Raw genomic sequence first — 144,179 nt, 5'->3', positions numbered from 1 at the left:
AGACAGTCCTGGTATGCTACTATTAGGTGCAGAATAAGTTGAAAAATTGTACCAAACAAGGGTACATATCCCCATTTCAACTTGAAAAGGTCAGGTAGCATAACATGGGAGCCCATTCTACACTCTGCACTGATCAATAGAAATGATTTGAATAAGGGGGTTAGAAAATACGATTAATACATTTGCAGATGAAACAAAACTAGGGAGAATAGCAAACATGTCTGGCTGGGCAATTCTGGGAGTTGATGTCCACGGGTTTTAAAGTTGCCATGTTTACCAAGGTTGGACACCTCTGCCTTAGATCATAGTATCAAGATTTGGGAGGTTCTTGTCAAGTTGGAATGGCAGAAATCCAAAGATGAATCCCAACAGAAAAATAGGTCAATGCAAAAAATTTTATCTTGGTAAAAAAACATTAAGATAGGCATGTAGGGTAGAGGAGAAAACCAAACTTGGAAGCAAGATATGTAGAAAGCATCTGAGTGTGATAACACATTGGTAGATATTGCTAAAATAGATAACTAACTTTGATTAGAAAAACAACATTATTTACATTTATTGGTGACTGGAAGCCCCTTATGGACTTTTTTATGTAAAAATGAAAAGAAGACTGTCTGATTTCTGATTAGATAGGACAGATTATAGAAAGAAGAATAACATGTTGTCACTTTAAGGTAGGGGTGTCCAACCTTGGCAACTTTTAGACGTGTGAATTTCAAGTCCCAGAATTCTCCAGCCAGTTATGTTGACTGGAGAATTCTGGAAGTTGAAGTCTACAAGTCTTAAAGTTGCCAAAGTTGGATCTCCCTGCTTTAGAGAGAGGGAGGTGTCTATTTGTATTTATAATTTCTGTGAAGAATATCAGAAGCCACTTCTTTATCTTTTTTCTCTCTTTTCTATTTTTTTAAAAAAAATCTTTTTTGCACTTTTTTTATTTATTTCTTTTTTCCTATGTGCTTTAGATTAGTTTGTTTTAGTGTTATCTTCTTATTTAAAAGCTTTATTAAAATTATATATCAAAAATAAGCATCTGAGTGTGTTGGATAAACTGAATATGAACCTACAGTACACAGATAGTCCTCAAGGTATGATCAGAATTGAGCCCAAAATTTTCATTGCTAAGCAACAGAATTGTTAATTGAATTTTGCCCTATTTCATGACTTTTCTTGCCATTGCTGTTAAGTGAATCACTGCAGTTGTTAAATTGATCACATGGCCATGAGACACTGCAACTGTCATAAATGCATGCCAGTTGTCTGAATTTTGATCTCAAGACCATGGGGTTGCTGCAATAGTCATAAGTGGGTTAAACAGTCATAATTCACTTTTTTCAGTGCTGTTGTAACTTTGCATGATCACTAACCGAATGGCTGCCTGTAATGCATCCATGTAAAAAAAACAAAACCTACAATCCTAAGTGTCAAGATCAGGATAATCAGTTTTAGGCACCACAATATAGGGAAGTACTGACAAATTAGAGACTGTTCAGAGGAGGACAATTCAGATAATAGAAAGAAAAACATATGAAGTAAAGTGAAAATCTTAGCCTGAAGGAGATGGTGGGAAGTCATGAGTGCTGCCTTCAAAAAACTTAAGGTCTATCATGTAGAAAATGTGGTGAATTTGTTTCAAGAGACAAAACAAGAAACAATTACTTACAGCTATTCCTAAGGTTATCACGGCAATTGAGACTGGAATTTCCATTACTAAGTGATATAGTCAAAAACCACAACGCCATATGACTGCATCGCTTAGTGACGGCAATCCTGGTGCTCTCCATTGCTGTCATTAGTAGAGACCTCCTCACAATTTCCTGCTGGCTTCCAACAAGCAAAGTCAATGAGGAAGCCAACAGGAAATTACATGTTCCAGGTGACTTGCAAACCTCTCAGCAGGCAGGAAAGTGGCTGTTGCCAGGTGGGAGAGGGTGAGCAGGTGGCCACTGCAGGCAGTGGGGTCCTGTGGGTACTATAGCTTGGCTCCCCATGGTAAGAAGTCGCTAGAGGCAAGCAGCTTACCAGAGGTAAGATAGGTTACCATAACCTATCCTGCCAGATTTCCCATTAATGTTGCTTTTGGGAAGTTGGCAAGAAAATTTGCAAATGATTTATCACATGACATGTGACACTGCAACCATCAAGTATGAGACAATTGTCAATCAGCAGGATTGTGATCACATAGCCATGGGAGTTCTCAATCAGCCAGAACTTTGATGATTGATTGTAAATACCATTTGATCAGTGCTATCATAACTTCAAATGGTCACTGAACCAGTAGTTGTTAACCAGGGACTACCTATAAATGATGATATAATATTGATAAACACCATGGGAAAAAATCTTAACATCTAAGAACTGTTACAGTGGAACAAACTCCCTCAGAAGCTGATGGACTCTCCTTTCCTAGTTTAGCTTCTCATCCAAGATGAGATGAAGAAGCTTCTTGGATGAGAAGGAAAATGCCTTCAAAGAAAACCAGAAAGCCCAGTTGCCTCTTGAAAAAGCACCTTTAGGACAACCATGACCTGGATGATTGAGAATCTCTATAGACATTTTTCTAGATGGAGGTTCAATGGACATCTGCCAGTGATACGTTAGTCCTGAATTCCAGTACTGGGTGTGTGTTTAGATTAGATGATTTCCAAAATTCCTTCCAACTGCATATTTTACAATTTTACGATTCCCCAGCCATTATGAATGTGTAAGGCCATAAATATTGCCCACCAAATGCCACTGATCTAACACTAGTTTTGTTATCCTGGTAGTTGTGTGTTTGTTCCTAGAACTGCATTATTAGACTGCGTAGGGGATACTATTTTAAGTGTCTTGGTCTAAATTGGTTTTGAAAAGGAAACCTGTTAAGCATAAGTAATGATTATATAATACTTTCCTTAGGGTAGGCAGCCTTTCGTTGAATAGGGGCAACTCTTCGTTTTTGAAGGATGAGCTGCATTTAAAATAAGTGGGGGGTGCTGCCCACCTCTAAACAGCAATGAACTATGGTACCATTTTTAGCAATACCTTCAGCAACATTATCAGAGGTTACTCTAGAGGCCAATCCTCCCTCTCACAGTGTGTGAGGCCCTGGAGGTATCCCCTGGGTAAGTCATGGATGCTCATTTGCCTTGTATCTTTTTACAATATTCCTAAAGAGACTAATTCAATCCAATATCCAATGTACTAACACACAACCCAGTTCTGGGAGGTATACCAAAGCTACTTTCTTTAATTCCTTTAATACCAGTGAATTCCCAGTAAACTCACAAGGGTTCACAGCTTAAAAACAGAAGTACCAGCCTTTCGTTAGAAAGATATCGCAAACATATTCTCTGCAGAGTTAATGTTATGAGTTGTCTTTCATCTTGTATTTTCCAGAATATCAAAAGGGAAGCTGTAGCTAAAACATGGGCAATTTGACCAAAATTATTCTAAACTTTAACATTTATGCCACAGAATCAATTTTCACAAACAAGGCTGTCAATGCAATTAAAAGTGGTCAATTTTAGGGTATGTTCAGCCCCAGATCATAAGAACTGCTATCCAACACGATATTTCAGTGTTCACATAAATCCCCTGAGGATTAGACTTATAAACATATTTTGGTTCTTTCTCCACTGAGGCTGAATTTTGTGGTATAGTTTTTGTTTTCTTTACAGGTAAAGAAAAAAAATGCAACCGTTTGGCCTAATTGATGCTACTATATAACCACAAGAGAGCTAGTGTAGTAGGGTGGCTAAGAGATTAAGTTGGTTTCTCAACTGTGAAAACTGTAAAGCCTGTGAACTTCAATTCCCAGAATTCCCCAGCCAGAATATTGAGTGGGGAATTCTGGAAGTTGAAGCCCACATATCTTAACTTGCTAAGGTTGAGAAATATTGGACTAAGGTATGCATTAGATCAGTGGTGGGTTCTGGATCCCGGTGCAACTGGTACGGTGCAACGGGGCCTCACGTCTACCACATGAATGCACGCAGCATGTACGTACATGCATGCAGTGCGCGCATGCATCATTACCTCCTGTGATGCTCTGTGATGCCTCCGCGATGCTCTAGCTGCTTGGCGGAGCATCGTGCATGCACCGTACGCTCCATGTGCGGAAGCGCTGAAGAGCTCAAATACCAGTAAGGAGCACAGGCAGGTGGGTGGGCCCTCCGGAGCACCATACCAGAACAGTACCCGGTACTCCCGGCAGGTACCGATACACCCGTACTGGGGCGTACCAGTTGTAACCCACCACTACATTAGATGTTGGATGCATCATGTCCCTCCCCCAAACAGTTTCTTTAATAATGCCCAATAGAGAATTTTTGTCTAGAGCAGATGTGAAACTTCCCAAACTGGTTGAATTTGGTCAAACTTTTCTACCCTTTCATTGCATCACACCTTGGTTGCATTACTGTGATATACCCTCTGTGGGGCTGCCCTTGAGAAAAGTATTCAGAAATAGTAAATGGTACAAAAATTGCACTGGGGAAACAGCAAAAACATATGTGTTCATCTACCTTTTAAATTTTAATTCATTTAAATGCTCTTGATTTTAATGCTGATTTTTGCTGCAGTGATTTTACTGTTGCGTTTAATTCTTTGTACCGTCTTTAATTGTTATAAGCCAATGTAAGTACAGAAAGACCATAAGAACATTAGCAGTGCCTGCTGAATTGGAACCCTGTCTATCTAGCTCAGCAGCCTGTTCTCTCAGTGACCAACCAACTGCCCAAGGAAATTTATCATCAGAAGCAGTTTTACTATCATCCTTAAAATGCTATTGGCTTTTTTTTTTTTTACGGTGGATGCATTCTGCGTCAACACCTTCATTGAACTGTTTAGAATGGAATATAAAGTATAAATACCCCAAAGGTAGCAACTAGGCTGTTAATTGTGCAAGATATAGGAACTTTTGATGCCTTTCCTGAAAGATCTGCACTGATTGTCATTTGCTAACTTGACGCAAGGTAACACTATGAACCATTAAAGGCCTAAAATCCCAATTTGTCCTTTTTCGGAAGCCCATCTGTCCACCACATAGGAGAACACAACAGGTCTTCATCTGACTTGTTCCTGGGTTTTGGAATATTCTTTTCAAACCTTCTCTTGGGTCCAAATCAGCATCTAAAAGATCTATGATATTTAATGTTAATTTTAATCTGAGGTTAGCTCAGTAGCCTCTTATATGTAGAGTGATGTAGATTTTGATCCCGGCCTCCTTACTTTTAGCACCTACATGAAACTGCCAAGAAAGATCACCTGTCTGCTCAGAGGATGGTAGCATCAATTTGACACCCAATTATATACCACCACCCTGGACTACACTGACAGGTACTCAAAGACATGTCCCGCTATTTAGAGTTCTCAAGGTCTGTATGGGAATAAACCAATTGTAGTTGAATTGAATGTGAAATGAAGTTGCTGCTTTGTTTATCAAGGTTATCTGCCAACTCCAGTGCTGTCTCTTGAAGAGATTGTACTGTCCTTGAGTGAGCAGCTCCATGCCTTAGTAGTCATTCTGGATTTATGCTACTTGTGATGCGGAGGTAGAAGCCCTAGAGAGAAGATCATATGTCCAGCTGGTGTGACAGTTGTAGCCCTACCTTGGTAGAAGGACCTTGCAAAGTGATTCATGTTCTCATCACCACTCAGTTGGACTATTGTAATGTGGTCAACATAGGGCTGCCTTTAAAAATACTTGGAAACTATACTTGGTTGAAAGTGCAATGTTTCTATCTTTATATTCGAGATACTATTAACATATGACACCGGTCAACAAGTGCTGTGATAGCTACCAATAGGCTTCTGAATACAGATTAAGATCCTGGTTTTGACCCATACAACTCTATATGGCTTGGTTGCTGAGATACTTTTACTTTATCCACAACTGGTCATTCATCCAATATGACAACCTGGAAAAATTGACTGTTCCTCACTATCATGAAATCAGAGGGATAGAGATCTCAATGCTTGGAGGAAATGCTTCTCAATTATGGCCTCCATGTCATAGATGTCCACTGGAGGTCAGACTTGTCCTGAATTTGGTGGCTTCCCAAAAGCAAGTTAAAAGGAAGATGCCTCTTCCAGGGCTTCTTAACAACTTGGTTAGGGTAACACTGAAGGAATTGTTTGGATATTGCTTTATATTAATTATCAGTCTTGTTTTTGTTGTCCGTTTTATTACTACGTTACTTGTACTATGGATGTTTTTATTTCTCGTAAACCCTCGAGATGTGCTTTATTGCAACAGGCTAAAAACTCCAATAAATAAATAAAAGTTGGTATGCTGAATACAAACAAATATTCTAAGTAAGAAAATGATGAACAAGTTTATCAAACAAATAAAACATTGAAGTAATTCATAACATGGAAAAATAATCTAAAACTCCCAAGTCATGGCTGAAGTGAGTTGGTGTGCAATTTTGTGAAATCTTTCTCTCTGCTTTAACATATTGAAAGAATGGAATTGTGTTTTCTTTTTTCAGTAGTTTATTTGAATAAAACAAAACTTTAGAATAAAGGCTTTAACATCTCCTGCAACCCAAATGAAATGACTATTTTGATGCTTTATTCACAATTAATGCAGAACTTACCTCAAGTTCATTGATAAGAAATCACAATTAACCACCAGGTTATAGAATTAGCAATGTATATAAAAATATAACTGATGAGGCTGGAGGCATGTGCCATTTAATTCATGGGAGGTGGGAGGTTATTCAAAATGAATTTATTTTTTTTAATCAACAAAATTCTATATTTAAACTCCATACATATTTGTGAATCTTCAACACATATGTAGAAAACATACTAGATTTGAAAAAATTCAACCTGACCTATTCATGAGACTGGGAGTCACACCAGTAATAATAAAGAAGAAAGTAATTTGCTTTTATAGTTGGATCCAAACAGCATTCTTTTTTCTTTAATCATGTAGGATGGGAATTAACCAATCAAAATAAGTCACTTTTTTCAGTGCCGTTGTATCTTTGAATGGTCACTAAACAAATGGCTGCAATTGAGCCCAGAATTTCTGTTGTGAAGCAAGACAGTTGCTAAGTAGGTTCTGTCCCAATTTATGACCATTCCTACCATAGTTGTTAAGTGAATCACTGCAGTAGTTAAATTAGTAACATGGTTATTAAGTGAATGTGGCTTCCCCATTGACTTTGCTTGTCAGAAAGTCAAAAAAAGAGATCACATGACCCCAGGGTACTGCAGCTGTCATAAATATGAACCAGTTGCCAGAATGAAGCATTGATATATCATTCATCAAATCCACTCCCCAAATAGCACCCATATACCATAGGACATTGACACTTTAATATGGAATAAGCCATACTATGTTTAATTGGATTAATTAGAACCATGGTAGCATAGTGATTAGAATACAGTATTGCGGGCTGATTCTGCTCACTGCCAGCAGTTCAATCCTGACTGGCTCAAGGTTGACTCAGCATTCCATTCTTCTGAGGTTGGTAACATGAGGACCTAGATTGTAACCCACGTGTAAAGCACTGGGAAATGTTACATAAATCTAAATGTTATTGCTATTGCTAATTTAAACCTGGCGTATTATAATTTCTGTACTGCTGATCCCAGTCTGGTGGTTCACCCAGATGCTTTCTATGGTATAAAAAAGTTTGATTTTCCTGGTTAAATCTTATGAATATCACACTGTAATCTGCTTCTTTTCAAAATGTGTAATTGCACCTGTTAGAACAAATCACCTTCTCCCATCCTTTTGTTATTCATAGTCCATCCTCTCTTTGGTAACTTCTAAATTTAGCTGTGATTATCTACTTATTAAGTTGAAAAAATCATACTTGTCACCCATCTAATTGCATCCTATTCAATTGAGACTATATAATTCTCATAAATATTCTCATCCATGAGCCACTGAATTTGAGCTCTTGTTTGAAAATAGGGCATAACTCCATAGTTATTTACAATCTTTTTTTTTTCACTAAAGCTTCAGATACAGTCCTTACTATCTTCATTGATAGCAAAGCTCAGAATGGCTTTTTCCAGAAACTTGGAGGGGAAACTGTTGTTATTCAGAATAGGGAAATTTGAGGAAGAGAGTTTATTGATTTGGTTTTGTATAGGGCAGTTTCACATAGCATATATTTACATTTAATCCAATCAGGTTATCTCCCAGTTTAGATATTGATCAATCATTGTAGCAGTTGAAAGAAAAGTCCGCTATGTAGGATCAACTCTACAAGTGTTATCCCCTTGGGAAAGAGCTCAGTGCAAAATGATTTCTCCACGCCTTGGTATTTCTCCAGCTCAGTTGTATTCTTTCAAAATGTGATTCGTTGAGTTAAGCAGGTCAGGTCCCTGTGGATACAGTATATGCCATCCAGTGAAAATTAAAGACCAGAAAATTAACAGGGTTTGTTGTGTTACCAAGCTGAAGACATTTTATCCACATGCTCATAGAAACACATCCTGAGCTAATGGAACACAGTGCTGTATTCCAAGTCATATTTATACTTGCAAAAAGCAATGAGTGTACTTCTGTTAAGCTCACTTGGCAACTATCTTGCTGGGATTCCCTCCCTCCTCTCCTTGGCTTTAAGTGATATGGACAAGGTGTGCTTTAAAGATAATGGAAAGCATGGCCAAATGAACCCATTTAATTACGGAAGTCCTGCCATGGGTGAATAATATAATGATGTGGGATTGTGGACACCAGGCCAAAAACAAAACCAATCCTCCAACTAAAATACAAGGGCTTTAGTTAGTGATCTCCCCTTCTTTCAAAGTTGTTGATAATTTGAGTGTGCTCCATCAAGAGGAACCATCCTGAACCAGCGGGATGAAAACCTAGCCAGATGTGGGAAGTGCTAGTGGATAAACTAAAACCCAGGATGAACACAGTTAATATTAGCTTCTTGATACAGAAAGCCAGATGGATTAATGAATCAACTCATGCATTGCCTAAGGAAACAACAACAAAAAAAAGTATCTTCTATACTTCAGCACACATTGAGGACTCTGACAATAGCAAGTAAAAACTCCTAATTTGGCACAAAAAGGGGTGGGGAGCGCAGGAATAAATTACAAGCTCTATTTAAAAAATCCACACAAGAAAACCCATGAAAGGACCCAGAAAGCAGCAAGTCAACACTTTTACAAAGAGACAGAGGGTGGGGGGCGGGGGGAGGAGAGAGAACAGTATGCACATGCTGACTATGATTGTTGATGTCAGCTGTACCTAGTCTTCCTTCCAAATGAACAGAACTAGCATCTGGTTTCTACTAATGGAAAATCCAACCCATTATATGGAAAATAATAGGAAACCAGTGTCTCCGGAATTTCAGAGTCTTAATGTTCAATTCCTGTTACTCCTGGGTATGGCGAGTTTGCCATTTTCTCAGGGTCTCACCCTTCACATTTTAGGAGGCACAGCACAGAGGTGGTTTGAATTTGCTCCCTACCAGCAATTCTGAAATCTCCCTCCAAAGAACCAGAAGAAATCCTTGTGAACCCTCCTTAAGCCCGCTGTGCCCTCTAAATTCACTCCACCTCGACTTTTTCTCTCTGTAGTTCTGGAAAGTTAAGGTAGAGGGGAGGGAGTTAGGGAGTCAGTGAATGCCACAGACAGAATGACAATAGTTTACACAGTAGCACGTGTTTCAGCAATAAATGCTCCCCCTCCCGGTTTTCTCTTCCCCCTCTCCCTCCCCCCCTTTCCCCCCTCTCTCTCACACACCCACTTTAACTGTGCTTTTGTGTTTTGTCAGAATTAATGAGAAAAGTTCCCTTGCCCTAGGGGTAATTAGTGTCCTTGGAGTTAAATAAGCTAATACTTAGACACCTCTGGCACAGGCAATTATGTTTGTGTATTGAATAATTGATTCAAAGAGAGGGGGAAGGGGGCTGCTAATCAGATCTGAGCATAATGAATTGATTTAATTAACAGGGGAATCTGAGGGTCCCTGGGAAATGTGCGCATTTATTCAGCAGCAGGAGAGAGTGCAAGCACATAAATTGAGAGAGAGGGCAGCAGGCAAGCACATTTGCTTCAGTGATAGCTTCGCATCTTCCCATCCTGTTCTTTCCTTCATTTTTTAAGGGGGAAAATTATATTTATAATTTCAGATTTAGACTCAAATCCAGAGAAGAGCACTTTAGAAGCTTATCTACCTCCGCAGTAGCAACAGCAAAAAAGAGGGTTTAGGGAAGGATCCTGTGGGCTCGCATTAAGATCAAGGGGCACCGTTGTTGCTATTGTTCGGAGGTTAAGGGAAAGGCAAGGACGGGAGAAGCTGAGCCCCCACTTCGTACCTTACCTTCCTGCCTTTCTTCCCCCCCCCCCACTCCGCGCTACCCCCCCCCCCCGCTCCGTGCGTGCCATCTCCAAACTGGCATTCAGTTGCAACCCACCAGAAGGATAGGAGTCTCCGAGGAGGTGGTCGCTGCTGTCTCTGCCGCTTTAGGGGAAAGGGGTGTCGGGGGGAGCAAGACGCCGGCCAAGCCAGCTCCCCGGCCGGATTTGCCTCCTGGGGTAATTCTAACTGAGCGCGATCTAGGCTAAAAGTCGGGCAAGTGTAACCGGCTCGGCCGGAGGTGGGGGGGCTGCCTGTGCGAGAGGGGGCGGGTGGGGGGAAGCTAAGAGGAGGATAAGCCAGGCAGCGGTAACCGAGGCCCACTTCGCCAACCCTCCCGTGTCCCCCGTCCCCCCACCCCCGCACCCCTCACACCGCGCTCCGAGCCTTCCTTTCCAAACGGAGCGAAGGAATCCGCAACCGGCGGCTTGGAGGGCGAGCCAGCGACGGAGCGGCGGAGGCAGCCGATCCCCGCCACAATGGTGCTGGACAAGGAAGACGGTAGGTGGCGGGTCGCGATGCTGCGGCGGGGAGATGTTGGAGGGGGGGGGGGGTTAGAGGAAAAAAAAGGGAGGGCTGCCGCGATGCTCTCCCGGCCGGCGCGTCCTGTCCGCCGGGCATCCGCAAAGGAAAGAGCCCGCCTCAAGTCTCTCGGCTGTGGGAGAGCCGGGTTGAGCGGCGAGACCGAGCGCGTTGCCCGCCTGCTCTGCGGAGACGGGGCACATGCGCCGCTCCGTCCGCTCGCTCGGCAAGGGACGGCTCCGGAAGTCAACAAAGCTTTCCCAAGGACCGGCTTATTTACCCGCGCCTCCAGCCGCCCTCTTGCTGAGCCCGACCCAAAATGTCCGTGTAGATGCGTGCGCGGACCCGCTTTGACGACTTTTTTTTGAGATCGCTCTGCTCCAGGGTTGCCTGTTCGGTCCCCGCCAGCCTTTTTCCTCTCTTCCGGGAGTGTGTGCGTGTATTTTCCCCTCTGTGTTTTCTCCCCCCCCCCCGCCAATTCCTTCAAAGCAAAGAGGGAGACAAGGCTATTATTGAGGAAGGGAAAGAGGTGCCGGATTGATTAAACTCGTCTGAAGGGAAAAGGATTCTCCCCCCCCCCCACCACCACCAAAATAAAAAAAACCTCGGAGCTCTTCTGCCGAAATGAGGGAAAAGGTGCTCTCCCCGGGTGTTTGAGTGGGGTAAAGGGACGCGGGGGGAGAGAGCTTCCTGTAAGTTTCAAAGAATCGTAAATTGTCAAGACTTGCTCGAACTGAAACCGGGGTCTCACTGGGGTGGAGGGGGGAGGTTAGGGAAGGTGGCGTAGAGGCAGGACTTTAGGCGAGGGTTAAAAGACTAAGCTAATTAAAAGGGCAATTACTGGGGAGGGAAGGAAATCCGATTGGGAGGAAGCTCCTCCGAGATGAGCCTCCAGAAGGCGCGGAGGAATAAGATCGGGCTTCTGGAAGAGCTGGGGAGGGAGGGGAGCGGTGAGAGAGAGAAGGATAACTTAAGAACGGCGGGATCCACTTAAACGATCGTTTCAGCTGTCAGTCTTCCTGGCTCTAGCAATCTAGGGTAATGACTTTTGAGGCAAGAGGCAGCCTTTGTTGCGGACTAAGAAAGTAGAGATTTTAAACCCCTTTTGGGCAGCTTAAATCAGTAGGGTGGACTGTGGGACGGGATGTGGGTTCTCCCCGATTCCTGACTGCCTGCTTTTCTCCCAAGGATACCCAGCAGTTTTCTGAACATGTTAGTTTAATGAGATCCAAAACAGTTTTTGTTTAGAGGGTTGCCCTGGGAGAACTTTAAATAAGTGCTCACAACTAGCTGAGTGAGTTAACTAGTTGAATGAACCCTGATAGAAAGTGTATTTTGACTGTGTCTTTGTAATTGTCAGATAAATCTATGCGTTTTCTCAGGTTTATGAATAGAAAAGGAAGTGCCTGCGGGGCTCCCAAGTTTTCAAAATGCTGTCTCAAGGCATCTGATGACAATCTGTGTTGGGTGTCTCTTTGTTTTGTTCTGTGACAGGGAACAGCTGAGATATCACCCCCCCACACACACACACACTCTCACATACACACACATGACTAAACTGCCAAGCACAACAGGTGTTTGAAAACACAGATATAATATATATATTTGTTTCTCAGGGAACTGGATTGGCTCTCAGTTGTTTCGTAGCAAACTTGGAAATGTTGTTATATAGTATGTAAAAGGGCTTTTGGACTCCATAAATGTTCTGTTTTGTTTTGGTACATGGAAGGAATGCAGGAGCAGAATTATCTGTTTTCATGTTTCTCCTGCAACACAGTGATTTTTTTTCCCTTCAAAATATCAATGCAGGTAGCTAGTGGACTTTTTCACTCATCCATTGTTAATTTGCGCATTATTACATTTGCAGTGAGAACTCTTCAGGACTCATTAAGTAAAAAAGCACAGTCTCCTTTTTCATGCTCAGACATAGTGGTGTTTTATATTTAAAATATGAAGCTTTGAGCAACGCAGAAGACAGTGAAAAGTGATCTATAGATTTGATCTTTATATTTAGGAAACGGGATACTTGTTTAGGGTTTGGGTTTTTGTTTGGCTATTCATAACTGCGATAAAGCAGAGCTTAAAACAAAACTGGTTTAATAACTGCTCATAACATGTGTTACTACAGCCAAGAAATTTAAGTAGCTTTTCATCAGCTAGCTTCCATGGTTTTATATATGTATATTTCTGCTCCAAAAGAATTTTCATTTACAGAGAAAAGCTCAGCTGACACAAACCTGGTACATTTGTTGCTATGTTCTCTCCCCTCTTTCAGTTTCAAAAACTTTAAATGTTGGATTTGAAAATCCTAGTAATGGAAATATGTTCCCCAGCTTTGTGTCATCAAAACTTTGGCCTCTGCCATCACGAATGATGTCTATATAATCTTATTGAAGACAGAGCCTAGGATCCCCAGAGTAACTCCAGTATGAATTTTTAAAAAGTCTCCCCTTTGTATGTTCCCCCAAAGACAAAGATGTAAGAGGTTAAGTAATGTCAGTATAATTAAGTAAGGTTAATTCATTACTGCTTTGCTCCTCTGGGATTTGACTTGCCTTTCCATCTGCTTTGATTTTGATGTGGGAACTGAACGAATTATTGTGGTAGTGTTAAAGATGTTAAAAAAATTATTTGACTCAGGGGAAAAAAAAGAAAGTTTCTCCCTCTTTACTCTGTTAAATAATAAACTAGGTAATGTTCTGTCCTCAAGTCTTAAGTTTTACTTTTCTTTCTTTTTTGCCAAAGGTTCCTACCAGCTTATATCTGCTTAAATCTGATTGACGGGTCAAACAGCAGGATATTGCCTCCATAGAGGTAGTAAGGGAAGCAGGTGAGCAACTAGGAAAGGCTGAGATCTAAAGAGTTTCCTAATAGGGGTATTTGGATTCTTTCAAGTACTGCAGACATACTCATTAAACATAAGGAGCTCAGGGGCTAGAAAGATGGTGGTGTAAGGAAGTGAAACTAGAAACATTGATTATCCAGACAGTTCTCAACAGCCCTCATTCCAGGAGTTCTCATGAATGGCTGTATAAAAGGAAATAATGGTGATAGTGATGAAGGAAAAGAGGAAATTAGAATGGGATGCACTTTAGAAAAAAAAAATAATGTTAAGGAATAAACCCCTGATGAGAAGGATGTGGAGGTCAAACTTTTTAGAATTGTTTTTAAGAAAGTTATTACAGCAAGACAGAATTTGTGCCTGTTTTAAATGAGGGGCAGAGGCAGGGAAAATACTGCTTTTCCATTTTTATCTTTGCGCTGCCTCTTCACTCTCAACTCTTTCTGCCTGATCCAACCCTGGATGTTACTAAATTAGAGACATTGGAAATAAAGGTGTGGCTAAAATAAGAAATATAAACATTTTATTGATCATTGAAATACAGGTCTAAAGAATAGTGGAGAGATTTGGGTAATTAAAAAAAAATATGGTGTTGCAAAATATAAAGTTTCACCAGCTAATTTTTGCAAGGATACCTACCTTTTCTTTAGTAGTTCAAGGCTGCATTGAGAGCCTGTGTCCTGTCACATTTTATCTCTTTAACAGGATTTCCATCTGATAGGCTGGCAGCCAGCTCAAAATCATCTTCTGAGCTTCATAGCAAAGCGGGGACTTGATACTGAGTCTTTCCAATTTAAGTTCACTTGTGCTTTCCTTTAATATTCTCTTCCCTTCTCATAAGTTTCCTTTTGGCAGTCAATGTTCTGTGGCCATTGAGCATATGTGGCCTCTCAAAGTTCTCCTGATACATTAATTGCAGGTAGTCCTCAATTTATGTTGATAGTTAGGACCAGAATTTCCAGTGCTAAATGATGCGGTTGTAAAGTATAACATCAATGGCAATCTCTGCAGTTCCATTGACTTGCTGTCATTGACTGAATCCCATGGTTGTTAGGAGAGGCAACTTCCTGCTGGCTTCCCACAACCAAAATCAGTGGGGAAACCATCAGGAAGTTGAAAAATCTAAAGCTGGCAGGTGGGTAAGTGGCTGCTGCTGGGTGAGAGAGGGAGTGAGGGCTCCAAGAGCGGATGCACAGGAGGCTTAGCAGAGATTGGGTGCATGAGAGGGTGCAGGAGGTGCTGTTAGGGAGGATACACAATGGTGTGAGGGACAGGGAAGGTTCTGCAGGAGAAAAGGAATAACCATTGCAGCATGGGCAGGGAGAGCTTGTAGGTAGGTCTATTGGGTGGGGGAAATGTTTCACCCCATTGTTACTTAGGGAAGTTGGCAGAGAAAGTTATAAATGGCAATCATGTGATTCCGAGGCCCTGCAACCAGTCATAAGTATGAATGGGTTGCCAAATGTCCAGGTTGTAACTCTGACCACAGGAGTGCTGAGATGAGTGGACTTCTGAAGATCGGTCATAACCACCATTCATTCAGCACCACCAAAACTCGCCGAACAAATGAGGACTACCTATGTGTAGCTAAGCCCCATGCATTTGAGTACTGGAAAGCAGTTCAAATGATTCTGCAGTAACGGTTGGTTCTGCTGATATTGATATGAATGTCATTCCTCACAAATGGTCATTTAGTACTCTTGGATAATCTGTCCTAGGAAATCTTGAATATTTTCCTACAGTGAGATAATGGAATCACCAATGGAGCTGGGTAGCCTTACAAATGTGATTGATTAATAAAAAAAAAACAATCAAGCAGACAGACAGAGAGAGAGACAGAAAGACAGGCAAACAAATAATACTTGTAGATAAAAAGTTCATTTTGTTATCATACCCCAGTTTTATTTCTGACTTTGTAGAAAGGTAAAATCAGTGTGGCATAGTGGTTAAAGTGTTGGACTTATATTGGGAACATCCAGGTTCTAGTCGACCCACAGAAGCTCTGACTGTTTTAGCCTAAACTCACAGGACAGGAAAAATAGGAGAAGACAACACCCACCTTACATGCACTTGAGAAAAGCAGAATATAAATTTAATGAATAAATAAAAGTCTGGTTACCATTACTGGCAAACTTGATACTTTACCATTTAGTCTTGGCGAATGCTTCTTCTAGTTCAAATAAAAGCTCATATGTTACCATCCCGATTAAAGAAATACCAGATTAAAGGATAGGCCAGGAGAACTATATGAAAAGCAAAGCAGAGAGAAATTCAACATCTCTGATTTGACATATTCAACAACAGTGTTGAGCTACATCAGTGAGGGAGCATTGCTGTTTCTCCACCCAAATTCACCCAGTGTATGAAGACAGACAAAATCGGAGGTGACCTTAGAGTTCCAATGATACATATAGATAAAAGGTAAGCAAAGAGTTGAAAGTGTAGAGAGACTGAGATAGACTTTGAATTAAATTCTTCTTGATTATCATAAAGAACAAACCAACTTCAAGCCAAATCCAAAGCTGGGATCCTGACATCTCATGTTGGAGAACTGACTGTATTTGTAAAAAAAAAAAAAAAAAGACTGATTCCTTCTTCCACCCTTCACTTCTGAATCGCAAAGTTAAAGCTTGGTTTAACTCAAGTTCTTTGGTTCATAATTTGAGTAGCCACCCTTTCAAAATAGCACATTAGTTTCTCCTTTAAAATCGGGGGAAATCTTGGAAAGTGCAGATTTGTGCAGTTCTTAGTTATGTCAAGAATAAACATCTGCTGATGCAATTGTGCATTAATAGGAAAGATAGTTTCATATATCCCCAAATGTAACAACAAATAATATCTAGATAATACAGTTGCACTGCTCTTCAAATAGTCTTTGAATTAGCGGAAGAAACTTAGGAAACATCAAGCTTTGCTTCAATGAAATATTAAAATCTAAAATATCTTTTAAATTATCCCATGTGGGATCTTATTTTCAGCAAATTCTTATAATTTGATAGCAATTGAACATTGTAATTTAGAGATGTATTGTGTTTGCATTCATGATTTCTTGAACTGAACCTAGGAGGCTGAAACCAGTTAAAACAGTTGCCATAAATGTTTGCTTAGAGGATGTGACACCCTAAAATGTGGTTATCCAAGACCCCAATTCACAATTAATGATAGCAGCTTTGATGAAATCTTCCTAAAATAAGATCCTTTAGGGATCACAGTATTAAAATCCTGTTCCCTGCGTATCACAATTCTCCTTTTGCAAATAGTAATGATCAAATGAGAATGCCTGTTTTTAAGTATTGAATGAAACCTTTCTCTATGCAAAGTGATACATTTGACATCAAATATGTTCAAGGACTGTTAGGATTAAGCGTTCAAAAATGAAAGAGGAAGGCAAAGCCATTTGAGTTAAGGATAAGGAATCTAATTAAAATAGGTATTAAGCGTATCCGACTTGAGCTTGCTATCATGCTTTTGAAAGACTAGCCTTGTATCCGTTGTAAAGTACAGAAAAAAAAGTATCCTGAAAACTGGGATGAGGTGTTTTCCTGGATTAAGCAAGCAGCAGAAACTTGTTCTGAGTATTTAATTATCTCATTCTGTAAGTGTAATCCTTAATTTTGGAAATAAAAATCCAAATCTCTCTCCCTCTCTCGCCCGTACTCTATCTCTCTATCTATATATTTTTGTGGGCAAGCAAGTATTTCACTTTAGACATTGATGTCCTCTGCAAGACTAGCTGACATAGCTTGGACTGGTGGAGTAATTCAATTACAGAAGAGATACTTCCAGCCTCTTAATATCAAGGGATATTGCAACAAAAGTTCTGAGTATCCTAAATCTCAGTCTGCCTTATTATCTCTTCATCCAAAAGGTCAAGCATTTGATTAAAACAAGCATGTGTGAAAATACTTTTCATATATACTGCAGTGTCAAAATATCAGAACTGAAGTATATTTTAGAAAGGTGAAAGAAATAGAAATGAGTCAGGTTATGACTGTACAGTAAACACACAATAAAAGATTCACCTCTATAGCTAAGGCAATAAAATCTTTTCACAGTGATTTTCCTTTTGATTTTCTCTTTGCTGTTGTTCCTGGGGTTTTGTTTGACTGAAATTAATTTCTGTAACCTAGACCTGTTTTATATCTATATAAAAGTTCAGAAAATTATTTTCTATCCTAAACCAATCTGAGCCTTGTTCAAGTTAGGTCAACTTTTTTTGGGGGGAAAGGGCGAGACTCAAAAATCACACATGGATCTTTGTCTGATGTAGAAAAGTTGATGCCAGCAGTGATTTTGGTGAACATTGGCAGTTGTTTAAAAGTCTGAGATGGAGAGAAAATGTTTATAAAACAATATGCATAATGCAGATTGAAACGTGCAAATATTCAGTTGCGTCTCTCTCTGTGTGCCTGTGTGTTTCTCTTGTCCTTACAGGGAACTGCGATGTTCACGATGCAGTCATTAAAATTGCAGGTAAGTCCAATGTAATGAAAAGGAGAGCAGACCTAAAAAGACAAAAGTTACTCAGAAATTCTCTATTTGATGGGGGTCCTTCTAGTCCTAGCGAAACCGAAGCTGCAGATGGCGCTGCTGAGCTGGGAAAGCTCTCAATTCTCCATTAAAACCTGGCGGAAGAATAAGCGGGGGGTCCCTGGGAGAGAGGAGGGCATTTATTCAGCGGCAAAGGTGCAACGCTCACACAAATGGAGAGGCAGAGGCAGCCCTAGCAGTCGCGCTCCGATATTTCCTCCCCCCCCCTCCTCCTCCCTCGCTTTGAGTGTAATTTTAGATTGAGATTCAGCTTAAATTCAGGGGGGAAACACTTTGTCAGGCTGAAAGCTGGTATAGCGGCAACAGCCAAGGTTATGGGCTATCAAGTGCAATTACATTAAAACAGATTATACTGTGCAAATTGAGCCATTTAGAAGGTGAGAACCAAAGAAACCGCTCTGATCTTCCCTCCCTGTTCCCCCCCACCCCCCCTTTCTCTCTACTAAATTGCAGTTTTAGTTCCTTGCAATTCCGAGGTACAAAAGTAGGTGAGACTGCTTTTGTATCTGCAAAGTGCTTCGTTTCTGAAGGTAATTCTAAGCGAGTGCAATCTAGGTTAAAAGCTGGACAACTGGATAATTAGAGCTCTCTCGCTGCTAGAGGACAATCAGCTGAGCACCAGTGTCTGCTCTAGGCGCTCGCACAGGCTAGTGCCAGTCTCTTCTCCTCTGAGCGGAGGCTATTGGAGACGGCGCATCTGCACCCAGGCTCCCTGGGAACCCTGAGATGATGGTGCTGGACAAGGAGGACGGTAGGTGAGCTGAGATTCCGGGAGCGCTGCCCGGCGCCGTTGGTGGAAAGGACCCGAAGGGTGCAGCGTTTTCTCCCCTTCCATTCATTTTGTTTCTCTGTTGGATGTAACGCCAGGGTTTCCTCGTCTGCTTTAGGGGTTGAGGCAAAGCAAACCAGCCCAGCCGTTTTACTTTAGATTCTAGCGGTGGGCAGCCCGTAAGTTAGGAACGGCTTAATTCTAAAAGCGGGCGCGGGGGGGGGGAATTTCCTTAGTAACAGGATCCCCCCCTCCCTTGTTATTGCTGCCGCCGCCAAGGCAGGGTTAAAACAAATCGTCCTTTCCTTTCCCAATGCCCGAGCAGAGAATAGAGTGTCCAGATATTCTGCCACACTCGTCTTTTTCTCTCTTTATTCGTAGTTATAAACACCACGCCAATGAAAGGCGCTACTTGTTCAATGCTTCTTGAAAAGAAGTGTTGATCTGATCGCTGGAGGGAGGAGGAATGGTGGTGGTGCCCCGTCCCCCCTCCCTTAGTCAATGATATAACTTTGGGAAGTTTTTGCTATTTGGGGGGGGGAATCTAAAAATATTTTCAGATTTATTTGTGGAGAATAAATTCAGACTGGGAAGAAGAATGAGCATATTAGACTTAACAGAGGAAAGGTTGTAAGACTAGTTTTGTTGCTGTATTAGATTGACAGCTTCCCCCCCCCAAGCAACTTAAGGTACAGGGGGGGGGGTGTTTTCTAGGAAAAAAGACAGTGATTGGCTAGGCAAGTTTTGCATACCGTTTCTTCTTCAGCTAGAGGAAAGTGAAGGATTTAGAGAAAGCGGAACCTCTGTGAAGTTTCAGGCTAAAATACAAAAATGTGTACAGAGAGGTCACCTGTGAAACTTTTATACTATAACATGGGAGTTCGAAAATCCCTTCCCTCCACCACATTCCTTTCTCTTCATTTCTCAAAATCCATCAGGGACACACTGTGCACTGCAGTCTATACATAGGGATGCCATTTAAACATGTTGCCTTTCCTGTTTTGTTTTTTTTTTAATCATAGCTGGAATGCATAAGCCAAAATGCCTAGTTAGGCAAGGCTTTTGTGGGTGAGGTAGACAAGGGGGAAATATGGGTTTTCAGGGGGGAAATCAAGATTACTTCCTCCCCTTCCATTTTATTTAAGATACTGTTGTTGGTTTTTTAAATGCTGCTGTTCAAGAAAGTGATCACTGGAACTTTTTATCTGGTGACGGTATTACAGGTATTTGAGATATTGTAGGAGCAGGACACAGTTTGGTTATGGTAGCCAAAATCAGGAGGAGTCAGATACCATCTTTTCTGACCAATAAATTTTGTTAAAAGGCATAATACATCTGTTGAGGTAGGCTGCAGTTCATGAAAATGCCTTTTAATAATAATTGTTAGTCAGGAAAGGTGTCATCAGATTCTATATTGTTTAAGCAGTGTGTAACCAAAATAATATATTTCTCACAACACCGATCAATTGTTTTACTTAATATCCTTTTCCAAAATGCTTAGTTAACACAGCGTGCCACTTAGCTAGAATAATACCTAGATATTCTGCGCAAAAATGTTTTTTTCCATGTTTGTTTAAAGGTGGCAGATGTTTTGCATATATTTACAAAAATGGTTACATTTTATATGCAGGTGTCAATATGTAATCCATAAAAATCTGTTATGGGATAAATTAAAAATATAAACTTCCGTAATTTAATTTACTGAACACCATAACAACAGCCCAGTTTGCCCTCAACAAACTGAAACAGAATGTTGCATTAGGTTTTGTAACCTTATAGCACAGTTTGCATTGAATCTAATTTAGTTTACCATTCTGATTATTTTTTTAAATGTTTGAGGTCTTCAGTAATGTTACTATATCAAAAGATCTTAATTTGGACAGATAATCCGATGGGTGAGTAAAAGTTACAATTTAGAATTCAGAATTAACTCCGGTTCTACACCATATCCAAATTTTTGGGTTGTTTTTTTTTAAAAAAAATTCCAATCAAGTACCAGAGATTAAAAAGTAAATTGTCCAGAATTAACTATTCTAGTAGCCTCTTCTGAGTCATCAGTAGATTATTAGACTATATATAAAAGTGGCAAAGAATTGTTTTGGGACAAAAAAAGACTTTGGCACAGTTCAGGTTGGAAGTAAAAAAGCTGTTTTTAAAGTGTCTCACACTAAGCATGCTGAAGAATAAAATGGTGTACATTTTTTCAAAATCCCATTTTGTCAAAAAGGTGTTGCAGGTTTTCAAAGTGCTACTGAAACCCTCCACATCCTTTTGCCTGGAGGTTATACTAGATGAATGGCTCTAATGGATAATAACATAATAGCAGTCATAATTCTCAGAGGAATTTTAAGGTTGCTGAATCAAATAGTTTGTGGCAAAAAAGCGATTTAGAAAGGGTGGCAAACAAAGTTTAAAAATCACTGCATAAAGTTGGGCCTTAGATGAGTCTTGAACTGATGGTTATTAATGCTGTGCGGCATTGGGCTCTTTGCTATCCTAAACTGGGAAGAAAGTTTCCTTGACAACTTTACAAGGAAGCTTGTTTACAGTCAGAAATTAATGTACATACATGGATAAATGTATGGCAGGCTGCCCTTACTTATTTTGTTGGCACACACTAACTTCTGGTTTCCTTTTTTTGACCCTCTTCAGGACGCAAAGGAAAATAAACATTTGATGCTAGTGGTTACTTGTCCCTTTTAGTTCACACTTAGTTGAAAGTGTTGCACATTTGAGGCAGAGCTTGGTGCTAAAGTAAGAAGATGCTTCATGGAAAGATCAAAGAGAGGGTTGTCATGTTCATGTAGAACTCGCTGAAATCAATAGGAATTGTCTGCTAGATTTATTACATAAAGCGAAATAAATTGGACTGCATGGAGAAATTTAGGAAAAGGAATTTATACTAAACATTTTCAGCAAACAGGAAAAGTCTGAATAAATGAATCTCTTTTTCCCATCCCCAGCATATAACAATTGACAAACTTTCATCTTTTAAGCAGATCTGGTGAGAGAGAGAGAGGTTAGAGTAACAAACATGGGCATTTTGCATAACTTGGAAAAACCATTTCTAGTAAATTACCTGCAGTTGCAAGATGTACAGTAAGTACAGTAAATACTTAAAGTAAGTAAGTATTTAGTGCTGTATAATTGGGGGGGGGGAATAGACACTAAAATTCTTGGAATGAAATCTTAAATTTGGCTGATTCAAGTTTAAATGGAAGCATATAGAAAGGAGGAAATTAGCTAGTAGATCACAAATGTAGGTAGTAGTATATCACAAATGTAGTAGATCAAAATGAAAATGAAGTACAAATGATCATCCTGATAGTAATATTTAACAATTAAGTATATGGTATATCAAAATTGAACTGGTTTAAAAAATAGGGACTCAATTTTGAAAGTTGTGGAGAATATCTGCAGCTGAAATATAACTACCATAATTAAAATAAAAGCCGATGCAAAATATGCTGAGCACATAAATCTTATATTTCATTTTAAAATTCATTCAACTGAATTCTCAACCTTTGTATTGTTATCATGTTGATGCTTCCGATTTATTTCATTTTGAGAATTTAGAAAAAAAATCATGATGTTATTTGGGCATCCTGGTAAAAGTATTTTACTTCTTTAATAAAAATGAGTTGTAATGTCTATTCAACATTTATTTATTCAACCTAGTCGGATGTATTCACATAAAAATGAGTACAACTATCATGCATAAATGGTACATACAATTCTGCTAGAAAATGGAAGTGGTTTAGGAGGAAATTGGATTCTTTCTCACATTTATTTCAACATTATTTTGAGAGAAGAAGTGCTATACAATGGGAACACTGAAAAATAGAGAAGCAGAGGAGATTATGTAAAAAAGAAAGGTGGTTACAGAAATTAAAGCTTTTGGGAAAAGATTTTGAATACATGTAATAGATTAATTATCAAAGTTTATTTATGCTACAGATTCTGAAGAGAAGAAAGATAATTCCATTACAGTGGTGGGGACAATCGAAATCTTTTAAAGAGCTTTAGGCACTTAGTGTTGCATAGATTTCTGTAATAATATCACAAGTCAAAATTTTGTTGGTAAATTGACCAAGAAGGTATAATCCACTTGATGAGAGACATCATTAGCTTATTTAAGAAAGCACTTAATAGACAAGAGGCGAGGTAGGACAAAGAGGTAGATACCTATCATCTTAATGGTGAATGCATGAAGATGAACAAGGGAATTGTTCTAAAATGTCATTTTAAGTACTCTCCATCTTAAAAATGCACGTGTAGCATAGCACACATACAATATAACAATTGAACAAGTAATTATATATATATATATATATATATATATATATATATATATATATATATATATATATATATATATATATATATATATATATATATATTGCAGAGTGCTTTCAGTCTTCCCATGATAAGCCCCCTTGCTTTGAAATGGACATGCTTCCATGAGATAACAGATGAAAACTAATCTTTAATTACATGTGGCAAAATATAAATTGAATGAGGAAGCTATTGCTGCCAAGGGACTGTATAATGCAGCTGTTCCAGAAAACTATACAATCCAGGAGGAACAATAAAGGTACTTTATTTGAAAGTTTATTAACTGGATTGATTATTGATGATAGCAATTGAAATATAGTAAAGGTAAGTAGGAATAGATAGTTGGAAGATCTAGAAAAATCAATGAAAAATCAATGAAAATCTTCATACTGATTGCCCTAGGTAGCGCTCAGACAAGCATTGTGACATATGGAAAACAGAGCATATCAAATTGATGATATTAGCTGTCACATTCTTGGTTAAAAACTTTGTAAGCTGAAAGAATAACGATGATGGAGATTCAATATCTGAACATGTATTGGTTCTTTATAATTGATAACATATCTGTCTTAATGGTTCCCATAAAAAGCTATTCCAGTAGACTAAAGATCTGGGAATTGTTTCTCTCTTGGTGAAAGTTTGTAAATAAGAAAACATGTAATAAACAAATTCATACCTAAAGGATATGATTGATATCAAATCTAATTGCTACTTTTGCCAATCCATTTTATCCATCTTTTTTTTAAAGGAAATAAGGCATTCGTACAACTATGATGGGACATTTTGTGACTGCAGAGATTCTCCTCTTTCCATGAATTAGTTCATTATTTATTCTCCAGAATTTGGATCCCCAAATCCATATTTACTATCTGTATACTTAAGTAAGTTAGTATTTTTCATTTCCCACCTCCTTTAAATATGGGAATATTTCTATGATAGTTTAGGATACACAAAACTTGTAACGTGCTTGACACATACAAAAAATGATGTTAGGAAGATACTTGGAAGACAGCGTCTCTTTAATTTAAGATGGTAACTTTAAGGCTGTAATTGACTGTGGTTAGATTTAATTGAAATTAGCAGGAATTTGAGAATAATTGCTGTTTCAGAATGGCAGAATGGCAGAATTTGCTGTTTTGAGTGTGGCTGTATAAAAACTACCCAGTTTGGACATGGATTTGTTGGGAAAAGGGTTAGTGAATCCTGATGGAAGTAACTGGGAAGTATGTATACTGTGTGTGTGTATGTGTGTGTGTGTATGTATGTATGTATATTATATAAAGATTGCATTACTTATAGGGAAGAATCCCCAATACATAGGAATACAGATTTTATCTTTCTACAGACTGGCATTCAATTTTCATGCTGTACTCATGAGAGATGATAAAATATCAATCTCTGCACTGTAGCAGCTCTTGCAAAACACTGGAACGACACAATCTTCAAAAAATGTTCCTTTTAAGAGCAGTACATTATTAATAAAGTAGTCCATTAGGTCTGGTGATAAAGGGTCAGAGAGTCTGAAATATCTGTCTCTCAAATGGTTAAGGAATTTATCACGGTTGGAGGATTAATTGATTTCATTTGGGAAGCATTTTAGTTTTTCACATCTCAGGTTCAGAGGTAGCTATGCTTTGTAAATGTGATCACTACTGGACTTTTTTTTATAACATCCAGTTGATGCTTTGCCACATAAATAAGATTAGGCCTGGGATACTCATTTCTTCATAATTTTATTGTCCGGTTTTCTCTTGAAGAAGTCAGGAAGTTTTTTGACCTCCCAACAACCCTGTAAAGCAACTTTGCTTAAGAGACATAACTTTCTCAATTCTATTCGTAAACTTTTCATTGGGATCTCCAGTCCAGATCTAAACTTAATATTACATTATGCTCTTAACAGTTTAAAATATTTTGTAGACAAGCGAGATTTGTGTATATCAAAGCTAATGCATTCAATTGATAATAGATTTTGAAGACTGCTTCAAGTGGAATACTTGATCAGATGGCATATAAACTGAACAAAGGGTGTAAATGAAAGAAATTGCTCTTAGTTCCAAGTAGCATTTACATTTAAAATTGGGGATTAATTATTGCAATTGCTAGAAAAAATAACTCAATATGTAAAGCATATAAATGTATTTTGGCCAGTTATCCTTAGAACATCTTGCTGAAATGTGAATGTATGCATAGCCTTACTTACCATTTGATGTTCCAATTTGCAAATATCTCAAGATTTTTAGTAGTTAATATTAATATTCTTCCTTACCTGCTATCCCCCTCACATTATGGCTTGTGTGAAAATCTTTTCTGCAAGTGGCTTAATGTAGTGTCAAATAAAGATCTAGTCCATTATTTTAAGATATATTTTTCAAAAGCTCAAAATCTCTGCACAGCATTGAAAGATCAAATCCTAAAAAGGAAGTCACTTGACAGACTCATGTTTATATTGAATAAAAATATTACTATATGCTTAGAAAAGAGAATTGAATCACAAATATGCAAGCACAACTGCTGTGCCCTTTTTCACGAAGCAATCAAGGATGGTGATCTTAAAAAGCTGGGTTCAATTTGGATTTTTTTTAAAAAGGAAACATATTGTAGCAGACTTGATTTCTAATAAATAAAAGCAAGTATAATGAGTGTGTAACTGGGAAGGAAGATAAAGGCAGCCATGCTTTAAATTGTTAATGACGGTGCCAATGGCTGTAGCTCTACCACAGCTGTTTAAATTGATCAATTTTGTTTAGGCCATAGTCCGGCATTCAGTCATTTCAAGGGAGCTCCAAGATATTTTTTAAAGACAAATTGGGATCTTATTAAATGGGCCTTTCGTAGACCTAAAGCGCCTGGATTGTGGATTATTTTTAAGGGCCCATTTGCTTTTTATTGTCATGATTGTGAAAGAAGCACATTCTGTGTAACTCCTCCAAGCCTTGCATGTCCAATAAAACCATAATCTTTGAATCGCCTAACAATTAAAGCTATTGGGATTGTCTGTGAGTGGATTCCAGGCTGCAGCCCAAGTGTTTCACTTGTTCATTTTTAACTAATTGTGTTCCATCTAAATAACAGAATTGAATACACCAAGAAATATGCAGCCACTATGTCATGAACTCCGGGCAGTGACAAGCTGTCATCTTATTGGAAAAAATACTGGACAAAATTCTTGTTTCTGTTGTACAGATGCACCATTCCTTGGAATGACCTATAAAACTTAGCAATCAGTTAATTCTACATTTCTGTATTGTTTCAATTTATTTATATTACCTTATTGGAAATCTGACCATATCTTTGAGAGACCAAATTCAGAATTTTTTGGTGCCTTCCAGTCAGTGTTGACATCTGGCAACTCTCTGGATAGGTTCTTGTAATTTTCTTGGCAAGATTTTTTTTACAAGTAGTTTTCATTGCTTCCTTCTTAGGGCAGTGTCACTTGCCCAAGGTCTGGTTTGGTGCCTATGGCACAAGGACTCACAATATTCTTGTTTTTGTAGCCGGTGGTCTTAACCACTATATCAAAGTGGCTCTATTAAATTCTGATTATTATTGTTAAATGCCAAGGGACAGAGTTTATTTATTTGCTTGACGTGTGAAGCTGTCCGTTCTACTTTTATGTGACTCCAAGTGATTTAAAAGTGCAGAATACATTATTGAAAACAAAAATAAAAGCATACTGCATGATCTAATCCAGTGATGGCAAACCTATAACACGGTGCCAGAGGTGGCATGCAATAGCAATAGCAGTTAGACTTATATACCACTTCATAGGGCTTTCAGCCCTCTCTAAGCGGTTTACAGAATCAGCATATCACCCCCACAATCTGGGTCTCATTTTACCCACCTCGGAAGGATGGAAGGCTGAGTCAACCCTGAGCCAGTGAGATTTGAACCGCTGAACTGCTGAACTAGCAGTCAGCTGAAGTGGCCTGCAGTACTGCACTCTACCCACTGCGCCACCTCGGTGCAGAACCCTCTCTGTGGGGATGTGCACTGTTACCAGCTGCTCTTCTGGTTTCCGATGCACCAGCCAGCACTGGAATGCCGGAAAATGGCCTTAAAAACAGCCAAAAACAGCCTAACCCTAACCCCAAAATTGCCTGAAAGTGCCTTAAAAAAGGCCCGAAAAAATGGCCTGAAAAATGGCCAAAAAAGACCAAAAAAACCTGACCAAAAACAGACATGTACACCTGGTGTTTGGGTTTCCAGTGCTTTGGCATGCGCACATGCTCACACATTCTGGTTTGGGCACTCGGTGCTGAAAAGGTTTGCCATCACTTATCTAATCTATTACCTATTCAACCAGGAAATGAGGTCTAACCTATCCTTAGGGCCCCAGGTTTGAACACAAAGGCTTTCCGAAAAGTTAACGAGAACAGGCCAGACTAATCTCAGAGTTGGGCCTTAGAGACAGATATCTTAGCCAAGATGTATTGGATGGTCTTTTCTAAAACCATTGCCTTTCTGATCCGGCAGATTGACTGATGATAGGAAAAAATCCCAGAGTCCTAACCAGCTTTGGAAACACTTAAAACAAAAAGTTATTTTTCAGATCCACCCACCATCTCCAGGAGCTAGTGGACAGATGAGGAACTGAAATTACATTTGCCGGTAGGTCTTCTGGAACATTTGGGTTCTAATGGTTGCTGTGGTTGTTATTAGTTATCATGAATTATTGCTGAAGTAAAAATTGGGTCCTTCTCAATGCTTTTCAGTCATTGTTCTAGGCCAGTGATGGTGAACCTTTTCCGCACCGAGTATCCAAACTGTGCGTGAATGTGCGTGTGTGTGTGTGCACGCTGGAGGGCTGGAAAACCGAAGACCAGCTTGACAGCCTGCACATGCCTGTTTTTTGGCCGTTTTGGGGGCATTTTTTCAGGCTATTTTCACATCATTTTTCGGGCCATTTTCAGGCTGTTTTCAGGGCATTTTTCAGGGCATTTTTCAGGGTGTTTTTAGGGCCATTTTGGGGGCATTTTCAGGACATTTTTGGGCTGTTTTCAGACCATTTTCCAGCACTCTGGCACCTGCGGACCAGCTTGCCAGTGCACATGTGTGCACCAGAAACCAGAAGAGCATCTGGCAATGGTGCATTTGCCCATAGAGAGGGCATGTGTGCCATAGGTTTGCCATCATGGTTCTAGGCTGTAGTTTTCTGGTCTTCAAAGTAAACAGAACGTTCAACCAGGTTGCCTATTTTTAAGGACACACAACAGGTATTTTCCTTTGCTTCCTAAATTTTGTAGGGGAACTGATCATCTGAATTATGTATTTTAATGTATATATGGGTTGAAGGGCTCTGAACGAGCAGAGATATGGCTGCCAAAACTCACTTAAGAACCTAGAGACGAAAATATCTTGCTTGATCACTAGCCTCTGATTTAATTACTATATTTGTAGTTGACCATTCTTAAGAGGGATCCAATTTTTTTAAAACCTTTTTTGTTTTAAATCAACCTTTATGGCAAAAAAAAAAAGCTATTTATAAATACACATGAATCCTGTAGGAGACCATGGCATCAACTTCATACCTTTTGGCTTATTTGCACTAGACTAGAGACCCTTTTTGAAAAAGAATCCTTTCTGACTTTTCTCTCCTCCCCCCCCCTCTTTTTTACGCTGTGCCCTTCCATTCATTTGACTATACAAAGCAATAAAGGGTAAAACTAAAGTAACATAAATTGGTCTGTCTTCCTGAATCCATGTCTCGCTAATGTACCCAGATTAACTCAACTGTAAATTGTCTCCTTTGGATGTTGTGTCTTGCTGAAAGTTTCCTATATGATTCATGATTTGAGTTGCTTTTAACAGCTATTGGCTAAGCAATATGGTAAATGTACAAGGTGATGCAATTGGCATTAGTGAGAGAGAGGATGCACAGGAGCATGTAATGCAGTCAATACTACATTAACTACTGATGCCCAATTACAGAAACTGGAAGAGTGGCTTTTAGGAGCATTAGGACTTGTAGAAGAGCTGAGATCACCTGCCGCTCCTTGCCTAAAAGCTTCACCCTTTATGCGCTGGGATCAAAGCAAACATTCACTTGCTATTTTGTCATGTACAGCAACAAAGGGGATGTGGGGAGAGGGAGTTAGGCTTTTCTCTTTCTTTCCCCCTCTTCCCTAAAAAGAAATGTCACATTAATGCTTCTAATACATGTAAATGCAAATCTCCATATTTCAAGATTTGCAGGGTCTCCTGGGGAAAAAGGCTTGAATAAATACTTTAACCACCCCTGTGTGTAATACTTCGCTTGCTCTGTTCCTTTTTACATTTAAAGTTGGAGTCTATCATTTTTTTTGCCCAGACTTCATCTCAGTGAGTTAGAGATGGAGTAGTTCTTTCTTCTAGCCTTCTATTTTTTTTACTCTTCCCCTAGAATTAACTTGCTTGCCTGAGTGCCAGGTATAGAGAAGGCAATTTAAATAGAAACTAAGATTACAGTCCTTACTCTAGTGGCGAACCTGTTTTAACTATACTATTTTGTTCTGGGAGGAAGAGTACATGAATGATTGTGCCTTTCTTTTTTATCTCAGTGTCCATTTGCATATATATGTATGCATGTATGCATGCATTCATGCATACACACATACATACATACATACACACACACACACACACATATATATATAAAATCAAGAAATGTGTGTGTGTGTATGTGTGTGTGTATGTATGTATGTATGTATGTATATATATATATATATATACATACATACATACATACATACATACATACATATATATATATATATATATATATATGAGTGCTATGGAGTCTCTCTGCAGATAACAGAGTTAAGTAAAAAGAATTCAAATCTAATGATAGGAATTTTATGTAGCACAAGAAATAACAAAAGGCTAAAACATAGATATGAAAACCATGCTCTTCATATTACATGTTTAAAATATCAGTCTGTAAAATGCTCGAGAAAAGAAAAATAAGCTGGCAGTTCCAGAGAGAGACTCCACAGTGGGCCTTCTGCTGAAAGGCTTCTGGAGGGCACACTGTAAATGGTGCCCAGGCACTACCTCTGTTTTGTCCCTTCCTCACTTCACTTGGCTGGAGTATGCAAGGTGGATCAAGGTTCTTGGAAAGAGTCATTCAGAGCCTTTAATTTAAAAAAAAAACTTAAATGGATCAAGTGAACCTTGAAAATCATCCAGTGAAGTAGTCCATACACATGTACGGACTACAGATGACTGTTTGGCTATTGAAAGAAATACGATGGGAGGGTGGTGGAAGGCAGAATGGAATGGTTGAAACTTGAACAACTGTAACATATGTATTGTAAAATATTCATGTAGATTTCCTGTTAAGCCCAGATGAAAGATTTTTCAGTGTTGGAGAGAATTAATGCCATGCTGAGCAAAATGGCTGAAGTATTGGCCACACTTAAATGAAAACTTTTTTTTATTTTATCTTGTTAACCATCTTTCTAAAAACCCCATAGCAAGCTTGCAAATTGCCACCCAGGTGACAATTTGACCTTACTGGCTTTGGGATTTGTAAGGTTTCTTCTACCAGTGTTTTGTCTTGCATGAAGCCAACCTTTACGAGAACCATGTCTGTTGGCTTAAAAAAGAAAAGAAAAGCCATTTGTTGTAGATACTGCAGGTACAACTCACACAAACAATCCTGATAACATTCATCTTGTCTTCTTTTTCCTTTCTTTTATTACATCATTTATTTTGAAGTTGCATTGTACTGTTGTATTCTTTTTATTTTATAATTAGTTTGATAAAATAGGGTTAAATACAGGCAGAGTTTGGCAGAATGATGGTTGCATGGATTTGTGCAGCCAGTTGGTGTAGATTTCAGAGATGTATTTATTTGCATTCCACTTTTATTATTTTTATAAATAACTCAAGGTGGTGAATGTTAATAGTTGCCCAAAGAAGATGTCTGAATGCGGCTGGCTGTGTATATTATATGGGATGAGAGGGAGATAATTTTGGGAAGATCTATTTATTTAATTTATATTCTTTCTATCTCCTGACAGCTCTAGGTGATGTGCCTATAATGTTCTTGCACTAAATGTATACAGATTTCTCACATTGTATAGTAGGATTACTGGAGTCATGTCAGAAAGAGAAATTCTCTCTCTCTCTCTCTCTCTCTCTCTCTCTCTCTCTCTCTCTCTCTCTCTCTCTCCCTGTCCCTCCTTCCCTCCGTCCCCCCTCTATCCATAGCATTTGGACTACGGTCCACACAACATACAGTGTATTTTCAAAATGTCAGATTTATTCTGTGAAATAATTGTTTAATTTACCAAACCCACTATTAAGATGCCTCAAGATAGATTTTGTTTTTAATATGACAGACTCTAGGGTATGCAAAAGAAAAGCATGGATAAGACAAAATTTTGCTCTCATTTGTAACATTTTGCAAATGTACATATTGTATAAATTCTTGGTTCAAAGAAGCAACCAAACTTAAAAAATGTGATTCAATGCCATTAATTTGAAGGTCAATACAACACTGGTTCTTCTTTAATAGTCTATGTTAATTTAGAAGTAATCTCTTCTAGAAGAACTCTTAAAATCATCCTTGAAAAATACAATATACCGTATATACTCGAGTATAGGCCGACCCGAATATAAGCCGAGGCACCTAATTTTACCACAAAAAACTGGAAAAGTTATTGACTCGAGTATAAGCCTAGGGTGGGAAATGCAGCAGCTACCGGTAAATTTCAAAAATAAAAATAGATACCAATAATGTTTTTGAATATTTATTTCAAAGAAAAACAGTAAACTAGCGGTGTATTCAATGAAATACTTCACTCACCTCATGATGCTGATGTCCCGCTGTGATGATGATGTCCCGTGCAGCCGCGGGAGCGATGTCCCGCCTCCTATGACACACGGCACAGTGATTCCTATCATTGGATCACTGTACCAGAGGAGGTGGGACATCGCTATGTGGCTGCTTGCCATAACAAGGAGGAGGTGGGACATCGTTGCAGAGCGGCAGGAGGGGGAGGAAGGGGAATCGTAAGACAGCCCTGCATTACATTAGAACGTGAGGAGGGGGGATGGTGCGGTGCGCGCTGCGCGGCAAACTGACACAGAGGGAGGGGAAACTCACAGGGGCACTGGGCCATTCACGAGTGTCACCCAGCGGCATGGCCCCGCCCCTTTTTCTCCTCCATTTCGGGCAAATTTTTCACTGACTCGAGTATAAGCCGAGGCGGCTTTTTTCAGCCCAAAAAGTGGGCTGAAAAACTAGGCTTATACTCGAGTATATACAGTAATACTATTCTGACTAATATTTGTCTATCAATATTTAGTGAATTCTTATTCTAACCTCTTGTTAGTAAAATTTCAACACCACCTTGTGGCATATGTGGACATTGATAGAGTATAACCGCTGATTGGTATAGTGGTGAAGGCAACAGGCTAGAAATCAGGAGACCATAAATACCACTTGGGTGATTTTGGGCCAGTCACACACACTCAGTCCAACACACCTCATAGGAGGAGCAAGATGAGTTATTTATGAAAATAATAGTCAGGATACGAATAAATAAAATATAAACCAACCACCAAATAGAACAATGGATTTTAAGTACACCTTTCCTATATGATGGTTCATCTCAAAAGTAGGACAAATTTGAATAATCTTGCAATAGCCAATTTACAGTATTAAGCATAATCAAACTTAAGAATGATAGAAAAACAAAAGTGTTCTATTGTGAGGACCAAGTTGAATCTACACTGCATAATAAAAGTTTTATACCATAAAGTGCTTTGGATCTAAAGATTGAGGAAATTGTTTCTTTTCCACTTATGATGAGAATGAGAAATGCTAACACTGGTGGCTGATCCATCATGACCAAAACATGAAAGGCACTGAACGGACCTTTTACGTTTTCCACTGTGATATGACAAATCACTTCATGTGTCCATTCCTCCAAGTCCAAGGCCAAATGATTGCCGCAAAACAGCCATATCATGAGCTATTTCAGTGTCCTCAGAATTGTTAAATGTGAGAATAAAGCTTGAATATTTTGAACCTGTATGAAGGAAGTTCTTTGCTAGGCTACCATCTTTTATGTGCAGAGTTAGTGCTCAAATGTTCAGAAGGAAGAGTAAGGACATATGGTAATCATTTGACGGCTTTTGAAACCCCTGGGAGAACTCAAGCTCACCAATTACATATTTAAAAACTTCCAGCGCATGCTTAATTGCTCCAACAAATAAAAACTTTTAATTGATCAAATGTGAATCTCGAGAGTAATCTTTCATCAGTATGATTTATAACAAGATGGCTTCCTTTTTTTAGGCTAAATACTGTAGTTAGTTTTTGTGAGGCATGCTGAGGACATTGCTCCAAACAAATAATTAGATATACGTTAAATTTGATCTCATCTAAATGTGTTAAATTTCTTCATTGTGGTAAATAATGAAGACTAGATAAATTTTGTACAGAAATGAAAATAAAGAGGCTACAATTTTAGCAGAATTTCCCTTGCTGTATGTTTCTGTGATATTAAACAATCAGTTTAACAATATTTTGGGAGGGGATTTGAGACAGGATGTTAAGATGCAAATGACTCCAAGTATAGCTGATTGCCATCCTGGACTAAGAGTGCAGCTATGTGACTTTCCACATAAGAAAGATGGCCCTGACTTTCTCCTTTTTAAAGTAAATTTCTAAACTTCACATATTTTCCCCCTTCACATTTATATATTTGTTTGTTTTCATAGATTTTCACAAGTGTAGGTATGCTGGTCTTGTTGTATTTGGGTCTTTTCCCATGTAAGATTGAGATTGTCTTGGCAACGTTTTGGCGAGGTCTCACTCGCCATCTTCAGGCTGGGTAAAACCAAGCGCTTGACATTTTTTCAAAGTGCACTCTTTAAGTGGGCTGCTCAGCGAAATATGTACATTCATAAAATAGCTGATTGAAAAGCAATATTTCAGATAAATACAAGCCAGCGATCTATCAGCAGCTATAATAAAAGCTGGGCTTCAGGCTGTGATTTTATTTTGAAATAATAAGAATTGCTTTATTCTTTTTACTTGAGTTACCATGGTAATTCTGTCGTGTAGCAGTGTTATATTGATTTAGAAAGTGGACAGTAATATTTCTTTTGTGTTACTCTGTTTCTAGGGGTTGATTTCTAATTTCCACTTGGAGATTACTTTTATAAATTTCTTAAGTCCTCCTGCTTTTTTTTTCTCTAGCAGTGTAATTTTCCTCTCACAGAGTGCTATTTTCTGAGCTTATTGGTTTGCTCTTTTTTAAAATTAAACTTGCTGGTTTCAAATATTGAAATGACATCTTTGTCTGTGTCTGTACTTTGGTTTAGCAAAATAATACAATCTAGTGTTTTATGCTTAATAATTTAAGGGAAGCTTTATGGCTGTTGTCAGTGGTTGTTGAATAACATATGATTAAATTAGCAGAGAACATAGACCTGTAACAGTTTAATACTAACTAATGATGTCTCAGCCTTGTTAAGAGTTGCTTTAAAAAACCTGTATGCAAGGACAGGTTTTAATAATTAAGATATTAAATTATCTGTCTTGCATAATGACTTATTACATTTTATTTTGTCTGAAAGACTGATTTTTTAAAAAAGGACTGGTTAAACATGAGAATATTGGCCAAGATGGAAATATTTTCATTTACATATATATTTATATGAATGTATATCATATTGTTAATTCTTTTGCATCTTTACAGAGAGAACAGCCCCAAAATTATTTCAGAAAGAAAATAACACTTAAACTCAATGCGGTTATATGTGGGATTGCTCTGCCAGAATCTGAGAAATCTAGTTTTTCATTTGATACATGGTTTCAGTAGGAAGGCAACATAGTTTTTGTTTTGTATTTTTAAATGTAGCTACTGTCCAGATGTTTAATGTGAAAATCCAAGAATAGCAAACATTAAACATATTTTACAGATCATTTAAGCTGAGAATCCTCTATCTGATGTCAGATGGTCACAGTTTAAATGCCAGTGTGTGTGTGGTTAAGAAGTCTATGTCTCATAGCCCTAAGGTTCAATCTGAAAGCTATTATTCTAGCTATATTATTTAGTCCCCTCCTATTTTAAAACTCAAAAATCCACTTAGTGTGAAAAACCCAATACATTGCCTTACAGCCTGAAGATATTTTAATCATAAAATCATTTCACTCTATATTTTTTGCTTTGCTTGATTTCTGAAGACATAATTTACAAAAACTGAAGGAACGGCATATCTTGAATGCCCAAAGAAATATTATTTTGGAACCTAATGAAATATAGAGTTCTGGAAGCTTGTGGTGGGTCACCTTTCACAGCAAATAATACAAGTTGCATGGCTGGCATACAGAATCTAGAACAGAGCCTCAAATCATTAAGGCAGAAAGAAATGCTATCTATCTATCTATCTATCTATCTATCTATCTATCTATCTATCTATCTATCTATCTATCTATCTATCTATCTATCTATGAATGGTTCTCATTTGAATGATCCTCATATATACAATATTGCTGGACTGCTGTTTTTCATGTCATTCATAGAAAGTCAACCTAAGCTCTCTCGCGCTCAAACTGACCATTACCAAGATGACATCAGTTTAAAGTGTAACCATCTAACTATTATAAAAGCACAACTCCAAGCAGTTTAATCAATATAGATAATGATGGGAAATTATAAAGCTTCCCTAGCTCTTTTTTAGAGAGTCGTTGATCATTGAAGTATAGCTACTGATGTTTTGCTTTAAAGCTTAATACGGTCCTTTTGACTGTTGTTAGCTAGTTGAAGTACCACAGTACTTATGCTGTTTTCTTAAATTATGGAATCAGTACTTAACCAATTGGCTTCTGAAAATGACAAGTACGTCTTGTTCAGAGGCTTGATTATACTTATTCGGATTTGGAATGAAGTTATACGGAAACTGTTTGGTTTGGGGGCACTTCCCCTTCCAATAAAAGGAGTAGGGTGAGAAGCTAAACATCAGTTTCTCTAAGTCAAGTCAGTTTATTACATCTGGGTTGGATAATAATTGGACCAAGGTCTACTACATTCAAAACCTGGCCCAAAAAGAGAATTTATTTGCCCTTAATTACCAACTTTCTAAAGTGAATGAGAATCATCTCAGTTGTTTCCACCAACTGCTACATTTCTCATATCCTAATCTACTTTCTTTCCTTGCTTTCTGAACTCTGGCTGCCAACTCTATTGCCAGCTCCGCTGGCCGCCAGCGGGCCGCAACAAGTAGTAGGAGATCCCAGTTGGGTTTGGAAAGGAAGTAGGCAGACAAAATGTCAATATCTATGTACTAAGTTAGGCTTGATTAAGATAATATTCTTTGTTCCTCTTATACACTCTTCCTCCCCACCCCACCACCCAGCAATGTGACACCCACTGGCCTTTCTTTCAACTCAACAATGTGAATGGTTTATAAGTGACAAGAGAACATAACTATTTCTACATCTTGCTTCTTCTTTGACATGTGCCTTTACTTTCTAACCTTCCTTCTGACATACGTTCCATACCATTTCTTTGTTTATCTGTTTTTAGCTTTCAAGTTTTCCGCTTCTTGTGTTTCTTTCCCTCCTGCCTGGTTTTTCATTATCTTTTCTTCACTTGTGTTGTTGCATGGAAAACTTGTGATTCATTCTTCTTCATTCGTCTTCTTAAAATTTTGATTTTTCTGACTTGTAATAGAATTGAAATGTCATCCTCTCTTGCATAGTCTGGCAAAGTGCTATTGATTTGGTATTGAGAATGGGATTAAAAAAAGATTGATTTATTTTTTACTCTTATTGCTATTCAAGCATGGTACCAGTTGTTTTCTTATAGCTATTGATGGGAGATATTTATGGGAGGGCCATTGAATGCCCTCACACCCACACACACACTTACCACAAATGTGATTGCAAGTTAAGCAATCATACCCAGTGTGCCACCCCAAAACAAGAAATAGGAAGAAGAGAAAGAAGGCACGAGTAAAGAAAAACCCCAATTATAGGTGTTAACATTGCTTTAAATTTGTAATATTCCCAACAAAACAATTGAATAACCCATCTTTTCTGAACATTCAAGTTCAGTAAAGATGAAAAATATTTTTGATGAATGAATCTCATTTTATGATTGTAAGAAAGGTTTGACATTTTTAAAACACTAGCCATTGATTTGTTAATATATCTACTCCAATGTTTAATTTCAAATTTCTTGCAAATTATGCGTACTTATTTTAGCAGTGTTCTCCAGTTGTTCATACAGATGAACTGTACATTTCCCCCTATTTCATTTTTATTAAATATTCTAGTAATTCTACAATGTAAGGAAAGCTATATCCATTGATTAAAATAAGCTAACATAAAATCTATTAACAAAAATTGTGATCCATGAAGTATAAAATTCATATCATTATAAGATTAATTAAACCCTTTAATCTATCATGACATTTAGCCCATATTGATCATATATTATTTATTTTCATTTACAGAATATAACATTTATATTTAATTCCTTCCTTAGTCATGAAGAAAGTAAGTTTCCATTTATATAAAATTAATATCTCTATGAAAACCAAAGTTCTTCATAGAACAATAGATTCTATGATACTTTCTATCATTCCATCATTTCCCATGTTTATCTTATATATCTCTTTCCAGTATTGCATCAATATCCTTGCCCTAAGTATTTCAACAAGGATAGGTGTGTGTGTGTGTGTGTGTGTGTGTGTGTGTGTAGTGGGCAGTGATGCTATGAGATAAATATCTATGAAAGATGGAAATGGTGAAAAGTTCAGATTGGATGATTGATCAATGTGTGGTGCTGGATAACTATAGAATACTTTTTGAAGAAAGACATATATGATGGACTTCTAAGGAAAAGAAAGGACAAAAATATTTCCTCCTCTTTCTCATACAATTCCCAGGCTAAAACGTATAATAAAAGTATAAGAATTACTGCTCCCAACCATGTCAAAAGACAGAAAGATTCCTGGGAATATGCATGGGCTCTAATATTCTGCATGAATGAAGAGCACAATAAATGTGGGAGGAAAGAGGCATCAAAATGGCCACAAGAGCAAACTATTCCTCCTGCACTTAGCCATAGGGCCTCTGAATTCAAGATTCTAGTCACAAAGGGACAACTGAATGTGTTAAGAGCCAAGGTGGCGCAGTGGTTAGGGTGCAGTACTGCAGGCCACTTCAGCTGACTATTATCTGCAGTTCAGCGGTTCTAATCTCCCCGCTCAAGGTTGACTCAGCCTTCCATCCTTCCAAGGTGGGTGAAATGAGGACCCAGACTGTGGGGGCGATATGCTGACTCTGTAAACCACTTAGAGAGGGCTGAAAGCCCTATGAAGGGGTATATAAGACTAACTGCTATTGCTATTGCTAAACCCATCCACCCCTCATAAAATTATTCAAATTGGCTGCCATTATCATGTTTGCTAACAACAAATTTTAAGCTTAATTATCCTCAGTGTGAGAAAATATTTCTCTGGTAGGCCCCAGTTTCCCTGTTTTTAGTTCTAATCCACATGTAGTTTTTTGTCCATGTCTCCTATTCCAGGGGTGTCAAAGCCGCGACCCACAGGCTGGATGTGTCACATGCTGGCCATGCCCAACTCTGGTTTAGCAAAGGGGGAAAAAGTTGTGATACATTATGTGACGACAAAGTGTCATCGCAATTTGACACCTCATATATGCCATGCGTGATTTTATGCACCTTTATGTACCTGTTTGGATTGAGTTTTTTTGCCCCTTTTCTAGAATTAGAATATCCTTTTAAAGCTATGTTGATAAGGATGATGTCTTACCATAACTTTGTATCAAGGCATTATTATATTAGTCCTGCTTTCAAATTCTCTTCTTTATGATTCCAAGGAAGGAATGTATCCATTTCATCCCCTCAGGTCAACAAAGGACTGGAGGGGAATAGTCTATAGGTGAGTGTGGGGCAGAAAATACCATTCAAGTTTTGGAAATTAAAGAGCTCCGAAGTAGCTTCTGACCTAGTTCGGAGTTCATTGAAATGAAATGAGCATTTCAACATTGAATTTCTATCAGTAAGTGGAAGAGCGGATATTTCCAAATGGCAAACAGAGGAACCATCCATCTTTTACTCATCTTTCAGAAGAGGGGCTAGTTCTGTTCACTGTACTTTATAATCTGTGAAAGTCCATAAAGGTCATTGAAAAACAAACAAAGAAGGAACGAAGTTTTAATTGCTCGATTCTTGGAAGGTGGAGGAAGAAGACACCCCCCCCCCCCCCAAATCCCACAGAAGAGAATTCCATCTGAAAAAAAGTCACTTGCATACAGAGCATTTCTGCCTCCCTCCATCATTAAATAATCTCTGTTAGAAAAGCTTTAGAGTATGTCCTTTACAATTTTCAATAGCCTTTTTTAGTCAAACGGTATAGATGCTACCAGGTGGTATTTTTGGCAAATGACCTCTGCTCGGTACATATATGTTCCGAAGTTGGCCTTTTTCCTCTTTTATTTTAATGTTGTGCTCTGAAAAAAAAAAGAAACCCTCCTGCCTTCAGAAATGGAAGACTGAAAAGATTTGCTTAAGGAGAAAAGAAGAAGTAGGGTGACTAGAAATACTCTCTAGATATTTAGTGGATCAGCTCCTCTTTTCCACATCAGGAGCCTAATTCTGGTTCATATATTCATACTCCGTAGCTGTCCTGGCAGATCCAAAAGACCAAGAATGCATAGCATCTCAAGGCACTTTTGGTCCAAAACTCTGCTTTTAGGGAAAAAAATACAGCTATTACCAATATTCAAACCATTTTTGTACATATATGTGAAAGAAGCAGACATAGCAGAGCAAAAATCCCACTTTATACCATTTTATCTGAAATTTAGTTCTAGCTTGAATTATCATTTGATTTTCCTCCACTTTGTGATTTTGGGGTTTCAGTTTTAGTAATATGTAGAGACAATTATGGGCCAGTATGACAGTTTCCTCTACTATGCTTCAATGATCAAATTAAAAAAATAATAATTTAGAAATGCATGTGGGTTTTTTTTCTTTTTAAAATTAGACTGTTAATGTTGGCTATATACTGTATAGTCAGTATAATATTCTCTCTCCTTTATTTTATATACTAGTGCAATAAATAATAAAGGGGGAAACATATTAATCATATAGCAAACAGCTCGTTTTAAAATGCTGCATTAACCCCTGACCACGCAGAGTAATATTAGTCAGGTTTTACTTCTGATTGATAAAGAGCCAGCTCCAATACATATATATTGGAAAGCACCTAGAACAATACCTCCCCTCCACCCCTACCAGAGGAAAGGACTCTTTAATAAACATCTTACCCTTGAAATTAAAAGAAGTGTGACAAACCAGGAACCTAAAACTGCTGAAAAGATTATTGTGTCATAAAAAAACAATATGTAATTTGGAAAGCCAAGCACCTTGTATATGGGTGTCAACATCTTTTTATTTTACAAAAAAGGAGAGAGTAATTTCTTTAGCATAATTAAATGATGTAATAATCAAAATCCTACTGCTGTTCTCCCTCTCTCAAATGCACCTTAACGGAAAACAGTGTGGTTTATTTAATTACAATTTCTTGTGATATCTGAAGCTCGGATCATGAACTCAAAGTGATGTTTGATAATGTTACGCCTTATAAGCATTGCTTGAAAATAATGTATCCCATCCTTAACATCATGAAGAACTATTTTAAGAAAACTAAAATTAAGGTGAAATAAAGAAAGGACTAAATTTTTGAGGAACCAACTGTCTAACTTTGGTAGACAGTTCCGAAGATGGTTTCTAACATAGATGAACCATGTTAGAAAGTACTGGAGGACACCTCTTATGCTGTCCTGAAGGTAAATGAAAAATGGTTACTAAAACTTTTGAACCAGGTTTTTTTCGTCTTCCTACAAGTAGGAAGCTATGGTTTTGTTTAATTGAAGATATCATCTATGCTTGTTTAGGGCAATCACTCTTTCACTTTTTCAATCAGCTGGGACTGAATGAGTTTAGGATTATTTTCTAGCATAAGCTTCCAGTCTTCAGGTCAAATGGGGCCTAAAAACTTCTCCATCTGCCCTAGAACTTTCTGCTTTCACTCAATCATTGGGAAATATTCCTTACATGTTCATAGTTGTATCCAGAGGTGGGATTGAAAAATCTTAGCAACTGGTTCTCTGCCTGGTTGTTGGTTGGGAGTGGCCATGGTGGGCGTGACCTACTCAGCTTCCTGCACCACGGGGAGGGGGGTGTTTTCACCCTCCACAGGCTCCAGAAGCTTTCCTTAAGCCTCCGGGAGGGTGAAAACGGCCTCGCCCAGATCCCGGAGGCTGCAAACCAGCCTGTTTCCAGACTTCTGGTACTTCTGGTAGGTCTGTTTTTTTGCCCTCCTAGAGCCTCTGTGCAGGTCCTGAACATACCTGGCATGATAAATAGGCCATGTGGAGACTCCTGGGAGGGGAGGGGAGGGGAGGGGAGGGTGGGGCCAGCCAGTGCTTGCAACTACCAATTCGGCGAACCAGATGTAAAATTAACATCTTGTTCTCCTCAACTGGCTGAATCTCACTCCTGGTTGTATCTGAAACAATGACTTGATGTTTCTGTAGCGATGGGATTTCCAGCTCTTCAGACCTCTGGCTGAGTGAAACATATGAATTGTTTATTTGAATGTAATAGTGAACATGTAAAAGAAGAGCATGTAAGTTAATCTTTTTGATGCTTCTATAAACATCAACATCCAACCTCTACTGAAACATGAGACCTTTTATCCAAAACATCAAATTTAATGTGTGCTATAAACTAGCCTTTTGCAATCAAGAATTCTAAAACATTTAAGATAAAACTCCAGGCTAGAGGAAAAAATGTAATTCTTCCAGTGTCTTTCCTTTTTTTTTCTTTGACATCTTCAACCCCAAAAGGGACAATTTAATGGAGTCTGATGCTTTCAAACTTGGAAGTGATATTAAGCATCAATTAGCTGACCAGCTTCCCTGGTAAAACTGAAAATGCTTGCCAAAAATCTTGTGGTATTTAAGCCCTGTTTCAAGTCTCTTGTCAAATACCGAAATGGATCATTTCTTTTCCTTTCCCCTTTTTCCCTCCCCAGCCACTTTCAGCCCTACATCTGGCTTAATAGAAAGGGTTTTTGCATGGATAGCTTAGTTAGGCAGAGTGGTAATAAAACACTTTAAATTTATTGTGACATTTGGATTTAATTAAAAAGTACACACTTAGAAAAGTAAAACATAATGCAAAGAGAGAGTTAGGAAGGTTTTTATTCCTCTCCTTTTCTTCCAAAAAATTAATTAGAGTTGTTTTTTAAAATTGTTTATGTGCTGCTAATCATTGTAATAAATCATTTATACTGAAAAAGACACACTCTAATGTGTCTGTGTAACTGTTTATGTTCTCAAGTTTCTATCATGAACAAATTGATCTGGAAGTGAATTTATTAACCACAAGGGAAGAAATCATTAGTGCTTTCTCTAAATATTCCCCAGGTGCATTTTTATTATAGTAGTTTACTGCTTTAACTAAATGTAACATTGCAGTCTTGGTTGTAATTATGATGCAAATTGAGTTTCCATCACTTAAAAGTGAAGAAGTTGTATTTTGGCAGGGAGGGAGTGTTGGAACAGAACATCCCCCCCCCCCCAGATCAGAAAATGATATAACTTCTAAGGTAAATATTGACCAAATCGGTTCCCTCGTAATATTGCAGCAACTAAAAGTGTGTGAATGTGGATGGATATAGTAATGTGTGGGTAAGAGAGAACATTTATTGCATCAGGAACCTGAGCAGTTCCCCTTCAGAATAAGGCTCCAGAGTGACCAAACCTTTATGGGAAGGGGGAGGAGGGCAAGTGAGTCCCCCTCCATCAAGTGTTTTGCTGTGTCAAGGAAGAGTAACTTGCCTCTATGGCCAGCTACCTCACCAAAGCAACTTATACCTTCTGTCCACAGATTCACTGTAGATCAGGATCAGTCATGTTTTAGTTTGAAGATAGCAATAGTAATAGTACTTAGACTTATATACCACTTTACAGCCCTCTCTAAGTGGTTTACAGAATCAGCATACTGCCCCCCAAAATCTGGCTTCTCATCTTACCGATCTCAGAAGGATGGAAGACTGAGTCAACCTTGAATCGGTCAGAATCGAACTGCCGAACCGCCAGCAGCCGGGAGTCAGAAGAACTAGCCTGCAGTACTGCATTCTAACCTCTGCGCCACCACTGCTCCTATAGGATTTCCCAATTTTGTAACAGATACAGTAATGTTTGCAGGCAGTCCTCTGCTTAAAACAGTTTGTTTAGTGGCCATTCAAAGTTACAGCAGCCCTGAAAAATGTGGCTTATCATAATTTTTCACAGTTATGACCTTGGCAGCATCTCCATAATCATGTGATCAAAATTCAGGCACGTGGCAACTGATTCATATTTATGACAATTTCTGTATCCCAGGGTCATGTGACCTTTTTTGCGCCCATCTGACAAAGTCAATGGGCAAGTTGGATTCATTTAACAATCCTGTTACTTACCAATCAACTGCAGTGATTTATTTAACAACTGTGGTAATAAAGGTCGTAAAATGGGGCAAAACTCACTGAACAAATATCTTAACAAATTTTCAACTCCATTTTGGTCATAAGTCGAGGACTACCTGTATTCTGAATCAGAGCTAGATGCACATCTCTTTTGCTTTTTATTAAACGAAGAGAAGAGGTCATTAGCTTCCAAGAATCTAGCCAAACCACCAAAGCTTTGTAAAACACTGTTCATATTGTAACCCTAATTAACAAACAAGGAGTAGCTCTATTTCCATTTTTAAACTTGTCTTTAGTCCAAAAAGACAACACTTTTCATATACAACGGATTTGTCCTTCACAGTTTTTAATTTGCTTAGCTCGTCATTGATTCCCTTACTTGGCACTGTATTTGTTTCTCCTTCACCATTAAAAAATTAATAAAGTTGAAAACCCTCATATCTTTGAGATTATTCCTTTTAGCGCAGTCTAGGTTTTTCGCACTCTATTTTCAAAGCATCTTCTCATTTTCTACATTTCTTTCTGGTAATGCCTAAGGGAGATACTCCTTTTCCATTAGTGGGCTGCTGTCTTGCAAACCTGTGATGCTTGTAACCCTTTTTAGCCTCTTTAATTAGCCTTTTTAGTGGGGTGGGTGGTGAAGATATAGTACCATGGTGGTAAGTGGTCCAGTTAGAATTGTCTCCTGTTAGATTTGATGGGAATGTTCAAAGAACTGTTATGTGCAAGCTTCTTTTTTTTTCCAAAATAGCGATAGTATTGCACTGTGTTCCACTACATTAGGTGTTCCTAATAATCCATAGGAGAATATTATAAAGATGTATTACTGCTTCCTGATACGTAGACTGTGATCATCACTAAATTTTATCAAAGTTCTACCGTGGTTGAGATACTTTAAGCTGCATTTTGATAACACCATTTAAAAATAATCAAGAAAGAGTAGTTTCATCTTTTGAAGACTGTTCCTCTGAAGAACATGTCTAGAATATAATTAGTTGCTATGGAACCAAAGATTCAAATATATATAATTGTGTGAACATTTTTGTAAAAGAGACCACAATTCCATTAATATTCTTCAAGATAGATAAATCATGTTGGAAATGCCATGAAACAGAAAGTATATTTTACCATTTGTGGTAAACATGTAAAAACCCTCAAAGTTACTGGAAAGATATACATAAGTATAAGTATAATCTTTATACATAATACAATGCAGAAATATTTGGAAATTAAATTTGAAATTAAATCATATTTTTTCTTACTAGGTACAATCCCAGAAAATACCAACAAGAACTGTCATAATTTACTAAAATACATGCTCACAGCAGTGGTAATAAATTTTTCTTAATACTGGAAGAATAGACTTTTGACTTCTCATTCAGAACTTAAACTTGGAGGATATGGCAGAATTAACAGTATATATTCCCAAAAGAAGTTTAACCAAATTTAAACAGGAATGGTTGCCATTGATATAATATGTTATGCTGGATAGAAAATATAAAGGCAGTTGGGTATCTATGGGGGCTAAATATTTATAAACATCACAAATTAGTAGAGGCATAAAAAGGAGAAATTAGAAACCAATAGTCTTTAAAAAACCTTTTTGTTGTTTATTTTATTTTGTCTATTTTTGTTTTATTTAACATGCAGAACAATAACAGTACAGTGGAGATCTTAGTATAGTACAGTGGTACCTCAGTATTCAACTGCCTCAAAACTTGGCGAATTTGATACTCGACACATTTTGATGTGAAAATGTTGTCCCAGTACTCATAGTTTGTTTGGTATTCAGCGTGCTGCAAAAGGAAGAGGTGGATGGCTATAGAGGGGGGAAAGGGAGTTGGCCATGCTAGGAAGGTCATTGCAAAAGGACAAGGGGGGTACCTGCAGAGAGTGGACTTTGCTGTCCTGTTGCAACTTAAATAATTTTGGTTCTATAAGCAATGCCTATCCATAACAAGCATATCTTACAAAGCACCCTGTCAAAATCTGATTGTTAAAAGTGGCATCCTTGAACAATTGTAAATGAAGGGTAACTCGAAACTCTGAAACTCCAGCTTATAGTTTTTTCCCCAAGTAATGAACACCAAAAAAATAAAGTGATTGGTGATATAAGTATAACAAATGGAAATCCAAATCATTCCCTTTATATTATTAATTCAATTTGAATGGTTCTTCTTTTCCAAAAATGACTCTGGGCAGCGAATGAAATGAAAATTTAAACATTTACAATAATATGAAATTTTAAATACATAGCATCTGAGAATAAATCCTATACGAATCTATTTCTTTTACAATAACTTTACATTTAAAAAAAACCCTTGCAGGTGAGAAGTAACAAGAAACATTTGACAACAGATGTTCTACCTGTTTAGAGATGATAAGACTGCCCACTTGGCTGTCTTCTTATGATGCTGTTTGATTGAACTGTTGTTTTATGTGACTAGTTCATGGCTACCGTGATTGCCATGATGGTAAATAGCACTACTCTCAGCAATCGCTATCATGAAATTAGAGATCTACACATACAAGTCAATGGTCAATTCATGGTAATTTGTGGAAATGCAAATTGTACTTCCGATGAGTTTGATCAAGTGGAGAGCATAAAAGCTTGAGGTGTTCCAAAATCTAATGACATGAGAGATTTACAATATAAAGCAGAGCAGGGATACAGAATCCCTTGATCGTGCCCAAGCCAGTTTCATCAGACTTTTTCATCTGGCTCACAGAGCCTCCTACAAGGCTGTGCCCCATAACTCACACTTTGTCTCTTCCATCATCTTACAAAGAGTCACTGCGTCTGAACACTGACAGCACTTTGAAGTAGTAATTTCTAAGGGCTTTTGCCTTCCTCTCATTTTTCCCCTTCAACCTCACTGGAACAACAACAACAAAAAAAACCCCTCAGTTTTAAAATGGACACTTACACAGTTCCCCCACTGGAACATCCATGCATAACTTAATTGCCCAAGGCTTGCCATTTCTTCCTTTCTTATTCTGTTTTTTAAAACAGAAATGAAGACTTGGCCCGCCAGTTGGTTAGGGGGAATTCTGAGTGTCATTTCAGGTCCCAGGTAGAGAAAGATCTTAGAGTGAAACACTGCTTCCCAAATAGCTTTTCAGAATGCTTGACAAGGATGAATGCATGTTCAGCTTCACACAAAAGTGGCATCTTTAGTATGGAGAACTTTCACTGTGTTTGAGAAGGTGGAAGAAGGAGATGTGTGAATGGTAGATGAATCAGAACTTTGTGTAAATGAACCAGAACTTTCCATAGTTCTAAAGCCTTTTCTCCTCTACATGACAATGTTCATGTTTTCCAGTGGTTGGTTCTCTTTTTGAAGGTCTCTCAGCTTGCTTCTGTTCCATGTTAAATTTTAAAATAAAGAAGGTGTCCACGATGAGTTCCTTCACCGACAGCCTGCATTCTAGTCCAATTTGGCTCTCACTTTCCTAGTGGGATGAGATACAAAGTGCTGCCCTTCTCTTCAGACTGTGTGTATGTGCATTTGTGTCATTTTTTGACTCCTGGTGATTACCTGGATGAATTCCTACAGTTTACTTGGCAAGGTTTTTTTTTTCAGAAGTAGTTTGCCATGCTTCTTTCCCAGGGCTGACAGTGAGTTAAGTGGCCCAAAATCTACCAGCCAAAGGCATCATAACCTCCCAGATTCTAACATAATGCCCTTAACCATTACACCAAACTGACTCGGCAGCCAATGCTTTTAAAACTGATGGTGCCTCTTGCTAGATGTTGCCTCTTGCTACTTTCATTGACAATTTGGCCAGGACTGTTCTACATCATCCTGTGGAACGGTGGTGGGATTCAATTTTTTTTACTACCAGTTCTGTGGGGGTGATTTTGTGGGCTTGGCTTGGCTTTGTGGGCATGGCTTTGTGGCCGTGGCAGGGGAAGGATACTGCAAAATCCTCATTCCCTCCACACCCCATTAACCTGCTTTCCAGCTCCATTGGGGCCAGCCTATTTGCCGGTTCTCTGAACTACTCAAAATTTCCACTACCGGTTCTCCAGAACCTGTCAGAACTGGCTGAATGCTACCTCTGCTGTGAAAGCATTTTAGACAAATGCACCTATCAAGTCAAACTAATTTGCACTGCATCAGTAATGCAATAAAAAAAGGAACCTCGGCTTTGGCCAAGAAGGAAGATACAATCTTTTTAAACAGATTAGGATGGATCTACATATAACACAAATGCATTATAGCAGCTCTTTAAGATTTTAAAAAATGAAGCTGTGTTTAATATTTAGACTCAGTTCTTTCCCAGTGACAGTCTAATACGGCATTATGCATTACACATTATCAAATATGCTCTCTGTTTAGTCTCACTGATATTAGCACAGTGGAATGGAAAAATCACACTAGAATACCTTAGGAAGAATGACAAAAACTCATATTTTTTGTTGTATATAAAAAAAATCATGTTTTGGGTTTATTTCAGTAAACTAGGAAAAAAATGTTATCCTTTGATTAACACAGTCAAAACAGATGTTATGAAGTAGCAGTATATTTTTTTTTCCTTTTTAAAATATTGCATAGGAATGTTGAGGTGGAAGGGGTGGGGAATTATTTGGTAAATAACTAAAGTTATTAAACACCATTTTATGTGCAAGCAAGGTGAGGAGAAGGGAGGCTGGATATTTTGGGAGTTGTCTTATTTCTCTCTGAGTGTTTAACAAAGACTGAGTTGCATCCCACCACAAAAGTGGAGGGCTTACTTGGGAGAGCTTTCCACAAATTGATCACTTTATTCATATAGCTGGGACTTAGGACATGAGAGAAAGGACAAATAATAAAAAGTACTCTTGTATAGTACAGATCCACAGCTGCAAAGCCTCTATAGGTAAGTAACTGTCCATCTTGGTATTTTTCAGTCCAAATATGACATATACCAGACAGCTGAACAAAAGCATGGGAGGCTTTTGAACTTCCTCGACTCATCTTCTCAACCAAATGCAAGGATGGGATTCTACTGGTTCAGATCGGTTCAGGCAAACCGGTAGCTCCAACAATCATCTGGGAATGAACCAATTCACCCCGACGATCAGATGGGCCCACTCTCCCGCCCGCACTATTTTCCTACCTTTATCTACTCAGCTGATCTGTGCAGCATAGCAAATTGCCACGCCAATCAGCTGGGTTACTCCTCCAAAGAAACCTGGAAGTGAAGATTTTTTCAAACTGTGCATGGGAAGCGCATGTGTGTGCGCAAATCACGTGATCACCAAACCAGTTCTTAAACCAGGAAGATCCCACTACTGACCAAATGGACAGCTTGGGCTGAACATTGATGGGTTATATTTTTCCCCTTGCAGGATAGAAACCCAGAGAGTGAAACAGAGCCATCAAAAGTTGGGCAGGGGGTGGGTGGGAGGGAGATTCTCAATCAATGGGAAGTGAGTTTTGTCTTGTTGTCTATAAATGCCCTATGGACAACAGAGGCGCTCTGATGGAAAAATCTGTCTTTATGGTTTTTCTCTCTGCCATGCATTTGTCTCAGGCAGAAAGATCCAGAAAGGGCATCTTGAGTCTCTACCCCGATCCATTGTGATGTTCTCAGAATGCATTCCCTGTCACTGGTGCTCAATAATGCCTTGAGTTATTGTCACTGTCTTATAATGGTTGTAGATGTCTTCTCCACAACTTGTTGCTTGTTTCAGTTGACTACACAAAGAGGACTTTCAGTGAAAGGATGGGTTCTTTTACCTTATAATTTATCACCTACAAATCTGAGACTATATTTTCCTTGTCTGTTGCCTTGTGTCGGAGCAACAGAAATTTACCTCAACCAATATAATACACACAGAGACAGGAATAAAGACATGCACAGACACAGATTTATAGTATTGTAAAATCACCATAGTTGTTGTCATAAATAGAGGAAACTTCAGGATCTTATTCACCATCCTGGCAAAGTGCTTTCCTCTTGCACTTGATAGGAGAGAAAACTATGTGACATGAGAAACTATTGCCCTCAAATTGCCCTTTCTCTTAAGACACCTCCAAACCAAGGCCAGCAAAAGAATAACAGTTTGCAGTGGCTTCTGTTTATGGTACAAAGAAGAATAGCAATAGCAGTTAGACTTATATACCGCTTCATAGGGCTTTTAGCCCTCTCTAAGCGGTTTGCAGAGTCAGCATATTGCCCCCAACAACAATCCGGGTCCTCTTTTTACCCACCTCGGAAGGATGAGTCAACCCTGAGCCGGTGAGATTTGAACAGCCGAACTGCAGAACTGCAGTCAGCTGAAGTAGCCTGTAGTGCTGCATTTAACCACTGCGCCACCTCCTTTCCTTCTTTGTTGTCTGTCACTGCTCCACTCCACTCCTTGAAACATCAACAGTGCTCTCCAGCATGTATGGAAACAGTTACCAATGGGAAGATTGTTACAAGAGGCTGTGGTGGATGACATGGGGAATAACACCACTAAGAATAGTCAGGTCACGGAAGGTTTTCCCTGAAGTCAGTACTCCTCTGATCTTAGAAGAAAACCAATTGCTGAAGAAACTCTGGTCTCTTCAGTAATTGTAGGAGAAACAGTCACTGAGGCCAAAGAGAGATGGAGGCAATGGGCCAATTGGAACTCTGCAGGCCACACACACACACACACACCCCACTGTACAATTTTGCCTAGAGGAGAGCTTTTCCATTTTTCCAGTGGAAAACACCAGTTTCTTGCCAGATTCATGTCAGGTGAGCCCTGTGATGGAGATTCCATTGTGAGGATCCACAAACCATAAGCAGGCTAATTCAGAACCAGGATAAGGACAGTGCGTGAGTCTCTAGGTCTAGAGAGCTTGATAGCAAAGTGTTGGATGAATAAGTGGTTAAAAAAAAGAGAAACCTGTCAGGTCCTGTTTATTTCAGAACTGGCTTATTTGGGTTGCTTTACATTTTGGCCAAAATAATGTCTCGATCAGTTATTGAATAATTATTTTTTCATCTTTGTAGATTTTGCATAGGTTTTTCAGCCTCATTTTTTGATATCATGATATCATTTTCCCCACCATTGAGCATTTTGATTGAGTGGCACAGGTAAATTTAATCAAGAGGATCTTTACTTAACCATGTTTTATTGTCCTCTTGAGGTTTTTGCTTATTGATTAGTTGTTGCAACCATTTTATTTCATGTTTGTTTATTTATTTGAAAAATATGTGTACCCTGCCCTATCTCCAAGGAGTTCTAGGCAGCTTGCAAGATGGTCAATAATTTAGCAATTGAAAACATCCGTCCTATTGACTATATAATGTAATGCCAAAAAAAATCAATTTTTAAAAACGGGGCTGATTCAAGCAGGAGGATGGGATTAAGTTACGCCCCTACCTGAAAAAGAAAAGTTTTTGACAACTTCTGGAATGTTATTAAAGGGAAAGTAAGATGGGTCTTCTTTTGAAGAGAGCTGCAGCTTAAGTACAATCACTGAAACGACCCGCTTAAGAGCCAACATCTCAGTCATTGTTAAGTCTAGGACCTGCCAAAGGACCTCAGCAAGTGAAGAGATTCATAATGAAAAAGGCGATCTTTCTGTGTTAGTTTTCATCCTTCATTTTGTGACTCAGGAATTATATGGGACTGGCCCTTCCCTTTCTGCATTTATAGGCTTTGTACTATTATCTCCAACAGCTTGGTTTCTTTCAATTATTTTTTAAGCTAGAGTTAAGTATTAAATCTATACTATACTATAGATAGATAGATGATAGATAGATAGATAGATAGATAGATAGATAGATAGAAAGAAAGAAAGATAGATGATAGTATATATTATAAATGTGTTCATCTCTCATCCCATTGTTATCTTGGGATATAAAATTCTTCAGTATTTTTTTTTGTTCATATATTGGATTAATCTTTAGACCTTTCCAAGTGACATTTTTACCCCAGTGGCCTTCAGACTTGCATTGGGCTGCTTCAGTTCAGAGCTATATTGCTTGTGCATGATGATGGACAGGAAGAAAAGAAAAATTACTCATGGACTGAGCCTCAAGAGACTAATTTTCCGTGTGGCTGCAATGTTACTTTTATTGGGTAGGAAGACTGCCTTCTCATCCTACTGTCTCATCTTTTTGATTTGAAATGACTGTTTTTAACAAGACTTTCCAAGGTAGGGTTTAACATATAGATGCCGGGAGCACACCTTGCAGAATAGGAATCAATGCCAAGAGTACTGTATATATTAGTAGGTAGCCAAGCTTGCCTTCAACAAAATGTGATAGGAAAATAATAACTTTTCATCCTATGAGTTTTGCCTGTTATCTTGTGCTGAGTTTTGGAGATGACCTCAACATAACCCCAGGAATCTGTCCTTTCTTGAGATCTACTTTGCATATCAGAGAACATTATAAAAGGTTCTTTTACAATGAGAGAAGGCAAAGTATAAATGTTCTTCTCAAATCCATGATGATCACATCCATGATCTTGATCTTTCCAATGCTCTGTAGCCTAAAGAGTAGGACTACTTTTCTTCGAGCCAATTGTTAGAGCTTGTTTTTTGCTTCCCTACTGGGTACAATTTAAAGTATTTACTTCAGTGGTTTAGAATAATAGATACATTCTTTGGGATGTTTTCAACATTTCATGGAATTATTTGTATCACAGAAAATTTCAATTGGCAGTTTTCACTTGGCATAAGTGCTCTATGGATAATCTTCCTGACCCAACGGTCCACAGCATGGATCGTTGGGTCAGAATAATAATGATTCTCATAGATGACACCCATAAACTTCACACCACCCTCTCTCTCTTTCTCCCCTTCACTCCTTCTCTCTGTATCTTTTGAGATGGCCAGATCTCTAAAGAGCTCATGAGATTTGAACCATTCCATTTTTTAAAAAATATTTTTGTTTTTTCTGTTCCTACTTGCAACAATCGACAAATCTGCAGATTTATCCTGGGTGCAGGAGAAGGTTGTTGACACTGGTCCCCTAATCACTTACACTAATTGTAAAACTGCTTGGTGCTGGTGCTTTTCCTGTTAAAATGTATACTCTGTTCCTATTTATGTTGGGGTGCCAGAAGTTTTGAACTCTTTTGATTACTCTATAACCCATTGGACTATAAGCATAAATTACTGGCTTTGTTTTAGCTTTGCTGGAAGCAGTTCTTGGGGGTTTTCTTGGAAGACTGAATATGTTTTGTTGTACATTTGTGGCTAAAGTGCAACCTTACCTTGATAGTCCCATTTCCTGGAAGCAAGCATGCAAATTATGTTTCATAACTTTCTGCTTTGGGCAAACAACTGGAAAGCATGTTTGTTTGCCTCGTTTTTTAGAAGCAGCTTTTTGTTATTTTTAATTTACTATCACTTTGTCTCACTGTGACTTTGCAGAGACATGAGTATGAACAATATATGGTGAAAACTGTAGGTATTCCCCAGTGGTGCCTTGGGCAAATGCTACATTATCTTCTGCAGGACAGTTAAGGAACCTGTTTTTTTTTTAATCCCTTAACCTGCGAAAAATGTATTTTGGGATGGTGTATCAGTGACTCTGTTAAAATGAAAATGATAAACATATTAAAAATGGTTATGAGTTAAAGTATTCATAAAATATAAGAGAAAAGTGATTGTTAACCATGAAACCGCGTCAAGGTTTCACCAATCCCCATGTGATATAGCCAAATCTTGAGGGACTCCAGGGACATTAACCTAGATGGGGCTAACCTCATCTCCAGTGGGGGGAATGTTCCATAGCCAAGTAACATGGCAGAGAAGACCCACCTCCTTGTTAATGCAATAGAAAATATGGCTTGGACATCTGCATACTGGACATCTCTGACAGTATCCAATCTGAGTCAGTCACTGGGGCCAAAGGCCAACTCAAATTAGATCCTGCAACATTATCCTGGGACATGTATGTTTGCCTTCAACTCTGACAGTGTCCAGTAACGCTTGATTATGCTCGCTCTGCTATTGCAGATGCAGTTTGGAAAGTGAAATATGAATTCATTTGGGCATGCCTTACTAATTGTTATTTTTATATCTAAAATGAATCAATGTCAAAAGCGCATATATTTTATTTAGAGATATTCAATGCTGGGAATTTATCAAGGCATCTACCAATTAAGGCCACTATGCCTAGGGGAAGAAAAAACATAGTCAGAAGACATAGTATCAGAAAGATAAAATTAAAGGTGAATTTTAACAATGGGTTACCACTATGAATAACTTGCCAATATTTGAATTAATCTTTTTTTTTACACAAGTGTAAACATCGCATGAACCAATTACTGTGGTTACTTTATTTCTAATATAAAGAGAGCAAAAAACAGATACTTAGAGGAGAGGGAAGAGAGAAACACCAAGGGGCAAAAGGTTCAAAAGCTTCACTAGGAGTAGCAAATAGCATTTTGAAGAAAGAAAAAGAAGAAGCTTCTATCAGTTATTACAAATATCCTTTACTGCCAAATTGGAAATATTATATCAGTTCCGCAGGACTGGATTTTCATCTTTCTTTTTGTTCCTTTCAGATACACACACACATGCCAATGATGGCGAACCTTTTAGACACCAAGTGCCCAAACTGTGCTCATGTGCATGCCAAAATTGAAAGGTGTGCATGCGAGAAAACACACACGTGTGTGGACATGTGCAAACATGCGCATGTGTGAACATGTGCATGTGTGAACAAGTGCATGTGCAAAACATGTGCATGTGTGAACATGCATATGCATGAACATGCACGAATGCACATGTGCTTGCATGTGAACACATGTGCAAACGTGCAAATGCACAGACGTGCACGCATATCCCAGCATTGTTGCCTGCTGGGGAGTTTCTGTGGAGAGGATTATTATAGACATCCAGAATAACTTTTGCATGAGTAGGCAGTGGCGGTATTTCTAGAGAAGCTTGTCATATTGGTCTACTAGTCCCTCGTGTCCTTTTCTTGTTCTACTGCAGTCATCACAGAGTAGAGAATGGTGATTAGTTGTGTTACAATAATTTCTGACCACAAGGCTGGGCACCTTAGCGTAATCATAAAATTGTTCTTAACAAAAGTGGGTGCCTTTCTAATTAAAAATACTTGGATTAACTGGTTTAAAAAGAGGAAATATGCACCCAGAAGGAATACATTCTTTTGACTAGTAAACCCAGGGACCTTGAAAACAAGAGTTTTTTTCTGAAATACATTGAGCTTCTATGCATTAAAACATTCCATTCTGGCACTTAAGATATTTTCCCATGTTTTGTTGGTTCATTTGTTTTTAGTGCCCGCCTTCTTCTTCCTTTGGATGAATTGGTAAACTGATAAAATGTAAGATATGTGGTTTTGTTTGGATTTTCCTAGGAAACCAGTTCCCCAAATCTTTCCCACATTTGGAGGATTTATCTTGGAAACCAATTGCCCAGAAATATATTCAGGATCCAACATTTTTGTCACAGCACAAGCTGTACCCATTTTCTACGTGCATTGTGATGTGTGCTTCCAAAAGGGAGGTGCCTCATGATGTGTGTCCAAATAGTGGAACCACACTATTTTCATGGTGTCATAGTTGTGGTTCCTCAAGGATGTTTATACATCTAGTCCATATCCCAATATTTCCTGCAAGTCTCGGATCCAAGTACTAAACCTAATGCTGTTTAACATTTCAGTCTGAGGTAATTGCTGTCCCCTTACTTACTATAGATGCTGACATGTAACCCTAACCCACAATGTGGTTTATTTTCTTTGGGCAGTGCATGTGTAACCAGGTTTTCTATGGCTTGGCTTGGTATAACATTTGTACAACAGTTTGTGTGTGTTCTTCTCCATTTGAACTTGAACTGACCTTCTCCCCCCCCCCCACCCCTATCAAAAAATAATAATACCAAGGTTGGATTTGGTTAAGTCTATTTCTGCTTTCCTTCTTCGGAATCCATTAAAACCTATTCTCTCAGCACTAAGTTCACTTTAATAAAGTGCAGGGAGGGGAGGGTGGAGTAAAAAAATAATAATTCAACCTAATTCAAAAGTAATAACATGGACTATGCAACCTTCTCTTCCCTTGAGACCATTTTGTTCTTTCAGATCTGGCTTCCAGATACTTATAATCCATGAACTTTTCTCAAAATCTCTCAAAATAACTGTAGCTGATCTTTTTTTGTGTGGGTTAATATATTGCCTGATTAGTTCATGATGCCATTTGACATTTTGTGGATAATTCCCTTTTTTGTTCGGTAAAGAGCAAGGTCATTTCTTCCAGGTTCATTAGTTCTTTGCAAATGTTTGTGTTAAAAAAGGAAAACATGGAATCAGGCTGTCCCAGGAATTCTCTTTGCTGTCTCCTGGTCTAAACCAAGAGACGATGTGTTCTAGGGTGTTGTGACACTGAACAGGAATTCTCTTTCTTTGTGCAGGATGTACAAACAGGTTCAAACCGCTCCTTTATAGCACTATTTTTCACATTTGTGTAAGTAAAATTCAGTTAATGTTGTCTAATTTTTAAACCAAGGTTGGGTTATTCTTTTTACTGAAAATTCTCAGAGCATCTGCTACTGAAATGGAATGTTTTAGAAGGTTTCAGGGGGTGGAATATTCTAGGGCACAGGTGTCGAACTCGCAGTGTCACATTGCCGTCACATGACTTTTTGCAATGTTTTTCCCTTCACAGAGCTGGGATGGGCGTGGCCTGTGCATGACGCATCCAGCCCATGGGCTGCCAGTTTGGTACCCCTGTTCTAGGGCGCAGATTCCTAACCTGGTGACCATCTGGTGTGTTGGGACTACAGTTCCCAGCCGTGGTGGGTTTCAAAAATTTTTGGAACCTCTTCTGTAGGTGTGGCCTGCTTTCCGGGTCCACTGGTGGAACCTCTTCTAACCGGTTCGGTAGATTTGACGAACCGGTTCTACCAAATAGGTGCGAACTGGTAGGAACCCACCTCTGGTTCCCAGAATCCTAAACCAATATGACTGGTGGAAGATGTAATTGAAGAACAGCAAGTTGAAGGTGCTGCCGTATATTTATGCATTGCTGTTGGAAAAATTGAGAACCAGATAGCCATAGTTGTGACATTAGATTTGCCCAGAATCTTTTAGTGTTCTCATTTGTTTTTGCTTGTTCAGAAACAAGGAATGCATCTTATTTGTGGTTATAACTGATACTGGATCAATTCATAAATACTAAATAGATTTGTTTTTGAAAAATGAAATTCAGACAGGAAATAACCACCTCTAGATTGTTGTTGCAATCTTCAGATCCATTCACTTTTATTTCTTTATAAGCTAAAGTCTGTTGATTGATGTCCTCCTTCTAATTGCCACATTTTGCCTTCTTAAAATGTGCCCACAGAACTTTAAACCATCTAATCTCCGCCTATCTCCTGACTTTTTCCATATTAACGGAGGCGCTTAGTGCTTTAAAAGCTTTCTTGAGTCTTTCTAAACAACTTAATTTGAGCTTGACAGGTTTTAATTACAATCTCTTGAGATGCTTCTTGCTAGTTCGGAATACAAAGCAAACCTGTGTCAAGTTGCTGAGCATTAGCCATCTTAATTGCTTTTGGACTGAACTTTGACCCAGTGCAAATGTCTTGCAAATTTCCTTTCCTCTTTAAAAAAAAATATTTGTGCATAATCATATATAGCAATATGTACAATGTACAACTGTCTATTCATATACATTCATGTAAAGTATTTTACAATTTTCTTTAAAGGGAGGTCTTGTTAGAAGGAAGGTTTTGTTTCAGTTTTATAGTTATATAAATAAAATTTGGGTTTTATTCTGTACACTAACACTAACCCTAACTCTGTACAAAAAGTTCCATTAAGCTTTTTTTGGGGAGTAGGGGGTGTTTAACCCAGGCCTAATTTTTTTTAACGTATTCTAATTTTGCAAGTTTTGTTATATGAATCAAAACTACTTTGTTTAGATAGTTTGTGTGGGTCAAAGATTAGCACAGGAGCTGTGTAACAGAGGTCCACAATGGTTACGGTCTAATGTAGAGCTAGCAGATAGACACTGATACCAGTGTCATACACCAACCAAAAGCTACCATACTAGGACAAATTATGCACTGTGAAGATAGGTTGGAAGTGGGAGATATTTCCAATGTGCCAGTGTAATTTACTGGATCCCCTGCATTGATTGCCCCTGTAGGCAATCAATGTAGGACAGGGAGGAGACTAACCACCAGATTGCAAGAACCCAAGTGAGCAGTCAGAGGAGGAGACCCAAACTCATTGGTAGCCTCACAGTGCAATGGACAAGGACATACATTCAATTTTGTAGCTACTAAGATTGTTGAACGAGTAGGCACAAAAACAGCCAGGAAAGTAATTGAACCCTGGGAAATGGGCCCCTTGTCAATCAACAGGAGTGCTGATTTACTCCAAGCTTATCAAGTACTTAGGGCACAAAGGCTAGGCAGCACAAACAAACAACTTAAGAGCCAGCCATCAATACCCTAATTACACAGAGAAGTTATCTGAGGATGGGCTCCAGCATGAGTCAAAGCTCAGAGGACAAAACCTCTGGTCCCAGTGACTGACCCCAATTGGATCCTACAGACTCAGATAGAGAGATAATCTTCAAATTTCCTGTGATGCAGTTGATTTTGCATTTTGGAACCAATGCCCTTTATCAAAAGTACATAAAACTCCCTTATTTCTGTCTGTATACACAATTCATAAGTTAGAACTACAGATAAACAAATTGTACATAAACAGGAAATATAGAAACGTTTCTGTGCCCTTCAGATACGGTATCTGAAATGCATTGCACTATGTAATCATCGCACAAGCACTCTAAGGATTCCCTCTCCATTTGTGCTAGGTATTAATTGAACAGCTTTAATTATTTAGTTAAAATGTATTTACAGTTTTTTAAAAAAACCAAATGTGAAACCCATTACAATAAGTCAGACAAAAACCAAAGAGGGGAGAAAAGTTCAGGAAATTAATAAACCAGTTAGGTAGACTATATCAGCTAGCAATTTGGATGGCCAAGATTTCTTCTACTCCTTTCTGCATTTCTAGGATATGTTATATCCTTACTTATTCTTATATTCCATAATTCCTGAAATTTTGGGAGCAAGTCTAGTAGATTTGGATTTTGTGGAATGGGAGAAAATAAAAGAAGTGAGGAAACATTGCTTCTTCTGATAATTTGATATCCTTGTACAAGACTTCAACTTGTTCACATCTTGAGTAGTGTTGAGTAGTCTAGGGAGAAAAATTTCATTGTTCTTCATATGTACATATAGTGTACATACACAAGGATCAGCAATATATACCTCTACATTCCAAGACTTACTTCAAAAGGATAAGGGATATAGTGTGCTTCCTGGTCTTTCCATGATTTCCACACATTCAGCTGAGATTTCAAATAAAAGCTGCCTTTCGTCTTACTTGAATTCATCCTCCAAGCTGAGTGGGGGAAGCTGTAGTTCCATTCAACTTAAAATGAATACACATAGAAATGCAGACAGACCCTAGGGGTGGAGTCAGGAGACAACATAGCCTAGAATCATTACATGGCCACAAATACTCAAAATTCAATTCCTCTTGAATACCATTAATTCTTATCCAGTGCCAATTATATGCTGACCATTAGTTGATCAGATTCTTCTGTGTAGGCTTGAGCAATAAATCTTCTGAAATGGAGCTTACAAAGAATCAAGATCTTGATTCTTTGCACCTGACATTACATCTTTTAGCTATTTCTTTTGGATATTTAAATCACCTGGTTCAATGCATGTACATCAGGAATGATTTCCATATCTGACCCCAGCTTCTGCCCTTGAAGCTTTTCATGGAACTACAGAGGACTGTGAGGAATTCATTGAATAAAATAGTTTAAAGTCCAGGCAGACTTGAGATTGAATGGTTAGTCTAGGCATCAATTTCAGCAGGTCAACAGGAGCTATGAATCGTTTGCACCCACCCTACATCTACCTCACGGTATCTTCTGAATCTCCCAACTGATACCACCTTGGCAGTAAGCTCAGGTGTATAAACATGCTCTCTCTCTTTCTCAAGGCATAGTTAATCTTGACCTGAAACTGATGACAGGCTGCTCCTATGTTGGGGATTTGTTCATTAAATAGCAGTTGCCGGGTGGTGCATCTAGGTTAAGAATACGGAGAGGGCAAAGTACTGTGAACCTGACCCACGGCTCCTGCTGTGAAACTAGTCAGGGTTTCACATTTTTTGTTCTTTAGTTTCAGCCCAGCAGAAGTGATGGTGGATTGTATCCTATCTTGTGCTGCTGCGTGCAACTACTGCCTGATCTAAAACCTATCTCTACGCTTGTATTTCTTATTGCTTCCATGTAGTTACTTTAAGCCTTGGGATCAGTGGTGTATTAACCATTAAGCAGACTAAGCATGTGCTTAGGGCACCAGGGCCAAAGGGGGCACCACAAAGTTGAAAGAGAAAGAAAAAACCAATGGCTTCGTTTGTACAGTAGGTGCAAAGGTGGGGGGCACCAAGATTTGTCAGTGCTTAGGGCACCAGTGAGCCTTAATCCGCCACTGCTTGGGATTATCCTCCAAATTGAGCCATCAGAATCCTTAATCTCTTCCCAGTAGCAGGATTGTGACTGATGACTGAATAAAGGGTGAAATAACATGGTGGCTACAAAGGTACCCTAGAATGAAAATTCAAACAATGTTTTTTTTCCCAAAGTACCGGAACTGTAATTCTAACATTGCATGAGGAAGCCAGAAATTTACTGCAGAGGTTGTAGTTTAATTTCTCCTGCTTGGACAAGGCCTTTGAGCACCAGGAAATCCAAGATGCCTCTTTTCTTTTGAAAACTTTTGAGCCTCACCAAAAAAAAAAAAAAAATCTGCAGCAAATTAGTCTTGAAATATCCACTTACTTCATGTTCGTTTTCAGTGTTCTGGAGAGTGACTGCATTTAAAAGTTTGAATCTGAAATTTATTTTGAAGTATCCTAATTTAAAATAACCCTGATGTTAGCAAAGTGTCTCTAAGTCCTGCTCAACTCCAGCTTTCTGGTTCAGTGCCTTGGCACATAGTTACCCGAGGCAATAAAATTGAGGCTTGCCAAGAGAATCGGACTGTTTTAAAAAGATTGCAAGGTGCTACGAATGCCTTATTTTATTAGTTCAGTAAATTCAGGTTCCTTTAGCAGTCAAGAATCCAAGAAATGCTCAAGGAAGTTACCAGCCATGGAATAAGGGGATAGGCCTTTTGAACAATCAGTAATTACTTAAAAGGCAGAAGGCAAGACTAAAGGAGAAATGGATATATAGAGATATTTGCCTGGCAAGACTAGGCTCCTTCCAATAGCATATTTTACCTCCAACTATATACAGGCACATACCATGGAAAGTTTGCTGTCAGGGTGTGTCATTCTTTTTGGATTAACTATCTATTTAGCAATAGATTTTCCCCTAATCAAGGAGGATTAATGAGGTCTGATTTAACTAATAGCCACTGACAGATTTACCCTTCCTTCACATATTCATTGGCAATCAAGTAAGCTTCATTGAACTCAGTGGGATTTATTACTGAATAGTCATACACAGTGAGAGCTAGTTTGGAATAGTGCTTCAGGGTTTCTAATGCTGCCATAAGCATGAAGGCAGCTGGGTGACCTTGGGCCAATCCCTCCCTTTCAGCCCTAGGGAGAAGGTTATGGCAAACCACTTCTGAAGAAACCTTGCCAAGAAAACGGTAGGGGCTTGTCCAGGTAGTTGGCAGAAGACGAGAAAGACTTGAAGGCACTTGCAAAACAAACAGACAAACACACACGGATAACCACATGCTATTCACTCATCTACTTCAACATTACATGCTGAATGGTATGCTTAATTCTTCACACATCAATTCTTATGGATCGCAGGTGACACCAAGGTAGTGTAAGTAGTGATCTGTAAATCGACAGGGACAATCTAAAGGCATGCAAAATATAGGATTATCATATTTGAGCTGCAAATATCCAGGTGGGTTCATCATCTGATATTTTGCAGGCCAGGTTTGGTAGCCATAACACGTGATACAAAGAGGCTCATTTTAAACAGCTGGATTGTATATATAGGTGGAGTCAGAAGCTTTCCATTCATTCATTCATTCATTCATTCATTCATTTATGAACTATTAAACTCTTGCATAACACAGATCCATAGCACAGCTAATGGATAAACTTTCCATTTTCACCCTGGCAATTCAAAAAAACAAGTTTTAGTTTCTGCAATACAATCCCACGTTTGGTCTTTCTCCTTAGCCTACTGTTTGCACTTTTTTGCAATGCTATTTGGCCATCTATCTGTGAAAGAAAAATTATCAGACGTTATATATTTAGTTTTATTCTTTCCTCATTTAAAATAGAAACATAGGTGGACAACAACCATGGACGTCTCCTTTGATCCCTGCTGCCAGACCTCTTACCTCATCTTAGAGAGTAATCACATAACTGGCTATTTTGCCTTCAGGTGAAGTGGGAAAGATTTGTGAATGGCTTACCGTGGCTGCCATTTCCAGAACAGATAGTAATTAATGAATGTAGAATCATAGTGAAGTTTGAGTATATACAAAAATAGAATCAGCTGATACATGTCAAAGCAGAATAAAACATTCCGGGATATAACTTTAACATGAGTGATTTTTTTAAAAAAGGTTATTAGATACATAAGCATTTAATAAAAAAAAAACCATCAGAGGTATACCGGTAAATTAGATCATTTAAGAAAAGTGCAATTCCATCCAGAATAGGGAGGTTCATTATCTCTGAACCATTAAGGCTCCTAAGCCAATAGCAATTCCATTTTGTCCAGTTTTCATTACCATTTGTTCACCTTCAAGCAACTCAGCAGTCTCTCTCAAGAAACAAGTCCATCCATTGTAACCTATTTCTGGATCTTCTCCACCAACCTTTCATGTTGAAATTGAAAAACATCACCTAGCTCTGTAGGAATCCACAAACGTAGGGGTCAGGCCAGTGGTGGGATTCAAATAATTTAACAACTGGTTCTATGCCCTAATGACCATCTGGGTAGGCATGGCTCAGTGGTTATGTGACTGTGTGGGCACTCAACTCAACATCACTCACATCGATGGGCCTTAGCTGTTACAATGTAATGAGGGTTAACTGGAAAGGCAGTTTCTGTAAGCAGGGCAATAAAGATGAGGCTAGAAACACCAGAATGTTTCCTTCCTACCTTCCTTACAGGATTAGCCCCGTTAAGTGGGGAAAAAACCAAAAGGAGATTTCTTCCAACAACCGGTTCTCCCAACTGCTTAGAAAGTTAACAACTGGTTCTCCCGAATAGGTGCGAACCGGCTGAATCCCACCACTGGGCCAAGCACAAGTCCTTTTTTAAACCTACCTACAAGGAAGAATTAAAATCTAGGAGAGGACAGGACTGTGGAGATCTTCTAGTCCAATACCCTGCCAAAGCAGGAGAACTTATACTATTTCAGACAAGTGGATGTGTAGTGATGGAGTACCCATGATTTCTGAAGGCCAGCTGTTCCACTGGTTAATTGTCCTCATTGTTAGAAAGTTTCTCCTTAATTCCAGGTTGCTTCTCTCTTTGATTAGTTTCCAACCATTGTTTCTTGTCCTGCCCTCTGGTACTTTGGAGAATAATTTGACCCCCTCTTCTTTGTCACAGCCCCTCAAATACTGCTCTCATGTCCCCCCTAGTCCTCCTTTTCTCTGGACTAGCCAAACCCAAATTCTGCAACTGTTCTTCATAGGTTTTAGTCTCCAGGCCTTTGATCATCTTAAATAAAAAGAAACATGTAAAATCCCATTCCAGGCCTGCACTGACTCCAACGGCTGAAGCTTTATTCATATCTAGCAATGTATCTTATCGGTTATACCAAACAGTTTTTTATAACTGTACTTTGCTATTGGATGTTTTATCGGTAATAAGCATATTGATTTTTTGAGAATCTGTCATCAAAAAAGAATATCCCCCCCCCAAAAAAAGCATAGAGGTCTCAAGTTATCCATGACGATGTGCAGAGCAAAGAGGGGGAAATTTATTATTATCATTATGCAAAGACCGGTTTTAACACATTTATAATGCTGAAAAAGATTGAAGGAAAACAAAGAGGAGAAAGACCAGCAACTCCAACGGCTGAAGTTTACATTTTTAAAAATACAAAATGTTAAATGCAGATATTTAAGTCTGTTAATTTGTCTGCAAAGAAAAGAGAGAGAGAGGTTTCGATCATCCAGGCCACAAGATGAGCAGAAAACTCACCAACTGGCATAAAGGAGAAATGCTTTGTAGCAGAACGCCAACGAATATCGTTGGAAGAAAGGAGGAAATGGCTGGAAGAATTGCATCCAGAATCCCCACCCAGACTGACCACAGTCTGCAGAGACATGAAGCATTAAGGAAATTCTTCTTTGGAGGTGAAATGTTGTAGTGATACTTGGACAGCTAACTCAAGGAAGGCTCTCATTATTAAGTTATAATGAACCATCCTCCAAGCTATGGGGTTCCTTCCTGTGCTTAAGGCTGCTCTTGCAAACACAGTCTTTTCTCATTCCTTTGAGGCACACATTAAGTAACTAGAAGTTTCAAAGGTCTCTAAGTTAATGGGCTTTTCAGAACCAAATGTGCCAAAACCTGCTTTAATGATGATATGTTGCTCTGTTTTCGTCTTTGACTTCAGGATAGGCTGAATAAGTTGCTTAAAGCATTTTGTCTGAGGACTGTGTTTAATGGGGGGAGAGCCCTCAGGGCTAGCACTTAAGCATACCCTTTGATAGCCATTTCTTTTCCTTTTCTTGGCAGTGGAGGGGAACAGCCGACTTGCTTTCTGATGGAAGATTTGGGGACAAGCTGCCTTTGAAGCATTTACTATGGAACTGCTTCAGAGATTTGGATGAAGCAAGCATGCAATCGTAGATCAATAATTCATTGGCTAATTCTGAGTTTCTAATTCCATCTCCCCCTACCTGGTACCACATAGATGTGGTTTTTCTTGAGGGCGGGGGGTGTTTCTGGGAATTGTACTCCAAGATGTCTGGGAGATACTGGCTTGAGGAGAGCTAAGACAGGATAGTTGGCAACATTACATCTGGGTGAAATTCAGCAGGTTCTGACAGGTTCTGGAGAACCGGTAGCAGAAATTTTGAGTAGTTCAGAGAGCCTGCAAATCATAGGGCTTTCAGCCCTCTCTAAGCGGTTTACAGAGTCAGCATATTGCCCCCAACAATCCAGGTCCTCATTTTACCCACCTCGGAAGGATGGAAGGCTGAATCAATCCTGAGCCGGTGAGATTTGAACAGCCGAACTGCAGAACTGCAGTCAGCTGAAGTAGCTTAGACATCTCATGTCTAAGGTGGGACTAGAACTTATATTTTCCTGATTTATAGCTTGGTGCTTTAAACATTAGACCCATTGGTTATGACTAGTATTCAGCAAACTATGTGATAGTTATGGTTGGGGGATATGGGTCAGGAGATTAAATTCCAATAAAGTGAACATCCTTGGGTACAGCTACCAGAACTGGACTGTAGACAGCCACCAAGTGGCAACAAAGAGGATTTTCCGCCTCTCTTTGCTGCCATCTAGCCATTGTCTGGATTTTTGTAATTTGGATTTAGTCCTATGGTCCTGTTTTTGATGGAGTGCATTCCTCCTATCCACAAACAACATCATTATTATGGTTCATTACACAGTCAGCCACATATTTAGACTGGATTCAGTATTGTATCTACTGAGTCCTTCCCAAGGACCGGGGATAGCCAGATGTTGTTGGTGTTAAAGATACCACTATAGGATGTAATCTATTCCAAGTAAAGCTGCCTTTTGCAACTGATTGATGGTGATTTTGTCAATTCCAATAATACTCAAATGGTGCCCCAGTTGTTCATGGATTGAACCCATGGCACCTATTACTAGTGATACTGTCTTTGCTTTATTCACCACAGTTGTTCAATTTCTATCCATAGGTCTTTGTATTTTGTGATTTCCTTCTGTTCTTTCTCTTCTATTATAATCTCCAGGTAATGTAACATCCACTACCCAAAGTTTTTTGTCTTTTGGGTCAGCAATTGTTATTCCTGGGGTCTGCATGTGGTAGATTGCTTGTCTATTTGAATTCTAAAGTCCCAGTGCACTTTAGCTTGATCTGCATTAAGCATCTAGTTTATATAAACCCTTCTTCTGATTCTTAAGTCTTAGTTAAATTTGTGCTCTCAATCTAGCATCAGATAATTAAATTAAGAGACAAATGGGCATTCACCATTGCTTTTCAAACTTTGGAATAGCATCTATCCTGTTTCCATGAAAACAAGACTTCCCTGGATAATAAGCCCAATTGGTCTTTTGACCACATGCGCTAAAATAAGGTATCTCCTGAAAATAAGCCCACCCCAAAAATATTGCAACACAGCAGCAGCCATAAGGTGACCACACTCACTGCCTCCTGCACCTCAAAAATAATAAGACCTCCCCGAAAATATGGCCAAGTGTTTATTTCAGGGGTCAAAAGAAAATAAGACCCTGTCTTATTATCGGGGAAACACAGTATATAGTCAGTAGCAACAGTACAGTACAGTAAATCTTCATGTACTGAAGGAAGAACAATACAGAGTTTATGAATAGTTTCTTGTGAAGTAAATCAGTGGCCGTATAACTTATTTAGAAAGCAAATGTATCTATATTGGTCTATTGGGGGGAAATAATTCAAATGACTACTCTCCTTTTGTTTTCTTCCCTTCAATCATATCTGATTCTTGGAGACTATCTGGAGAGCTCCATGCAGTTTTCCTGGCAAGGTTTTGCAGAAGTGGTTTGCCTCTTTCCTAGGTCTGAGAGAAAGTAAATGGCCCAAGGTTGCCACCTGTCTTTGGGCCTAAGGTTGGCCTGGGAATCCCAGTTCGTAGCCTGATGCCTTAACCACCATACCACAGTGTCTTTCATATATTTGTGAGGATTAGCCAAACTAGCATAAAAATGAGTTTTGTAGTGTGGGTCTCTCACCCAAAGCATTTGGCCTATATTTTTTGACTTTCTCATCCCCTGTTTTTTCTTATCTTGCCTGATGACCAGTTCTGTGAAAACTTACACATTGTTAATTATATCTACCTGAACTCTAATAAGAAATTATAGAGGTACTAGTACTGAAGAAAAGAGATTTGTCCAACTGTTGTTGGTTTTTTCCACTTTGTCAGTCACTCTAGTATGGCTGTAGTGTATTTCAGAACTGCGTTTGGGAATAATTCACTTCATGTCTCTAAAGTGAAGAATTTATCACCGTTTTTCTTAGTATATTTTGATTGTAGAAACTAAATGATCACCATTGTATTTGCTCCATCAAGTTCTCCTTGCTTCTAGGCAAGAAGACACTGTTTACTTACATAGTGCTGAAACATACCACTTTTGTTATTTAAAAAATAATAATAAAATTTAAAACTACTAGATAGAAAACGATTTCACTCCCATAACCTTTGGGATTTTTTTTCTCCTCTCCTGCTTTATTTGTCAAAATTCTATTCTATTCGATTTTATTATTTTATTTTATTTTAGTCTGCAAACTGATTATATATTGTAAAAGATCAGTGTTTTCATGGGTGAATAGTAATTACCAAGTAATGGCTTAAAACATTTCCTGGAGGAACATAAAGCTGTTTTTTAAAAGTCAAGAGTACATTAAAAGGATTACTGTGTAGATTTGATTTTTAGATAACACTAAAATGGATCGCAAATGGACTTATGAAAAGGGATGTTATCTCTTGAATGGAAAGTGCATGGTCTGACAGCTCAGCATGTAAATGGGCTGCAGTTATTCCTGCAAAGAACTTGGAGGGGGGCATTATTATTGTTGAGGAAAAGATTTCTGTTTAAAAAAAAATCTTCCCACTCTTAATAGACTAGCCTTTAGTTTTATTATTATTTGGAAAGAGACAAAAAGGCTATAGGTTTGGAGGGTAACCATATATTTTGAATCGCTGGAAGTCTACATTTCGTGACCTCTAGAAAGTCAATAGCAATTGTTAGTTTCGGGAATAGAATTATTAGCACAGTCTTAAAAATGTCATTTGCCTTCTCTGATGCAGAGAAAATATAAATGAAATTCCCAGGGACACATTTTAACATGCTCGTGGATAAAGGTTGAAGAGCTGGCTAACAGATTTCCTGATCCTTGTAAGTCTCTCTTCTATCCTGCAAATTCAAAGCATTGAAATGATGATAATGTGCAAAATCATGTAACAGTGCAAATCTGTTCAAAATATCATGAGCTTTTTGTATCTACACCTATCTTGTGCTTGTATCCACACCTATCTTGTCACTGACAACATTGGAAGCCATGTACCGATTTTTTAAATATTGATTTTAAGAAAATATTTATTTATTAAATTTGTATGCTGCCCATCTCGCAGCTGGAGGCAACTCTGGATGTATTACAATGCAATAAAACATATAAATAAAAAATCAATAATTAGTAAATAAAAAATTAAAATTACAGAGGATTAAGAATTATGGGTTTGGAGCAGAGGAGATTCATGCCTTCAGGGTTATTGCCCCCGACCACCTACAGCCTAGAGTCAGGTTTTAAGACTTTTCTTGAAGATCAGAAGAGAGGGGGCAAAATCTCACGATGTTCCAAGGGCAGAGAGGCTAAGGCAGAAATCCCTTGGCTGATGGGATACTCTGTAGGCTTCTTCTGCCATAACGAGTGAACTGGGTTGATCCTACTGAGTGAAGACAGTTCCCCAGAGGTGCCCATTTTTGGTGTTGACATAAGGAGAAGTTGAAAGAATGTAGATTCCGATGTCTTGCATAGAACTAAGGGAAGAATGCTTGCCTCACTTGTGTACCTTAATTATTCTGGGCTCCAAAAGTCTTACAAAATGGCTCTAGGCCTGTAAAAGCTTTACAGTGGAAAGTTGTCATATTCTGCAATAGAACTCCTGCGAGCGCCTGTCTCAATCTAAGTACACAAAAGAGAACATCAAATGGCCATTTGGCAATGGATATTGAAATTCCTTTAAGGGGCGAATGGATACTTTCTGTTTGTGTCTGTGTATGGCATAGGATGGAAAGAGAGAGAGAGAGAGAAAGACCATCTTGCAATGACAGATCTCTTTTCACTTCAGAACACTGTTACATGTATTAAAGATGAAAAGAAAACCGTTACCTGGAAAGTGAGCAGAAAAAAGTGGAGGGAAGCCCCTTGAGGGTCAGCTGAAGATTATCCAAAACAATTTGAAAGATCTAGCATCAAAAGTACAAACATTATAAAGGAAAAAGACAATGAAAAATATTTCTAGTCTCTTATAAAATAATAGCAATGAGTTTGGAAGTTTATAACTCTCAACAAAGAGCCTCAACTGATGCTCACACTCCTATAAAGAATATTGACATTAGTTGTCTAAAGCCAAAGTAATTATCAGGTGTGAAAAGCTTCTTGTCTTTTTAAGCAATGCTTATTTTTCCAGCTAGCTTACTGAAACAATTTCATCTAAAGAACTACGGTATGTTGTTTTTAAGAAAGTTTTTTTTTAATTTTTGAATAAACACAAACAGACAAAACACACAAAAAACCCCACAAAACCATCTTCCATTACAAATTGTAGAAAGTGTGTTGATTGGTTACAAAAATTTTCGTGTATCCCTTCCACAGTCATCACCTACAATTCATATCAAATCATATATTTTAAATCAAATATATTTATATATATATATACTATCATCATACGTCAACCTGCATTTGACTATAATTGTTTTTACGTCCTTTTATATAAAATATTCCAGATTTAAAGCAAATAATGGCAATATCATCCAGTAACATTACATCTTTATAACATGTTCTAAATAAAAATTGGTTATATTTAATAAGAGTTTCTAAACCTCCTTTCGTAGTCACCATTTGCAATTTATATAAAATTTCCTCTTATCAAACCAAACCAATTATTATCATTATCAATCAATTATTTAACAGTATCCATTATCACTTCATTTTATACATAATGCTCTAAATTTAACTAAATTTGATTTTGAAGGAGGAGCTGATGTCGCAACGACACGACGTACGATCTTGGAGCTCCAAGATCGCAGTCGATACTTTTGCTACTAGATGGTCCTTTTGGACCTAAACCATCCCGAAGAGATGGTGACAGGGAAGAGTACATCCTGCTGATCTCAGGGACACCACAAAGTCCCTAATTGATCTAGGAGAATCTCTTTTTGCTGGCGACAGAAGCGCAGCCGTTGAAGCTGCTGAAGTTGGGACAGCTCCAGAATGGGAGGAAAATAGAAAAAGAAAGTGTGTCCATCTGGTGATGAGATCTTATTATTATAAAAGAGACTACCCCCAAAAACATTAAAGCTAAATTAAATTTGAAAACAGAAGAGAACAAGCGGCAAAATTAAGCTACATTAGACAGTGTGTTATCCTTTTTTTAAAATTTTCTTTTACAGGTGGAACTTTTGCAAGTGTTTCCTATTCATTAAATTGAATGGATTAGTTTTTCTTCTACTTTTTATATTCTTTTTTTATACCTATGGATTAAAATCTTTTTCCTTATTTTTATAATGCTGGATTGGATGGGGTTTTTTTTTTTGCTCTATTTAAGAATTTTGTTTTCTTTAAGCCTGGAATATAAAGAAGATATAAAAGGAATACAAAGAAGGCTGTAATAACAGAGGGAAAGGAAGTAACACTGCCACTTGGAGGCTGGAGGCTTGGAAGGCTTGGAAGGCTTGGAAATAGTCTTTTCTTTTTTCTCTTTGATCATTTGACTTTGCATTTCAAGGTTCCTCAGCTTGTTTACAGAAAGTGATAGTAAGAAGAGCATGGGTTGTTTATATAGGTGCTCTTCGGGAGCTTTATTGGCAGCTGGAGTGGAGTGAAAACAAAGCCTTATCTGGAAAGATGATAAATGAACTTGCTTTAAATTTAATAAAAAGTTTTGAATGCCAGAGTGGCAGTGTTTACAAGTTGAAAGAATGGTGCAACATGAAAAAGAAACCTTAACATTGCAAAAGTTTATGTTTGAAATTCAAAAATTATTAGAAGTAACAGAGAAAACTGAGAAGAGATTGGAAAACATAGATTGTAGAACAGTAAAATTTGATGGAAAAATTGAGAATGTTTATCAAATGAAGAAAGAGGAGGTCTAAACACTGAAGGAAAAAATAAACAAAGAGACAAGAAAATTGTTGATACTGACAGTGAACTGGGCGTGGTTAGAAATGGAAAGAGTGGAATATGGAAAGGGGAGATAGATGGGCTGGAGCTGTACCCCAGATTTCAAAGTATAGAAGAAGAAAAGAGAGAAGAATTGATGGAACTAAGGAGATAAATTTTGTCAGAAGCACTAATGATAACCAAAGATAAGTTGATCAAAGAAGCAGATGGAGGGTTTTGAGCTTATACAAGATATGCAATAAGTAATAAGTTACAAAGAGAAGACCATACAAAACATACTAAGGAAATAACCAGAATACTAATGCCACAAATGGCAAGAGATATAAGACTGCACTATTACTGGAAAGACACAGGTTGATGTAATGAAAGCTTATAATAAGAACTACGGTATGCATTAACTTTATGGCTGAAGAAAGGACCTAGTTGAGAAGGGTGCCACAAAAATTTAGTTCTGTACATTATGTAATAGATTTATTATTCAAATAGTGAGATGGTCTAAGGATAAAATCACATAATATAAATGTACCCAATATCAGATTTAGCAAAATAATTGGGTTCCCCACTTCATGCTAGGCCCGGTCTATTTTATCATGGTTTATTGAGTAAACCAGTTGGGTTTAGGCTGGCCTAAACCAAATAAACCATATTGCAAACACGCCTAGCTATACTATGGCCTTACCTGTCTTTATGCATTACAAGTATAGATTATTTTATTTAGGTTGATTAGATTTTATTTAGATTTTAGGTAATTGGATGTTATTTATTTGACCTACATAGTTGCCTAAGTAATTCAAATAACAGATTGCATGACCTTGTTTGGTGAAGGGGAAAATGACACTGAAGTTAGTAATAATTCTTTCATATGAGGGGGTCTCAGGCTGAATGTGAGCCAGTCCAATCTGTTCCTTTACGTCACACGTTACGTCACTCCCAAACTGGAGTTTTTCATTGCTTAGTGACCGGAGATAATAGGCAGCAATAGGGACTGACCTTGAGTTAAGCCTTTAGCGTGCTTATAGTGAGCTAAACCTTGAAGATAAAACTGATCTCCTGAGTGGATGTTCACAATAACATTGATGCCGTACACAATTATGCATCTTCCTTGACATTAGTGTCAAGCCACATGCCTGCTCAAGTCCAATGTGATTCACAAGATCTGTTCTAAAGCCTGATTGATGGACAGCCTAAAAATCACAAACTTTGATTATTTACTGTTCGGTAAGTTTCTGTAAAAAGTGTTCATTAAAAAATTCCCCATACACAGGAAGATTGCAAGAATGTTGCTTAAGGATGGACAAAAATAGCATTTTCTGTAATTGCCTGCCTTCTGTTCAGGCAGCGAGGGTGGCCTGACATTTTGCAGCATTGGAGACAACTTTGAAATGTGATTTGTTTACCGTGTTGACCAAAGTTAATGAGATTACTTGGCCACTCATTTAATTTTGCCAGTCTCCTGGATGCCAGTCTTTTACTGGAATGAGGTAGTACAGCTATAAAGGCTAGAATTAAAACTTTCTAAAGTGTGGGCTTTTCCGTGCCATGCTGTCTCTATCCTGTCTCCAGCCTCAAACCCACAATCACTTACTGTAAGTTTTTGCAATTGTTGTTGGGTCTGAGGTAATTCTGGGATTCAAACAATGCATTTTGCAGATAGATATAACCTGGGAAGGAGGTGACTTAAGATGTTAGGGTTAAATACACTTTAAACTGTAATGCATTTTGTTTGCTTTTTTCTTAAATTACTATTGTACACAACCAGACTGCTTTGTGAATCAATAATAACCACAATTTTAGCTTTATCTAGCTTTGTTTGTAAATCTAGCCAATTGTGGCTTATTCAACTAATGGCAAAAAAAAACCAGGTCACAATTTAGCAAAATAAGTGTATGTAGGCTCAAAGCTAACATGTTGAAAACTATTTCTGTGGCTGTCTGTAATAAGCATAAAAAAGCAAGTGTTCTTTTGAATTGCCTTAAGTGTTTAGTATATTGGAGATTAGTTTTGAATTGAACTAGGGGTGGGAATGCCGTCTCTGAAAGCCAGTTGTTTATTTCTGTTCTCTCAGATATTATGCAGCTTTAAACTCTGGTGGAGAGCATTGAAAAATATGAATCCTACCCTACCCTACCCTACCCTACCCTAACCTACCCTAACCTACCCTAACCTACCCTACCCTACATTCCATTTCATTCTTCTCTTCTATTCTCCCTTCTAAGAATTTCCCCTTTTCCATGATTCCCAAATTTTGTTGTAAAATTTGGACTTAAAATACATGCATGAGTTGATTGTCCTTCATAGTGCTTAAAGTTGAGAGCCCAGGTTTCATAGGAGATTTAAAATCCAAAAACTCAAACACCAAAACTGGATGTGTACTTGACCAGGAAGAATTCCACTGCACTAGAATTTCAAGTACCTAATTATTGTGAATTTCGACAACCCAACTTTTCCAGTTTCCACAGTACTGCTAACTGGATGCTATGAGACCTTTAGCGTATTTTTGCTACTAAAGAGGATAGTTCTAGAAGATATTTTGTAGTTACTTAGAAGATGCAAGCTTTGGGGAAACACACAACAGCACTGCTCTAGAAAGTCTACAAAATCATGATCCCTTCTCTCTCAGTGGATAATCATTTGCTTTTAGGGAGGAGGAAGAAATATTCTGAAAATGATCTGAATAATATTTTTTAAAAAATGCTGTTCAGACTCCAATGACTATTTTGTGTGGAAGTGTTTCAAAGGACATCTCAGCCAAAAACCATCTGTCCCAAAGCATTGTGTAAAACACACACAGTGTGTTGGGGAAATAAGCCAATTATGTGTGCTTCATAAGAGGAGGGAGGACTGACCTTTGTGTATAATTAGTTCTTTTATTTAAAGCAAGAATTTTGAATAGACTGACTAATTAGCTGTCATAACTGGCAAACTGAAGATTTTGGACAGATTCCTTATGAGATGTGGGAGGATCTTCCTCTTTCCCTCCTGGCCGTCCTTTCTTCATTAGGTTTGCTTTGCATCCTAAGCACAACAACGAGGAATGCTTTTTATGATATAAAAAGCAGATGGAATAAACTGTTGCTTTAATGGGAAGAACTCTTCTTTCCCCCTCCTTGTTTTAAACTATACAAATGGCCGATGTCCTGGGAAACAAAGGGAGTGCAGCTATTTTAACTGTGTGCTCATCTCCGTTGTTGCTTCTACAAAAGCAGAGGAAAAAGCAGAGAAACTTGGCTGTGCATTTTATTACTTAGCATTCCTGTGTTACTCTTTGGACCAATTAACATTTAGACTTTTCATTAAAGAAATTAGGCATCAAATTTCCAAGTTTTCAAATACAGTCTGTAACCAAACACAGTTTAATGGCTGGTTGATGAACTACAAAAATCTCTCCCATTTTTGAAAGCCTTGGGCCTCTTTAACGGAAAAGGGTTTGTAAAAATTATCCATAGTTGATAACCATCAATACGTTTGCAAGGCTTCAAGATATTCAATTGTATTTGATTAGCCCTAGTGATTCTTCACCAATAACTGAAAGAAACCTGTTGTGGAAGGACCATAATTTAAAGGCTTCCAGTTGGTCATCTTTGGATGCTAGTCTTATTCAGTACAATAGCAACCTTTTTTAGAAACTCAATGGGAACCAAAAATAGAGAAATCTCCTCTACTTTTTTTTCTTTGAAAAATTCACTAGATTGCCAGCAATGGCCGGAGATGAAGGGCAGAAGCATGGAACAGCCATTATTGCCCAGTTAGCATGGCCCTTTTTTCTCAGTGGATATTCCTCAATTGTCAGTGTCTCCAGTTGGTTGAGTGGCAGGTTTTGGGAGAAAGTAAGGCCGATCCCACTAAACTGACCATCCCTATGTCTCTAGTTTACAAAGGTAACAATGAAGCCCCAGTATTGCTGAAAACTAAAGAAGATTAGGACCTTTGTATTTCCATGCAGAATACTTTCCTCCTGCTTCTTGCTCAGGGCACTTTAAATGTTAAAAGCATCTTAACGTAAAAGCCATTTCATGTAGGAATGAGTCTGGTACATCCCACGTATACTTAGATGTAGTAATGACTGCCTTTTGTTGCGTATGGCTGGCAGTTTGCACTCACATTTCCAACACCAAAGTGCTTTCCCTGTTAAAATTTTATGGCACTAAAAACAACCCTGGAAAAGAGTTAAGTACTGATTTTACCAACTCTGTATTTTTTGAGTTGGGGGGTTTTTTTTAGTCATCTCACCAAAATGCTAGGACTATGGAGTTACAATGCCATTGCAGCTGTCTTCGTTCATTATTTCCAGCACAAATCCATGGTGATCGATTTAATTCTGGCAGGGCTGAAATTTGCTCCACACCTCCCTTCCCATATCAACTCGTCGGCTAATTACAGCCTCAACTTTTCTGTGCTTCTATTTGTTCCATATCCAGATTGGTTAGGGTGCCAGGGAGGAAAGCCTTCCAGACCAAAATGTAATTTCAAAAAACTGAACCTGACTGCCACAGGTTGACCCTGCTCGTTATTATCTGAGTGGGAATAGCGGCTTTGAACATCGTATGATGTCTGAAGCAGGAGCGTTTTTTCATTAGAAAACCCCCTGCTGAAAACTGACCAAAAGTGAGTGCGTGTGTGTGTTTTTAATCTTGCAAAGATAACTGCGAAAAGATCCTTTTCTACGAATAACTAGAAGAAACAGAAAAACGTTCCTCTTTTACCTGTCTCATAAGCCTCTATGAAGTCTATTGTACCTCTAAAATAAATGATAAAGAATCCAAATTGTTTTTGTCTGCCCAGTATAGCTGAGACAGGAAACTTGGCTACGGCCCATTCTTAAAATCTTAAAGCTATTCTTTAGATTGTTCAAATTCATAATTGCTTTGTATCCAAGAAAACGGTCTTCTTTACAGATTAATGCCTTTATTACTTTTGAGTGAGAAAAGAAGAACACGAAAAGCAATGCCTTAACTTTGTAGCAGTTGCACTTCATCTAAAAGTCACAATTAAACTAGGATAGGAAATCTCTTACTACTTTTACTCAAATTTATGGTATTGAAAATTGTCCATTGTCTACTACAGGCCTTTATAGCCTTCGCCCCCAAAGCCTCCATCATCTTTCACCAATGTGGCTCTAGTTGTGAATGGCCCATCTAATACAAGGGTGGAGAACCTCCTTCTCCTCCTCCCCATTCTCCCCTCCAACACACACCTGCCTTCACATTACATCAGGGATGGGGAATGAAGGCACTTTTATGACTTGTGGACTTCAACTCCCAGAATTCCTGAGCCAATGACTTTTAGATGAAGCCTATCTGACTCAGGAATTTTGGGAGTTGAAGTTCACAAGTCATAAAAAGCCATTGTTCCCCATTCCTGATCTAATGTGAAGGCAGTTGTATATTGAAGGAGAAGGAGGAGGAGGAGAGGGGAGAGGGATCAAAGCCCTTTGGATCCATCTACTTAACCTGCATTGCATGGCAAGCACAGAAGTAAATAATGAAGTAGGTGACTTACATACTTGCATCATCTAACGCCAAATCTCATATAGAGAAGCCCAATGTTTGTATCATGAAATTGCAACGCATGTTACAAATTTTTCAGCATCAGCTTTGTACTAGACTCCTATGCCTGTGTGGTTTCCAGATATCTGGGCTTCAGGTTCCCCAGGTAGCATTGTTTTTGGCAAGGAGTCTGATACTTCAATCCACAGCTTGGGGGAAATTGCTTTGGTTCTCATGTCAGTTTCTGATATAACCTGCCATTGTCCCTATGATCTGGAGGTGATGACACTTCTGCATTCCATTATTTGCAGGAGGCAGATTGCTGACATTGATAGCCAGGCTTCCTAAAGAGAAAGCTGGCACAAAATTGGAATTCCCTTCTTCAAGTAATTTGCCAAGAATTTTCCATGGTAACTTCTAATTTTTGCAGATGATCCTCTTCAGATTTAATTATGATGCTGTGTTGATTTTGATTGTTTGGGTTCTCCTAGTCTCAATTAAGTAGGTTTTAATACGAAAGCATATAAAAATATGAACCTATGGTGCCCAAGACAACTATGTCTCAGAAAGGGTGAAAATGGAATTGGATGATACCTTTCCTACTTCTGAGTCCTGGTGAGGCCCTTCTGATTCCTCTTCCTATCAGTTACTACTTCTTCCTATCTATCTTTTTCTTTAGTGTAACCATGCCAGGAAAAAAAGCCATTTTATTTTTGGAAGAGAGAACTCCCCCCCTCTCTTTTCAAGGATCATTTGGGATCATTCTGCCTTAAGAACTCCATCAGCCTCTCAAGACAGAATTTGTAACTTCTATTAGGATATATGTAAGTGGATGCTGAACTGCCATTATAGTGACTATTTTCTCTTTTCCTTTCCAGACCTTGCTAATTATAGGAAGCCTATCTACCACAGGGACTACTTTTGTAGGAGGGAGAGTCCTTTTACCTTAAATTTGTGGCCATTTTAAAATTAGATTTCATTTGAGACTGGAACGAAGTACAAAAATGCTGATTTCACAGGAATGGCAAAAAAAAATCCTATAAAGGTATTCTCAGATAGAATGGGGGAATCATTTCTACAGGAGAGTAATTCAATGGTAGAAAAATTAAACACTTCATCATGCAGGTTCCAACTTTATATTTCCTTCCCCAGATAGAAAATGGATCAAAATATGCATTCCTCTGAAGAGGCTCTATTTTGAGAAAAGCAATGAATGGCAAATAAACTCAGAAAATCTGATCTAAACTGCAAAATATATGAATCTCTGATCTTAGCTAAAAGCTCAAGAAGTGATATGGCTTTCTTAGCCTGGTGCCACATTTGCCAATGTTGGAATGGTTAGACTGGACTAAATTGAAGAGGGTTCCAATCTCCAGCCAATTTTCTTTTCATCTAACTACCTTAATGAAAGATGATGAAAGTTGATATATAAAAAGACCCATGTACTGTGGGTGGGTGGGGGCTGTGTGGACTTCCAAAATATTTCAGATGTCCTTTAAATATGTGAGTAGAGGATCTCTCCCCTACTTTTTTGCAGCTTGGGTGTTTTTACATTTCTGTGCAGTTGCAAAGACTTGAAAAATTTGAAATATTTTGAAATATTTGAAAGAAGTAAATTTGCATGGAAGCCTAAAAAAGCTCAGAGCCCCTTAAGGATTAACAGGGAGGCTCTGTTCCTACCCTAGTACAAATCCTGAAGCATTTCTTCTGAATTATCAAAGCATGCACCATCCTACTACACATTGCATGGCGTTGCCTGGAAGAAGGATGGGATAGAAGTGTAGCTCAAAAAGGAAACTCGCGCAGCAGAGACATGCTAAATATTTTCTTGCTCTTCCTTTAGAGCTTTGGATGTCATTGGAGGAAACAATGATTTCTTACTGTAGCAGTTCTAGATGATAACAACTGAATATAACTGTGGAGCAGCAATGAAAAGCTTGCCCTTTCATTTTGAATAATCTCACTCTGATACAGAAATAAAGCTAGTGAATATCCAGGTCTAGCCCAGCTGTGCATAATTGCTGGACTGAATTTGAATGGCTCTGATCAAAGTCTTTTCCTTGACTTTGGATCTATCTCTGAACAGGAAGATGGTAGTTATCCCTTTATATGGGCATTGCTGATGCCAACAGACAAACTTTGAACTCTCTCACTCCCCTCTTTTAACCAACAATGGATGTTTTTTTAATCTAATTCTATCAGCACTTTCTACTTCACAGTTGTTATCAAGTGAACGTTTTAGAGTTGGAAGACACCCAACAGGATGTGTAATTGAAGACCATCATCTATAGAAAATAGGCTCTTGTTCTATTAGGCCAACTAAAATAATTCAATATCACAGTAAATGCTGCAATGCAAATGGACTCAGGAGTCCTTTCCAAGTAATTTTAATTGAAGATAACCTCTATTGATTTCAGTGGGATTTTTAAACTAATTTATTTGGGATAAGACCTAAATATACAAGGACAAAGTCATCCATAAGCAAACCAAGACAACAGGATGAAAGACTAGAATAATGAATTCAGTTGTGGGAAAGTTGGTTTTAGCTCCCCATATTGTGTAGTTGATGGTCTTGGAGCAAATCAAATGTAATTCAGTCTGATCAGTTTCACAGAATCAAACACTAGACTAGAGATAATCTTAGATGGGAAGAAATATTCAGTAGAAGTGAAATGAATCACTCTGGAATATTTGGCTTCTGTGATCTATGCTTTCTTATCTCATTTGCATTATTTTTATTATGTACTATACGTGGATTTGTCTTCTAAAAGCATTCAGAAATCACAGCTAATTCCCAAAATATTAACTAGGTCTTATAATATCTATCCTAAACTATGTCCACCAGCTTACCATTTGTTTTAGAGCCAAAATCAAGGTTCTGGTGTTTATAAAATTCCTACTTTACTTGCTTGGGAATCCAAGTGTATAAAGTAATAATATATATATAATAATATTTATGTGTACTTGAATCTGCTGGAATTTATAAGCAATATAAGCAGCATGTTATTCACTTAGATATCCTACTGGATGGGTTCCATCTCAAAGCAACTTTTCATGAGAGCAAGAATAAAAAGGGAAGTACAGCAGTGAAATGCAGTGGCCATAGAGAATATGAAGTTAGTTAAAGAATGTTTCCCCTTTTAGTGACCACAGTTGGATTCAGCAACTCTCTTATTAGATGAAGCGATGACTAAGAGAAATTGTGATCATGCTTATAATCATATGAGTCCACAAGGTAGGTCCTTTTTCTAGAGCAGTACCTCAGTAATGCAACTTGTTCCTTATGAAATCTAGTTTACCTCCAACTTTTGATCTTCTTCCAATCAGACTGTGAGTACTATGCTACTTCAGGATATTTTTTTAAGAAAAAAATATCTTTAAATTTCTCTTTGATAATCTCAGAGATAAGAACAGAATTTGTTTTAAGTCGACTGAGAATTGTTTTATTATTGATGCTGCTGTAGTTTTTACAATTTATACTGATCATCGATTAGATGGAGAGTTAATTGTAATAAACACAACCAATTTTCAAGAGGGAAACATGTTTTGTGTTGTGTCGTGTCATGTTATATTATGTTACCCCAGTATCTGAACATATATGGAGTGGCACTCTTGATTATGTCCTTTTTTTTCTGAGGACAGGATTTCATCTTTAGTTGCTAGTGTGAGTTTGGGTTTAGTTCACTTTTTTCTTCCTTCAAGAGATTCCCAAAGTAGCTGTCATTAACACTAAAAGTAGTTCTTGTGTCTCTGGCAGATTCTGTGAGGAGTGTTGTTTAAGCCTCCAGGTTTTTATAATGTTGTTTAACCTGTCTCTATAGTACAAAGACTATTTTGATAAGGGATAGATCAATACCTCCCTCTTTGTCTTGAAGTGTCTTAAGTGCTGTTGTTGTTCCCTTGCAGTTCTGACAAAGCAATTATTACTGTAAGAGTGGTGGGTTTTATGTGTTGAACATTTGCTACCCTCAGGTCACTGTTGCTTTTAAGGAAAGCTGAAAATGTCACTTGCTATAGCAACATTAAGTAAAGTCACTGTGGTTAAAGATCTGTTAATAATTTTGGGAGGGGGGTGCATGTGTGTATCTACTTTAGTCTGAAAGTAATGTGTTTTCACTTGCTAAAGAGTTTTCCATTGAATTTTTGCTTTCTGACAGAAGATGACTCATTTGTCACTGTTAAAACTCATTTGTTATTGTCAGCCAATTTCTCTAATCTAGCAAGACAGTTTTGAACTTTATTTACATATGGCAGGAGATTAGCTATCCCATCCAATTTTGAATTATTTGGGAATCTGATATGCATTCTCTTCATCTCTTCATGAAAATCATTATTAAAAGTAATATGGGGTAAAAGGATCCAGCAATGATCCTTATGACACCCAATGTGATACCTGTCCCCAATCTGAAGAGGTACTTTTAATGAATACAAAGAATATGATTTTCAAACAAAGCTATATACCCCATGATATTGTCATGCCATAGAACAAATTAAGTAGATTGCTAATCAACATGTAATTGAGTGCTTAGTCAAATGCTCTACTAAATGCAAGATATGCTACTATACAAGCATCCCCATAGTCTTCCTAAGCTTTTTATGTAGTCACATTGACTTATTTTGATATTCTTTTTTCCTCCCCTACTCATCAGAAATATTTGCGGTGGTGCTTTCCCCATCTCATTCTTCAAATGCTCTTCCCCATCCCTTTCCCATTCCTATCAGGGTACCCTATGGGTCATTGATCTGAGTTTTATGACATCTAAAATATCTATTTGACAGTTTCTTCCAATTTGCCTTAACTCCCAAACTCCAGCATTTTATGATTACTTTTCCCCAATGGTTCTATACATCATTTAAATGTTGTTGGTGCTTTATCATTTAGATAAATAAATAAAACATTTCTGTCTCTTATTCTTCCTTAATTAATTAAATCTTCCTTATTAATTGGTGCCAAGTATAAAACCAAGTCAAGTGACCTTATACGGTATATGAAAATAGTGATATATTACCATATACATGGAGGGTTCTTGAAGAAAGGACAGGTGAAAATATATTTATGCCTATGCATGCAGACCATAGAACTATTTGTATTTTCATGGCTACATTTTAAAAGATAAGGTTTGAACAGTAGGGGAAAAAAATCATAGAAATAATCTAGTTACACTCTAAAGTAAGTCAGATATTTCTACTAAAACCTTTAAATTTTAAATATCAGAGACTTTATGGTTTTCCATGTTCATTAAATTCTACAAAATGCCATTTTAGGGATGCTTTCCTGTCTCCTTTTTGTCCAAATATTTAAGAATGTTTGAACATTATGTTCGAATGTTTGAACATTGATTGAATCTTAATCAGTGGTGGGATTCAAACTTTTTCTACTGGTTCTGTGGGGCTTGGTAGGGGTGGCAGGGGAAGGATACTGCAAAATCTCCATTCCCACCCCACTCCAGGGGAAGTGTTACTACAAAATCCCCATTCCATCCTCACCCCATTAACCTGCTTTCCAGCTCCATTCTCCTGTGCAGGGCAACAAAAGAAGACCCAGCCAATCAGCTGGGACCAGGAGGCAGCAAATAGATCAGGGCACGGCTAGTCAGAGATAGAATTTGCCAGTTCTCTGAACTACTCAAAGTTTCCACTACCGGTTCGCAACAACTGGTCAGAACCGGCTGAATACCATCTCTGATCTTAATGATGAAACTATGTAGAAGTATATCTGTTTCAGCTGAGAGAAATTGTAACTAAGAACTACAATGCCAAGGCAACCTTTCTTGAAAGAAATCAATTTTGAAATCTGTTAAGGAAGTTTTCCCAATCCAAAAATGAGATAAGGTTAGTGAAGCAAGATTTGTTCTCGATAAATCCTTGCTGACCTCTTGTGATTACTGCATTATTTTCCAAGGGCTTGCAGGTGGATCTCTTTATTATCTGCTCTAGATTGACTACTTTGTAGCTAGCTGGATTTTCTTCCCTTCTTTTTCTGAAAATGGGGTAGATCCACCTGCAGTCTCCATCATTTCTCAAGAATAATTCCTAAGGATCTGGTCAGACCAGATCCTTATGAATTATCAGTTTTTGCAATGTTCTAGAATTTAACTTATTTAGCTGTGAAGGTATTTAGCTGTGAAGGTTTAAACTCATTCAAGGCAAAGAAATATCCACAGCCCATTTTCTCTCAGTCTCAATCTTCCATCCTGACTCTTTGCAGTTTTTGGGTGGATCCAGTGGTGGGATTCAGCCAGTTCGCACCACTTTGGGAGAACCGCTTGTTAATTTTCTGAGTAGTTTGGTGAACTGGTTGTTGGAAGAAATCATTAGGGCAGAGAACCGATTGTTAAAATATTTGAATCCCACCACTGGGTGGATCCCAGACTTTTTGTTGGAGGAGACTGAACCAGGCTAGGAGTTTAATAGATCTGCTTAGCTGTGAGCATTTTGCCTTCTTCACTGGGCAGATAGCATATTATTTTTCCTTTTTCCATTTGTTCTAAATGTACTTTAAAAAATATTTTCAAAGAATTGTTCATTCTGAATCTTTGCTTGCCTAACACCAGTTGTACAGGGCCTTTTCTATTTCTATTTTCTATTTCCCATTTACCTTATTTTTTGTTTTCAGATATTTACTATTTTTTGCATAGTCACAATAGTTTTTTTAAATTTTCCCCTGAAAGGAATTGTTTGCAGTTTTGTTTTAATATTTCCTTCTTAGAAAGTCTCATCCTTTCTTCCAGTAACTTCTCTTGCCAAAAGATTACACTCAACATTCATTCATTAAAATCCCCCTCCTTGTTTTTTTGTTTTTTTTTTGAAGTCCAAGACTAAAAAACATGTTGGATTCCACACAGCTTTAGAGCTTTCCTAACAGCAACTTTAATGTGCTTTCCCACCATCTACTTTCCACCTATCCTTTCCACAATCACCAAAACACATAGCTGTGCAGGATTGGGGCACCCAAGATGATCCTTCCTGCTTCATTGTGTGTGTGTTTTTATAAGTCTACTGACTTCCTTGGAGATTGATATTTGCCATTTCAATCCCCATCCTCTCTCATAAAGCAAAATTCCCTGAACAGTTTTGTTAAGACCTTTCCAAAGTGCAGTAATCACATATGAATATGCAACCTTTCAAAGTAACAATTTTTTAAAAGTTCAAGCCATGGGAACATCAATCTCCTGGAAGATATGAAAGATCAAGAGACAGGTATTCTCAGACAAAAATACATCTGGAATGATTGGCATTTATGCCGTGCCATCTGTTTGCAACATATAGGCAAAATTAGATAGCATGTATTGCTTCCTCTATAGAAAGTTTGAAGTTCTAGATCAGTGGTGGTGAACCTTTTTGGCACCGAGTGCCGAAAAAAAAGCAAGCACACACTCGTCTGGGCCAGAACCTGGATGAGGAGCTGCCAAGGGCACATGTGTGTGCCCAAAAATAAACTTTTGGTTTCCAGCGTGCGTAAGCATGCCAGCCAGCTAGTCTTCCGGGTTTCTAGCAATCATGCACGCATGATAATCTGCTGGCTGGCACACATGCTCAAAATGGAAGACCAGTTTTTCCAGTTTACAGCACTGTTGTATACACGAAGACCAGCTTATTGTCACACACACATGTGCACCAGAAACCCAGAAGAGGAATGGCTAGGATCGCATGTGCCAGATGACATGGTTCCATGTGCCACTTGGGGCACACGTGCCATAGGTTAGCCATCAGGGTTCTAGATTCTATCAAGTCAGTTTAGTACTATTGTGGTTCATAAGCTTCATAACCATAGACTAACTAGTTTTCTTGCAAAGGATAATTTGTTAACATCCTGATATTTCCTTATATACCTCCAAGTTAAGAAGTGTAGGACTGAGGCTAAAATGTCAACATTTAGCATTACTGTCTAAAATTTCTTTAAAGCACCAATCAAACATACTTAAAAAAAAACAGTTGTGAACCATTTATAGCTAATACTCTGGATAAGATTTCACTCCTCCCACCCAAGGGTGGGCATTCACTTCCCCTAGTGTTCTAATTCTGTCTTGAACATGAAGCCAGCTGGGCAGCCCCAATCGGTCTCCGGATATGCTTCAAGGTGCTAGTTATTACTTATAAAGCCCTTCATGGTATTGGACCTGAGTACTTGAGAGACTGCCTGCTGCCAATTACCTCCCAAAGACCCATTAGATTGCACAGGGTCGGCCTCCTCTGGGTTCCATCTACTAGCCAATGCCATCTGGCTACGACCCGGGGGAGGGCCTTCTCTATTGCAGCTCCGGCCCTTTGGAAGGAACTCCCCGCGGAGATTCGGACCCTCACCTCTTTCCTGGCCTTCTGAAAAGACGTTAAAACCTGGCTGTGTCGGCAGGCCTGGTGTTGATGAGCTCCCTTCCCCTCTTGACAGGTGTTGGTTATTTTAAATGTTTGTTTTGTATTTGTATGTTCCCTTTCCCATTTGAGTTGTTCGCCGCCCTGAGTCCCTATAGGGAATAGGGCGGCATTTAAATAAAATAAAACTTCAAACTTCAAATCCCTTGTTTTCTCTCAAACCTAGAAAAGCGAAAATGAAACAACTTTGTCAAGAGTTGCCTTGTCCAGGCAGTCTCCAAGAATCAGACATGTAGTGTGATCATTTAGTGAAAGTTTGGGTCATATGTTTTCTCTTTAATTTATTGTATGTGATTCACATGGCAGATTTGGGCCATATATATATAGACTGATGTGCCTCTCAAAGAAAGTGCCCATTCAATCTTTCCCTTTTTCAAAAGTGCAGAAGGAAAACCAGTGACATTTGAGGAGAAATCCAAGCAATTTCTTCCTTGCTTCCCAGCAGCTAGTAGATTTATCTTTTAGATAAATCTTTAAGATCTTTTTAGAGCTGGCTGCTGTGATGCTGAAGAGGTCTTCAAATAAATCTTGAAGAAAATGAAGCTGCTTACCCCAAACCCTTGGACTTAATGGTGAATGAGCACCTGCAATGGAATTTGAGACAAATGTTTTGAAACCTTTTTAATGCAGCTGTAGAAATTCCATTCAGATCATTGATGACACTCCAGTGAAAGGTTCTGTGGACCTTTGATCTACCATTTCGCCTCACTCACAAATGTGCTCAAGACAGAATGAAAATTCAGATTTTGGAAGGATCCAGTGTCCCACTTCCATTTCCTCAGCTACACTTCTGGGCATTCAGCTAGTTCAAGGTCTCATACCTATTAAACTTTTAGACTTCTTAGGCTTTTATTGATATCTCTATCTCTTTGCCCAAAAACCCATAGGAAAAAAAATCCTAGGAAATAGATTGTCTAAGAAGAAGCTGTTGAGTGACTGGGGATAGAGAAAGGAAAATTTATCTGTGTTTCTGTGCTGGCTCATTGGGAAATAACTTCCCCATTTTGCCTGCCTTTACCCAGGTATTTTTGCAGTGCAAACTTCAATTTACACTCTAAGGTAAACCAAAGTCATTGCTGATATGGCTGTGAACACACAACAGAAAAAGCAGCCTAATAAATCTGATTAAAAGCTTAAAATAATTGCAATAGCAAGCAGAGTCACTGGGAGTCATGTGGCATATACATTTGATTAATAAAGTACATTTGTATGTGTCTCTCTGGGCAAGAGGGATGCCTTAATGTGTACATAAGTTCATTCTTGGTCCATTGTTCACTCCCCTTTGTTAATTATCTCTAAGTAAATCCAGTGGTAGACTCTTTCATCATTTTTCCCAGTCATTTGAGGTAGAATAGTTTCACCTCCATCTTGTGTGGAAAAAAATAACAATTATAAAAAGTAAGTCAGTCATGGAAAAATAATATTAATTAGAACTGTTGGGTCTCAAGGCAAATTTTATTTATGCATTAATTTATTAGATTTATATTGCCACCCATCTTATGAAGCATAGCTCTTGGAAGCTTACAATTACTGCAGTAGTGTATGTTGCTGATGAAGGAGACATTAGAGAACAGCAAGACAGGAGTGAAGATTTAGATTAAAGTTGGTTGCTGTACTTGCTTGTATGTGTTTTGATTTTGCATATGTAAATTCAATTTAACTTTGTGTGTAGGTGCATATAATATATTTCGGCATCTTTATATCCACATCCACCTACATACACACACTCACAAATATACACATGCCCAGAAGGATCTACCCATAGGAAGGAAAGAGATTGGCAATAATTTCTTGGAATGGAAAGTTGAAAAGTCACTGAAATAGGTGAATTGTCCAGTGGAAGGATAGCCTTCTATCCAGACCAAGTATCTTCTAAATTATGTCCAGAACATCTTGGTCCTGATAGAATTTTTCTAACAGAGAAAATAGCCATAGAGTCATACAGTCAGGTCGGTATGATGAACAGAGGAGAGGAACTGTTTAAGGGTGTGCTTGGAGTCTCCCTATAAATTACTATCAAATCAAGGGCAGTTCACCCTCTTGTGCCCTACTCCATCTTTTAGAGAAGAAAGTTGCCTGGAATATTTTTTGAAAAGCTTGTGCTTGTCAGAATTTGTCTCCCAACAGATGCAAGGATAATTAAAGTCTCTCACCATTATGATCCCATGCCTTCTTCACAGATCTGCAGTTTGCTTTCAAAAGGCATCGTCCACATCCTTTTGGTTGGATGACACCAATAATGGTGTTTTATTTGTTCTTTCACATATTTAACCCTCCCTATAACTCAGTCCATTCATTTGGATTTCCGAGTAGAACCTTTTGCGCACAACACCATTCCTTCTTCTTTTCTATTCCTTTTACACATTTTAAAATGAATTGTATCCTTCATTTCCAGCCACGGGAGTCATCCTATCAGGTCTCCATTATACTATTAAATCATGTGTCCTTTCCTGTATTAAGAGGTCAATCTAATCTCATTTCCCATACTCTTGAGTATTAGCGTATAAAAAATGAAGGCTCTGAGCTTTACGAACCAAGGTTCTTTCTCCTGTTTCACTGAGCGGTTTAAAGAGACCTAATTTCATCAATTTCTCCCAATTTCTAGAGTGCAGTAATTTTTTTCTTAAGTCCTCATTTCAGAGTTTAAGTTTTGGTTTCTATCTTCTGCTGGACTTCCTACTCAAGCTTGCTATGTTTTGACCAAGCACATCCCTACCAGTTCTTGTGAGGTGCGATCCATCTTCTAGCTAACCCATGGTTTCAGAAATCAAATATATCCCATCAGTATCATCTTTGTAGGGAGTTGCTGACTTGCATTATTCTTTCTCTTTCCAGTTCTCTTCCACAGTTTGGAAAGATGAATGGGAATTATTACCTGGAGCTTGAGCTTCTTCCTAAAATTTTCCAACTGATGAAATAGTTGTAACTGTTATTTTGCAGTATTATTGACCTCCTATGTATTAGCAGAAAAGGACAATTCTCCATGGACTTGATAACTCTTCGAAGGACACTTCAGAGACTCATGAGTATGGTTGGTGTATATTTGCTTCAATTCTCCACAACAATGAACCATTAACTACTTTCATTGTCTTCTTACAGGGCAAATTTTCATTCTCTCTGCTTTTTAGAAAGCCATTGTCCTATTTTCCTTGTTTTCCAGTTTTTCCTCTCTGCCATTTGGGGAAGCATTGTCCTGTCCTCCATGTTCTATCTTCCACCTTCTTTTCACAAAGACATGAAAATTGTTTCTAAATTTTAGCATTCCTGAATATCTTCTATGTCTGGTCTTTCAACTTGTCACTCTTACCCACTGGCCTGGCTCCACTGTTTTATTGTCTTTCTTATGGAAAGTTGCTTTCACTGTCAGTTTCTGTTGCTGAACTTTCTTTCTTTCAACTAATAAATTCTCCTCAGCTGAAATGTCTCCATTTGCTGCTCCAATACTTTAGCTTTTTCTTGACTACTATGAACTTGCATTTCCACTGTTTTCAATCAGGAAGAATTATTGCAGGCACAATTTGCAGACTCTGTAAACTGATCAGTCCTATTAGCATACACCAGGATCTAGTATATACAAAGCCTCTCTATTTGTGTATATTTGTGTGTATGTCAGTGGTGGGTTCTGGATCCCATTCCAACCGGTACTGTACTGGAACGGTATCTGGTGCTCCAGGCAGGCTCCCCACCACTGATGTATGTGTATGTGTGCACATAGATAAAAGTTATCCATAATGACATTTTTGATAAGTAGGAAGAGTTGGAATAAGTTACAAAATAAGACAGCAAAGTTTGACAGGAAGTACTATAAGAATTTGTTTATTTAGTAGTGCAGACAGATTCCTTAATATCTGGAGGTAATAAGCCAGTTTTATGATGGGAAAATATGAATGCTCTTGTAACTAATATTAATCATGCTGCCAGGATCAGGTTCTCTGCTCACTTTGCTAACAAAGCAAAAGTTACACAAACTGCCTAGAAAGTCCATTTGGGACACTGATTTTAGCTTAGAGAATTTCCCAGCAATGTCCTCATTTCATAGGCCCCCTCTTTTTCTGACTCCTAGGTGTGCCAATGTTATCGGTGCAACCAAAAGGAAAGCAGAAGGGCTGTGCCGGCTGCAATCGTAAGATCAAGGACCGCTACCTTCTGAAGGCCTTGGATAAGTACTGGCATGAGGATTGCTTAAAGTGTGCCTGCTGCGACTGTCGCCTGGGAGAGGTTGGATCAACACTTTACACAAAAGCAAATCTCATTCTCTGCCGCAGAGATTACCTGAGGTAAATGGATATGGTTGTGCATATGTTTGGGCTATGATTATCTTACTCAGCTTAGCTTCCTTGCTCTGGCTGTATAAAGTAGATTTAGCTATATGAACAAGACTTCCAGTTGGAGGTTAGCAAAAGGATGCTTGGGTCCAGCATGGGTTCTTAATCTTCTCAAATCCAAGCTGGAAGGTACATAAACAATTGAAGGTATGTAGCTTGTTAGCTGTTGGGGAGCCCCAGAGCACCTGCTGAGATAGAAAGGACAGATAAGGCCATGGGGAGAAATTATTTGGATATTCATCTCATGAATGGACAAAAAAGGTCCTTGCACAACTCCTAAACCCTAAAGCTGGCTTAATAAAAGGCAATTACTTTGTTGACCTAATATGCTGTACCTCTGTCCTTTTACCACCATCCTCTTAAAATTCACCATATTATGATGGCCTGGTTCAGGGGTGGGTTTCTCGCCCCGTTCCAACCAGTTCCAACCTTGTGCATGCGCGCAGTGCACGCATGCGTACTAGTGCCTGTGCGATGCTCCAGCTGCTCCTGGAGGATCGTGCAGGCGCTGTATGCATTCTGTGCATGCGTGGAAGCGCAGAACTCGTCAAAACCGGGTAAGAAACGCAGGCGGGCGGGTGGATCCTTCGGCGTTCCCGGAAGTTACTTACTTCCGGGTTCGCCGACCAACCGGTTCACGGGGACCGCCGCGAACCGCCTGAAACCCACCCCTGGCCTGGTTCAATAATATGATACAATAATAGCTGGATTTGTACAATACCCTGAACCACAATCTACCTAGCCCCATTTTAAGCTAATGTACGTGTTGTTCAGACTTGCCAATATGTAATTAATCTGTCCCTATGTGGGCAAGAGTCAAGTTTTGTTATTTCTTTATAGGAGGTAATAAAAAAGATTTTTCTGCAAAAGAGCAATTGCACCAACTCTTGAAGCAGTCTTCCTGCAATAATTGGTCTGTTAACAAAATTATTTTCAGTATAATACAAAACTCAACATCTTGAAACAAGATTGAATTATGCACATTTCTGTGCAGAAATGTCTCTTTTATATAGCAATCAATATATCCCTTTCTTAATTAAACTGTAGCTTGCATTTTCCTAGAAATGCTATCTTCAATGGCTTCCCGAAGCTCTTATTTAAATTAATATTGTGGAATCGGTGAAAATAGCTTTGTTAATAGAGCTTCGGAAAATTTCTCCATTTACTGGGATTATTTATATGTGAACATGGGGGATGGCAGTAGAACATAGCAATTGCCCCTCCTTTGATTCATTAGTAGAATTTCTATTCCATTTCACTAAAAATAATTCAACTGATTCAGTAAACAAATATATAAATGTTATAATAAAAAAGTACATCAAGGTGCACCTCAGTGGAAATTTCATAATTCAGTCATGAAATAATATTAAATTTCTTTTTAGGTTAGGACAAACAGGATACAAAGGCAAACAATAATTGCAAATAATAAGTAAGGAAAATCATGCATAAAATATCCATACATTTTGATGATATGTACAAAGATTGTATTCCTAAATATATTTACTTAGGAATAAATCACATTGAACTCAGTAAGATGATAACAGATCAGGGCACATTTAACAATCTGCTTAGGGTGACAATTTTATATGTGTTTATTATTTTAATCCATTGAAGAATATATCAGACTGACCCAGGATCTGATGAGATTTGTAATATTTTCCAAAAATTAGAAAGTTGATAAAAGTATTTTCTCCTTTATTTTTTTCAAAAAGATCTCTGCACGTCTGATGGCTACCTGTACTTTGAAAAGTAGAAGCTCTTTTTCCTATCAGATTTTCCTGCCATGGATCTGCTGACAGTAATGCAGATGGACAGATGGATCTTCTGGCTACCGGTGGAATTTATAATGGAATTCTTTTCAGCCCTGTTGATTAGAATTACGTAAAATTAAATTGTGAAAGCATTAGGGGGAACAGAGTAGATTTGCCAGATAATAAAATGACCTTTTAAAATAGCACCATAAAATCCATTTCACCACTACATAGTTGGAAGTGACCTCAGAGTTCATAAAACAATCTTTTCTCAGTGTAGAATCTGCCAAAGCATTTTCAACAGCTGGCTACTCAGACTCTGAAGACATCCAGTGAAGGGGAACACACCATTTTATGAGGCAACCATCCCCTTGACAGCTCTCGCCCTCAGGAAATTCTTCCTGATATTCAACCCAAATTTACTTTGCTATATTTCCAATCCATTGGTTCTGGTCCACTTTCTGGGGCATCAACATTTATGTTTACTCCCTCTTATTTTTTGACAGCCTTCGGATATTTGACGATTTCATCATATCTCTTCTTGGTCTTCTTTTCTGCCAACCAACCCTATTCCATTTCTTTAATTATTCCTCACAGGACATGATTTCTAGTTTCTTCATCATCTTGGTGGCAGTCCTCTGAACTTATTTTAGTTTATCAATATCCTTTGCAGATAGTACCATTATGCTGTAGCCAATGTTCCAATAGACCAAGGGTCAGCAACCCACAACTCTGGAGCTGCATGTGGTTCTTTCATTCCTCTGCTGCGGCTCCCTGTCACCGGTCGGCTCCACAATTGATAGGACTTTTGGTTAGGACAGTTAGAGGAAAAAGGGACACTGCACTAGGAAGAGACTCTATGGTGGGAGAACTGGACTTCCGGTCAACTCCAGAGTTGAACAGGGGGGGATTTTGTTTAGGACCTTTGTGGTTCTTTGAGTGTTTAAGGTTGGCGACCCCTGCGATAGACCCTGACAAGTAAAACCAGAATAGGATATTTTGTTCTGTAACCTGAACTCTGTGTCCTACTAATACATTTCAAAGTAGTATTTACCTTTTTAACAGCTATGTCATAATGTACACATGTTCATCTACTGAGTAACAAGCAGTTACACACAAGGCACGAAGAGAGCTAGCTTGAGGGAATGTGCATGCATGGCAGAAACAAGCACTTGTCTGAAAGTGAAATAAATAGAAGCATCAGTCCACAATAGAACCTGGGTTCAGAGATGGAAGCATACAATAGTCCAGTCACCAAGACGTTAGTTAGCCAGTTAGGGTTGAAGAGCCAAGATTAAGGATATAAGCATAGATCAAAGGGACAGGAATATGAATCTAAGGATGATGCAGTTATTCCCAATAAGTGGGGAATTGTTGGTGGCTGCTTGGCTCTCCATGTATCTCAGAATGTCCTTGGACTCCATCTTCTTCCACGATGGACAGATCCCTGATGAGCTCAAGCTTCTCTCACCTGCTCCAATTGATGGCTAGTTGAACTGTCTCAAGTGATTGATCACATATGGAAACTAGAGGATGACATTCTGGTAAATTACACCCTTGTCTTCTGATCCCTTTACTACGTGTCAGCCTTACAAGGTAGTCCATACAGAAAGGAACGAAAATAGACTTTATTGTACATTAACAAAAACTTTTCAAGTCTAAAAGTACATTTGTTCCCTATCACTTTACAATGCAAGAAATGAGGGAAGATCCTTTCTGGGACATTTGCCAAATTACTATTGCAAGCTTAGGCTGCCTGTTACCTGACTGTAGCCCTTGCTGTGGCTCTTCCCACTGCCTTCCACTGTCATTCCTACATTCAGGTGATAATTAGCACTTTGTATTGAGCCCTGAAGCTTACTGATAACTAATGCAGTGATTGCAGTTTGATTGTTATTATCCAATTGTAGATCTGATGTATCAGTAGTTTAGAAGTAGTTTGTCTGTCACATTTTGTACCATCTGCATGACCTGCACCAATGACAAATCCAAAACGGTATCTCTTAATGATGATATATCAAATGCTGTTAAGAGGTTTATTAGGATCAAGAGGAGCACGCTTGCTGCATCTTTGCCCTGATGAAATTTGTCTACCGGAATGACTATTTCCTAAAATGAGAAGTGGGGGAGACGGGCCATCAACTGCAGCCAGAAAGAGGGTGCACCACTGCCTCTTTTAATGTTTAAAAGTAAACCTTTTATCCCAAGTCTGAATGTTTCTGAACAGGGACAAACAATGAGACACAATAAATGTGGCGAGGAGTTGAAACTACGCTGCCCATATATATTTGAACTAATGTTGCTGTTATCCCAAAGGTGCTTTTTCAAGAGGCACCTAGAGCTTCTTGGATAGGAAGCGAAACACCTTCAGAGAAAAACCAAAAAGTCCAGTTGCCTCTTTAAAAAGCACCTTTGGGACATCCATGGCCTGGATGACTGAAAATCTCCATAGACATTTAATGTTCTGTTACTAATGCTCAGTCATGTCCACTTTTAGTCTTCCACTTAATGCCCTTTGACTCCTCAAGCAGGATACCAGCTTAATTAGACTCTTGCCCTTGTGGAGTGATCTGTGATCCTCAGTTTGATCAGAAAGTAATCTGACCATGCCAAAGGAGGGATGTCAATAAAGCAGTAAAACCAGATCAGGTATGTACCTGCTCATCTGTGTTGGGAATATCTGATTTGTACAAACCCATGGAAGTCATGAATTTATTACTCTCCTCCAGAACATAGAGATGAAAGTAACATAAAACCAGAAGCTATGGAAACTCAAGTATCAGCACTGAAATGACCCAGGGGTTCAAGATCAGCTAGGCATGCAGTAAATTAACAGCGACTCTAGTGATTTACAGAATGTGGATTATTCCTCTTAACATTTAAATCAAGGACAAGTAATCCAGAAGTAGTGTCTGGTATTCCAACACACTATCTCAACTATGTCAAGTCTTAATTGCAGCTATGATACTTCTCTTCATCATTTTACTGTCATCCATGGTGCCTACTGCCAAGTTTATCACCCTCTAAGGATATAAATTCTTGTGCCTCAGTTTTCCAGCTGATCTGTGGTTCCTTTCAGTTTGATGTTTTCTAGTTCTGCCAGTCCAAAGGTTCTCTAACATCTCTCCCCCACTCAACATTCTCAAGCCATTCTCTCCCCAGTTACATGAAATGCTCACGTTCACTTTTCTCAGACTTCTAACTTTCACCCACACATTCTTCTCCACTGCAGCCACTTAAAAATGCTGTATCCCAAAATAAAATCCTGCACTTACACAACTCACAGATAACACAGTAATTACTTAAACCAACATCTAACCAAATCCTGATTTAAACAACAAATCTGTAGGGAGGAGGGAGAGAGGAGGACGGGGAGAGGAAGAAGGAGAGAGAGAGAGAAGGAAAGAGAGAGAGAGAGGGAGATAATGATTACCCTGTCATGACATGAGAGGCATGTTGGCTCTTGTTAATTATTGCATTCCTATTTAGGTGCTCAGAAATATGCTGCTTGAAGAATTGCCTGTTTAATGTTCAGCTATTTATTAAATTTGTATCTTGGAACTTTGCTCACCCATATAACAAACATAAGAGCAAGAAAGTTTAAATGACCAGGGTACAAAACTAAAGCTAATATATAAAAAGAGAAAAGAACAATAACAGGAAAAACATAGAAAAGTAAACAAAAACTGATGCTGATGGTGACATCCCATCAAATACCTTCTAGAAGAAGCTTTATTTTCACTGATTTCCAGAAGGCTACTGCCAAACACATAGGCATCAAAGGAACAGTTCTGTTATTTTGTAGATCCTCCTCGTTTCATTGTTTTGAAGTTTGGTATTGCCCTACTCCACCAGCCTTCTGGATTTCACCCATTGTCTAGCGGTGTTCATAGATTATAGTTAGTGGTCCTGTGTCTTTTTATATTTTAGCAGGCGGCCGACCCTCCATTTTCACTGGCATAGGCATCGCAAGCCAGTCATTTGTGGCTTCCAGGACGGCTTGGCAGACCAGATTTGGCCCCCGGGGCTTGAGTTTGACACCCCTGTTTTAAAGGGTTTCAAACTACCTGCTGGCTGCAAAGGGCTATTTCCATAACAGATCAGCTGAGAAGTACTGCAACTAAAGAAGCACACTGGAAATTCAGTTCAAGTCGTCTTCCCATTTGTAATTCATTAACATAGAGTCACACGTTTGTCTAGGTTTCCCATATAGTTGCACAATGCCAGTATAGTTTTATATCAAATGTAGGGATTTGAAATCTCCCCGTCTGTTTTTTTTAAAAAAATAATTACATTAAGGATTGCAATTGCAAAGATAAAAACTAGTAAAGGCTATAAAAATAAAAGTTAATAAGTGCAAATAAGAAAACTACATCCATATTACATCCTATATTTCATAGACACATTCTAGAACATTGTTATTCAGTCCTGATCAGCAAAAGTCCATTAAAAGCTACTAGAAATAAGAACATACTGTATATTTTAAACTTGATCATTTATACCAACTTTATATTATATCCCTTTACTTTTAACAAATCTAGTCTTTAATCCAGTGATGGGCAACCTTTTTGGCGTGGTGTGTCAAAAATCGGCAAAAAATCGAGCATAACTCGCATTGTGTGTCACTTCGACAAAAACATAATTTTGCGCAATTTATAGTTTAAACTACAAAAATGTATAATTGCAATATATAATTGTATTTAATAAACCAAAAACAAATTATTTAACATACCTGCTTAGTAACTTCTTTGTTCATCAGTCGATTTCGTATGTTGCCCTTGATATTATTGAACTTGTTTGGGGTGCTGTGAACCAGGGCTGTGGAGTCGGCTGCTTCCAGCTCCACGTCCTCATCAACATGCCGCTCCAGCCCGCCCCTGCTATGAATATTCCTAGTGACGCGAGGGTGAAGAATATGAATATTCATAGCGGGGGCGGGCCGGAGCGGCATGTTGATGAGGACGTGGAGCTGGAAGCAGCAGACTCCACAGCCCTGCCGTGAACTGAGATAAGTGAGGGGGAGGGCGAATTCTTTAACTAACCTGCCTATTACTGACTGGAGAGAGGCGCACACTGTTCCCGCACTCCTCTCCTGCGGGTCCTCCCTCGCCGTGCTGATGACGTGTGTGCGCACGGCACGCACGCCTTACCAGCAGCCCCTGCGCTCAGAAAGGGGCGGCAGCGATACAGTAAGTGAGTGTGGGCGGGGGAGATCACACGTCCCGCCCCCCCCCGTTCCTCCAGCACTGATTCTTTCATCCTCGGCGGCCGTGCAGGAGCCGAGGATGAATCGCATGAAATCCTGTGCATGTCACCCCAAATGGCTACGCGTGTCAGCACTGACACGCGTGTCATAGGTTCGCCATCACTGCTTTAATCCTTTCAAATAATGTCCTAAACCTTTATTTCTTTTTTCCCCCTTTGTCTCTTCTCACCAAATCTTTCAACAGTTTAACAGATTTCCTTTGTAAAGTCCATACAGGAAAAATATTCAAGTCGCTGTCCTATTTTGTTATCGTATGTCCCTTTTAATTATTAAAACATCAGCTGTGTTTCTTTGTATACCCAGTAATTCATCTTATTTTTGGATCCTTCTTGCATTCAGTCATTTTTAAAATCTATTTTCATCTTATGCGGTTAACTTGCTTCTCTTCCATAACATAACCATACACTGTCTATTTATGATGAAATACATTCTTAAAATTAACTTCTGAATCCATTGTTCTTAAATATCTTCAGTATATCAAAAAATACTTTGCTCCATTTTGTGTTAGCAGGTCAAATAGGTGTTCTTTCCCTTAATTATAATCTTTACTTTTTTCTGGCTCCCTCTAGTGTCCAATGTTCAAAATCCCATTTTATCATCCCACTTCCTTTTTTCCCCCTTCAAAACATCAGCTATTTCCCACAGGAAAGATTCTTTCAATTAATTTCAAAATCCTATTTCAAGCCCATCTAAACCTTTAATCCATTTATGTTTCCAAAAACAACATTCTAATCACTCTTTTACTGTTTATTCCCTAGAACTGCTAAATCCTTAAACTTGTACTTGAAAACTTATTTTGTTGAGGATTGAAGAAAACTTTCCCAATGAAAGCCTCAAACTTGCCATTCTGAAGGTTCTTAATATTCGAAAAAATAGCAAAAAGATAATTCGAGGGGTGATTAAGAAATTGTGCTTGGCTGAGCTTTATGTCCATAAAGCCTACATTATGATTGTAGGTGTAGTTGGTATCCCTTGATTTTCAGTTGCTCCACTAACCAGCCAACTTCAAAAACTCTTGATTTCTGTAGTCTACTCATGAGTAGCAGTCGTCTAGAGTATATGTAGGCAATCCCATGATTTCTTCTTGCTCCAGAGATATTTCACTGGCCAGTATTTGTGTTTTGGTTGCTAATTTTGGTCACAATGCTGTCCCCACTCCTTCAGAGATTTCTAACTTACCATGTCCTCACTAGAAGTCAAATCACCTGTCTATTTGGATTGTGCACAAACATGCCACTCTCTTATTAGCTGTTTTTTTTAATGTGGGGGTGTGGAAGGAGGCAAGGGTTCTGGATTACTGAAACAAGAGTTCCATTGTTTCATTGCCTAGATATTCTTTCCTTGGAATATTGGTTTTACCAATTCAGCTGTCAATATAGGATGAGGCTGTTAATATCTTGTTTGTTTCCTGGGTAAAATCATTATCATTTGGCAAGGCAGCACAGCTTTCACATATTAAAATTGTTTTTCATTTCTAGGGAGATTCTCAGTTATTCAGATCATGCTTGTCCCAAAGGTGCTTTTTTCAAGAGGCAACTGGACTTTCTGGTTTTTATTTGAAGACGCTTCACTTCTCCTCCAGGAAGCTTCTTCAGCTCTGACTGTATAGTGAGGAATGGAAGGATTCAACAGATCCAGTAAGGCTTCACACACCATTTGCACTACTCAGGTGACCCTGATGACTCAGATAAACTGCCACGTGACCTCAACAACCTGCTAAAAGAATACAAATGACTAGCAGCCTGCAAATAGTATACATCTTTCCATTCTCCATCATCCAGTCAAAGCTGAAGAAGCTTGTTGAATGAGAATTGAAACATCTTCAAAGAAAAACCAGAAAGTCCAGTTGCTTCTTGAAAAATCACCTTTGGGATTCTCCTCTAGGGACAGGAACAGGAACTGGATCCGGAACCGGAACCGGAACCAGAACCAGAACCAGAACCAGAACCAGAACCAGAACCAGAACCAGAACCAGAACCAGAACCAGAATAGAATAACAGAGTTGGAAGGGATCTAAGCAGTCCTCTAGTCTAACCCCCTGCCTAGGCAGGAAACCCTATACAATTTCAGACAAATTGTTATCCAATCTCTTCTTCCAGTGTTGGACCATTTACAACTTCAGGAGTCAAGTTATTGCACTGATTAATTGCTCTGTCAGGAAATTTCTCCTTAGTTCTAGGTTACTTCTCCCCTTGATTAGTTTCCACCCATTGCTTCTTGTTCTGCCCTCAAGTGCTTTGGAGAATAGCTTGACTCTTTCTTCTTTGTGGCAGCCCCTGAGATATTGGAACATTGCTATCATGTCACTCCTAGTCCTTCTTTTCATCAAACTAGACATACCCAATTCCAGCAACCTTTCTTCATATGTTTTACCCTCCAGTCCCCTAATCGTCTTTGTGGCTCTTCTCTGCACTCTTTCTAATCTCAGCATCTTTTTTACATCGTGATGAGCAAAACTGGATGCGGTGTTACTAGTGTGGCCTTACCAAGGCATTATAAAGTGGTAGTAACAGTTCATGTGATCTTGATTCTATCTCTCTCTGTTTATGCAGCCTAGAACTGTGTTGGCTTTTTTGGCAGCTGCAGCACATATTTAAATGATTGTCCACTAGGACTCCAAGAACCCCCTCAAGAAGCTTCTTCAGCTCTGACTTTTCATTTCATTTTAAACATAATATCAAAAAATCCCCCGAGCCTTATCTTCTGCATCACAGTATGGTACAGAAACACATTGCCACCACTTCTGATTCTTCTTCTTGGACTGGAAGAAAAAATCCACTTTTTCTCAAGAGACATACATCCACGCTTCCTGGTCTACTGCTTGATATTTTAGATGTCCGTTTTATGCCTCCCAGGCCTAACTTCTTCCACACAAATGTCATGGATTACACTGTTTCATTAGATCTCTGTGCAAAGCAAAGTATTTCTTCAAAGTGTCACACAGCCATCTTAAATTATGCTGGTTCTCAGATTTGACTATTACAAAGGAGTAAAAAGGAAGAGCAAACCTTCCTTGATACTTTCTTTATGAGGAGGATGCCCCAAGACACCCTTGGGTGAGAGATACGTAAGCTCTGACTCCTATGTTACCCAGAATATTCACAATTCCTTTCCCTTCATTGGTGCATCATTTGCAAAGCGTTTTAGCTATTAAATGGAATTATGGTTAGTTGATTATTAGCTATGGTTGCATAATCCAGCGATGTTTGTCACAGTTGAGACTCTCTGACATCAAACGTTAACCACAACCTAGTCCCATTCCACTAGTCACAAGAAACATTTTCTGGACTCTGTCTAGTGCCTTTATGAATGTTATAAATATTTTTTTTTTCTATTTCTTACAGGGGCCATCAAAAATCAGCCTTTCAAATCTGCTACATTAGCACAAATTGGCACAGGCATTTTTTTTTCAAATAAATACTTTTGAAATGATTCTTGAGCTCAAGCATGTAAACAGGTATCATGAATGTCACCATTTTTTATTTGAGTACATAGGTGCTTTTTCAGCAAGAAAAATATACTTCCCCAATTCCCCATTCATCCTCTCTCCCACCCACCCGCATAGGTTTTGGCCACTTCAACTTGATTTTATGTTTCATGTTTTTCCTTGGGGTGAGGGGAGCTGATAGCAATGACAGGGCAGTCCAGAAAACCAGGGGGAAAGCTCTGCATTTTGAAGGGGGGCGGATGAGTTCTACATTCATTGTTTCAGAGTTCCATGGATCCTCCTCTACAATAGGAAGTAGCCATCATAAACTTTGACAGTTGCCGGCAAAAGATATTTATTTTATCTAATAATGCAAAAGATGATATTATTAAATATATGATAACTATTCATTGTTTTAAAATAATTTAAAGTAAATTAAACTTAATTTTTCTTCTTATCCCACACAGGGGCATTCTCAAAAAGATCAAAAAAGGCAAGATCACAGCAACTGCTCAACTGATGACCCACTTGTTTTTGATGTGCATCACACATGGTTTGAGCAAACAGTTGTAGCCACTATCTTGACTTTTTTGCCCTTCCATGATGCCCCTGCCCTCAGCTATATTGGAAGGGGCTCTTTCCTGTACCACTCAAAGGTCACATGCGCTCTTGCTTTAATGTTTTACTGTCACATTACTGGAGCATCATTTTATTTGCCTCACTCAGTATGAGAATGGAAGAGTCCCCTATGAAATCCAAGTCTGTTTTCTCAAACTGTAAAATATTCACACAAGCAGGCATATATACTGGTTTTAAGCGACAAGGTGTTAGCATAAAACTGTTATTGACATGAAGACTGCAAATGTGGTGTAACACTTACAAAATATCAAGCAGCTAGAGACAGAATGTTGTGAATCAGATGGTGGTGACGATGGTCATTGGTACTCAGGGATGCTAACCTTTAGTGCATGAAGAAAATATTTGCTATGAAGTTCTTGGTGCTGATGAGAATACTTGTATACTATATTTATGATGAGGTTGGATCAAGATTTAATAAAGGTGCAGGATAATCAATGTAGCCAAGACAAAATAGAGGAAGTGCCCCTCCTTACTGTTGTGCCACCTGTTATTAATTTTTTGTGGCAGTTAGGAATCCTTCAGAAATTTTCTATCTATAGTTACCTGCAGTATTCCTTTATAAATATCCAGTTTATCACAGATGACTTGAGCTTTTCAGGTAGGATTCTTCCAGCCTCTCTTTCCAAGGAAATTCAGTTGCCTTTTGGAAAAAGCACCTTTGGGATTGCTCTTTTCTGGCATCCCTGGGAAGTTGCTTTTCTCCTAAACTGATGAGTTTGTTTATTCATTGGATTTAGATTATTATTGTTAAATCCATATCCCCTCTTTCATTGAGACACTCAAGTCAGTAGACATGGTTTTTGTCCATAGTCTTGTGAATTGGGTTGAACGAGAGTGACTGGCCCCAAATCACCTAGGGAGCTTCCAGAGTTGTAGATGTGCTACAACATTGCTGTCCCTGGTCTTAAACCAATATCTGGATCCTGACATCACATAGGTGTTCAATGAAGATATTAAATTCAGATATGATTTCAGGTGGTTTCATTTCATTTCCACCTGACAGGGCCAACATACCTCATGTCAAGGTATATTGTCGAGGTATAGCTCCCCAGTTGATTGGCTGATCAAGTTATATTGACTCCTAGTGACCACAGAGATAGTTCCCCAGTAGCTTTTTCTAAATCCTCTTTGGTGCTCTTTGGTGCCAAATAGCATAATTTACATCTTCTCAACAACCATGATACTTTCAGTGGTTGTGTTGTATTGGCAACCCAATAACTTATGATAGGTCACTTTTGTGTTAGATGTCAGTTGCTACATATAATCATTCATTTCCATAGATTCTGTGTTTCATGTGAAGGGGAACTGTAGTTGTTGACCAGATACCCTGAGGAACACATGTCATTGCCCAACTACCATTGTTGTATCATGGTTAAGTTAAATAACACCTATTCTATCCATCCTACCCTCAATGGTTGCATGGTTTCTTCTTTCTTCATCTGACTTTAATAGTTCTGTCAACATCCTATTTCAATTTGTAGAGAGTTTCACATTTCCTGTGGGTGAAAAGTATTTACAGTAGCCCCTATGTCCACTTTGATTACTTTCTGTTCAAAGTAAGACCTTGATTCTTGAAGTGTATCATTTCAATCTGCAAAGGAAGTATATTCAGTAATAGCTCTTCCTTCAACTACCATTTCTAAGGAAGCTTGGTGAATGAAATTAAACGGTCATCAACCACGGTTCTATATGTCGACTCTACATCATCAAAAGTAGGTGCCAACATTTGTAAAACTTGAGCTAATCTGTCAGAATGATTCATCAAGTGACTGTAGTGTCTGGGTTCAGGTCCAGCTGAGAGATTTCCTTAGGGCAGATGATAGAGAGGGGAGGAGTTCAACAAATAATTAATGTTTATGTAATTGCTGCCGAAAAAAGCCTAGGCAAGTTCATGGAATTTGAGAAAGAGAAAAAAAAACAGCTTCATGGTGTAAAAAAAACCCACATTCATGTTCATGGAAATGGCAGTGAAATTAACATTTCCCAAACTGCCAATATAACCACTTTTCACAGTGTTTGAAGTTAGACTTATGCTATTTTAAATTTAAGCAAAAACAAATGCAGGATGTAAACATGCCAGGCACTTGTGACTGCAGAAGTTTGCATGTCGGCGACAAATGCATTGCTGTTGAATATGCAAAAAGATTTGCTACTTTTTCTTATTCTATTAGCCTTATGATCTTCTGTGTAGATCATTTGTGGCTTTAAGCAGGAATGGCACAATGCTGCTATTCTACCACTCCCTTCCAATCCCTCATGTTCACAGGATGAGGAAAGATTTCTGGACAAATATACTAACCTTATAATAGCCCCTTTCAGCAGCAGTCAGTAGCATGGGGCTCACAAGTGCCAAAGTGATGCAACACACCCAGGAATTGCCTACCATATACTCCTGGGTAATGGTCGTAGCATCTGAGATATGTGTTCAGGATTTCATAGGCTGGGAATGGGGAAGGAATAAGTAATCCATTCCATTAAGGCAGGACTTTTGGAAAAGGTTATATGGTCCTGAGAAAGAGGTGAGCACAAGGAAGTAAAAAATCCTGTCTTGATTTGTAGAGTATAAGATGGAGCAGGGAGAAACTCTGCCAGGCTGTGATGACCCGGGACAAGACATGAAGGTCGCACAGCCAGCTGACAATTCAAACTCCCCTTTAATGATCCAAATGTCTCTTCAAACACTCCCACATTCTTGGCAAGTCCCAGAGCTAAGTGCATGCGCACACACGGCAGCCTCAGGCTGCGCCCAGCCCAGCAAAACAAAGTAACAGGGAAATGAGTCCACAAAACAGAGAACAAACAATGAGTCCACAAGTAAGGAAGAAGCAAGCGGTGCCGCAAACTCCAAATGCCTCTGTTGGCACACCAAACTACCAATTCACCATTTGTTGCTTACAAATGCCCCTCCCCACAGGGTCTCCTTAAATCTCAGTCCCCAAGTGTGCCTTGTGAAGAGGGGTGGGCATTTTTTTCCCGAGTTGTCAGGTCAGCGTGCACTGTTCCTGCCTTCTCCCCATTCTCCATGCTCGGGGATCAGGAAGGGGTGGTCCTTGCTCATTGCCTGAGCTCTGTCATTCTTCATATCCACTGCTTGTCCTCTCTCAGTCATTCTGTCCCTGTTCCTTCCTGCTAACAAGCCATCCCAATCCTAAGGGACCCTGAAGCAGGCCTTCCTTGGCCTGCTCCTCCTCACATCCCTTTGAAGCCAACAAAGCTGCCCTCTCAATCTCCATCAGCTTAGCTCCGGCTGGTCCTCTACAGATTCAGGCTCCAACAGGGGCATGACACATGCTTTCAATATTTGATTATTCTACTCTACAACAATAAAGGGCATTCCTGTTTCTTTACCTCAAAACGCTTATATTGTGAGCATTTGAAAAAACATTTGCACACCTTACATACTGTCTATTAAGTAGACAGAGAGCAGGATTAGTCCAGAAACATGTCAAAATTAGGATCATGGCTGTGTTCCTGCCTCAAACCATGTTTGCAAATAATGAGACTGAAAATGTGTAAATAGGTATAACATTTTTCAAGTTTGGACTGATGTTCACATTTGAAATCTACAACACCCGTGTGTCTCTTGGCTAAGAATCTTTTTAGCTATATAGTACCTTTCATTGTTCTCCCCTTGGCAAATCTTCTCCATCATCCAGACTCTTGTAGAACTTTCAGTCTTCTGTATTTCAATTAATATTTATTGGTCCAGTCATCCAAAAATGATTGCAAAATATCTCTTTCCTTTTGCCTTGCTCACAGCTGTCCTCAGGCTATACACGTTATGATTTGAAAAGTGCTGCCTTAATCCATAATGCGGGCCATGATGGCAGAGAAAGATGAGGATTGCAAAATAACACACCTGGAAAGAAGCACCAAACAGGAGAAGGCTGGCTATATCTATCTAGCTATCTAGCTATCTAGCTATCTAGCTATCTAGCTATCTAGCTATCTAGCTATCTAGCTATCTAGCTATCTAGCTATCTAGCTATCTAGCTATCTAGCTATCTAGCTATCTAGCTATCTAGCTATCTAGCTATCTAGCTATCTAGCTATCTAGCTATCTAGCTATCTATCAGTGGTGGGTTCCTACCAGTTCGGACCAGTTCAGCTGAACCAGTAGTAGTTTGGCGGCCTGGGTCACTGGAACCAGCAGCGACCCAGAGCTGCCACGCCCTCGAACCGGTCTCTCCATCTTGGGGTTTTGTTTTGGGTTTTTTTGCTTTTTATTGCACTTTATGGCATATATGTATATGTATGTGTATGTGTGTGTGTCCTGTATGTGTATATATATGAAATATTAATACATTACACACACATACACATTAATATTAAAACATTAAAATTTAATAAAGAATTATAGTCAATAGAATCAAACAAAAAACTACAAAGTGATAGGTGCCATATGACATTAGTTCAAAATTCTCATTTTTTAAATTTTATACTGATGATAACCCAGAAAATGAAATAAAATTTTATTATATGCATGACACTGCTTTTGCAATGAAGATTAAGATAATGTTTTTAAGAAAAACGCAAACTTAGGACACAGCTTGATCACATTTGGAATTGGAAGAAAGTAAGGACAGAAGTTGATCAGAATGAATGTGGCAAGAATCAAGGATTAAACACTTAACTATCAGTAATTAACTGCACACAGTAAAAATACTATTCTGGGTTGGTTACTGAATAGAGAAAAGATCTAAATCAGTAATGAAGCATGAAACCAGTTCCTTCTCCCTATATCACACCTTTTTAATCTTTTATTCATAAACTGGAGGTATGACTAGTTGAAGCCCTTAGATTTAGAAAGGAAGCCCAAATGCCAGAGTTTTGGAAGATGAAAATGAAGCAGTGTCTCCATTTCTAAAATCACAGTCCTCAAGATCAGACATATTTCCATAAAGCTGGATTGTCAAGTGCAGGGAAAATTGAAAAATCCAGGCAGTCCAAATAAATATAAAGGTTTATTATAAGCTTGTGCTCTCTACAAGAATCTGAACTACTAACAGTCAATGGAATTCAAGATGGGCTGGACTTACATCTCTTGTGGGCACGAAGGGACTCGAGATTGATGACACATTTGACCCCTCTCTCACACTCAGCCTGGTTATCTCCTACATCAATATTGCCTTTCCTCTGTTAATTTTCAAGGACTTGATAAGATCTTGAGGTCCTGTATGTTTTGTTGAATACTTTCTAGGATACCATATAATTTAATCTCAGTTTTTACTTTGTTCAGCCACAAAGATGCAACTAAGACTACTAAAATCTGGACAGAATAAATATTTTCTCCTACCCAACCACCAACTTTATGGGTTCCTGACATAACCAATAGTACTAGAATCATGTAATATAAATATAAATATAAAAAGTCTTAGATCAAGGGTAGCTTTGACATATCAGGATTGCAATGCCATAACAGCAATTATATAGGAGCTTGAGCAGGATGCTGCTAGCATGGTCTGATGTCCACACAAATGCCTTCCTTCCTATTTTATCTTCACTCTTTTTGAACAGACTGAACAGAAATCAAGAGTGAATCTGTTTTGCCCATGTATAATAGTCATCCCATTAGAATGTCCTGTTTTTTTCATAATACTTCAGATAGAAAAGTTGTAGCACATTATCTACAACATTCATATCCTAAAATATGATACCTTAACTGAGGCTAACTATTCAGAGAATTTCTACGATCTGAAGGCAAAAATAGATTGCACTTGGCTTGTTAGTTGACTTTTTTATTATTTCCTAAAGCCTTCTATTTAAGTGAAAAGCTTGTGTGGATTATATCTTTCAGCTGTTTGATGTTTCAACCTGCCTATGGCATTTTCATATTGGCTGTTTTGCTACTGATAATTTTGAAACCCTCCAAAGAGACCTCTGCTCTGCTCATGTGCTTTTGCATAGCATCTGCAAAATTCAAGTTGTGTTTTAATGTTAGTTGGAGCAGTCGCATCCGCAGATGTCTGGAATCTGGCACCAAAACTACTGTGGCAAGAAAAGCAAATTTTTGGATTGAAATGAAACGTTCATATTTTATACAAATTTATTTAATCCCTCTTGAAAATGTGTAGTTTCTTCAGTTATTCAAAAGAAACAGATATGCAACTCGGTAGTGCAGACAGAGGGAAGATCATGTCCAGAGTAAAGTTTTCTTCCATACTCCGTAATTAGATGCTAAATATGATCGCCATTTATCCAAAACTCTATTGTCCTCAAATATTAAGGCATTCATCTAAAATTATTAATACATTTCTTTCATCTTGCACTTTGGTCACCTCCCATTCTACCCAAGGGTGGGTTGCTGCTGGTTTTACTATTGGTTTGCAACCCGCATGTATGCGCTGTTCAATGTAACTTGTTCTTCACGCAGGCGCAGAACAATTTACAGTGAACTGCGCACGTGCTGTCACTAAAAACCAAAATGGCAGCAGCCCAGTGGTAGCAAGGGAACCAGTTCGGGAGCATGGCAGGCCCGGGTTGCTGCTTGTTCTGCGACCCAGTCTGAATTCCACCACCGGTTTGGCCAAACTGGGCTGAACCAGGAGCAACCCACCTCTGATTCTACCCTTTAAAAAAGGATATGGATGTATTCAGGATCATTTACTGTGTCCCAAATATCATGCCTGGAACATGCCAAAGAAGGGAGACATTTTAACATTATTCCTATATTAAATATATTAAAATGTCCCTGCAGTTAAACTAGATGAATCCCACATTTCAAGAATTTTGATTTTATTTTGTTTTGTGGGGCGGATTTCTACATACACATTTAAAACTATTTCAAAAAATATCCTGCTTCTATTTGCATTTTGAAGCAAATAAGTTTACATTATATACACAGTGCATGTTTATATCTGTGCTTTTTTTTATTTCATAATAGTTGTGCCAGGTTTCAATTGATTAGGTGTTTAGGCAATACTCCCACCAAATGTGAACTGGTTCAGTGGAGTTGGGGAGGGGCGTAGGTGGGAGACCAGGTGTTATAATGTTATATTTATTTTTAAAAAGAATAAAATATCCCTTGAATTAGGATTGGCTCTGGTTAGTATATGGAAATATATATAAATACACACACACACACACATTTCTATATGTGTGTGTATGTAGATAGATAGATAGATAGATAGATAGATAGATAGATAGATAGATAGACAGACAGACAGACAGACAGACAGACAGACAGACAGACAGACAGATATAGATGGATGTGTATATGTGTATGTATATGTATACGTATGTGTATGTGTATGTGTATGTATTTGTAACTATATGGTAGTAGAATGCATTTCATTTTTAGTCATTTAGTCATTTATTTGACATTTATAGGCCGCCCTTTGCCCTGAGGGGACTCAGGGCAGCTTACAATTTGTAGGAAGGGAGTGCAAGACAAAACACAAAAAGAAAATGTGGAGTATAATAAAATAAAACAATAAAACGCAACATTCATTCAGCATTCGGGTGGGGCGAGATTAGGGTCTTATCCCCAGGCCTGACGGGATAGCCAGATCTTGAGGGCTGTGCGGAAGGTCTGGACGGTGGTGAGGGTACGAATCTCCACGGGGAGATCGTTCCAAAGCGTCGGAGCTGCTACAGAGAAGGCTCTCCTCCGCGTAGTCGCCAGTCGGCACTGACTGGCGGATGGAATTCGGAGGAGGGCTACTCTATGCGATCTGATGGAACGAAGGGAGGTAATCGGCAGAAGGCGGTCTCTCAAATAGTCAGATCCACTACCATGGAGGGCTTTATGAATGGTAAGTAGCACCTTGAAGCACACCCGGAGATCAACAGGTAGCCAGCGCAGCTCACGGAAGATCGGTGTTATGTGGGCGAACCGTGGTGCGCCCACAATCACTCGCGCGGCCGCATTCTGGACTAGCTGAAGTCTCCGGATGCTCTTCAAGGGCAGCCCCATGTAGAGCACATTGCAGTATTCCAGCCTAGAGATCACAAGGGCTCGGGTGACTGTTGTGAGGGCCTCCCGATTCAGGTAGGGCCGCAACTGGCGTACCAGGCGAACCTGGGCAAATGCCCCCCTGGTCACAGCTGACAAATGATGGTCAAAAGTCAGCTGTGGGTCCAGGAGGACTCCCAAGTTGCGGACCCTATCTGAGGGGTGTAAATTTTGACCCCCCAGCCTGAGTGATGGAACACTGGCCAAATTGTTGGGAGGGAAACACAACAGCCACTCGGTCTTGTCTGGGTTGAGTTCCTTCTTCTGAGGTGCTATTTTTTTAAACTTCCCAATCCAGCCTTTAGTTCTGGCATTTTCTGATGGGCTCTTTCTAAGTATCTATGAATCCCAACTCTGTTAGCTTTTTTTGGGATTAGCCAGGAATTGGTTGAGAGCTGTTATATGGTTCGGAACATTAAAAAGTTGACCCATTAATTAGCCTTTCCAGTCATTAGCATGACTGGAAAGAGACAATTTGGGAAACAAATAGGGATAGCTGTCAGCCATTTAAGGTAGGCCATCCAGGAAACAGATTCTGCAACAATGACTGGAACTCTATTTTTTAACATTGGCAATTGCAACACAATCTTGAAAGCCTGCCAGGATTTTTCTTCCTTCCCTCTTATATCAAAGGGAGTTAAGACAAAGCCAAGTAAAGCTTCTTTCTAATGTTCCCTTTTGTGCTGGGCTTAAATCATGTTGTGCTAACATTCCTTTTCCAAGGTCATTTCTGTGGTTCTCTACCATACTCTCCCTTTCCTGCTCTCTGGGAGGGCTGAAACTGCCAATTGCAAGAGCTGCCTATCAGTTCTTCCACACAGACCAAAGTCTGGAAGAATCTCCATATGGGGCTAGTCCTACATCAAGGCATATGAGGAAAAGGGAGAAGGATATGAAAATATTGAGTTGTTTAGAATTTCTGGTTGTGTTATTGCAGAATGAGCACCATGTCTTTTATTTTCAGACATGACTTCATTAAATCTGTAACAGAAAGATGACAGTAATGTCTTTATTATACTTTGGATGGTTATAAACATTTTGCAAAAATCATACAGCATATAGATGTTCCACAGAGCAGCCCTCCCTGCTTTGTGGATTATTTTCCCCTCAGATTTGAGAAAAGCCCCAAATCTCTTGGCCTTCCACAAACGGAATGGGACAATTTGCCACAATCAACTTGTTGGCTAACTTTTTCCATGGACAACTTGTCATGGCCAATTCACCATGGCCAACACTCTGCAGGAAAACTCACCACAGCCAACTCACCATGGGACAACTTGCTGCATGACAATTTAACAATTCTATTTAATTATTAAAAATAAAAAAACCATTATTTTAATTTTTGCCATTCACGTATCATTCTGCAGGGTTGGACTAGAAGACCTACAAAGTCCTATCCAACTCTGTTATTCTGTATTCCGATATGAAGGACTGATCTAGATTATGTAGCAATTGTTAACATGAACAAATAAGCAAAGTCATTCTGTTTCCATGGACCAAAATGATGGATTGATCACCAGTGTGCTAAAATAACAAGGGCATTGGCTGCCACATGCTGACCCAATGCATTTTCTTTACTCAATGATCTTTGAACAAAAGGAAGTATGCCTATAAAAAGAGATTTTTAAATTCTACCAAAAAAATTGTAATAAGGGAATAGTTCAACCTACTTGACAGAACTTAATAATGGCAGGCAACAACTACAATTTCTTGGAAACTAGTTATAGTACAGTTAAATCCTGAGCCCTCTTCTAGCTGAATGCCATCTTCCAGGGCATGTGGGAGGCTCATTTTTCACTGCTTTTTATGGGGGGGGGGATCATCCTATTGAAGGTGGATATGGTTCCTCTCTCTAATTCTTACAGTAATTGAATGTGAAGATTGAAAGCCAACTTGGAAATAATCAAGTTCAATATTTGCCCAGTGCAGAAATCCACTACTAGACCATTCTCATAAGATAGCCATCCAGACTCTGTTTAAATAGCTCTCCAACAAAGGAGTCTACCAAGAGGGGAAGGATCCACATTACTAACAGAGATAAGAGTGCTTAAGAGCATTGGTCTTCCTCTGCAAAGAGTACTCAGTGCAGATTAAGTGTGACAAGTCGTAGATCATGACCTCTCAGAGAAGATCAAGAATAGAGAATTGATGATTATACTACTGAGCATGTAACATGTTTTGAGTGTTTGGGGCTGCTTTTGTCCCACAGGGAAATGCAGCAGCCATATATCTTATACTTTTCAGAATTCTCAAATAAGTAAAGCAGAGTGAGGGGGGCTGCTGGTTCAGCCCAGATAGGGCAAACTAGTAGTAGCTGTGGCAGGAGGCTCCGCCCACCTGCCCACTCCACCCACCCGCATGCGCAGAAGCGTTGCGTGCACGGTAGTAAAAAAAATAGCAACCTGTTCTGACCCCCCTCTTCGCTCGTTCACAAACGACAGCCAGACAGAACTTCAAAGGAAATATCTTTATCAGTCCCAGCTCAAGCTGGTTGCGAGCCCAAAATAAACATAGATAAAGTCTCTGGCAAAAAGTTACACAGCAAATGCAAAAACAAAACTCTTACAGCAAACCAGGTTTACAGAAAGCAAATCACTTATCCAAGTGCCTCTTTGAATCACTAACTTGAACAGGAACGGAACTGAACTCACGAACGACGAATGAACGAACGTTGACTTCTGCAACCAGGGTGTGGCACCATCAGTCCTTTTATCCATAGGAGAAGACTCTAATGAGTCCTGCATCCCGAAACAACTCACAGCAAGCTTCTGCTGAGTCACAACAGCAACTCACCTCTGAAGTAAGGGTATTAATTTCAGAAGAGTGCGGGGGCCTAGAGGTGGAGCTCTTGCCTCACAATCAGGAGGCTGTGAGTTTGATCCTAGGTAGAGACAGATATTTCTCTCTCTGGACACAATGAGAATATATATGCTGAAAAAACTCCGTGTTGGCAACAGGAAGGGAATCCAGTCAGTAAACACTCTGTGGCTTCATTCAATTGCCCAGACTCCACCCTGCAAAGGATTATGGAGTCATTAAAAGAAGATGATTAATTTCAGAAGAGTAAACAAAAAATTATTTTTTCCATCATGAAACTATTTGAGGTCAAGGTACTAATCCCGCTTTTAAATGGAATACAATTAAGCCTCTGCATGAATGTTACTATGTAAGAGACTATTTAGCAAACATATCTGAAGAATTTTGGTGGGAGGCTTATTGTTTACCAAATGAGATTCTCTTCTATTCATATGTGCAAATCAAGGGTGAGACAAAGATACAGCCTATTTTAGTTAATTTTTCACCCATAAGGATTAATCCTGCTAACCATGATGGAAAACCGTCAGACTTCTTCCATATGGAGAGTTGACGAAAAATGGTTATGCCGCTGATTTTAAAGTATAAGATGGATAAAATAGTTCTCTGTTAAAAGTCAGTTCAGTAAGAAGAAGCTAAGGTCAATCTAGAATGTCATTAATTTCTTTATTTCTTTTTTCTCAATAGATTTTAGACTGTGTTAGTTAAAAATCCATACCGTGTACGGGTTCTGGGAAGTCGGGGGGGGGGAAGAGGAGGGGGGGTGGGGGGGGTGGAGGGAGGGAGGGGTACACACAACAAAAAAAATTGTACTTCAATGTCTTAATGATTGACAAATGATGACATATTTGTGTTTTTTTTAAAGGAAAAAAATAAAAAAGTTCTGTTCGTTAAAAATAATAATAATAATAAAAAAAAATAGTTCTCAAACAGCTCAGATTAAAATTGGAAGATTAGAAATCTCATTCTGAATATTGCAAACTTCTCCCCTATGTTGACGCAAAGGTGGTTTTTTTCAAGAGGCAACTGGACTTTCTGGTTTTTTGTTTTGTTTTGAAAACATTTCATTTCTCATCCAAGAAGCTTCTTCAGCTCTGGCTAGTGGGGAATGGAAGGGTTTATACTCCTTGCAGAGGAGTAGGGATGAGAAGCGAAACACCTTCATAGAAAAACCAGAAAATCCACTTGCCTCTTGAAAAAAGCACCTTTGGGACAACCATGACCTGGATGACTAAGAATCTCCATAGACATTCTCTTATGCTGAGTTAGGGAACCAACTGATTGGTAACCTATACATCACAGAACTTGCATTGCCCTTCTCTTTTACTATTTTACTCTCGGCAAATCTCAAAAGTAGGTTTAAGAATATATATACTACTATTATATCCTTCAGGGGATTGTCAAAAGTTTTATTATATGATGCTTTATATAAAAGCTTATGTGACAGTTTAATAATCCTTCTTATTTTAAAAAAATTGCTTGGATGAATTTTATGTACAGCATCTTTTCTCCAATGGAGTCTCTAAGATTGTCAGTGTAACCAAATTCTCCATGACAGCAAGCAGAATTTGCCAAATGATTCCCCCCCACACACACACCCTTTCATTTCTTTTCTCACTCTCTCCCACATACTGTTTAGCTGGCAGTTCTATATTTGGCTGTAGCGGGTTATTAGAAGTTTGAGAAGGCAAACCGACTTGTCGCTTATCTCCTGTTACCTTGCCTGTTGTGTTAATATGTCTTTGTTTATAATTATTAATTTTTGTAAGGCTGCTCAGTGACCATGATAATGAATATTTGAATTGAATCAGGTATCCAGTGGTACAACTGGCAGCAATTTTCCAGGGTCAGGATTTCTCTACTATGGTTCTTAGCTCGGCAGAGAACTTCCAAGTGGAAGGATGCTAAGGAATAAAGCAAGTCTTTTCTTAAAATGCAGCTTTGGATTTTTGATAGAAATTAAAAGGAAAGGGGAAAACTGGAATAGGTGATATTCCAAAATTTGCTTCCTACAAATGCCCTGTTGAAGTCCAAATAGCATGTGTGGTGAAATCATTATGCAAAGTAGTGCTTGAGTTAGATCTATAAGTTGCATTGTCTACACATTGAGGTACATGTCCTCCTTTGGCCCTCAAATTCCTTTTGGGGGTACCCGTGTTTGTTTGGCCATTATCCATGCTTTGTTTGTGCAAGGATCATCTTCACATAGATTCCAACTTCAGTTCCCATGATCCAGGTATACAAACTCCCAGCCATTATTGGAAGATGTTCAGAGACTTATGAGGTAATGACAGCTATTCCAGTTGCAATAATATGCCTACACATGACAGCCACAGTAGAAATTATTTTCCATTGAAAAATAATTTCCAGGCCAGGGATTTTGACCTGAAAGCTCATTTGTTCCTTTAATGGAAAGCTGCTAACCAACTTTAATGTTCAGAATAACTACATAATTAAAAAAGTAAATCTGACACAGATTGCAGCTCAAACTGGAAACCATTCTTTAACCATAATCTAATACATGGATAACCCCAAATTTAGTCTTCTCAATGCATAGAATGTATACTCAGTGGCGAGATCCTGCCGCTTTAACAACCTGTATGGTGATCATGTATTGCGTGCGCAGTTTCTTGGGGTGTAACACAGCTGAGGCGCGGCAATCCGCTTTGCTGTGCTAATCAACTGAGAGGATATAGGTAAGTACACTGTAAGGGAAGGAAGCTAACCTGATCATTGGAGTGAACCGGTTCACTCTCAGCTGATCGTCGGCGCTACCGGTTGGCCTGAACCGGTCAAACCAACTGAATCTCATCCCTGTGTATACTTTGATTTAGTGAGTTACTTAAAAATCATTTATTTATTCATTCAGTTTGGATGCTGACCAACTCCAACAGATTCTTAATAATATGAATTGGATGTACTGCATTTATTCAATGATTTATGCTATCTTAAATAAGATTCTTGAGATTCATGTTTAGTTCAGGTTTAATAGTAGTTCTTAATCTTTCATGTGATATAATATGTTCAGTATAGTTAACTATTTACAACTACATAACAGTGTGCTAGGAAACTGTACTATCCATGAGAATTCAAAATCCTAGTTTTTTTAAAATATTGTATTCTTTTGTTATTTCATGTTTTTTCTTGTAGATGTGTGAGAGAGACAGAAGGTGGGAGAAAGAGAGAGAGAGAAAATTATTTATATAGAGCAAGGTGGGAAGTATGCATGTATTCAATTTAAAAAGTGTTCAATTAAAGAAAAATAGGAAACAGAGGGGATAAAAAAAAATCAAACTGTAAGCCTGCACAGTTTTGGAAGCCCCACCTCTTCTTCACATAGATTCCGCGTGCAACATACAGACAGAAGGGTTGAAGATTCAGTTTGGTGACTGAGGTGCCATCTTGATTCTTTGGCCCTGCCCCTGCTTCTCCCCCTTACCCCTTAATTATAATCTCAAGGGGAATTTGCATAGAAGTAAAGGACTGAGAAGAAAGGCAAAGCAGTTTTACTGTTGATTGTAGTTTGAAAAGTTGCTTGTCCTCACTAAGAAGCCCATCTTCTTTAGAATAAAGGACCAGCTCCTTTAAATGGTCTCACAGGCCTATCATTTTAGACAAAGTATAAAACGTTGAACAGAGATGCACGCCCGCTATTGGAAAGTACCCCTGGCCTGAAAAAGACGAAGTGCTGAACAGAAGATGGCGGCTATAATTACCAACAAAGAAGTCTTTAAATGAGAAGCTGCCTTCGACAGTCACACGCCACTAAGTGTGCTTGCTTTTATTCCATTTTCTCCCATCAATTCATTCGTATTCACTGCCAGTCCTTATGCCAATTAGCTTTAATTTCTACTATACACAATGACATCAGCAGCCAATGAGATTCTGGTCTTGCAGGATTTTAGTGTGCCTATAAACTACAGAAAATTGTCCTTGGCTAAACTCCTGCTTTCAGATTGGCTGTTGACAATAGACATGGTTAAGTTCAGGGTAAGAGCCATTAAGCGTAATTACTACCACAGGGTAAAAGTTTAATTGTGTTAAATTTTAAATCTGCATAGCCTAAGCTTATTTACAAGCTGGCTAGGCCTTCGTGTTACATAAGAGAAAATAAATCTGTACTTTAAAAATTGCTGCTTGCCAACTTTTATTTTACAAAACAAAAACTTTTTAAAAAGCTGATAAAAGCCAGTCGTATCTCCAGCTCATTTCCTTCCTAATGGGACCACACTAAGAATTGAGGATTTGATGATTGATTGAAGGAAAATGCTTTGGCCCTAGAAACGACAAGATGAATATCCTATGAAATATGACCCATGGAAATTAAGGATTTATTCTCTCTATTCCCTCCTTTTAGGTTGATTTGGGAAGATCATAAATTTAATAGCATTTTAATATATATATTGATCCAAGCCTTTCTTCACCAATGTTCTGTTAGAAATCTTTATAGGAAGGGCCCTGGCTGACGGTGAATCAGAGGTAGAAATACTTGGTGGTAGAAGCTGTACCCGGCCACGGAATGAGTTCTTCTAATTTGGGTTTAGGAGTTACCTTTATGGATTTTTTTAACACCAAAAAAGGGTGACACGGTGGCTCAGTGGCTAAGATGCTGAGCCTGTCAATCAGAAAGGTCAGCAGTTCGAATCCCTAGCACTGCGTAACGGAGTGTGCTCCTGTTACTTGTCCCAGCTTCTGCCAACCTAGCAGTTCGAAAGCACTTTAAAAAATGCAAGTAAGAAAAAATAGGAACCACCTTTGGTGGGACGATAACAGTGTTCTGTGTGCCTTCCGCATTTAGTCAAGCTGTCCACATGACCATGGAGACGTCTTTGGACCTCTTCGGCTTTGAAACAGAGATGAGCACCATCCCCTAGAGTCAGGAATAACTAGCACCTTTATCTTTACCATAACACTGTAAAGTTACAAGGAGATGCCTATCTTTTAGCTCAATGGTTCTCCCAAAAAGTGTAATCTGGGTACCCACAGGTTCCCCCAAGACCTTTTCAGGGGCATTCACAAACTGATTTCTTTTTTTAGTTTTCATTTAGTTTCATTTAGGTTTTTTTTTTTTAGTTTTAATTTAATTTGGTAAATACAGTCGATATATAACTCATATAAACAAAAGTTCTTTGGGCTCCTCAATCAATTTTAAGAATATAAAGAGGTCTCTGTTAGGTCTCTGTTCTAGATAGTCCAATGATCTAAGTGTTAAAGCACAGCAGGGAAATCTAAAAAGCAGAAGGAGAGGACAGATCCAAGGTTAGCAGGTCTCTATCTGCCTCTTTTCACTTGAGATGAAACTACTACAAAGCCCTGTCTCCAGCTGTGGTCCACTAATTCCCCAAAGAGAGTCATGGAGTACATGACTGATGGTTACTCCATTTTTGCATCTACTGTGAAATAGTGGTGTCCGTAAGATATGGGCAAAAAAGTCAGGATGCTAGCTACAAAAGTGCAATTGGAGCTCCGTATATATGCAGTTCACATAAAAACCAAGCAGAGGTTGGGCCCAGAGGTGCATTTTCAAAGGCAACTGGACTTCTTTTTTCTTCAAAATATTTCACTTATCATCCAAGATGTTTCTTCGGTTCTTGGATGAGAAGCAAAATGTTTACAAGGGAAAAAAACCAAGAAAGTCCCGTTTGAAAACCACCTTTGGGACAACCATAACAGTGGTGGGATTCAAATAATGTAACAACCAGTTCTCTGCCCTAATGACCAGCTGGGTAGGTGGGGCTCGGTGATCATGTGACTGGGTGGGCGTGGCCAACTCAATGTCACTCACGTCAATGGGTGCTTCGCCTAACTGTTACAATGTAATAAGGGTTAACCGAAGAGGCAGTTTCTGTAAGCATGGCAACAAAGATTAGGTTAGAAACAACACCAGAATGTTTCCTCCCAGCCTTCCTTACAGGATTAGCCCTGTAAAGTAGAAAAAAACAAAATGAGATATCTTCCAACAACTGGTTCTCCGAACTGCTTAGAAAGTTAACAACTGGTTCTCCCGAATAGGTGCGAACTGGCTGGATCCCACCACTGAACCATAACCTGGGTGATTGAAAATCTCCACAGACAAGCAGAGGCTTGGTTGCACTGCCATGGCCGCCACCTTCTTTTCTGACTCTCTGCCTGCAGACAGCCTGATTCTGACAGTCTATTAGAATTCTGTGGAAATAACACTTCTATTAAATGGAGTTCCAGTCAAATAATCATAGCCATTGGTAGAGCTAAGTTTGTTTTCAGTCTAAGTCCATTGTGCATACCAAATTCATTAATCTTTTCTGCTCTCTTTACTCATTAATGGGTTTTTTTAAACATGAAAAATCATTATGCATGCTTTTAAATGCCTATTTTAACCCATTTTTTCCTCCCACTTCATTTCTAGTATTCATGTTACTAAAATATCTTGGCCAGAATGTGCAGATGTATGATTTATTTATTTATTTTAATCCAAGAGCTTCATCATGGACATTTGGAGCACAAAATGTAATTATCTCATCTTCTAAGATAAATAATCATGGTTTGGATAATCCCAGGAGAAAGCTAACCATCAAATTCTATTGAAAGGTGCCTTCCCGAGTTTTCCTCCTTTTAGTAGCCCTACTATATCCTAGAAATTCTCCCACATTTCCAGGATGGCTTTTCTTCAGTTGCAATGGCTTACAGGCAGTGGTGGGATTCAAATAATTTAACAATCGGTCATTATCTGCCCTTTATATAATTTAACAACCGATCATTATCTGCCCTAATGACCAGCTGGGTAGGTGGGGCTTGGTGGTCATGTGACTGGGTGGGTGTGGCCAACTCAATGTCACTCACGTCAATGGGCGCTTCACCTTAGCTGTTACAATGTAATAAGGGTTAACCAGATAGGCAGTTTCTGTAACCAGGGCAATAAAGATTAAGCTAAAAACAACACCAGAATGTTTCCTTCCTGCCTTCTTTACAGGATTAGCCCTGTAAAGGGGAAAAAAACAAAATGAGATTTCTTCCAAAAAAAACAGTTCTCTGAAATGCTTAAAAAGTTAACAACCGGTTCTCCCGATTAGGTGCGAACCGGCTGAATCCCACCACTGCTTACAGGAGAATGACAAAAGGAGGCAAAAATTTCTTCCATGAACTCCCATTAGATAGCACGACTGAAGATCCAAGTCACGCTAAGCTATAAAGTGGTTGCTTTGTCTGAGCTTAGCCAGTTTGGATTAAAAACCATGATGCATGGTTTAGCCACCCATTGTGGTTAAAATATAATGTAGTTGAATGCACCATGTGAACTCAGACTCTGCGAGGAAAAGGCACTTACGGTCCTTAATTTATTATCCATAAAGATGGAGGGATCAAGAATAATTAACAAAGAATGCAATCCACTTGTTCCAGAGGAATTATTCTATCTAGCTTAGTTAATAAACATTTAGCTGATCAGAATTGTTCCTGGGGCAGAGGGGCACAAAGAAGTAAAAAGTCCACTAGCTGACAGCTCCAATTCTCTTTGCATCTTGTTGCTGCTTCCTTAAATACCAGGAACTCTACCATTTATGGCTTTCTCTGAAAAGAGGCATTGAATTTGGTAGTGCAAGAACAACAGTCAAATGTTCATATGTGAAAAGCTGGAAGGCTGTGTTCAAACCAAGATTAGCTGCCTCTGACTAGCTTGGAGCTCCATTTGTTACAAACAAGGGGGGGAAAGTAACATGGTTGCAGCTGGACAGGGCTTAAATCTTACACAAACACTCAAAGCTGTTTAATGCTGTCTCTCTTCTCCCCTCCTCCAAAGCCCCTGGAAGGAGGCAGGTGAATCCAGGATCAAATACATTTTCATGTTTCTTAAGATGAACTGTTTAAATAGTTAAGTGAACATCTGTCCAAATTTCTCATTTCCATTTAGAAAAGCCGCTAATTCACAGGGTGACGAAAAATGCCTGCTTAACAATGCAGATGGTGCTGTCTGGGGTCTCTTTATTTTGTTTAATCTAGATTGAGCTCCACACAACTGTGATGCTAATGAATAATGGATTTTTTTTTTAATGTTCACACACGGAGTGGCACTGCAGTCTGAACAAATCTGGGATTAGCTTGCTTCTAATTTTCCCATTTGGATATAGGGCAGCAGTTTTTAATGGTAATCTAACTGACATGGATGCGCTAAAAGATCAAAAGGGTAACATTTTGATTTTGAACATGAAACTTTTCATCAAGTTTGCCAGGAAATAGAGGGATGACACGTTGGCAAACTTTTTAAAAACCTTTTAAGATTTGTCCCTCAACAATCTCTTATAGAGCAGGAAAGCTACATACATGAAAAAAGTACAAATCTTGCAGCTGACAAGATAAATGCCATGTGTGCTTTTTTCTTTTGTTCCCATAGTAGTATATCAATAATGTAATTTATACCATACAAAAATGTTCCATTTTAAGATAAAGGCGTGAACTACACTTAAATGATAGAAGAAAAGAGGAGATTTTTATAAGCGTGCACTTAATCAAGACCCAAACATTAAGATTATCTTAATAATAATGTTGCACCATCTGTGTTAATAAAAATACAAGGGAGATATTCACTGACTCATAATTGGAAGGTAAACAATTTTGGGTCAAACTGTTTGTACAAGTGAGATCAGCTCACTCAAAATGTTCTAGGTTTTGTTTTTCGTGATTTAGAGTGATATTTGGAGATGTGACATTTTCCTCCAAATATAAATAGTCCCTGGGTAGAGGGAGATAAGTAAAACCAAGTTTGACTTTTCTCATACAATCTGACAGGTGGTAGCACTTGGCTGACCTTGAAACCAGGGTTGCATCTCCTTATTGTTTGGAGGGAAGGTCACCAAACAAATCCCAGGGCTATAAGCTAGATCACTGGTGTCAAAACTCAACCGTGTCACGTAACATATCACAACGTATCATGACATTTTTTGCCTTTGCAGAACCGGGGTGGGCGTGGCCTGTGCATGATGCATCTGGCTCATGGGCTACCAGTTTGACACCCCTAAGCTAGATAGAAAGTTTAAAAAATATCAGTCAACAAAAATGTTTTTCTCCAAATTTCATGGTAAATCTTATAATTACTTTATCAAGAAAGCCTAATGAAAATGAATCAGTGGAAAGAATCTGATGTAGATTTTCAGTCTTGTATAGAGGAGTTAATGGTACATTGCTTTTAAGGTCCTCTGAAATACAATCTAAGCTTCCAGGGATCCATCTCACAGATTTTTCTATTCAAATATCATGCTTTCAGAGCTTTCATCAGTTCCCCAATCATAAATGGGGAGTAGGAGTATTAAGGCATCTCACCTAGTACAGGTAGTCCTCAACTTACAACAGTTCATCTAATGATGGTTGAAAATTACAACCACACTGAAAAACATGTCTATTTTTCACACTAACAATCACTGCAGCATCCTCATGGTCATGTGATCGAAATGTGGATGTTTGGGAACTGGTTCATACTTATGACAGATGTATCTTGGGGTCATGTGATCACTTTTTGAGGCTTTCTGAGAAGCAGAGTCAATGGGGAAGCCAGTAACCATATTACTACGGTAATTTATCAAGTGCAGCGATTCGCTTAACAACTGGCAGGAAAGATTGTAAAATGGAGCAAAACTCATTTGACAACTGTCTCATTTAGCAACATAAATTTTGGGCTCAATTGTGATCATAAATTGAGGACTCTCTGTAGTTGAAAGTAGTTGGAAGAGCAAAGGCAATTTTAAAAAAGCAGGTTTGTTTTGCAAGATTAAACTGAATACTAGTAGCTCTAGAATTAATTTATACCCACATTCCTAAAATAATATTTATATGCTCCATTTTGACACTTGACAAAAATGCTCAAGACTTTATTTAATTATGATTAGAGAGAAAAATCAATCTGGGAGTTGTTAAAACTAAGAACTTCAAGAAAAACTAACTTCAAAGTTGGGGAGACTAATGTTTTAGGGAAGTGCTTGTGCAGGTTGCGGAGACAGAATGGGACAACTTGGTGTGGCCAACTCATCACAGTCAAGTCAACATAGCCAATTCCCCAAGACCAACGCACTGCAGGACAACTCAGTGCAGGACAATTCAACAATTCACTTTAAATATTTAAAATTAATTTAAAAAATTAAATTTTGTGATTCACATTTTATCTTGTCCCTCCTTTTGCATTCTTTCTTTAATGATTTTCTTCCACCATTACTTCAATATTAGTGTAACTTTTGTCCTGCAATGAATTGGCCATGATAAGTTATCCCACAATGAGCAAGCCATGGCAAGTTGACTGCGCCGAGTTGGCCATGATGAAGTTGGCCACGCCATACAGATGAGAAAATACGGTATGAAATGGCACTTGCATGCTTTGCACATAGTTTCCCGTGTCAGGAAAATATAGTTTGGGATACACCTCACCCACCATGCTTCTAAGGGCATGTAAAACAATTTCAACTAACATACACCAACCGAGGTTTCTGTCAGAATTAGGTCTCAATTGATGATTTTAGCAGAACAATCTGGTCTGGACTTGGAAGATAAGTAGGATAAGGCCCGGTTAGTACTTGGATGAAAACAATTAGAATATCAGGGTTCTAGGCTAGACCATGGAAGAAGGACATAGAAACCATTTCTATTTGGTGAGAAAGAAAATAAGATGGATATCCTTGATGTCACCAGGATTTAATTCAAAGGACCCTTTAGGTCTTTAGATCAAATTCTCTTTCAGTCCAAGAATACTTCTATTACTGAATACTTTGATATTCAGTCTAGAGTCAGTGATATTTAATTGATGCAGGTGAAGAGACTTCTTTTCCAGTTTAGTGGGTTTAAGATCACAGCCTTAAGATCCCTCTGTTTGTTTTCACAATCGGTTGCATTCATTTTCACAAGGGCAGAAAGAAATGTCAAGTATTTCAGAGACACCTTGCCAATCAGAAGGTAGCAACCTAAGTGTGCCTGGCAAACAATTTGACATTTTTAGAAGTTCTTAAAAATATCCGGGTTTACAAAAGGGGTCAGATAAGCATCAACTCAAAAGCAAAGGCACTACAAAAGAGGAAATAGAACACAATGATAAAAAGGTTGGGTGGGAGATCTGTATACCTTCTTCACATTTTTGTGGGTTAATTCTTCTCACCAAAGAATAGATTCTCCCTCTACTTGGTTACTTCCTATCCAGTCTTAAAATTTGTTCCAGAGGTCAGAAATGGCAGACCTGAGCGCTTGCCTGAGAAACGAAAGGAAAAATCCTATATCATGGCTTGAGGTCTGAAATTATATCATATTTGTGGTCTTATTTAAATTACTATAATTTAGATCAGTGATGGCTAAGCTTTTTGGTGCCAAAGCGTGCACACAACATTCCAAAATGCAATGCGAGCACCCCCTGCACATGCACCCACGCATGCATGTTTGTCCTTCCCCCCCCCATGCGCATGTGCCTCACCCCCTCATGCCCCGTTCTGGCTTCCAAGTTGGTACAGGAAGCTTTCCAGGTCCAAAATGGGACACGGGGTGCATGTGCAACCCCCTTTGCCCCATTTTGGCTTCTAGGTTGGCCAAAGCCAAAGTGGGGCAACCCTCTTTGCCCCATTTTGGCTTCCAGGTCCAAAATGGGGTGGGGGTCTTGCATGGTGCCCCGCACCTCTTTTTGGCTTCCAGATTGGTGCAGGAGGTCTTCCAAGCCCAAAACAGTGTATGTGTGTGTGCCTGTGCACAAAACCCCAAAATGCAATGTGAGCCCCCCTGCATATGCACCCTGCCTCCCCGCCCGTGTGCACGCATGTTCCCCGCATGTGCCCCCTTGAAAACCAGCTGACCAGTGGGAGGTGCATGCACATATGTGGTGGAGCTGGGCTGGGGTGACGGCTGGCATGCCCGCAGAGAGGGCTATGCATGCCTCCTGTGGCATCTGTGCCATAGATTCTCCATCACGGATTTAGATAGTCCAATATATATATCTCTCTAATGCAGAAGACTGTGTCCATTCAAAGGCAGCTTCAAGATCTCACTTCTCTTTTCTAGAGCTCTTTTTGTTTCTAAACATGATTTAAACTGGGCAGCATTTCTGATAAAGTGTGGTAGATTCTTTTTTTAAAATAAAAGGTGCATGGCATGAAAATTCTACTTGCTGCCAGCTAACTTTGTTTGCTGAGTACTTTGAATGAACGGCTTAGTATAATCTTGTCACAGGGTAATTATTCCAGTCTTTACTGCATCATCAAATTGTGTTTAGAATAACTCTGACTCCATATCTTGCTTTTAAAGTAACAGCAAGATCTCAAAAAGGTTGAAGTTGTAATGCATGGAGAAGTAAGAGATTACATGTGTGGGACCCACAGTAGCAAACTATTGCTTTCACACACTTGTGAAAATAATACATTGCTTTACACTGGATTAGATCTAAGTTAGTTATACTTAGATCCTATTGATATACGACGAAAGGAAAACATAAAATCTGATTCACTGCACTAGAAACTAAATTTAAATAATTACCTTGGCCCCAATCTGTCCGTTATCTTTTCAGTAAAGCAATGTGTCATATGAATGTACCATATTGTTGATGTAAAACTTAAAATTAATCCTACTACGTGGCCAATATTGGCTCTCTTGATTGACGGCTGCAGAAATTTTAATGGATCTAATTATTTATGCTTCTTTTAACTGGAGATAAGGAATGTCTGCATGCACCCCATTAGGATGTAGTAGAGCAGAGGTTTTCAAACTTTGTAAGGCTCTGCAATGAAAATTTAAACAAAAAACCATTGGTATAAGATCATTGTTAGAATGATCAAGAGGAAAAGCTATCATGAGAGAAAATCATCTGCATCTGAATGAAGTTTTCTTCATTCCTTGTGGAACCCACCACAATCTTATGGAACCCTAGTGTCTGTGGAACACAGTTTAAACAATTGTGCCACTTATCAGTAGATACTTACCTCTTTATCCAGATTGCTTGTGATACCTGTGGTGCCTTCTGTTGAATTAGAAATGTTACAGTGAACTTCAAGGATTTCTGGGAGGTCCTGAAAGAACAAACCATAGTTTAAATGTCATGCAATACGAGATAGTAAATCAAAATAGTTCGAGGGAGGCATTGTCTTTACCAGTTATTACCAAAGAGTCATGTGGAATACAATGATGCTAAGGTGAATCTCTGGAGGAAAACAAAGGATAGAAAGTAGATTTTTCCTTTGCATTAATTTTTACTAAATGGCCGTTCCAAATTGAAAGTCATAATATTTTAACATTTGCAAACTGGATTATTAATTATCAATTAAATAATTGAGCCTTGTTATTGTGAACATAGTTTACATGGAGTCAGCACAAACAGATTTCTCCAACATATGTTGAGTCATTGAGTAGCTTTTGGGGTTTTCTTTTTCAAAATATTTCCTGATTGTAATACAGCCATGCTCTGGTAAGTCTTTAATTAGATGAGAGAATGTGTGGTTTATTAGCATTTTTTAAAGAGAAGGATGCATTTCCAGGTTAATACTGTGTTACTGAAACAGGAATCAATTTGAATATAATTGTTCATAACAGTTCTTCCACATAGGATTGTCCTAAAATCTACTACTTCATTGGAAATTATTTAATACTTCTTTGTAAATATCAGATATAATTTCTATTTTAATTCGTTGAAGTACACCTATCTATTTTGATTTGTTGAGGTACACAGCATATCTATAAAAATGATATTGAGACACTAGAAAAAGTGCAGAGAAGAGCAACCAGGATGATTAGGGGATTGGAGACTAAAATATTCGAAGAACATTACAGGAACTGGGCATGGCTAGTCTAGTGAAGAGAAGGACCAGGGGAGACATGATAGCAGTGTTCTAATATTTGATGGGCTGCCACAGAGAGGAATGGGTCAAGCTATTTTCCAAGGCACCTGAAGGCCAGACAAGAAATAATGGATGGAAACTGATCAAGGAGAGATTCAACGTAGAAATAAGGAGAAATTTTCTGACAATGAGAACAATCAATCAATGGAACAGCTTGCCTTCGGAAGTTGTGGGAGCTTTATCACTGGAGGCTTTCAGGAAGAAATTGGACTGCCATTTGTTGGAAATGGTGTAGGGTCTCCTGGGCACGGGGTTGGACTAGATAACCTACAAGGTCCCTTCCAACTCTGCTAATCTAATCTAATCAACATGTATGGAAAGTGATTGGAAGGAGTCATACATATATCCCAAAATGAACCTTGCATATTTTCTCCAGAGAGCTAACTAATCAGTAGAAAATGAAGGAGTAGCAAATTAGAAAACAGAGGGGCAGCTAGAATCCTTTAAAAATGTACTGCTAAGACACTGTTAATTTGAGTTGAAAAGATGGTATTGTTTTTGATGGAAGCATTGTGAGCCTCAAAATAGCACTTTGTCTGCATGTGGAATGGATTTCTTCATTAGACAGTCAATTAGCTGGCAGCTCCAAAACTTCAAAGGACTCAGAAGTTCTCTCCCCGTGCAGGATCAGCCCCCCATTCCCACATGCTGGCTGGTCAGAGAAATGGGGATGGCAACTTCTCTTGATTGGTGCAATACAGTATTTGATACTACTAATTATACTTAATTAGTCCTTCCACCATTTAATTAAACTGGCTTCTAACGATTGTGCTTCCTTGGCAGGCTCTTTGGGACCACTGGGAATTGTGCTGCCTGCAGTAAGCTGATCCCTGCCTTTGAGATGGTGATGAGGGCCCGAGATAACGTTTACCATTTGGACTGCTTTGCCTGCCAGCTTTGCAACCAGAGGTGAGAACATGGGGGGGCTTACATGGATTGGTGTTTTTTTTAAATAAAAAAAAATGCAAGTTATTTTTGCTTCTGTGAAACAGTAAAGTCTGTTTCACCGTTTGATCTCCATCACCTTCTCCCGGGCTCTCAGATTGCTACTGCTGGGCAAAATGATTTTACCTGCTAATTGAATGCTGGAGCCTTTTCCCTGCAGCTTCTCTGACTCATGTGTGGAATTGCTGGTAGGCCGGATTGTTGAAGGGACTCCCCACCACCACTATCCCCAAAATTGGGGCTGCCGTGAAATAGGCCAGCAGGTGGTGTTAAGTAGAGCCAAGGCAACTGAATGAGCAGCTTCAAAGCCAAGCTTCTTGTTGATCCACTGAACATCCATGGATAGAAAGATCATTGGCGCAAATACTTTTGAAATCAAAGTTCCTTAAGTCACACAACTGGGCAGGCACAGACATGAGATCAAGATGAAGCAAAGGAAATGCCCTTTTCTAAATAAGGTCTGACAAAGCCTCAAAAAGGAACTTTCATCATCAACCTGCTGGCTGCCTCCAGTAAGCAGAACATATAATATGGGTTTAAAAGGCAGATAATATCGCCAAAATGAAGTAGATAGAATGATAAGGTTCTATCGCCATAATATTGGTGCTGGTGTCTCACAGATTTTCATGTATCTGCTTGGTTTCTCTGTTTTGCACAGATACTAGCAGTAAAAGCCTAATGCTTAGATTGAAAAATAGTGATATTTTGACTTTTGTACCTCTTATATCTATAAAAACACTGCATCTAAATATAAAGGGTAGGAATCATAGAACCTTAGGTGTCAAACAACAGTATGTTCGCATCCAGTTGCCAGAGCCCAACCCATATCAAAATCCTTTGCTCAGCCTTCAGACTCAAAAATTCAGAAGTATTGCTGTTAATATTCATATAGAAAATGTACATGCCCATACTTAGAGTTTAAGATGAGCAAAGTCATCCCCTCTCAAAAGAAGTATTCACCATCATCTGGATCCAGCTACCGGTACTTCCCAGGAGTTCCTAACTTCCTAACTAACCAAGAGGGACATTTGAAATATAAATAACAATAATCAAAGTCCTAGGGACTTCCTTAGAACTGATAGAATCAAAATTTCCCCAGAAAATTTAGCAAGATCACGCCCCAGCCACAACCCAAGCAAATTTGTTCCACAAATTCCTTAAATATTACTTACAACAACAATTCTGCAGAGGCTGGCCTCCCTTGCCCAGAAGAGATCAAGTCACCCAAAATGTGGTTCCCCAGCCAACTATCTGTGAAGGCAATAAAAAGAGAAAAATAAGTATATTTCAGCAGGTTTATCAATGCAAGGCAATCCCTAATAAAGGATCTTAAACCTGACTACACATTGAGATTGAAATTATGTTTCACCTTTTTTTTCCCAGTTTGGGTAGAATTTCCTGGTACTCAGAATCTAAAGAGGAGGAAAAGATTATTTCTGTAGATGTGAGTTTTCAAGCATGACTGTTGGCCTTTAAAGGTCATGCCAGGGGCCACAGTCCAAAAGAATGTTTGGAAACAGGACCAAACCAAACCTAATTTGTATAAATGCATAGAGGATTGAGGGCCAGATTAAGACTGCAATCTTATATTCAATCATCTACGACAGTGATGGCTAACCTTTTCCAGACCGAATGCCCAAAACACAGTTCTGTGCCCAAACCCCCAAAATGCAATGCGGTGTGGCCCCTGCGCATGTGCACCACTCCCGATGCATATGCACCACGTGCCATGGACCATGCACATGCGCACACAGCTCCCCACACGTGCCTCACACATGCATGGCAGAGACCCGTAGACCAGCTGGCTGTCAGGAGGTGCTCACGCATGAATGCGCGGCAGAGCTGAACTGGGGCGATGGCTTGCGTGCCCACAGTGAGGGCGCTACATGCCGCCTCTGGCACATGTGCCATAGGTTCGCCATCACGGATCTAGGAGGATATCCCATTCAGTATCTCTGAAGAGAAATGCAGAATTATACTGTCTGAGTAGCAGCCCTCTTCTGGAAGGTTTAACACAATGTGGGAAGAAAAAGAAGTCCTCTCTATGTTTCTTCCTTTATGTATACATAAAATCAAAAATGGCTTTTGCGTCTTTGATTGGCAAATAGAGTTGAAAACAATACTAATTCGGGGCATGGTTTTCTTAATTTCCAAACATTTCACTAAGAAAAATATAGTTGAGTTTCCAAGCAATTGAAAAAAGAAATACAAAAAGTACCAACTCTTGAGTTTCTTGCTTCATGCTTATTGTAAAACCACTCCCTAAGGGCCTTCCTTATAGTAGAGTTCAAAACTCCAGATAACAACTAGATGGTAGCAAAGGGAGATTTTTGTCCTCATTCTGGGATAGTTTGGATTTTGATACTTCAGAGAATATATCCCTAATTATAATTTTCAAGCCAATTTGGAGGATTTTTTTTTAAAAAAAAACAGACATTTCTTTCCTGGGTAGAGGCAGTTGTGGTTGATGGATCTGAATATATGGACACAGAAATAGAAAGTTGGGAACTATTTATGCAGTAAGGAAAATTGTTGGGTGAAGCAGGACTATTTCAAAGGAAGGAGTTGTACATTTCAGACTGAACACAGGACAATCCTCTCTTGGAATGTGTATTTTATTGAAAGGACTACACAGTCCAACTCTCAGGAACCTTGGAATTGTCTGTCAACACTTAACACTTGGACAACAGATTATAGGAGATCAAGTGGTCACCTGGGCATGTACTTTCCATCTATGGGGAGGAGCTATTAATTGTGTTAATTAAATTTGAATATACATTGCACATGCAGATTTCCTGGAACTCTGCATTGCTTTACACCATATTTTCCCTTTTTCATTGATGCATTTCCAATTTTTCTGCAACTCGAGGATCATTTAAGAGCAAAAAAAAAAAAGAGAATAGGAGAGCAGTTTTTAAACTGAGCTCTGTGGAAAAGCCAGCAAGAACGACTTGATTAATATTCTGGCATTTTTGTGAATATTTGCTTTCAAAGAGAAATTGGGCACTTGGCATACTATTGGCCATTCAGCCAAAATGTTTGAAGAAGTATTGGAATGGAAAATAAAATCATAGAGTGGCTAAATTCCCATCCAGATTACAACAAATTGATAAAATGTAGAGATAGGCCATCTTTCTGGAACAAAGCAGAAGGGAGATGACCTCAGAGTTAATCCTAAAGGATGACAACAACCCCCTTTATGCATTTTTCATCTGGAACCCTCAACTTGTGAGCCTTTTGTGACCTGCCAGTGGCCAGTGGAGCTGGCAGCAGATTCGGATAGTGAGGAGGTTGGGGAGGAACATGGGCCAATCCTGGAGTCTGGGGAAGGCTCTGATGAGGGCTCTGTGTCAGTGGCAGAGAGAGGGGCAGAGCCGTATGCCAGTTATCAGCTGCCTTCAGAGTCAGACATCAGGGAGGCAGACGAACATCTGAAGCCTTTTCCCAGTGTGCGCATGCACAGAATTGTCAGACAAAGGGAACAGCTGAAGAACACGGGTCGACTTGGGAGTAAGGCCACATGTGGACGATGAATGGCCCCTCCCAGATGAAATAAAAGAGGAGCGAAAGGGGAAGGGAGTTTGCAGGAGGCAATCAGTTTGCTTAATTGGTTCATGACTCTCTCAGATTCCTTGCCAAGTTTTGCAGATATCAGCCTGTCAGCTCTTTAAGCCAGATAAGGTCTGTGACTGTAAATCCTCCCTCGAAAGACTTTGTTGAATGTGAATGAGCAGAATTCACAGTAAATTAATAAAAGTCATTTTTGTTGGGACAAGAAGTTTGCTTCAGGCTGTTGGGAAGCCTAGATCAGAACAGAGCCCTCTGGATTGTCCCACCCCCTCTCATCAATAACATTTAAGAAGATAATGTTGTTAGATCCTCCTGTACATTAAATGCCAGAGCCAGCCACGACAAACTGTTCATACAAAGGATGCCTTCCGTAGGAGGTCAGACCCAGGACTAGCCAAATTCTAGCTTGTATAGAAGCCAGATACTCTAGATATTAATGAGTGCCTGTAGCATTTGACATATGTGAGCCTTCCAAATAAGGAACATCTATAGGGACATTTGCAGGGGAGAGTAAAGACTGTGAAGATGGGGATTGCAAAAAAAAATAATTGAAGTTCTGTCCTTTTGTACAGGTGTGAGCATTGCAAGCCCTTTCAAAAGGGCAGGGCTTCGATTATGCAGACACATCCACTATCTTGACTTTTTTTATCCTTCCCCATCTCAATCTCCTGGAGAAACAACTGAACACTAAAGAATTATAATATAAAATTAGAAAAGGCAAATTATACATGTGGGATAGGCAGAACAAGAAAGGGGACAAGGAAGAGGAAACTTCTAATAATGACATATCATTACACAAACCTGTGGTGTAACCATACATGAATATTAAATATGGTCCTGATCACTCTACCTTAAAAAGCCCCAAAGTCGCTAGTCACTGAAATGGTGGCAGATAAATTTAATCAATAAAAATAGCCTTGGGAAGGATTAACAAAACGAAACAAAAAGGCAAAAGTTATAATTAATCTGAAACAGCTCACCTAAGAGTAAAGGTTACAATGTTGGGTGCTTTTCAGCCTAGAATCAAGATGAATAAGGGATTACAAATAGTCTTTAGTTAATGATCATTTAATCATTACAAATTCAAAGTTATGGACTGAAGAAAGAAACTTGTGGCCAGTCCTTGAAGCTGCAGCCACTGTAATGGCCCTGTAGTCACATGGTCATAATTCAGGTGCTTTGCAACTAGCTCACAGTTGATGGTTGCATGCCGAAGCCGGTGGTCACATTATCACCATTTGGAACCTTCCCTGCCAGTGTCAAAGTCCATTGGGAAGCCAATCGCAAATGGCAATCAGATGTCATGCCTAATGAACCTGCGGGATTTGCCTAATGACCACAACTGGAACTTCCAGTGCTGCCATCATTACGTTGGCATGGTCATGTGACTTTTGCAAATGGGTTGCTTAGCAACAGAGTTCCCAGTCCCAGTTATCATCATTAATGGAGGACAGACTGTACCTCCAACATGCAGTCAGCTTCTCAATTACCACTTCAGGGAAGTCCAACAGGAGTATGTCATCCTTTTGGGATTCCCGAAGTCTTCTGTTGAAATACCATAATCCTGAGGAGTTATTTGTTTAAATTATTATTTAAACCCAGATAATCAAGTTTCTGCTTATAGTATCTCACACATGGACAGTGTTTTGGAATGCTATTGCTTGCTTACAGCAGGAGACGTAGAATTTAATAAATTAAAACAAGTTGTGAACGGACTAAATAATTCAATGTCTTGACTACTTTGCACATTAGACAACTGAACATTCTCTGTGTAATCACTAGAAATAGGTCCATATTGCTGGGCCTATGCCTCCGTGTCACATATTGGCTAAAACAACTTCTCTATCCATGTCATCGCTTATGCTCCTCCCTGCACACAACTGAGATGTTTTGTATTACATGGAAACTAAGTTGTTGATCTGTAAACACGGATAGTTCTGATATCTGTGGGACACATCAAGTCTGGAGCCAACAAGAACTCTTTCCTTCTTGTTTAGTTAGCTCTATTATGCAAGCATTCCCGGAAATATGTTTACTGCTAAATCCACAGACAGTAGTATATGGTCACAAGGCGCATAAGAATTACATATCTGCCATTAAGAAACCATGGATCTTCTGTTTCTATCTCTTCTGCCCCCTCTTGTGGAGTGATTTAGCTTTTTAATGTTATCAGAGTCATTTCTTCTGACCAAACTTACCTCAGGAGTTACAGCATGAGTGAGAATATACTGTCATTTCTGGTGGCTTTATTGAAGGGTTTGTAACAAGCACAAAGCTGGCATTATTTGTTTACAGTAGGCTGCCTTTCTGCTTGAAAGAGGCAGGTACAATCAATCAAGTTGTTCAATTTGATAGGCTATTCTGTTAGGGCTATAGTGACACCTAGTGGGTTCAAACAGCGGGTGTTGTGTTGACATTTCTGGTTTTTTTGGGGGGAGGGAGTTGGTACAATAAGTGCCTTTCTTGGAAAATACTAGAAATATTTTAAGGTCTTATTAGTAAATTTGATTTTAAATATATTTGTGGTGCCTTTGACATGTGGAAAAAATGATTCAATGATAGTTGTTGGGTGTAAAGGAGAAAATATTTTTCTTCTTTCCTTATCCTTGCACTTTGCCTATAAAATCTCAAGTTTCTAAGAACTGGCAATAAAGACAAAATTGTCTCTGGGTTTGTTGAATAGAGTAGATACCAAGCAGAACAAAATAACACCAGATTTCTTTTTACCATTTTTCAAATTATAATGGCATTTCATTTCACTTACACATTGTGTAGGTTTAAACAGTAATCTCCTGAATTCAAGTACACAAGGAATCTCCCAGTTGTTCCATATACTAAATGAACAATAGCTAGATTTATCTGTAGAATTTGATTTCCCGAAATGGAAAAACAATGAACTGACATTTTCAGTATATACATGTTATATAAAGGTAAAGTTTCCCTCACACATATGTGCTAGCCATTCCCGAATCTAAGGGGTGGTGCTCATCTCCGTTTCAAAGCCGAAGAGCCAGCACTGTCCAAAGATGTCTCCGTGGTCATGTGGCTGGCATGACTAAACACCAAAGGTGCACAAAACTCTGTCACAACCTCACCAAAGGTGGTTCCTATTTTTCTACTTGCATTTTTACATGCTTTCGAACTACTAGTTTGGCAGAAGCTGGGACAAGTAACAGAAGCTCACTCTGTAACACAGAGCTAGGGATTCGAACCGCTGAACTGCTGACCTTTCTGATCAACAAGCTCAGCGTCTTAACCACTGAGTCACCATGTCCCTCTACGTGTTATATAGTATTAGCTAAAATTGTGTTTACGACCACATTATAAATATGTTTCTTATATCTGGTAGGATGAAAGGTGAAAAAAACCAAACTATTTACCCTGAGGTAAAGTTAATTTACAAACTTTTAAGACAATAGTCTTTAGACTTTGACATTTCACCATTCACTCACCTCTGTCCAAATAAAGGTGGTTTTTTTTGGAATGGTTTGTTTCTTCTAATATGTCACACAGATGTGCAGTCAGAAATTAAACCCATTTCAGATACTTGTCTGAGCTGTTAGCACACTGCTTTTTAAAAAAACACATGCGCACGCACAAATTCAAAACTACTTCAGCACTCTGTTTCCATTAATTATCTGCTGCAGTTCGCTGTTAGTGTTACTGTCAGCGTTAACTGTTACTTCTAAAATATTTCCTGGCAATAATTCTTTTGCAATTTGTTAAAGGAGAACTGAATTTGGGCTCTGCTCTCCCCCCTCCTCCCCTTTCTTTCTTTTAAATGCTCAACCTCATTTCAAGATTTATTGGCAGCATTTAAAAGAATCTTAAAGGCAATTTACCTGCTGTTTTTTTTTAAATACACATGAAATGTTACTCATTGAAACATATGGGCTTAGATCGAAGTGCCCGTGAGCATAACTCCAGCTAGAGTTATGCTATTGTTTGTTAAAGGGAAAAATACATGATTTTTGCCAGTTCTGTCCCCCTTCTGCCCCCTGAGCATTGTCCCAGAGAGTTAAACCCGGTGGGTAGCTTCCTTCTTCCTTCTCTGCTAGTGGGCGACATGTAAAATGTATGTTTAGTTAAGGCGCTCTGCATGTTGTCATTTAATCCTGTTTTAGGGGTTGTTAAAGGTACTTGGTTTTGGATTATTTGCTTGTTAAGTGCCATGTAAAGCAACTCAAATGATAGCAAAGAAAACCTCTTGCTATGAGATACAGGAGACAGCCATTCCAGGGATGGTGGAGGATAATAATGGCGGTAATGATGATGGCAGTTATGTTTATGAATGTTTTATCTTCACAGTGGCTATCGGGTCAGATTAATTGTTCATCTAGCCCAGCACTATGAGTTGGCAGCTCTTCTGGAACTCAAGTGGAGACCTTTCTTTCCCCCTGATATTCAGTTCTTTAGCTGGACCTTTTGTTTATAAAATGCTGTATGTGCTCTACCTCTCAGCTATATTCCTCCCTCCACAGCTGATGTAGGTCAGACTTGCTGAAATGCCAGTAGTTGAGTTATCTCCACAAACCAAGCTCAGACTGAGTAATGGTCTATTCTGTGAAATGAAACTCTCCTTTTTAGTCCTCTCCTGTGCTCCCATTCAGTCTTTCTTCTCATATTCATGCTGCGGAGCTGACTAACTTTCCTTCTATTCAGCAACTTCTTTCAGCCTAATGTGATGAACTGTGATTACCCAGATTCCCTGCTATGAGCATGGCCATGCTTGCTAAGGATGATGATAGCCATAGTGTAATATCATTAGAGGAATGAGTGGATGGAGGAGATGCACTAGAGAAATGTATCCGGTCTTCTGGGTATGGCTTAATCCGTGTTGCTGTTCACCTCACATACTCATGAAGATTGTTTACAGAGTCAGCATATTACCCCCAACAATCTAGGGGTCAGGGGTGTCAAACCTGCGGCCTGTGGGCCAGATGCATCATGCGCTGCCCACGCCCATCCCCACTTTAGCCAATGGAGGAAAAGTCACAATACATCACATGACAACAACAGGAGTTTGACACTCCTGATCTAGATGCTGATTTCATCAACTCAGAAAGATGGAAGGCTGAGTCAACCTCGAGCCAATAAGAATCAAACAGCAGGAAGTCAGCAAAATTAGCCTGCAATACTGCCTTCTAACCACTGCACCACCACAGCTCTTTGTTCTTAGAAAGCTAGTACACAATCGTTATATTGTTCAGGAAACTTATCAGGGCTTGAACAGATTATTTACATTTGGCAGGAAATCTAGATTTGCTTTCAATAATGTGCAAAATGGCCTTGATTGCAACTATCCAAAATGTCATTCCTAATACATAAAAGATGTCTTCATAATGCATTACAACGCTTGACAAATCTGCTACTCTAAAGCCTCTAGCCAGCTGATTTGGCTAGAGGCAGGTGCCATGCACACTGCCTTTGTGTCAGTAGCAAAACTTTGGTCTTCATTTCGCATTACTACTCCTTCAGAGGGTCTTTCCTTCTTCGTTCAAAGCAAAAATAAGTAGTGAGCCAGCATAAGTCTATTTTTCAATCAGCAAGGGAAACATTTCTCTATTAGCAGAATGCTTGGAGAAACCTTGCGAGTCAAATTTCAAGGTGCAGATTCAAACTGGAGTTATGTCATTATTGTGGAGGTCTCTCTGATGTAAATTCAACCCTGAAAAAACTCTGATTCAGTCATCAAGAGCATAGCTAGAGAGTAGAGACAGAATCACGATATCTTGATAATGCTTCATGTTACAAGGTTTCCTTGCTTATTCTGTGATGTCCGTGCTTTTCTCTGCAATATTTTTTATTGCCTTGTGTATTCTTCACAGGTTACATAATAGGCATATTTGGCCAATTTGGTGTAAAGGACAGTAGGTGTATCAGAACAGTAGCGTAAGATGCTCTTAATCTTTCCAATTGTTTCTGAGAGCAATGTTGATCAGCTGGAACCTGTGGAGTTTTGGAGAACCCATCCACTTTTATTGCTTAGGAGCTATTAGTTGACAGACAAAGAACACATTGTTATTACCCCGCTGCTCTTAGCAATGGAGAAGGAGCAGCTTGATAGATTGCCTCAGCTTTAGGAATTCTTTTGTCAGTTTTCACATCAAGTGCAGTTGTACATTTTGTATCAAGCCTAAGCCTAGAGACAACATAGCAAAGTCAAGCCAGGTCCAATCCTTTATTTGCTTACCCCTAATGGATGGAATCTTGCCCAACTAAAGCTATATAGCCTTTTAATCAGCTAAACATACCCTGAGAGATTTTAGGATGTGACCAGCCTTAACCTTCTCCCCACCTCACACACACAACAGCTTGAGACTGTGACGTCTCTTAATCTGGGCCTCTGTGGGAAAGCTCTGTGTTGGCAGAAATCTCCCAGTGACATTCCATCACATTTTGGTGCTTTCGATATGTAACTAAATATTGATTTACCCTGAAGAAAGTGAGAGACACAACTTGTCTAAATTAATATTTTTATTGTGCATAAAGAGAGGGAGAGTTTGGTGTAGTGTTTAGGGCACCGGGCTAGAAACTGGAAGACCACGAGTTCTAGTCCTACCTTAGGCACAGAGCCAGCTGTGTAACCTTGGGACAGTCATTCTCTCTCAGCCTTAGGAAGCAGGGAAGGGCAAAATATTTCCAAACATTTTTTTCAAGAAAACAACAGAGACTAGTCCCGTGATGGCGAACCTATGGCACGTGTGCCACAGGTGGCACGTGGAACCATTTGTCCGGGCACACGAAGCGTTGCCCTGTCAGCTTGCCAGCATGCATGCGCACCCTGGAAAGCTGACTTTGGCCTTCTTTTGAGGACATTTTTTGCCCTCTGGAGTCTTCAGGAGCTTCCCGAGTGTGAAAAACCGGGCAAATTGGAAGTTCAATAACGTACTTCTGGTTTGCTCGTAGAGTCATTTTTTAACTTCCTGAAGGCTCCAGAGGGCAAAAAAGGACCCTACGAACAAACCAGTAGTCACTTCCAGGTTGCTTGTAGGGCCAGTTTTAGCTTCCAGAGGCTTCCCTGAAGGCTCCGGAGGACAAAAAAAATGACCCTACGAGGAAACCAGAAGTCACTTCTGGGTTGCTCATAAAGTCATTTTTTGCCCTCCAGAGCCTTCAGGCAAGCCGCCAGAGGGCCCCTGAAGGCTCTGGTGGGCTAAAACTGGCCCTATGAGCAAACCAGAAGTCCGTTCCTGAACTTCCGGTTTGCCCATAGGGCTAGTTTTTCGCACTCCGGAGGCTTCAGGGAAGCTGCTGAAGCCTCCAGAGGGCCTCTGGGGGGACGGGGGAAGCTGTTTTCCCTCTCCCCGGGCTCCTATAAAGCCTCTGAAGCCTGGGGAGGGTGAAAAAAGCACACCAAAAATTGGGGGAGCACAAAAATGGGTCATGCGTGCATGCGCGCTGGGGTCATACGTATAGCATTATGGGTGTGGCACGCCCATGCACAACCCCCCTGCGCTCCCCCCACTTTTGGTACACTAGGGTTCGCCATCACTGGACTAGTTCATGCCAACATCAGGATGGGGAAAAAACTGTCCTAAGAATACAAAATATTAATAATACATAATTGTGCATAAGAAGGAAGCCATGTAACAAGGAAGTTTTTCTTATTGCAATATACAAGCAAAGTTTCCATACTAGGTCATCATTCCAGAGTTTAAATTCTGTGCTTTTTCTTTTTGCCTTTCCAAGCCAATAGATATTCTCCCATTCTCTTGATGGCCTTGGAATTAACATTTCTACCCTTCGTATCTCTTTCCTTGAATCTTTACTCTCCTTCATTCTAAATAATGCATTTTTTTAAACAAAACTGTTACTCTCTGTATTTTTCCCTTTCTCCATTTGGAAAACTGTATAACAGCATTAGCCTTTCTAGGCATTCAAGTGAAAAGAAACCATATCTCCTACTTTCTTTATAATGGTTCTTTAGTCAGCTCAAAATTGTGGAGACTGTAGCTCCCAGTTAGCAGCAGAATATATAAACTGGGATTAAGAGAGAAAAGAAAATATGTTTCCTGTAGTTATTTTAGAAATAGTTCATATGCTTGGTAGTATAGGAACATTTAATCCTTATCAATATTTTTTAGATGGAAAGAACATATAATCCCTTTCGGTGTGCAAACTAGATTGGATAGGGAAATGTAATGCATTTTCCAAAGCATTTTGTTAGGTCTCAGATTCTTTGGTTACTGTTTCCTGCTGCCAGCAAACATATTTTCTTATGGTTATATGGTTGCTCCTGATCTCTTACTGAGAAGAAATGCATTACTTCTCTATCAAAGCGCAAAAATGTATGCATTCAATCCATATCGTTGACATGCATTATGTATTCCTGCACAGTTTGAGTTATTTTGAAGGAAATTAGGATCCCCAACTCCATAGACACATACATTTTTTCCTCCACAAAATATTATTTGTCCTAAATTCAAAATGCAATGGGCCAGGACTACCTTGACATCAGTGACTTTTTTCCCTCCAAATTACATTTCAAATGTTATTAGATCTGAATGAAATTCAAATAAAATTAGTTGAATCGTATGATCTTCCATTCAGTTTTACATTGTGTGTCAAACCTTTTTACATTTTTGTCGAAGGCTGACAGAGTTCCAAAGAAAGGTCCATGTATCTTTCAGAATTACAAATAAAGTAGCAAAAATTGACTTCATCACTGACAAAAGGACACAAACCCAGTGAGTCACAGAGTTGTGGAAGGATCAAGCTATTGGGTAGGCAATAATTGTGTGGCACAATATAAACTGAACGGAAGAGCATATTGTTCATCTAATTTTATCTGAATTCCATTTAGGTCCAATAACATTTGAAATACAATTTGAAAGAAAAGTCAGCAATTTCATGAGAGTCCTGGCCCATTGTCTTTTGAGTTTAGGACAAATAACCTAGTCTGAATGAAGTGTGTGGCTTGATGGCAGAGGGTACATGTCTGCTAACAAATGTAGGCATTCAAATCATCCATAATGAGATATAAAGTAGAAGTAGTACTATGTTGCTAAATTTGTCTACGCACTTTGATGTATGTATGTATGTAAATACACACACACACATACATACACACACACACACACTGTTTGGGCTTCTAAAATTTGCCCTAATATTTAAGGAATACTTCAATGCCATTGCATGAGTCATTAGCAGCTCCTTAAATAACTAGTTTTGTATCATCCATCCATCCATTCACTCATTCATCATCACCCTTCTTATGCTGGGAAAAAAATTAAAAGAGTAAACAATTATGGTTCTGGTCCCATGTAATGCACATCTTGCCATCCCCTTTCTAGGTATCACCTCAAATATACAATCATTAACTTGAGATGCACCAAATTTGGGAATGGGATGAAAAAAACTGGCTCTTCTAATCCGTCCACACACATACAGCCGCCCCCATGTCTTTGTTTAAAGTATTGAGAGACAATATATCCAGCATTCTTCCCTCATCTGGTGCCTTCCAGATTTAGAAGCTGCCATTTCAATGCATCTAGAAGTGCCAGAATGGAGGAAGCCAGTGTAGAGGACTCTAATTCTAACCCATCATTCATTTAAATGGACATCTGGATGTCAGAGGAAGTAATTAGAGAAGGCAACCAAGACAGGGTGCTTATGTTTGTGCAGCGTTCAATGAATATATAATGTGAAACAGCCTCTATTCATAAGAATTTATGTAGACATAGATTAAAATTTAAAGAAGGAGTGAGCCAAGACAGCAGAAGCTTTGAACAAAATCTCTCACAGTGCCTCAGTAATACTATATCATGCTTTTTAGGTCAAATTGGATGGGGGTATTGTGAAGAATTTTTAGTTTTAAACAATAGTTCCACCACTAGCAGAACTTGATGACATAAGATAGATTTACGGGTTGTTTATTTACTGAGAAAGCATGTCATTGTCTATTAATCAGGATATTATTAGATTTGCACATGGCAGACCACAGCATAAGCAAGATGATACTATATAGAAAAGCAAAATTAAATTCAATATATGCTTGATAGGTTAATGAATTGGGGGTAAAACCAATAGAACGGAATTTTAATAGAGACAACCCCAATGAGAAGTTCTTCATTTAAAAAGAAAGAAATCAAATATACAGAAATAGAATGAGGAAATATCAGGCAGGATACTGCAGTAGTATATGCAGAGAAGAATAAAGAGCTGAATATGAGCAACTCTGAATTGGAGCTGCTAAAAAGAGCATATGCACAAGTAGAGGTGTAACATCCAAATAGTAGGAAGCAAAATTTTGCATTTTATTCTGCATTTGTCATACCATATCTCAAAAGCTGGGCCCAGTTTTGGGGTACTTTGTTTTAGGAAAAATTTTGAAAACCTGAAACATAAACAACACAAGGCAATGATGGTGATCATGGGACAGATAAATGAAATTTAGAAGGATATTTTTTTTAAAAAATCACTGACTCTGCTTAGCCTTGATAAAAGGGGTGTTATGAAGAAATGTAAAATGTTAATTTGGATTCCTTCCTTCAATGAGCATAGATTTGAACTCAGTGCCCTATGTGTCCTTTCCCAAGTGTGCGACTGCTCAGACAATGCAAGGGGCAGGAATCAAGGTTTATAAATCATTTCAGAAGATACCACCCTGTAAATGACTCTTGTGAGAAAAGAAATGTCAGCGTAGCCTTTGCTTTGCATAATTTGAGAAAATCGCCCTGCCTGTTTTGATTTCCTAACTTTTGAGCTCCCAGCATTGCAAAATTATCCTTCTATCAGGTGTCCATCCATTTTTAAGCACCAGCAGGTTTTTCAGATGAGACGAAGCCAGGTAAATCAATTCTGCCAGCAGGACTAGTTGGTACCTTATCTGAATGTACCTAATCTGCACCTTTCTGGTCTTTTCACTTACTGGAATACGCCAACTTCTATGGTTGCACAGATTTATCTGTAAATAGTATGCAGAGTGTTAAAGGGAAGTTAACTAATGACAGATCGGTACAACTGATAAAAAGAAATACAGGAATACTTCCTTTTGATAAATGCACATGCAAATACACAAACTGTTTTATATACAATTTTTACATGATTTTTTTTTTCTCATGAACTCCCAAATTAAGGTGAGTGCAGGACAGAATTGAAGTTATCGTTGGGAAAATAAGAGATTGAGTGGAATTGAGCTTGGCAGATACCACACTTCCCCTTAAATGTCTAGATGACTCCTTATTCTGGCCTGAATCTTTTGTAGTAAGACTCTTTCCAGATCCATAATGAACTGTCCGTGGTCCTGTTCCTTGGCAGAACTCATGCTGCCTCCTCTTAATTAGACTTCAACCTGGAACTAAGAAGATTTTGTGAGATAGTCTTAAATTGGAAGTTCAAGATATTTTGTCAAAAGTATCCAAAATACTGACATTTTAGAAGAAAATAAATTAAACAAAGCTGACTTTGAGATGTGAAAATTCCAGGGTAAATGTTCTCCCTCTGATTATTATTTCTCGAGTAGCAGGCCCCTTTGATGCCTAAGGTAGAAACGCTAAATGGTGCAGTACAAACAAGCATGCACTTCTGTGGAGATAAATATTTATCAATTAATTAAATAACTGACACTTTTTCCCACTGAGGCAGACTTAATGGTAGATCAAATGTGGGTTATGTTTTACAGACTTCTTAAATGATTAAAAAATAATAATTGAACCACTGAAGGTGAAATAGAATCATCTGAATCTGTCATTAAGCAAAAAAAAATTAGGAGAAGAAATAAACATGATTTACATAAATGTTCTCTCTCTCTCTCTCTTTCTCTCTCTCTCTCTCTCTTCACAAATAGGAAGGAGAAGCAAACATTGTGCAAATACACAGGATGTTTTCATTCCCTTGCTCTGGGATTTATCAAAGTAGCTTCTAATGGTTTGTTTATTTATTGTGTTTTAGATTTTGCGTGGGGGACAAGTTTTTCCTGAAGAACAATATGATCTTGTGTCAGATGGACTATGAGGAGGGGCAACTGAATGGAAGCTTTGAGCCCCAAGTTCAATAGCAAATCCAGTTTGGCTGAAACACTGTGGAATGGACGTTCAGCCACAGCTAGCAGTGAAGGGCGTCTCTCAGCTTGCCTGCAATATTTTTTTAATCCTTGGTCCCCAAAGGACGATCTACATTGTAGTATTTCTTCACACACACACACACACACACACACACACACACACAAATAACACACAACAGTTACAATTTTAGATGTACAGTTGTGCCTGCTTAGCTGAGCACTGCATTTGCCTGTATGTTTGTGAGTTGGGAGGGGGGAGTTGGGGGGAAAGCTCTGTACAGTCTGTTTTTCTGTATATAAACTGGAACATTTATTTTATGAAAAATGTAATGCAATTTTATTACAGGTGTGAATTAAAAATTATGAATGTTTCCTGGCGATGCTAAAACTCTTTTTTGTTTATATGGAAAGGCAACAAACACTCACAGCTCACCCTAAATTATCCACCTAGCATAAGAGCTGGCAGACAGCAGAGGCAGAACAACTGGAAGACTTCAGGCAATTTTCAGTAAACTTGCAAAAATTGGTGACTTGCAACTGATTAACAAGAGCAACAATGATTACACACACTGCCTTTTAAATTATACTGCTGATGTAAAAAAAAACAATTTGGAACAATTAGAAACAAAGTTCAGAGTAGAAGAATGGTCTTCTTCATTCAGATGTGGAACACAAAATATCTTTGTTGGTTCGGGATTCTTTATTTCTAGACGGTTATATTTTCTTCTCTTTGTTACTCAAGCAAATAAACCACTCTTTAAGCAGCATATACTTCATCATAAGCTTTGAAACTGCACATAATGCTAGCATTAGTAATAATTTATCCCACTGCAGTAAGGAAACACTCTCTCAACAAAAGAAAAAGAAAACCTACAGAAGGAGCAGAATATCCACTTTACTCCTCCCAAACATCCAGAACAATAGAGCAAAGTAGGTTTCTAAATTCTAAAAGGGTTGGCACTGCTTTAACCCCGGGGGAGTCAAGAAGGGATATAGCAACAGAGGACCATGTTTAAAGTCGTAATCATAACACTGCCAATCCAATGTCCTATGATGTCTTTCTGCCTGATCCCCAATTGCTTTTTTTTAAAAGAATTGTGTGAACGGGTTATTCATGAAATCAGCATTTGTGCCCTGTATTACCCAGAAAAAAGGTGTGAGCCTTCTGCTTCAGCATACAAATTGATCCGCCGGTTAAAATCTGATGGTGAATCCTAGTACTTTGCTGGGCTTCTATATCTTCTTCTTGGCTCAGAAACAGCTGATCCAGTGGTGCTAATCCCAAGTCATGCCAGGGGTAGGACAGCCAACATCTAAGCACCATAGATTTAAGCCACCAAGCAATTATTATATAGTCTCTGTTTGTTTGTTTTATTAGATTCCTCTCCCAAATCCCACCCCAAGCATCAGCAATAAAGAGGAGATTTGGAGTACACACACGAACTGTTAAACATTTGGATGTTGGAGCTACGTTCTAGCTCTCTCACAGTCCAGGCAATCATTTGTTAACATCTGTACCATGCAAACTCCTATGCAAATGCCGTTTCCATTCTATTGTGCTTTGCCTCTTTCAATTTGGAACTGAATTCAGTTCTATTGTACCGGTGCTAATGGTTTTTTACAACATCATTTTAATGCTCAAGATTTTTTTAACTTCATAGGAAAGAGAGAGAGAGAGAGGGGGAGAGATCATAAAGAATTGTGATCTGTTTTTATAGAAGCTGCAACAAAACACCAGGAATTTTACATTAAAAAAATCAGAACAGACTTTATATAAACACGGTCATAAACATATGAGAAAGTACCAACTAAAACTGCCTGCTTGTTCTTAAGTACAAAATAAAGACATCTTCTTTCCCCCGCCCCCACAAAAAAAGGAATCCAGAATAAAAATGCAATCATGAATTTTTGTGTGAACACTGCAGATTTGCTTAATAGAAACAAGAATTGAATCCCAGAATAATGTGGTTGAATAATCGTGGCAGCTCTGAAGAACAGAGAGCAAAAAACCTATTTGATAGTGCTGTACTCATCACTCGGCATAAATATTCATTCGGGGAAATCAGAGCTGGGTAAATGGCATTTAGTATTAGCAGATAGCCCTTTTTAGTGCTATGGATAAACCAGCTCTTAATCAGTTTAGTGACCACTAGCATGTAATGTAGTATTTCAGCTTTTGAATCAGATGCTGCATTCAGAACAAGTGAAACCTGCCACGGGGGTTCCTGCTTGAGCTTTAATGAATCTTCCTTTAGAGTCAATTTATAGATGCTGCTAACAGCAGGCAAAACCAACAAAGGAAAGCCCTATCTTGCTAACTTTCTCAGGGTTGATTCAAGTGGTCACTGGACTGGAGGGATGAAGTACTCCAGAGAAAGAGAGTGGGGAGTTCTAAATTTTGTGAAGCTTTGAAAGAGATCCATCTTTGGCAACTGGTTTAAACAAAACACCACTCTTAAAATTATCATAATGCAAAACTGAAGGTCTGCTTGTGTTTTAATATATTGAATGTACTGTGTATGCTCTGCCTTTTCACCAAAAATGCCCAAAAGGCAACAAAATGTTATTAAAAAAATAATGCAATTTTCATTACTTCTATTAAATCCATTGAGACACAACTAATATATAATTGAAATCACAGACAATGTGGTATAGTAATTAGTGAGGGGAATTAGGAACAAGATCTATGCTAACCACAGAAATCCATTGGATGACTTTGAGTCAATTGGTTTTTCTTATCCAAACCTTCTTTACAAACTTGTTACTGGGGTAAATTAGGTAAGGAGACCTTCAAATGCTACATTCAACCCCAGAAAAAAAAGTGGGAATTTTATTTTTATGAAGACCCCAATCCTTTCCTAATAAAATGCAGA

The 144,179-nt window shown here is 38.8% G+C and overlaps 1 protein-coding gene across 1 annotated transcript; it reads left to right on the top strand.

Annotated features, from left to right (window-relative positions):
• The first annotated feature begins 86,746 nt into the window (after nt 1-86,746).
• On the top strand, nt 86,747-141,300 carry LMO1 (LIM domain only 1). The gene is made up of 4 exons (XM_032230533.1): nt 86,747-86,774; nt 88,852-89,065; nt 125,568-125,693; nt 141,195-141,300. Exons 1-4 carry the CDS (start codon nt 86,747-86,749, stop codon nt 141,298-141,300), a joined length of 474 nt encoding a protein of 157 aa, XP_032086424.1.
• Nucleotides 141,301-144,179: the final 2,879 nt, after the last annotated feature.

The sequence above is a fragment of the Thamnophis elegans genome, chromosome 1 (genome assembly GCF_009769535.1).
Source record: "Thamnophis elegans isolate rThaEle1 chromosome 1, rThaEle1.pri, whole genome shotgun sequence".
NCBI classification, from domain to species: Eukaryota; Metazoa; Chordata; class Lepidosauria; order Squamata; family Colubridae; genus Thamnophis; species Thamnophis elegans.
This window is presented reverse-complemented; position numbering and strand designations above follow the sequence as displayed.

Excerpts from the sequence above, each read along its gene's own strand:
- LMO1 (XM_032230533.1), top strand. The coding sequence starts at position 86,747 with ATGAACAGAGGAGAGGAACTGTTTAAGG. Across the intron at positions 86,775-88,851 it reads AGGAGAGGAACTGTTTAAGG|GTGTGCCAATGTTATCGGTG; the intron begins GTGTGCTTGGAG and ends TCTGACTCCTAG. Across the intron at positions 89,066-125,567 it reads TGCCGCAGAGATTACCTGAG|GCTCTTTGGGACCACTGGGA; the intron begins GTAAATGGATAT and ends CTTCCTTGGCAG.